Genomic DNA, 144,179 nt, shown 5'->3' with positions numbered 1-144,179 from the left:
TGCAGTTGAAATGCATTGCGCTCAGCTTTCAAACTAATGGAAGTCGGTCGTTTTACTGCACTGACCGTAATTCAGTCCCTTTTATTCTACTTAGCTAATGTTTAGTGCATGTACAATAAAAGACACAAGGAATCTGACATAAAACTTTTCATACCGTGACTGAAACCAAGAAGTGGTCAGTAGCAGAAAGCTAACAGTCATGTAATACAACTTATGCAACTTGAAACTTCAGCACATAATCCACTAAAAATGAGGTAAAAATCTAGACATTACCCAATGCACAGCAGAGAAAGCTAAGATTATATCTGATAACCGTTTCAGGCTTCTGAACTGAACTTCCTGAAATGCTGAGTTGGTATATTTAAAGGTTCTGTGTACTTCACTCAATTTTCTTGTACTTTATCTTCCGCTCTGGTTACCACAAATGAGGCCTGTGTGCTTTTATGTACCAAAACCAGTTGGAATTCATTTTTATATGACTATTTCCCATCTTCACTGTTTTTACTACCGCACCTTTAAGACTGATATAAAACTTAAAAGAGCTCTGTTCTGAATGGCTGCTCTGTAGTGCCTCTTACAAAAAGCAGTTCTGGACTGAAACACTCCATATAACTTCAGTGTGAGTGGGCAGAGCTAAAGTCCTGCAGGCTGAATAGGCCTGGGGTCGGCAAGCCAAATGATAAGAAGAGCCATTTTGTCCTTTCAGCAAAAATCAAACCACCTTGGGAGCCACAACATTTAATGTACATTTTATTAAAGTCAACGTTCCACCATCTTGGCTGTAAATATGACTCAGTATGTGTTAATGTACTAGTATAGGCTAAGAATTATAAACAAAACCGCAGACTTTGCTCTGCTTTTAGCTTTATCTCAGCTATAGCTGCTTTTCTCGCATCTCCGGCAGGAAACTTTTCCGCAAAAGTGGAACAGTTTCTTGTAAAATGTCTCTCAACGTTCGACTTTTTATGAAGCTAAAGTCGCTTCTCATTCGCCAGCTTTTTGTTCGAATTTTCCCGTTCCACCTTAAATACCAGAATGTAACTGCTGCACCTTTTAAGGTGGAATGGGACAATTTGAGCAAGAAGCTGGTGAATGAGAAGCGACTTCAGCCTCGCGACTTTTTAGTGTTTGGCAGTTTCTCGTTGCAGATTAAACGTATCAGGAAACCAGCTGGAGTGATTATAAACGCAAGTAAGTCCATTCGTCTCCAAATAATCAATGTCTGTGTTGCTATGGTGACCAGCAGTCTGCGCTGATCTTCAGGGTTAAAGAGTGAATCAGCAGTTCTACATTAACTCCAGAGTTTAAGACCATTTATTGTTAAACTGTGTTGAACGATCAGCAGAGCTTTATTTTACTGTAAAGGAGGATTATTTTATTTTTACCTACAAATCTAATTCAGCTGTGGAGCCACAACAGGGCAGTAAAAGAGCCGCATGTTGCCGACCGCTGGAATTGTAGGATATATGTAGGCTGTGTGTTGGTTTTTGTGACATCAGAAAAAAACATCGAGGCAGCTTAGTTTCCATGTGTGGACTGTATGGAGTGAAAATATAACAATGTTTACAGAATACAACCAACTCTCATTTAAAATAAGTAAGGAAATTTTTTTAAGGGAAAATGTTTTGGGCCCTTTAAAGAAGGAAGCACATGCTAATTTGCTTAGCCTGGCTATTAGAAGCTCAGATGTTTAGTGGGCTTTTCCGTCTTCCTTGTTTTGACTCCAGCACCATGTGTTTATGATAATCCTCCAGACATGAAAGCTCTCTCAGAGTAGCATCAGATGACAACTCTTAGAGAACTGGAAGCCATTATGCTGTGGAAGGTTCTAACTTTGTTTAGCACAACTGAATTCAATTTCATTCCCAAGAACTGCTTCAGTCGGGCATGCAGATAAGGGCTTTTCTAACTTTGCACATTCGATATTTGAGTTAAGACTTGCTCACAATACAACATCAGGATACTTGAAGACTTTTTCACAAAAGGTATTAAGTTTTCTGAGGTTTGCAAACATGTTGAAAAGAACAGAAATGCAGCAGCAAAAAATGAAAAATTAAAGCTGCACTATGTAAGATTTTTGTTAAAACTGAAGGAGATAGCATTCATCCTGTCAAGCTGTAAAGCCTGAAATACTCATTTAAAAGCCAGGGGTGTCGGGTCGGGAGTTTTTCACACCACGTCATACGTCTTACTGTTTTAATGTCACACGCACAAGCTTGAAAAGGAGGCCTGGCTTGATGTTTAGATCTCAAATGAACTCACAATGAACATTATATTGATGAAGATGTGATGACAATAGTAGATAATTCACTCACATCCTCAGACGCACCTTCACCAAGTTTAGACTGAGTTCTCTCTGAATTCTCTTTCAATCGTTAGATTCATCTGCTTGGGGAAGGGAGACGAAGCACTGACATTACAAAATGCTCTTCCACATGCTGCATGTGTGGCGAGTTAAAATAGTGGGACTTTATTTAACATAGAGTAATACTTTAGTTGTACGTTTCGTTGCCCAATAGCTTATAAATAGAAAAATTCATTGGTGGTGAACTCATAACTCTGGAGCCATTTGAGATTTTGTGTGTAAAAAAGTAGGAAAAATGATGGTTAATCCATGATCTAGAGTATTGAAAGATGTAAAGCTTAGCTGTTCTTTAAGAAATCTACCAGTAGTCCTTACTATGGTGATCTGCAATCGATTGGCTATGCCTCGATCCAGACAGTAGGGGGCGACCACGGGTTTTTCCTCATTCAAGATAAAGCCATCTATGAGGAAACTGCGCTTCTGTTTCATCCGTGGTCTTTTACTCCCTCTATTTAGGTAGGAATCCAAGAAAATACAGTTCAATATTGTTGAAATTGTTATAGTAAAAAAATCTTAAGCTAGAAAAAGTTATATGTTGTTTGTAAAAATAAGCTAATGCAGTAATGGTGTTAATCGTTTCTAGGAATGCCTAGTGAGGATATTAAGCTAACTCAAATGGAAAAAAACCAGAGCTAATGGTGTTAAACAACCACTCAGAAATTACAGTCAACTATGAATGATGTATGTTTTTGTTATATTCGTTTATTCTAATGGGTTGTAAGTTCTCTTGTAGTTTGAATGTGCATATGATGGAAATCGTTAGTTAAGGAGGTCAGCGCCGCCATTTCATGATATTACTACACACATGGAATGTGCGTGGCAGACTAGATAACGATAATGGCGGACAGTTTTTGTCCATGAAACTATTAACTATATGTTATCAGAGTTACAAAATATGTGAGATGTAATTGGATGGCTTTATTCTGCACATTATAAGGCTTTTTTTGTTGTTTTAAAAGGAAGTGTGCATTGTGCAACGTAGAGATTGAACAGTTAAGTAATTGTCTCAAGCTAATTGTAATGATATAGAGACGAAATTACTTAGACTGTATTTAAAACTCTTTACTTTATTGAACCGAGAAGCATGTAACCAAGCCTTGTTCTATGTTATATATCATTACTCATTCAAGATAAAGCCATCTATGAGGAAACTGCGCTTCTGTTTCATCCGTGGTCTTTTACTCCCTCTATTTAGGGTGGTAACAATAAATTTTGGAGGCACCGCTGGGATAGTTGTTCAGATGCCAGCTGCCCACCACCAGACAGATGACTTCTGAGTCAGCTAATCCCCTACAAAACAACCCCGGCCCGACAGAGAGCCCTAAGTGCAGTAAAAGACCCTTCAGTTAAGCTTAGTTTCATGCAATAGATGCCCCATTGTGCTGCCAAGATGACGACAGTTATAGAGACCCTGCAGGAAGAGATAGCAGGAGGGTTGAATGTTATGACAAAAGACAGTTTGCTAAAGATCACAGATTACCTAAACATATCAGGACATCAAAGGGCTGATGTGATAGGAAAGTCTCGTATCTCACTGATTACTTACATCTTGAAGCATCTTGAAAGGGAGAGTGTTGAAGAATTAGAAGATGGAGGTATGTCCGAACTGCTGGCATTGAAGGATAAGATTTCTGAGTTGACTATCAGTGCTGGAGAGGAAACGGCAGGGCAGAGTGAGATGAATGAGAAATTGCAAAAGCTAAAGACCATCACGAAGCAAAAGGAGGCAGAAATGGAACAGCTATCTACTGCGGACACTGTCACAGACATTCAGCCGCAATCTCAGGCTGCAACTTCCCACGTTCACCTGCAACCACAGCTGGCAAGCCCTGCTTGGCGTAAAGACTTCAAGATAGCTGGACAGATAGGTAAGCCGGGACAAAAGGATAAATTAACCTTTACTAGCTTAGCCCATCAAATTGAGAACGGTTTGAACAGGGGTTACCCAGAAACAGAGATTATAGATGCTGTAATTAGGGCCATTATTCCAGGTTCACAGCTACGCAGCTACTTGGAGGGCAAACCCAATCTCACCCTCCCAGTACTCCGACACATACTCCGCTCCCATTTCCAAGAACGAAGTGCAACAGAGCTATACAAACAGCTTACCTCTGAAGCACAGCACAGCAAAGAGACTCCTCAGACTTTCTTGATGCGCGCCCTGGACCTGAAACAAAAGGTGCTGTTTGCATCCCAAGAGTCAGAATCAGGGCTTAGGTACGACCCAGTCCTTGTTCAAAGTATGTTCTTACACACCATCCTCACTGGTCTTCAGAACGATAATATTAAAACTGACATGCAACCACTCTTAGTGAATACCGGAACCCCAGATGAGCTACTCTTGGAACGATTAAATATGCCTGTGCAACAGAGGCTGAGAGGAGGAATAAAAAGAAAACTCATGCATCTCAGGCCGCTGCAGCCATACACATGGTTTGGCCAGAGGACACGCAATCCTGTAAGTGCTCTGCCTAAGAGAACTCACCAAAAGTGACATGCTGAAAGAGTTGAAAGAGCTGAGAGCAAGTGTTGCTTCCCTGAGTAGCCTGGGTGCAGAGGTAGCTCAGATTAAAGAAAGAATACAGCAACAGCCAGTCTATGTGCAGCGACCCTATATTCCCCCTGTGCCCAGAGAACCAGAGAGGGATGATGGTGTAAACAACCAGGCACTTGCTGCGTCACAACAGAACCACTCAGCCCAGAATTCCTTCAGTCAGCCTCTGAGTTATATGTCAAGGCGACCTCATTGTGAATCAAACTTGCAATTCAGAGGCTCTGTTCGTGCTCCAAGACGATGCTTTTCCTGCCAGCAGAGTGGGAATGATGAAAGATGCACACACTGCTATCGCTGTGGAAGTAATGACCACTTCCAAGCTGGCTGTAAGATCAGAGGAAGTGGGCCGTCTAAACAACCACCTTCAACCAGAGGAAATAACTCCACAGGGCAAATGTTGGCAATATCTAGAAAAGCGTCCCATAGACTGGCAAATTACCTAAGAGCGCCCTCATCTGGAAAACCTTTAAAATCATCTAGAAGAGACAACACCCTGACTCTACTGTCCTCCTCCTCACTCTGTACAGTAACGTCATTAGTTGGTTGTCAGTGTCTCGTTGAATGCTACTTGAATGGCCACAGGACCCAAGCTCTGTGGGACACTGGTTCCCAGGTCTGTATTATTGATGAACAAGGGAAGGAGGAGTATCTGCCAAGTGCAGAGATGAGAGATATGTCAGAGCTGATTGACACACCTGATAGTCTGACACTGACAGCAGCAAATGGAACCAGCATGCCATACCTGGGATGGATAGAAACTTCTTTCAGGCTCACATCTGCAGAAGGTCACATGAACGAGTTAACCATTCCAGTGCTGGTGATGAAGGGTCGGCAACTGTCATATCCTATCATAGGCTTCAATGTAATCGAGCACATTTTGAGTAAAACAGAAAAGACAAAGCAGTATAGTGCAGTGAAAACAGCTTTCCCCAGTCTTAAGAAAAGCAAGGTCAGAGCACTCATACAGGCAGTTGGTGCTGGGCAGGCATGTGCGTATGCAGTGAAAACAAAGAGAATGGGAATAGGGATTCCAAAGCAGAGTGTTGTCCAAGCAGAGTGTCGTGTAGTTTCTCAGCCACAGAAAGATGACACTGTTATGATCTTTGAACCAGACCTAAACCCTCAGTGGCCAGAAGGGCTTGAACTTAGCGACACACTAATTCACATCAGAAAGGGAGCCAATCCAGTCATCAAGATTGGTATTGCCAACTCTACTGACCGAGACATTACATTAGCGGGACGCACACTGATAGGTACAGTGCAGCCTATAATGACAGTGTTGCCTTGGCAGGCCAGTGAAAATATGACAGCTGTTGCAAAGAACAAAGTTGAAACAATGACTTCGGGCAATGACAGCTCAAATAATGAAATGTGGGATCCGCCCATAGACTTTGGCCACCTGTGAAGACAAGAGACAAATTGTGAGACAGATGTTGAGGGAGGAGTGTCATTCCTTCTCACGCTCAGACAGCGACATTCGATGTATTGAAAGTTTACAAATGAATACATCTCTAAAAGACTTTGAGCCAGTTAAGCGCACGTATATGTCAGTGCCAAAGCCGCTATACCAAGAGATGAAGGGATATCTCCATGATTTAATTGCACAGGGTTGGATTAGAAAGTCAAACTCTTCCTACTCTTCACCTGTAGTATGTGTCCGGAAAAAAGATGGCACTCTGCACTTATGTGTTGACTACAGAGACTTGAACCTGAAGACCCATCCAGACCGCCAGCCTATCCCACGAGTCCAGGACATACCGGACAGTCTAGGAGGAAATTCCTGGTTTTCCCTCTTAGACCAGGGAAAAGCGTATCACCAAGGATTTATTGCTGAAGACAGTAGACCACTCACAGCCTTTGTGACACCATGGGGCCTATATGAGTGGGTCCGTATTCCCTTTGGGCTGACAAACGCCCCAGCAACATTCCAGCGCTGCATGGAGCAGTGCTTGGAGGAGCTACGGGATGACATTTGCATCCCCTATCTAGATGATATGCTAGTCTACAGTAAAACATTTGATGAGCATGTGAATGATGTGCGCAAAGTCCTGCAAAGACTCAAGCAGCACGGGATTAACCTTAAGCCCAGCAAATGTGAGTTGTTTAAGTCTGAAATACGTTATCTGGGGAGGATTGTTTCTGCAGAAGGCAGCCAAATTGATCCTGCTGACTTTGAAGCTGTGAGAGCGCTAAAAGATGTCAGACCACAGAATGTTGGGCAACTTAGGAAGGTACTTGGTCTACTGACCTATTATCAGCAATACATCAAAGACTTCTCCAGAATAGCAAGTCCTCTCTATGACTTACTCCATGCAAACATTGAGGAGGGCCCCATTATCTCCAACAAAAGTAGCATGAAAGCAAAACAGAGAAAGAACTGTGTGGTGCCATCAAGTCAGCCAATCTCCTGGAGTGATCTCCATCAACAGACTCTTGAACAGTTAATTGACTGCTTGCTAAATCCACCTGTTCTAGGCTTTCCTGATGTCACCCAACACTTTATTTTGCACACGGACGCATCACAGCAGGGCCTGGGAGCTGTATTGTACCAGAAACAGGATGTGGAAATTAAGAGTTATAGCTTATGGATCACGCACTTTGGCGACAGCAGAGAAAAACTATCATCTGCATGCAGGTAAACTTGAGTTCCTCGCTTTAAAATGGGCCACCACAGAAAAGTTCCGTGACTATCTGCACTACGCCCCAACCTTTACTGTGTACAGTGATAATAACCCACTGACCTATATCCTATCCACTGCAAAGTTAAATGCCACTACTTCTAGATGGGTTGCGGAGTTAGCAGACTTTCATTCCACGATTAAGTATAGGCCAGGAAAAGAGAACAGTGACGCAGATGCTTTGTCCAGAATGCCCCTTGATGTAGAGTCAATGATGAAGGAATGTTTGGAGGATCTGTCTTCTGATGTCGTTATGGCTGCCATTCAGTCTGTTGAGGTCCAGAGGGAAGCCAATGTCAGCTGGTCAGTCGCACTAGTAACTCAAGCTCCATCAGAACAAAGCAGAAAAACAACAGAGTCTGTTGTTCCCATATCAAAAGATGAGTTAAGAAAAGCACAAGAGTCTGATCCATCTATCAAGCCAGTGCTTGAGCACAAACTGCAAGGTTGTAAACCATCAGCTCAAATTCTAAAAACATTCAGCTCAAAAACGCAGTGTCAGATTCGTGAATGGGACAGACTAACAGTAGATGATGATGGCATTACGTACCGGATTACTGCAGCTCGCAAACAATTAGTGTTGCCTGAACAGTATAAGACTAAAGTGCTACAAGAGCTGCACAATAACATGGGACATCAGGGTGCTGAACGTACAGTGTCGCTTGTGCTTCTTTTGGCCCTATCTACAGTCTGATGTTGAGCAGTATGTGACTAAAGCCTGGGTCTGCTTGAAACAAAAAAAAACCCAGTCATGAGAGCAGAGCACCCCTTACAAACATTGAGACAACACAACCCTTTGAATTGGTCTCCATTGACTTCCTTCACCTGGATCAAGGCAAAGGTGGATATCAGTATATACTTGTCATCATAGATCACTTTACCCGCTTTGCACAGGCATATGCCACAACATCTAAGTCTGGTAAAGTAGCTGCAAACCTCATCTTCAATGATTATGCCTTGAAATTCGGGTTCCCGGCCCGAATACACCATGATCAAGGTGGAGAATTTGAAAACCAGCTGTTCTCCCAGCTGAAGAAGCTCAGTGGCGTCGCTGGGTCACGAACCACCCCCTACCACCCCATGGGAAATGGCCAGGTGGAACGCATGAACAGGACGCTGTTACAGATGTTGAAGACCCTAACAGAGACACAAAAGTCAAACTGGAAGGAACACCTGAATAAACTACTGTATGCCTACAATTGCACGCGTAGTGAAGTGACAGGGTACGCTCCTTTTTATCTTCTTTATGGAAGGTCACCTAGGCTACCAGTCGACATGCTGTTTGGATTGCACCCGCAGTCAGATCCCAAAGAGCTATGAGACTTCGTACAGACTTGGAGGCAAGGTATGGAAGAAGCATACACCATTGCAAGGAAAAATGCCCAAAAAGCAGCTGAAAAGGGTAAAAGGTGTTATGACACAAAGGTGAAGAGCTCAATACTACAGCCTGGGGAGCGTGTGTCAGTGAAAAATCTCTCACCTAGAGAGGGGCCTGGCAAGCTACGCAACTACTGGGAGGATAGTATTCATACTGTAGTGCGGCAAATGGGGTCAGGTCTCCCCATCTATGAAGTGAGGCCAGAGAAAGGGAAAGGCCGTTCCAGAGTTCTGCACAGGAATCTACTCATGCCATGCGACCAGCTCCCTCTGGAGAATTCAGACTCAGGTCATACTGCCAGAAGGAAACAGGAAAATAGGCAGAAGCCTGTACCTCAACCTTTGGAAGTGGATACTGACAGTGAGGATGAGAGCAATTACAGTTATGTGCTTCCTCAACTGCACATGAGACAGGAGAACCAGTATCTTCAAGCAGAAGCAAGGGTTGAGCATAACACTCAGGCAGAGGAGCAAAAGGATGAGGTATTGGTAGAAGAGACAATGATAGCTCCTGATGAGACTTGCGAACCCGCTGAAGATTCAACACAGCTCAGTGAACCATTTGAATATCCATCCGTTGAGCAGAGTGAAATGACCACAAAGAGATAGGCACCCACCCAGGCAAACCACATATGATCAGTTGGGAGTTCCCTCATGCTACCAAGGTAAACAGACATGTACTGACCAGTCACCTTTACAACCAGTACCCCTCTACCCCTTCCCAGGACTTATTGCACCTCAGTCCCCTTTTTACTGGCCTATATGTGTGTGTAACACCCAGCCAGTATGAGCAAAGGTCATTGTCATGGACAATTTATGGACTGGTAACCCAGATTATTGCCATGAACAGTACAAAGACAACTGACTATAGACTATGCCTTTAAGCATTAAGTGGACATTACTATCATGCAGACCTGCATTGGTCTTTGTGGGACTGTGAATAGTCAAAATATTTCAAATGTCGGGACCGCATTTGTTTTTGCAGGGGAGCATGTGGCGAGTTAAAATAGTGGGACTTTATTTAACATAGAGTAATACTTTAGTTGTACGTTTCGTTGCCCAATAGCTTATAAATAGAAAAATTCATTGGTGGTGAACTCATAACTCTGGAGCCATTTGAGATTTTGTGTGTAAAAAAGTAGGAAAAATGATGGTTAATCCATGATCTAGAGTATTGAAAGATGTAAAGCTTAGCTGTTCTTTAAGATAGGAAATCTACCAGTAGTCCTTACTATGGTGATCTGCAATCGATTGGCTATGCCTCGATCCAGACAGTAGGGGGCGACCACGGGTTTTTCCTCATTCAAGATAAAGCCATCTATGAGGAAACTGCGCTTCTGTTTCATCCGTGGTCTTTTACTCCCTCTATTTAGGTTGGTAACACATGCCATTACACATTTCCACCAGAGAGGTCTCCAAATCCCCAAAACTTACATAGTACAACTTTAACCTTAACAAATGCTATGAAAACGTAAAAAAGGACATGAAAAACTATTTGTACTTATCATTTTAAACCACCCAATAATCTTCGGTTTTATTTTCCTGTCCACTGATGTGGTGAACTGTGTTTAAAGTATGTTGGTCAGTGTGATTATTATAACAATGTTATTGCAGTTTTGATTGGCTGTTTCATAAAACTTGTTTCACAAAATTGAGATGTATTACATCGTGCAACTCGTGTAAACTAGTTTCAAGCACCTAAAGTTGTACGAACATCTCACAGTGTGAAGGCAGCCTTACGGATGCTAACAGGTAGCCTGAGCTGAAAGCTTGACAGATGTAGCAACAAAAACTAAGGGAGGTGAGACAAACTAGCTACATGTTACCGTGCAGTTTATGTACTTACTGCACACTGGTTGTTGTTTATGGCCCCCTGTAACTGGTCTAAATCTGCAGTTCCACTAGAAATTAGCAGTTTTATCTCCTTATAAAACAGATGTGACTAACTAGAAGACTGGTGATTTAAAACAAATTAAATCTTTTTTTTGGTGCGGTTAGCACACAAGCTAACACAGAAGAAAGAAAAGCAGTTGTGATTTCCATGCAGCACCTCAAACATATCAAAACCCCCACCTCCACATCAAAGACAATGAGTGCGTATACATGGACTCAATAATCTGAGCTGGATTTTAGTTCAGTAATCAGATTTCTCAGTGCATGTAAACTCTTACGCTTTCTATCGGATTTCTCAGTCTGTGGATGCGTGAGAATGGTGGATGTCGGTGGATTTAAATATTCTTCATCTTCTAGATGATGTATGATGTATGGGGGCAGCCATGGGCTGGAGGTTAGGGAACCAGCCTTGTGACCAGACGGTCGCCGGTTCGATCCCCTCAGCAGACAGTGCATGACTGAGGTGTCTTTGAGCAAGGCACCTAACCCCCAACTGCTCCCCAGGCGCCGTGGATAGGGCTGCCCACCGCCCTGGGCAAGTGTGCTCACTGCCCCCTAGTGTGTGTTTGTGTGTTCACTAGTGTGTATGTGGTGTTTCACTGCACGGATGGGTTAAATGTGGAGGTCTAATTCCGATGTGTTCAGACAGAGTTGGCTAACAAGGTTCATTTTCTTTCATATTTTCAGGTAAAGTGGTGATGTCTAAAAAAACCACGGCATGAAGTCTTAGCTTTACATTACGTTTACATCACGTTTTCTTCTGTGAGTTCATTGGCAGGTTGTTAAGCAGAAATCTGATTACTGCCTGACTCATGTAGACCCGGAGTTTCCCCATTATCTGGTTACTCAAGTGCATGCAAACGCGTTGATCGGATTACTGACAAAATCTGATTTTCTGCAGTTATCGGATTATTAAGTGCATGTAAACTCACTGGCATAAAATGTACAAAATGTTTTTTAAAGTGAAGTTTAACTTCCCTGTTTATTCATAATGACGCGTTCATTCAGAATAAAACTTGAGAAATGTATTGTTCCACAACGTTTGTAGGAAATACAAATGACTATGCTGGGGACAACAAAGGCACATTATATTGATATAAACCCCCATTGTATATCCAGACAAATGCACTAATTTATCATGCTGACCTCTTATTGGACAGAAATAAACAGGAACTCTAAAGAATCAACCGCAACCGCTGCTACATTACATTATACATTACACAGTTTTTTTTAGTACATTCTTAAAAAAGATGGTTCTTCAAGGGCTCTTTAGTAAAGAAAATGGCTCTACATAGAACCATGAACACTCAAACAACCCTTTGCATGATTAAAGGGTTCTTTGAATCATGAAAGCGTTCTTCAGATTGATGAGAATGTGCTGTAGATGGTTCTATATAGCATCCAAAAGGGTTCTTCTATTGTTATGGTGTCAAGCTTGTGACAATAGAAGAACCCTTTTGAAAAAGGTTCTATATAGAACTGTCTATAGCACATTCATGCACATTTTCCATCAATCTGAAGAACCTATCATGATGCAAAGAACCCTTTAATCATGCGAAGTGTTCTTTGAGTGTTTTGGGTATTTTTAAGCAGAAGTGAGGTGATGTTTTTAAGGAAGTTTAGGTTTAGCAACTTCAGCTGCTGGTCAGATCCTGATCTATTGAGCGATAGCTGCGAATGTCATCTGCAAATGTGTTGAAATGCAACACCTGCATACCCGCTCTTATTTCCACCCCTGGGCTTTGTGGCACAGCAGCAATGGCATTATTCCCTCTGTAAGAGTTCACCGTCCATTGCAGCAGCTAGAGCCTTCGGGCTTCTCCATCTTTTATCACAACGAGAGACGTATAGGGATTTTGTTTGTTCAGTAATATTGAGTTTCTATGAACTTGTGGCAATATCATAAGAATAAGTATAAACAATTAAACAACAATCCATTAATCACTTTGACAGAATTTGTGATTATCTGGGTCGTTCTCTATTTGGAGTGGGAATTCAGGAGGATACATTTTTTAAAAATCTATTTCTTTCATCCCAAAACTAAATAATCTTAATATGTCCATTAACATCTCCTATTATCATATATGCAAGAAGGAGAGCTCAGTTCCATACATTTTTTACAGTCACTGGTGTTGTATGAATATGGTGTAACACCAGTGACGGTGACTCCCGTGACACCCTGGTTAAAACTGAGGATTCTGTAAACTGGCTGACTCATTGGCATCAGGTGACTAACTATTTAAAATCAGTAATAAAAATGATATTTGGCATTATTTTAACAAAATTTGAATTACCCAGCCATTAAAGCACATAGCAGCGGTGACATATAGAAGTTATGAGCTGCCTGATAAACAAAATTATTAATAAATTAATGAAATATAGTGAGCGAGTGTGACTTGCCTTATCAGGCCTTGAGACGCTTCCTCTCTGATGAGCCTCGACCCAAAGAAGCAGTTTAATAGAGCTGAAAATACTGTTAAAATGTAAAATAAGTCCTGATAACACCAGTGACCAAAATCTGTGACAAATGAAATAAAATACATATTTTTAAAATGTAGTATAATGTTAGTGATATAAAAAGTAAACATGAATCTGTTTTATACAAATTCCTAAATTAAACCTCTTAAAAATATTGTTTTACATTAAAAATGGTTTTTAAATGTTGAAAACTGGTTTTGTGACAAGCTGTTTTACAGATGCAGAGCGACTATGAAACAGGATAAAAAGAGAAAATTCAGAGAAATAAGAGAAAAGTCTTATTTAATCTTAGCTCAGCTATATAAATGTGCATACCGACTTTTGGAGCCATGTCTGATATTTTAAGCATCTTTTTAAGCCCTGCAACCTTGGCATGACATGGTTTCCCCTCCAAATGAAGAATGACCCATATATCATTTTCATGTTTTCGTACATCAACATTCTCTCACTACAATACCCAGCATGCATTACGCAAATACATACAACCATCTCTGTGAGGTAACCGAGGTAAACTACCTCACACTTTAAAAAGATGGTTCTATATAGAACCATGAACAGTCAAAGAACCCTTTGCTTGATCAAATTGTTCTTTGCATCATGTAAGGGCGCTTCAGACTGATGACAAATGTGTTGTAGATGGTGTTATATGGAACTTTTTTGATAAGGGCTCTATATAGCACCAAAAGGGTTCTTCTATTGTTACAAGCTTGACGCTGTAACAGAAGAACGCTTTTTGGTGCTAGATAGAACCACAGACAACACATTCTCCATCAGGGTTCTTTGAGTGTTCATGTTTTCTTTACTAAAGAACCCTTGAAGAACCATTATTTTTAGGAGTAGAAACTTGCTAACATTTTTTTGGGTTGTTGTTCTCACACTTCTGTCACTTTAGTGACGATTTTAACACTACAGGTTAACAGCTGCAGTAAGATAAGTCTTCCTTCTGCATTCACCAGCTAATAAAAGAAACAAAGAATATTTCAAAACAGCCAACAAAAAGCCACCTAAAGCAGAAGTGGTTTATGAAAAGTTCCTCTAACCTTTAAGATACATCATCAGAAAGAGGTTTTAGTCCCAATCCCATTTCACCCCTCGCCCCTACCACTTAGTAGGGCTAAGTCAAGTCAAATTTATTTGTATAGCGCCTTTTACAACAGATGTTGTCACAAAGCAGCGAGAGGAGGGGGATAAAGGGGACAGATAGTTAGGAAAACAAATTAACCAAAGGCTCGACTAAACAGGTAAGTTTTTAGCCTAGACTTAAAGACTGAGGCTGTGTCTGAGTCCCGAACACAGACTGGTGGGCTATTCCAAAGCTGGGGGCGTGGTATGAAAAGGCTCCTCCCCCTGACGTAACTTTATTTATTCTGGGTACTAATAATGAGCAGCACCTTGTGATCTAAGTGGGCGTGTCGGTTGATAATAGGAAATAAGGTCACTGAGGTACTGAGGATCAAGGCCATTCAGAGCTTTATACGTCAGTAGAAGAATTTTGTACTCAATGCAGAATTTAACTGGCAATGTCAGGTACACAGAATTGGGCTAATGTGGTCAAATTTCCTGGTTTTGGTGAGAACTCTGGCTGCAGTGTTCTGGACTAACGTAATTCTTGTTGAGATAGAGGGGTAGGGTGATACACTCCAAACAGTGTTAGGAGAAAGAAAAACCGGCAAGATGTCTGAACAAGAGACCAAAGAAACCCACAAATGTGAGAATTTTCTGTTGAAAATAATGATAACCACTGTATTGTCTTAGTTTAATGTTGTTTCAATGTATTATGGTCCTTTTTTCATATCAAGCATCAAAAAATGCAAGTAGTATGCAAATGTCTCTGTAGCTAGCTAGCTAAATTTCCCGTTCCACCTTAAATGGTGCAGCAGTTCTGACACCATTTAAGGTGGAACGGGAAAATTCAAACAACAAATCTCCCTGCAGAGACTCCTGCAGTACTGTCATTTAAAGAGAGACCCCTTAAATTCAGGTTAAAAGGTCATTTGTATAGCCTAGCGTGTGCCTAAATCGAGGTTTTATTTCTTCCATAATTTGTTATTAAAAGGTTCTAGAGGTTTCAAAAGAACCTCACCTGCTTTAATAAAATAGTGAAGAGCGTAAAGAAAGAGGAAAGGATGTGTGTTCGACAGTAGAGCTGAAGTGAAAACATTATCTTGACCACAGCGAGCCGAATGCAGAAGATAGATGGCTGCTTCGTTGGGAAACAGTTGCCATGACGCCCACTAGAGACGCCTCTACTGTAAAGGCCTGTTTAGTACAACAGGGGAACAATGGAGGACCAATTGATTCAGATAAGAGCATCTGGCTTCTCACAATGAGCGTCTTAGACCACACAGTGATTCGGTTACGATTCTATAGGAAACGGCAATGAATTAAGGAACCTTTAATTGCATCACAGTTCAATTATATTGACGTGGGTATATACAAATGTGACTTGAGGAACTATTTACAGGCCTCAAACTACCAGCCCAGACTGTTTATCATTAATCCTAGTCTATTTTTCATTTTTCTGCTGCTAAATGTTTACATCACTGTGGCTGGTTACCCAACATGAGCTCTATAAATCTTTAGATGGATGATTACGGTGTTAAAAGCAAAAATAGAGCGCTGCAAACAAAGGGAACCATTTACATGTAAACCTGAAGCAGGACGAGCGCTGCACACTGAGCAGGCTGTAAGGTAGCTGTAACCTAGCTACTATGCTCATTTATACCCATAGCTATTTAAATCTGCCTTCATGGATTCATTCACGACAATTTTCAAATGAATCCACTGTGAAAACAATTTATTTTATCTTCTTTTACAAATGGAGGATGATGATTCTATAGCACAATGGATAACTTCACTCTAGTTCAAACATTGCTGTCACAATAAAAGTCCTTTATAATTCTACTGTTATGTTAATGGTTCAACAAAAAAACAAACAAAAAAAAAAAAATCACAATTTACACAATTTTCCACTTCATAATCGATCAGTCAAGATATGTTTGGTCTTCTGTAGTTCAGTGCTGGAGCTCCAAGACTAATGAAGCTAACACTAGAAGTCTATAGTCACCCAAATCTTTTTTTAAATACATCTCTCAAACCGCTCAAACCACATCCAGCTCTTCATCAAGGTCACGCTGACTTGAGGTTTAGGACGCATTATGATTTTCCATGAGCAATAAAAATGACCACTGTGTGGCTGACCGCTAGGCAAAACCAGTTTAGAGAACAGGGGCACGTTCAATCTCAAAACGCTGAGAACCGTTTTGCTACGGTTTTTGGGTTGAAAATGTTTTGTCAAAATGGTGTGAAACGGTGTGCAAAAGGCTTTGAAGTATGATTTCTTTTGTTTGATGGACATCAGAGGTGTTATCCAATCAGCAGCGACGTGTATATAAACCCAACCGTGTTAAAAAGGCACTGCACAAAACGGATTTTAAGTCCTTTACAAATGCGGCTGCTGCAACTCAGTGTACGCAACAATTGAAGACGTTAGAAGACTAGAAAGATTTTTAAGTATTGAATGTGTGTTTAAACCCATTTTCAAGCAGAAAACTATTTGAAAAGAACGTCAAAAACGGCCTTGTCAGCTGCCGTAGTTGCAACACTTGCGTAACACAACAGTGTCCAATGCCAGGGAACTTAAATATGGTATTTTTCTGCTAATTTGTTTATTTTAGCAATCAAGCAATTTTAACAAATTGGAAAAAATGAAACATAACAAAATAATACATAACTTTTGTACAGGCAGCATTATATGTTTTATTTATTTATATTGTTTTATGTTGAGCCCATGTGTCACACAAGGCCCATCAGAAACAATCCTATTAGGCCCACAAAATTATTTTAATTTTCCATTAATATTAGCCCATTTCACCATGAGCTGCACTACAGTTCCCATCATGCACTGCAAAGTAATGTGTGCTCCCACCCCCCTCCCTGACAATGATATATGGGACAGCACCACAAAGATGCCAGTGTCCAGTTCAAGCGAATGGGCAGTTTTAATAAACCTACTGTTCATTGGGGTCATAAAAGAGGTTTAACAGTGATCTGCAGCTGATGGTCTATTGTTTAATATACATTTTTTTGGTTTGATTCAAAAATATTTTTGAAGTGTTCAAGTATTCAGCGTCTATTTTTTGCTGTTGCAGTTTTGGCATATTTTGAATAAACAGTGGTCAGTTGGGGTCACGGCAAAATGAAGAATAAAGAATAAAATAACAAACACTGCTTTGTAGAGATTTTTTAATGTGACCCTTTTAGTGGTTTAATGGTTGATTTCGACACCCCTGCTGTGGAGGACGTGCTCACTTATTTTCATAAATTCAACAAAAAAAAGTGGCACCCCAACTTTGCATACGACTCCATAATGAGCAGAGAGGATAATAGCAGGACTGTGACAGACCCTGCAGGCGGACTTTAAAGATTCAAACCAGATTTGAATTGCAAAGTCGAATGGGAGCAAAATTACATCTGGAAATAAACAGAAGAGTAAAACACACAGAAACTCCACACAGTAACGGAGATTCCAGCCTCACAGATTCAGCGTGCCGAAGAAGCCACATCCTGTGCAACATCTATAAGTGCGACAGCTCATCGCCCCCATCAAACCACAGAACCAGCAGACACGCGACACAGGCTGGCACACTGAGAGCCAGAGCGCAAACTGGGTCATAACCGCATTCATCAAAAACACAGTAAAAGTACTGCTACCTCTGTTAAACAATGAGTCAAATACAAGTAAACGTATCTTTGAGTAGAATCACAAAAGTAGCAACTCAAAAAACTACAAGGTTTCTGCATAATTCAGTGTTTGAGATGTAAACATGGTCAAAGTCATTCAGTGGTTTGGTTTGAAACGGTTGATTGCAGAGACTCAGATGTCTTTACAGTGGTGGTGATAGGAACCAGGGGTCGCCATAACTACAACACAAATACGGGCATTTTATTTACTATCCAAAACCACCTTCACAGTTCGTATATGGAGTGTTGATGATGGGAAAATAGTGCTAAATCTATATATCTATATATATGGAAACTAAGCTCGTTTTGAATTCATTGTTTTTATGATATCAAAAAAAAAAACCCAACACATTTACATATATCCACCTACTCAGCTTACAATTTAGCTCTACTTACTCAGCTGAAATATATATTTTATATATATATATATATATATATATAGATAGATAGATAGATAGATTTTGGCTTGAGTGCATATGCATATATATATATATATACACTGCTTTTTGAAAAAGGCACGCTACAGGAGTGCCAATTAGATCAGAGGTCATTTACATATATCAGTCTTAAAATAACTGTTTAATTCTAAGGGACATAAAGAGGTTAGAAAATGAATTAGGTTAGGTCACGTAAAAATGAATTATGTTTTTGACAAGCAACACCATACAAATGTTATAAGTGTTCATAAGGGGAAAATACAAGAAAAATTTACAATATGGACACCTTAATTGAATTAAACAGTATGTAAGGCCAAAACCTTCTCAAAGCTGTCATAAAACAGTGTCTCAGATATCAGGCAGTGAATTCATAACCATTTCATGTAGTAACTTTCTGTGAGGGAGCTTTTAGAGGTGGATGTCTGGTTCCTATCACCACCACTATGAACAACTCTCACTCTAGAACGAAACATTTGATTAGGCAGAAATTTCCAATAAAGAAAAAAAGATAGAATTCCCCTTTAAGAACTGAGTAACTTATAGAACCACAGTAGAAGTTTAGTCCAAAATCAGTAAAATCAGCATAAGAACTGAAGTTTGTACGGCTCTGTTGTTCTCTTTTAGGATTTTTTGGTCTTCAAAGTGAGACATGAAAATAACAGTAAAGCAGAATCGAATTAAATTAAACCCAACAAAAGGAATTAAATGTTAATGACTGAAATGGAACTGGGAAAAAAGTAAATTACTCACTAATATACCTGAGTAGAAGTATCATAAATTCAAAAAACTCAAGTATAAATCTGCCAAACTTTTACTTGAGTACATGTGAGTCAATGGAGCTAGCAGAGGAGAGTTGGGCATGAACTAACAGTAATATTTAACTTGGATATTTTATGTAGTTAAACAGGTCCATGTGGAATGTCAGTCATCTGAGAGACTTTTTAACTTTACGCTGGTAACAATCTGGATGGTCCTTTAACTTCTTTGGCAGCTCTTATTTGCACTTTGCATAATATGAATGTTTTTGCCTTTGAGGTTTGTATTAGATCTTATTGTAGAAGAAGACTGTTGATGGTTTCATCATTCTTAAAGGGAAAAAAGCTTCCTGCTATGAGTTAAGACAGACATTAACACATTTCCTCTTTACTACAGACTAAAGCTGTTTTTTCTCATGCACTACAACTTTTTTCCACATTTAGAATAGCAGAAGTCTGCTGTTCTCACCACACTGAAACATTTAATACTCGCTTTAAACTCTGAATGTGGGTCTGCAGTTCCTCACTCTCCAGTGTGGACAGAAAAGCAGTGTTGCAATTACTTTGCTGCAGACATTGTGGTTGTGATCAGCCTTAAAATATATTAAAAACACACAATTAATAATGTGACCTGGATAAACACTGACCTGCATTATTTTGTCCAAAATAATGTACTCTGGTTGGATTATATTAGGGGTGTCAAACTCAACCACTTAAGTCATATTAAAAAAAATCTCAACAGATCTGTGGGCCAGAGAACGTCTGTGTTTGTTTTTCATTTTTAAATGATGTTTTGCTATAATCTAAATGGACTACTGTAGTAAACAAACAGCATTCATTACATTGTGCAGAAGTGTGTGTGTGTGTAACTTTACAGGAGAAGGAAAAAACCTACTTTACTTTTAATGTAAGTCAAGGGAACCAGACGTTTTTCCAAGTCGTTTTGGGCCGTTTCTTTTAGTCCATTCCTCATGACATTTATATACAATGTAAAGAGCGGCAGGCATGTTCAAATTATGACAAAAACTGAAAAACGACAAAAATGGAGATACGAGGTTTTGTCCTGACAGCACCCATATAAAGTTAGAACACCCTTGGTCAAATTACTTGAAGGATATTTTCTTGCAATTTAAAAAAAATATATAAATTAGAAAACCATGTTAAATAAAAATCATGTTTATTTATTTTTCAGTAAATAAACAGTAATTTTTCATAAAATTGAACAGAAGTGTGTTCTCGGTTGAGGATGTGTTCACTTATTTTAGACTCATTTAGAAGATCAGTAACACGAGGCCACTGAAACATTGACATACGACTGTATGTAAGCATTTAGAGTGCTGTGAAAAAGTATTTAACCCTCACCCCCATTCCTCTATTTTTGCTAATTTGTCATATTTAAATGTTTCAGATCGTCCAGCTAATTATAAGATACAAACAAGAGAAAACACAAAACGCAGCTTTTAAGCAATCATTCCATTTACTGAAGATAAAGATTTTCTCCAAAATCACCCATGTGAAAAAGTAATTGTCCCTTAAACCTAATAACTGGTTGTGCCTCCCTGAACAGTAACAACTGCAATCAAACGATTACAATAACTTGCAATGAGTCTTTTACATCACAATGGAGGTACTTTGGCCCACTTTTCTTTGCAGAACTGAAACAATAGGCTGCATTAGCTACCGATAACTTAAACCTCTTTAAATGTGCCCAGGTCTTTTAAACCTGTTTGATCTAGACTTTGTTTTTCTTGTTCATTCTTGTGATCAGTGTTTATAGTGTTTGTTGCTTGAACTGAAGCTGGAACACAACTAGTGTGTTTGGTGTTATGACGTAAGTAGAATTGTGGTGTAACCGCTGTCCCATAGATAGTTGTTGGAGGAGGGGTGGGGTGCACATTACATTGCAGTGCATGCTGTGAAACAGGCTAATATCAAGAGAAAATCTAAATTTTGCAGGCCAGATGGTATTGAGCCGCGGGGCCTTGTGTTTGACGTATGGGGATTATCTGAACACCTCGATTAATCAAAACACCCACAGAAACTCATAAAACCTCCTATCTCCAAAACGGTAACTTTACAGGAGAAGGAAAAAACCTGCTTTACTTTTGATGTAGGCGGCCATTTCTTTGGGTCTGTTCTTCATGAAATTTACACCCAATGTAAAGGCCAATAGGCATTTTCAAATGATGTCAAAAACTGAAAAACGACACATATATATATATATATATATATATATATATATATATATATATATATATATATATATATACACATGCATACACACATATACATACACACACACACACACACACACATATATATAGTGTGTGTGTGTGTGTGTGGTGTAGTGTTTTTGTTACATGTGTCAGGCTCCAGTCCTCATGGGCCAAAACACTGCAGACTTCAGCAGGCTGCCTCATCAAACACACCTGATTCAGCTCATTAGCCAGGCCTTCATGAACTGAATTCAGAGCGCTAGATGAGGGTGAACACTAGCATCTGCAGCTCGTTTAACCAGAAGGTCCCCAGTTTGACATGCCTGGTCTTTGTCCTTGGAAACCCACATAAACATTTATTCTTTACAAATAAACAAACATTATTATGATAATAAGAATGTCATGATTTACCTGACTTGGTAAACCGAACCAGCCTTACAGTGACTCACTCATTTTTTCATTATTTGAGAAAGAGCTAAAGAGCTCTGGATTCTTTTTTGGGGCAATACGCTGCCCACTCTTTTTTAAAAGCATGTCAGAATAAAAGTCCCTTTTTGCTGGTTGTGCCGTGTGACACTCGAAGAAAATCAGAACTTACAGGCAGGGTTTTTTTAGTGCATAGAATATTTTTAAAGTAAATAACCTTTTTATTTTAAAAAAATTGCCTTAATTAAAGTGACGTCATGAATGTTAAATTATTTCACTGGAAAAGTGTTGTAAGTGAAAATTAGTTAAAACTAATATATATATTTAGGCATTTTTCTGCAAATTTTCATGCACACTTTATATTTATTTTTAGGAAATTAAATTCATATTGGAAAAAAAATGGCCAAATAAACAGTAATTGTGCATTAAAATGTGCAGAAGAATTTTTAATTTAGAAAAACAACTAAATGACATTTGACCAGTGACGTCTAAACCTCTGCATTACATCATATATCACTGCTGTTACTGAATAACAAGTCTTGAGATTAATAACCTAATAATAAGCCTGCAGCTTAAACGTTTAATGTCATACAAAGAGTAGAAATATTAAGTACATGACTGCTATCACATGATCACATACTGTTTACTGACCACATACAGGACTAACGAGCCTGTCAGCTGTCAATCTGAAGCACAAACAAGACTTTCACACCCTGTTTGCTATTCAACCACAATGGCCTAGAACAAGGCAGCCTCTTTAAACATGGCCTAGAGCACAAATACAGCCGCGATGACTCACAGAGACGTGTTGCTACCTTCCCAGACAGCTGTGAGCCCAGGACAGTAGTGGAGTGTGTCCCCGCTCTCGTTTTCAACACAGCTCAATCAGACTGATGGCTGCAGCACACCAATTTTGAATCATTTGTTTGATGTGGCATTAATGCATCATCAGTATTTGTAGTAATGCTTTGTGATTGGTCTGTCTCGGACAGCTGAAAGGTGAAGGTAGGTTTTAGAGATGAGGACAGAACACCCTGTAATTTGCTTTCTACTGTAGACGCACCTACCAAAGCACCCAGACTGGAGGGATTAGAGTTCAGGTTTCCAGCCTGTAAGTTAAAGTAGTAGTCAGTCAAGACATATTTGATGTCTGAAGCTTGCTTCTCAAGTTTAGCACCAGAGCTACAGGGCTAAAGTAATGTAAGTAATAAAAGCTAAGACCCCACCAATTAGTCATCACACACTCGCCTCAAATAAAAATGGACAAAAGTACGGACAAAAATTAGGCTTTAAGCTGCTGCGTCCATAACAGTGAGTCATACAGTGTTAGAAACCACATAAGCAAGTCTGTTAGAGATACTGAACAACTCCATATGCCCTGACATGAGTGTGCGATGACTCAGGCTTACAGTAAGCAGAATGCTTACCTCGTGGGTTATTAACTTCCATTACTTGTTGGCTACACTGGCCTTGTAGCTCCAGTAGAAAGCTGAAGAAGCAAACTTCAGACACCAAACATTTGGGGTAAGGGCGGAAAATTGTGTATAAACCCCCCTCTAAGAAAAAAATGTCTTCAGTCGCACTGTAAATACACAACAGCGTTTTAGGGCCACTGTTGAAAAAACAAAAAAAAATAATAGACTTCGAGAATAAAGTCGTATTTTCTAGAATAAAATCGTAATATTTGGAGAAAGACAGAATATTTTGAGAAAAAAGTCATAGAATTCCAGCATTAAAGTGGGATATTACCAGGAAAAGTGATCGATCCTGAACTCGGCGTGCTCAGCGTCTTCGTTGTCCCCAGTAAAGCAACCGAGGCCCCAGTGCGTTATAGCAGCCCCCCTACTTTATCCTCCAAATATCGCGAGTTTATTATTGTAACTTCACAACTTTATTATCAATTTTTTTCTAATAAATACGACTTTATTCTCAAAATATTACAACTTTTTCTCGAAATACTACAATTTTATTCTAAAAATATTAGACTATTTTTTTATTTATTTTTTTTATTTATTTATTTTTTTTACAGTGGCCCTAAAACGCTGTTGTACAAATCCTGCAATCATGCTGCACAGTGATAACTGAGAGAAAAAAAAACAGAAAACATTTATAAATATCAAAAACACACAAAATTATTTCATTTATTGAAATTATTTCACCAAATACAAAAATACAAATTAAAAAAAGCATATCAAAAAGTTCAAGTTTCAAGTATCTGACTGTTCTCGATTAGTGCATGTACTAATGCAGCACTGGATGATCAGATGGCTGCTGCTCTGTTACAACGACAGGAAAGGGAAAAGGTCTAAATCCACACGTCTGTACTCCGCAGATCGTCTTCGAAAAGTCTTCTGTCAAGATACGTCTCCTTTAAAACTGTACCCGTCCTCGTTAAGGTCCTTTTAGGGAAAAAATTAGTGTTCTTAATAAAAACAGGTTTTTTTTTTTTATCCCCCCCAATTTTCTCCCCGATTTAGTCGTCTCCAATTCCACCCGCTAGTTAGGACTCCCCCAATCACACAATAGGAGGGCGAAGGCTAGTACAGGCTTCCTCCGAGACCTGTGAAGCGCCATCGCATCTTTTCGAACTGCCGCTCACGCAACGTCCCAACTGTAGTCCAACAGCCAAGGTTTGGTGCCTGAAGTTCGCTTCTTTAGTTCTACGCTAGAGCTACCAGGCTAATGTAGCTAACAATAAATGGAAGCTTAAACCCCACGAATTACCATGGTGTGAACTGCACGCCTAAATAATAATGTATGACACACTGTTATCAATAAAAACAGGAAGAATAAGGTTGTATAGCTGAAAACAGTGGCAGCCAGCTTGAAACTTGTCTGTACTTGTGTCCATGTTTTTAGAAACCATGTAATCAAGTCTAGAGATTACTTACCAACTCCACATGGTTTTTAAGTGTGTGATGATCTAGGCATTCAGTTAGCACTAGAATTTGGTTCTCATATTTAAGAACAACCAGAGGGCCTGCGTTGTATAGTTTGGTCAGAGTTTCAAATCTGTTTAGTGCAAAGAATTATGACAATAATTAAGACTACTGCGGCCATCTAAAGGCCATCATGCAGCACAGCAGATCAGCTATAGCACAGAGGAAGCTTAGCAGAAAAATGCCAATAAACATCAAGCTCAAGTTATTTTTAGGCTCTGCTCTTATAGATTTGATGAAAAACTTTCAACACCATTTAGTGAATTTATCACATTTGGTATCGGCTAACCAGCTCTTCACAAACTCACTGTTTTCAAGCTAAAAGCTACGAAGTGAAACAAGTTTAGATCAAACTAGACTAGTAACATTAAGCCTTGGGTTCACTACACGACTTTTTACGTCTGAACAGATTGTAAAAAGACTGGGCATCTCACGTTATCCGACTGGTTTTTGAAGATTTTTGTGGGCAACTGAAATATCAGGGATCAAAACTTTTCAGCTGCTGTTGAACCGAACGGAGCTCACTGAACTCGCGTGAACTCATGCGTTCTCCTGTAACTAGGAGACCCAAATAAACAAACGTGGAGCAGTGCTGGTTGGTTTATGTTGGGAGTTTTAAATGTACATAAACTCAATTGTGTCTTAAATTCAGCTCAATAAAAACCTTCGCTTCACACATGAGAGACTTCTCCCCACTTTTCTTTGCTTACGTGCTGTATTTTCTTCTTTTGCGCTCTCAGTTTTCGTTGGCTGTTGCGGGAATGTGTTCAGATTGAGTCGTTGACCAGTTTGCACTAGATGTCATTCAGACTCGGGACAAAATAATCAAACATGATAAAGTCCGACTGGTCTGAAATGCGACTGGGAGGCCAAAAATGTGAGTCTGCGCCCCTCAGACTAGAGCCGACTAGCACCGACTCTTACCCTGATTCTCAGTCTGGCAAAGTCGTAACCTCAACTTTAGCTGAAGTGAAAACAGGTGATTAGCATTGTCTGACCACTTTCTTGATGTAATTAACCTACTCTGGATTTGTGGTGTGAGTTTAATATGGTACAGTAATATTAAGACGCTGAGTGGCGGCTTTCTTTTGGGTGCTGCATGTTGTCCGGCGGACGTGTACAGTGTGAGAAGGCCTGCAGCCTTGAGAGACCTATGACAACATTTTTTGGTGAATAAAATGCCCATCCTTAGTTAGGGCAATGCTAATTGATGGTGATTGTGATTTTTTAGCTACAATAACCTTGAAGCTCCAGTACAAAACGAAAGAACCAAACTTCACACCGAACATGTCTTGGCATACTGATGTGGGTAAAGAGGTACTGATTCTTGGTCAAACTATCGCTTTAACAGATCGTGGTGCACACTTGCCTGTATGTGAGAGCTGCAGAGAGAGTGCTGCTCCTGTAGGGCCAGCGTCTGGTTGACGAACTTCAGCATGCCAGAGAGAGTGTCCATATCAGGTTCTTCAGTTTCTCCTTCATCCAGCATATAGGTGAGAGGGTTAAAGGTGGTGTCTGAGGTGGAGGTGAGGTCAGGGTTGTTCAGGCCCTGCCAGTCTGCACTGGGAGAACTGGGACACCTCAGAGCCTCCTGTACACTTGCTTTTACACTTTCAGAAAGCTCCAGAGAGGCATCTGAGGAGGCATTGTTCCAGGTGGTGGAGGAGCACAGGCTGGAGCGAGTGAGGTGGTCCTTATGGGAGGGGGAGAACTGAGGGAGGTCTTTAAGAGAGGGAGAGAAAGACGGAAAAGTGGACTCGTGGTGGAGAGTAGTGTTGTGGAGCTCAGCGGCTCTCTCCAAACTGGAAATCTTGGCTTGAAGACGTGTAATCTCTGATTCCTGAGACAGACAGACAGACAGACAGACAGACAGAGAGAGAGAGAGAGAGAGAGAGAGAGAGAGAGAGAGAGAGAGAGAGAGAGTTAATTCTACCATATAATAATATAATAACTTTACAACGGCTTTGGGGTTAGAGTACATAGAGTGGAATACAAACACTAACATGCACTCTCTTGGCTCAGTGCTTTTATAAAATATTGACAAAATATGGTAAAATGCTTAATAAATAATTTTTCATCAAAGCTATTTTTGTTGAAGTGTAAAGAAGTAGCATTACTGAGTCAGGAATAAAAATAAACAGGCCAAAATTATCAACGAAAAAAGGCCTAAAATAATCATTTAAAAGTCGGAGGCGTCGGGTCGAGTTTTTCACACCATGATATACGTCTTTATGTATTTATGTCACACAGACTCAAAAAGAAAGTCCAGCTCGATGTTTAGGCCTCAAATGATCTCAAAATCAACATTAAACCGATTAAGATATGATGACAACAGCAGATAATTCACTCAGATCCTCGTAAGACACGTCCTTCACCAAATTTTGACTTCATTCTTTTTGAAATCTCTTTCAGATTCATCCACTCAGGAAAGGGGTCCGAAGCACAACCCACAGTACAAAATGTTTTTCCGCAAGCTGCATGTAATTACACATTTCCACCAGAGGGGTCTCCAAATCCCAGAAACTTACACAGGATAGCTCTAAGAATAACCACAATAAACAATTCTTCCAAACAATGTAGGTCGTTAACTGGCTACCATTATTGTCAAAGATTATTCCATTAATTTGCCAAGTTTTAATAACTTCAGTTGATGTGTGCGGTCATATTTGGATTATTTTACAACGGCTTCAAACATGGCTCAGCCTTGGTGTTTTCCACCAATTATTCGAACATGAAATCAACACAAAAACACAGGGAGGCCTACAATACTGCAACCTGTCATTAATGGTTGTAAGAAAGGTCTAAACAAAACAACCCTGTTTAATGATGAGAGAATAATAAGAATTAGATGAGCTGCTTTCAGCCGTCACCTTCCCTGATAAGGTTATGTCTATGTCTATAGGAAATGACTGACATTAATTAATGCATCCTTTAAAACTCGTGTCAAACACAAAGCCAGCAGGCCAGATCAGGCCCACGGCACAATCCTAACCTAAATTATTTTGATTTTCAATTAATATTAGCCCCTTTTACAATGAGCTGCACTACAATCCCCAGCATGCACAGCAACATAATTTGCTCTGACACCCCCCTCTCCCAACAACAATCATCGGGACAGCAGTTTTCTACCCAATTCCACTAGTCATATCACCAAACACACTACCTGCACTTCAGCTGCAGTTCAACCAACATGAACACTGAGCAGCTCAGAAACTGGTGCCAAGAATTAGTGAACGTGCAGCAGAGAAGATGCCAGGTGTCTAGATCCATCACACAGGTAGGTTTAACAGCCCTACATCCTGAGGACATTTAAAGAGATTTAACAGTTATCTGTATCTAATGTAGCCTAAATACATCAAGTATTCACATATAATATTTGAAGGTTTATTACAAGTGGCTATATTTTGCTGCTGACATTTATAAAACATAAATGTCCTCTGGCCTTCGGATTTGTTGAGATTTTTTAATATGGACCTTTTAGTGGTTGTGTTTGACACTGGTTGAGTTTAAAAACTAACAATATTGAATAGATAAAAACTACAAAATGAGGCCCGAAGTGCCTGAAAGGCGACAAAATGTCTTGGTTGAGTTTCTACTTAATGTTATAACGTAAGCAACCAAGCATTCTCATCTAACAACTGCGGCTTTAATGACCTACAATTATACACATAGATCACAAGGTTGTAAACTTTGATTTATGCCTTGATTGCAAACACTGCAAAACAACCCTTCCTTACTGTTGTCACCATACAGGATAACAGATATGGGTTCCTGCAACAACAGCATGTTTCTTCTGTGAGACACAGCACTGAAGCGGTAAACACTTTAATGAGGATAATGAGCGAGCAGAACAGGTTCCTAATGTACGGGTGTAACTTTGACAGGTGCTCCTAAACGATGCACCAATGAGAAAATATTTCTTAGCACCTCTCAGGCACACCCTGTGAAACGAAGTGGGAACTCCCTTGCTTGTTTCCTTATATAGATGAGGGAAGACGCTGTCCTCCTGACCTTGAATTGAACAGATAGGCCGTTTCAGTAGAGCACCATGTCATTAACACCACTTTTCATCAGGGCTGTGGTTGAAATGTCAACACAGCAAAGCATTAAAGCCAACCTGAAACTGAAAGTGACCCTTTCTGTATCCTGTTAGTTCTTGTACCTGGTCATACTAATGCTGACCTTACACCAAACGATTTTTCAAGTGATTTCACTGTCACAGACGAGTTTCCAATGTTGGAATCAAATCATGAGAGTCTTGCTAAAGTTGAGTTGCGTTTGCGTTATCTCGATCGTTTAGTACAGGGGTAATTAAAATTCAATAAGGTCCAGTTAGAGAAAATATCCTCAAGCAAAGGTCCGGAACATCATAATGTCTAACTTACATCATGATTCAGTGCCATATACTGCATACTGAAGTAGACTAGTAGTTATATCAACATCGTATGTAGTCAACAACTGAATGTTAAATTAAATACAATTCAGTAATACACGATCAGGCATAACATTATGACCACCTCCTTGTTTCTATACTCACTGTCCATTTTATCAGCCCCGCTTACTATACAGGTGCACTTTGTATTTCTACAATTACAGACTGTAGTCCATCTGCTTTTACCCTGTTCTTCAGTGGTCAGGACACCCATGGACCCTCACAGAGCAGGTACTATTTGAGTGGCACTAGCAGCACTGCTGTGTCTGATCCACTCAGACCAGCACAACACACACTAACACACCACCACCACGTCAGTGTCACTGCAGTGCTGAGAATGATCCACCACCCAAATAGTACCTGATCTGTGAGGGTCCATGGGGGTCCTGACCACTGAAGAATAGGGTAAAAGGAAAACCACCTTCTGATGACATATGTTGAAGGTGGAAGGATCCGTTGGAAAAACTAATTACTACTAACTAATTAATCATCAATACCCAGCCTCGATATCCACCACAGATCCCATCCCAGTACCTTGATAAGCAGGTTTTCATTAGCAGTTTGCAGGAGCTGCTCTGAGGAATAAAGCTGAGCTCGCAGGCCAGCGGCTTCGGCTTTGGCTTCGTCCAGCTGCTCTCTGGCCTGCTGCAGCCGCTGGGTCAGCTGCTCCTGGGAGCTGCGCAGACTGCTGGAAATCTGATCCGAAACCTTCAGCAGCTGCCCTCGTGTCTGCTGCAGAGCAGAGAGCTGAGGGAAGGGAAAGACAAAGACATTAAGGCAACGAACGTGGACAATAGGACAAGATGGTCCAGGCTATTTGACAGTACTTGACCAAATATATTATTTCTGCATCGAGACAGCAAAAGGCAACTTTACTGCTGACTGTACACGCACGTTTAGTGGTGCAAAAGAAGACGTCCATAAGTCAGACTCAGATACAACCAGCCATCAGGGGTGCGAATCGCTACAGGCCTTATGATGCAAAATTATCATGATACTTATGATATTTAAAGATGTGGGACATGACAAGTATTGCAGTACTACTTATTACAATGTGTTACTTTTGGCAGTAAATTATTCCTCCAAAAGAAAATAATCAAGAAGCAGAAATGGTCTTTGTTTTACATATTTAGCAGATGCTTTCATCTGTGAAGTAGACAAATAACATTTAAAACGGATTTATCCTCATATATTTAACAAACACTTATCTAGAGCAATTATATATATATATATATATATATATATATATATATAAAATGTAAATGTGAGACATCTTGCCCTATTGAAGATTTACTTGTATATTACAGAGGTAAAAGGGCCCTGTTCTTTACTGTGTGGGGTGGGCTTGTTATCAATGGCAGTGTTGGACAGTTCTTAAGTCTACTTTCCCCCAATTTTCTCCCCAATTTTCTCACACAATACCACCAGCACTAGGAGGGCGAAAGCTAGCACCGCATGTTTCTGAACTGCCGTTTGGCACATTTGCAGCTGTTCTGTGGGCAGATTTACTCAAAAGATTTATTCAAAAAGATTTTATTTAATAATGATTATCGCTTTTGTGATATAGTTGACAACACTGCTTACTAGAACAACTACTTTAAAAAAAAACAATACCGTTCAACCCCGAAGGCAGCTGTGCTCTAATCCTAAAGGAGTCAGCTCGAACCCTGATTTGTGGCTGGCCATCTGCCAAAGGCTTATAGCAACTCAAAGTGCATTAACTTTATCTTAATCCATTTCATGCAAGTGCACTACATTCTGAATAATGAATAAAGCATGAAATATGAAATGTGATATCTATGTGGAAGTGACCAGCTGGAAACTTCTGGGAATGGGCTGAGAAGGGGAAAAATAATAAAGACAAAGAATGGTAATAAAAGCTGAAGTTAATGATAGTCCTAAAATCAGCCTAAAATCAACTACACAATAATTTCTTCCCCATTGATCAGCCAAGACATGTTTGCTTCTTTAGTTTTGCACTTAAGTCACTGTAGGGAAATGTAGCCAACAAGCTATGTTAATTGACAGCCATTAATTTAGCACTCAAAGTGCCTCAAATTGTTTCAAGTTGTTCAGTAACTAACGCTATATGACATGCTATCATCTATAAACACAGACTAAAGTACATCACAAAACACTGCCAAGAACAATAATAGCAGCAAGTCGGTTTGAGATTATTTATCACTCTGGTTTGAGGCCAGTGTGATATTTTAAGTACGTGGTTTGCACAGAGGTAACGAGGGGGCTGTAAGGTTCCATTACTTGTTAGCTACATTAGCCTCACAGCCCCAGCAGACAGCAGACAAAACCTGAGATCTGTCTTGGCTGAAGGACTACATTCGGGGTACTGGGAGGGAGAATGGTGCAAATTGGCTATTTATAAAGCCCTGAGTGAGTAGTGATGTACTGCACACTGGAGCAGTTATACCTCTTTATGGTGCTCTTCTCTTTCCTGCTCAAGCTGGTGCTGTAGTGCAGTAACTGCGGCCTGGTGTTTAGCTTCACTCTGAACACGACGCTTTTCAGCTACATTCAGCTGCTCCAGCAGCCGCTGCACCTCAGCGTCCTACATGCAAAACACAGATACAAGACAGCTCAACTCAAAGACAGTGGACACCATCACTAATGCACCAAGCATAAAGCAAGCAAGCTATTAATTGTTAATCATTACAGTGTGGCCCCTGTACAGCAGACTGATACAACGCTGCATAAAGCAGAACCCAAACATTTTGTTTTAAGCTAAATCTTCTTATAAGTTTTTGGCCAAAGTTCATATTTCTGCACATCTCTGTCACAAATGAAAATGTAAACTTCCAGCATCTGCTGCTAATAATTCAGCGAAAAAGCAGAGCAAGTACAAACGACTCAACTTACCACATAGGATCAGTTGTAACATTTGTTAATAAGTCTGGTAAACTGACGCAAAATTAAATTAACCAAATACAGTTTTGTATTGTTTGAACCGGACAATGTTTCCAACCCAAACACATAAAAATACATAAATATGATTAGTGAAAAGAAGCTGCGTCAAACATGGCAGGGTTATTTTTTACTATGAAGTAGAACAGCTAATATTAGGGCGGTAAAACTGAAATATTTTATTTGCATGACTGAATTTTTCTGATGAATCTGTGAATAAAAAAGTAATCTATTTTGAATGTATACAGGAGGACTTCTCTCGTTGTTTACTTTGGGAGGCTTAGTTGTAAAACTACATTAAAACTATCCCTGTCATGTGGAGGCTGCACTTTAGTCTAGTTAGTTCTCACTGTGAGCTGTTTACATGTTTCAAAACCTCGCTATATTACAGCCACGAATACAGTAATTAAATACTATTTGTTAATTCTAATACACACAATTTCCTTATACACACAACTTATACACACCATCAAAACATATGTACTTTTATGGTACAAAACAGTCTTCAGAGTGAAACTTGAGAAACTGACCGTCTGACAGACCTTGCTGCAAAAATTTACAGATGATGTTTCTACGGCAGAAGTCGGGAACATGCGTCTCTTTTTCTGCCCTGTTGTGGCTCCACAGCAGAATCAGATTTGTAGGTAAAAATAAAATAATCCTCCTTTACAGTAAAATAGAGCTCTGCTGATCGTTCAACACAGTTTAACAGTAAATGGTCTTAAACTCTGGAGTTAATGTAGAACTGCTAATTCACCCTTTAACCCTGAAGATTGGCACGCAGACTGCTGGTCACCATAACAACGACAACAATCTCGCAAAGCTAGTAGCTAACGAAACGGCAAAGAGAGAGATTTGAGCTGAACATAAGCCGATAATTTGGAGATGAATGGACTTATTTGCATTTATAATCACTCCAGCTGGTTTCCTGATACGTTTTATCTGCAAAGAGAAACTGACAAACACTAAAAAGTCACAAAGCTGAAGTCAGTTTCTCGTTCAAATTTTTCCGTCCCACCTTAAGTGGTGCCGCAGTTACATTCTACATTTAAGGTGGAACGGAAAAATTTGAACAAGAAGATATAGACATAGAATGAGAAGCGACTTCAGCCTCGTAAAAAACAAACACAGAGACATTTTACAAGAAACTGTTCTACTTTTGAGGAAAGGTTTCCTGCTGGAGATGTGAGAAAAGCGACTGTAGCTGAGTTAAGCTTAAAGCAGAGCAAAGTAAGTCTGTGTTTTTGTTTATATGATATTTTTAGCCTATCCTAGGACATTAGCACATACTGAGACATATTTACAGCCAAGATGGTAAAATGGACATCAAAATATTGTAGCTCCCACAGTGGTTAGATTTTTGCTGAAAGGACAAAATGGCTCTTCTTAACATTTGGGTTGCTGACCCCTGGACTAGTGATTAGAAAGGAAGCAGAAAAAGACCTAAATCTAGCATGGATATAACAGAGGCATTGTTTAAACACAACTGACATATTCATGCTCCTTCTGCAAAGGTGTTCTTTTGTGGCTAATGCTGCTAGGTTGGACAAGCTTTACAGAACGCTTGTAAAAATCACATTATACCCAATACGAAACTGTAGTAACACTCGGTAAGAGCTGCTACATAACACTGAGTTTCAAGTTTAAAATGCTATGCTACTGAGCAGGACTGTGTTGTTCTAGATCATCAAATCCAGGCAGGTTGAAAACTGACAGATTTGCCTACAGTTTCTCATTAGGTTGAATGAATAACCGACTCTAAATGTAGGTATTGTGACATAAACTGAGTCTGTTCTACAGTTTCTCATTAGGCTGAATGAACAACCGACTCTAAATGTAGGTATTGTGATATAAACTGAGTCTGTTCTACAGTTTCTCATTAGGTTGAATGAATAACCGACTCTAAATGTAGGTATTGTGATATAAACTGAGTCTGTTCTACAGTTTCTCATTAGGTTGAATGAATAACCGACTCTAAATGTAGGTATTGTGATATAAACTGAGTCTGTTCTACAGTTTCTCATTAGGTTGAATGAATAACCGACTCTAAATGTAGGTATTGTGATATAAACTGAGTCTGTTCTACAGTTTCTCATTAGGCTGAATGAACAACCGACTCTAAATGTAGGTATTGTGATATAAACTGAGTCTGTTCTACAGTTTCTCATTAGGCTGAATGAATAACCGACTCTAAATGTAGGTATTGTGATATAAACCGAGTCTGTTCTACAGTTTCTCATTAGTCTGGCAGGTCTTTATTTAAAAGGCACTTTACAGACGGATAAAGAGGAATAGAGAGACATAGAGAACAGTCATCGTCTTAGTCACGTAGCACGCTAAGTGGTTAGCAGAAGAATGCTGAGTTATAAAGAGACGCCGCAAACCTCAAACACTTCAGAGAAAACATGCAGCCTTCATTCTCTCAGACTGGATGTACAGTTATACAATACAGTGAAGAGGTCTGGCCTGACTTAAACTCTAAGGTGCCTGTTTTATGAGATCTAGTTTAAGCCCCTAGACTAAATAGGATTTGTAACGATAAAACACCAGACATTGCAGTTTAGTCCAAGATTAGACTTAGTATGGACTACGATACTGGACCTAAGGATCTGTATATGGGGCTACACTTTAACGTCTCACCCTCATTACAACAGAACTTACACATAATGCTTTTTAATACCTTTTTAAGACCTCAGAACAACAAAATACACTGACTGGCCACTTCATCAAAACCACATCCTTGTATCTACACTCTTTTATCCATTTTATCAGCTCTACTGACCATATAGGAGCACCTTGTAGTTCTACAGTTACAGACTGTAGCCCATCTGATTCTCTGCATACTTTGTTAGCCCCCTTTTACCCTGTTCTTCAATGGTCAGGGCCCCCACAAGACCACCACAGAGCAGGTATTATTTGGGTGGTGGATCATTCTCTGCATTGCAGCAACACTGATGTGGTGGTGGTGTGTTAGTGTGTGTTGTGCTGGTCTGAGTGGATCAGACACAGCAGTGCTGCTGGAGTGTTTAAACACTGTGTCCACTCACTGTCCACTCTATTAGACACTCCTACCTTGTCAGTCCACCTTGTAGATGTAAAGTCAGAGATGATAGCTCATCTGCTGCTGCACGGTTTGTGTTGGTCATCCTCTAGTCCTTCATCAGTGGTCACAGGACGCTGCCCACAGGACGCTGTTGGCTGGATATTTTTGGTTGGTGGACTATTCTCAGTCCAGCAGTGACACTGAGGTGTTTAAAAACTCCAGCAGCACTGCTGTGTCTGATCCACTCGTACCAGCACAACACACACTAACACACCACCACCATGTCGGTGTTACCGCAGTGCAGAGAATCCTGAGAGATCGGATTTGAGCAAAAAATCAGATTGAGCAATTAACCTTGTAATGTGAACGTAGCCTTACTGCGTCCGTTTTAAACTAAGGCTTAAACTGGGCTTATTGCAGCTGATAACTGCAGATAACATTTAAATATGCTGATGGTGGACATCCTTGAATTTAATACCTCTTTTAAGGATCCGCAAGAACGCTGCAGTAAGTTATTTAATTTTCAACAGGAACAGCGCTTATCCGTGGCTTGTCAGTATAACAGTTATGACAAAAATCATCCCAGAGGGAGAAGAATTTCAACTGCTATACTGATGACTACTAAATAAAGCTTGTATTGATCACCTTCTGTCTGGTTTGTTGCGTGACATCATCTAGCTGCCTGCTGAGGTCATCACAGAGAGCGTGTGCTTCCTGCAGGTCCTGGGCAGTTTTCTGGAGCTGCTCACGACTCGCACGCAGCTGCTGACTGTACTCCAGAGCACTCTGTGAGAGAGAGAGAGAGAGAGAGAGAGAGAGAGAGAGAGAGAGATAGATCATTGGGGCTTAAAAGTGTAATCTACCGATGTACTGTACGTTATCACAATAATTACAGTTCAATCAGTCCTTCAACTCAGCATGGGGGGGGATAATGACAAGTTGCAGGACATTAAAGTGAAGATTAACAGAATTAAGCTTTAACTCAAGCTGTGTTGCATCCTGCAAGCTTGTGTTCAGTCTTCATCTGAATTAGAGCTGCCCAATACAGTCTTTGTTAATCATTATTGTGACAGTCCTCTTTGCAATATTGATATTGCAGAAGGCTGAATATCGTCACTGTCAGGACAAACCCTTGCATTTCCATTTTGGCCATTTTGTATATTTTTATTTTAAATGCTGGAATTTACATTCCACTGTGCACACTACGTGGTGTGGAAAATTTAAGACAAGCAGACCAACTGAAATGCTCAAATATATTCGAAATAAACTGTAATTTTAATTTAACATTCATTAAAATTAAAACATTTTAATTACGTCACATTATTGATTCACCAGTGCATTTTTATTGATTCACCAGTGCATTTTTATTGATTCACCAGTGTATTTTCAATATATTTTGCATCACAAATCATACCGCAATCACAAAATGCAGAAATATAAGTGCAATACTATGATTCTGTCCATGATGTGCAGCCTTAATCAGTATTTGCATTCAGGGAGTGAAAGAGCAAACAAAACTCAGGCAAAACTAGAACACTGATGCCAGTTCGTTGGTTGATGAGGAAACATTTTTTTCTAGGTATGAGGTAAGAGTTCCTAAATAAAAACAGGTTTGAGGTTGCAACCTGCCAGATATATGTTTAAAAGGAAATTAACGTGTGGTCTCTTCGAGCTCTGTCAGGGTTGCTGCACAAGAGAAAGCATAACAGAAATATTAACATTTCCACCAGAATTTAGTAAAAAAAAAACTGAAGTTAGACAGGACATCAGTGGAAATTAGGAGCAGTTTCATAAAAGTATGAATAAACAGAAGGACAAAGTAAACATTCACACTGCAGTCAATGACTTTGCTGCACTCTACAACACGCAAAATCCCCAGAGCTTTAGAAAACCTATTAATTATTAGTCCGAAAACTAATACTAGCTCTTAAAAACTTGCCCCAGTGCACCACCGCAACCTTGCCTCCGAACCATCAAAAGAAAAGTGTATGGTGTATTTGTGTACAATAGATGAGGGCCATTTCAACATGAACGGCAAAAAAATGTGGGTCATTCTGTAGAAGTGCCAGGTTCACTTATCAATTACTCTCCAGGCTCAGCCCTAAAATTGTTGTTGCTTTACAGAACACAGGTCAAATATCACAACACCTACATTTAGAGTCGGTTATTCATTCAACCTAATGAGAAACTGTAGAACAGACTCAGTTTATGTTATTTATGTGATTATCAATTTTAAAGTATTTTTATTTTGTATGTGTGTGAAAGGTCACACAAAGTCAACCTGAAATCAAAATCAAAACTCTTTGCCTTGTAAGTTCGTGTTGCTGGTCACACTAAGCACATGAGTTAAAAGATTGTTTTCTTGTAATTTTCCAATTAAATGTAACGTAAAAGTCTTCGGGGGCGGCGCGGTGGCACAGTGGGTAGCGCTGTCGCCTCACAGCAAGAAGGGCCTGGGTTCGATTCCCGGCCGGGTGACCAGGGTCATTTCTGTGTGGAGTTTGCCTGTTCTCCCCGTGTCTGCGTGGGTTTCCTCCGGGTACTCCGGTTTCCTCCCACGGTCCAAAAACATGCAGTCAGGCCAATTGGACATGCTAAATTGCCCCTAGGTGTGAATGTGTGTGTGACTGTGTATGTCTGTTTGTCTGCCCTGCGATGGACTGGCGACCTGTCCAGGGTGTATCCTGCCTTCCGCCCAATGACAGCTGGGATAGGCTCCAGCACCCCACCGCGACCCAGTAGGATAAGCGGTTTAGATGATGTATGTATGTATGTAAAAGTCTTCGGAGCTTTGCTAATATCACTGCGCACCAGTGGGCAGGAAAAATAACATTAACCAATACATTTTTTTCACCTCAGGTAGTCTAGAGACGTTCTTACCATGTTCCTCTCGCAAATACATCACAGTTCAGAAGGAAAATGTGCTATGATTTCCCATTAATACTGACCTTAAGATAGATTAGGTGTGAATTTTGGTGTATAGAGATTTTTGCCAATGCTCTGTAAGCTTTGCCCAACATCACAACAGTCTTTCTATCATTCATCTTTACCAGATTATGTTTTAAGTCTCTTTTTGCTAAAACATGTCTCACCCACCCCGACTTACCTTTTCCAGATCCTCCTTCCCCTGGAGCTGAGATTTGACTAAATCTAGCCTTTCAGTTAGGAACTCCACCTGTAGAGGGACACACAGTCATAAAGTCCTTCTACAAAGCCCTAATCAGAGCACTTAACCATTCTACATTTTTCTACTATTTTATTTTTTCTCTGCGTTTAACTTGCAACATTTGTGAGGTTTTTATGTAGCAAAAACAGCCATGTTTAATTTTAACATGATTGTTTTCCAACCTCTCCTTATCCCTTAAAATTAAACATGCTGTTTATGTTACTGTGCTGTGATGCAGGTGATGAGCTCTGTTCTGGTTGGCTGTTCTGTATTACAGCTCCTTCAAAAAGCAGTCCAGGCTGAAACACTCCTTATAACTTCAGGGTGAATGGGCGGGGCTAAACTGCTCTAGGCTGAATATGCACATATATGCTGTTGCTACAGTTTAGTTTCAAAATGTAAACTGTATGGACTGGAGGGTGGGTAGTTTTGAAACTTGAACAGTAACAATGTTTCCATACCATATCAAACTCTCATTTAAGAGTGTGTTTTTATAGAATTTGTGGATTAAAAATGTTGACTTTTAGAAAATCCAAAGTTCTAACCTACAGGAACAACAAAATGCTCCTTTGTAAAGTGCTTTTTACAAAAAAATCTGTGCTTAAATCTTTTAAAGTGAGTAAAGTGAGGGAGCAAAGCCACATCTTTTTGGTACCTGAGGCTAGAATTAGGGTTAGACTAGAAAATTATTATTACATACAAATACTTACATAAAGTCATATAACAAAGTTTCAGTGGCCCTGGTCAAATTACATGTTTTGTTGATTTTCTAAGTCTAAAATAAATTAACAAACTTCTGCACAATTTATTGAACAATTACTGTTTATTTACTGAATTTAAAATATTGGGGACAAAATAAAAGAAAAAAAATAAAATTGGTGCAAAAGGTATGGCACATTTTATATTTTATGTTTCTTTTTTATGTGCAGAAAAATGTATTTACACACACACACACACACACACACACATACATACACACATACACATATATATATATATATATATAGTAGAAGACATGTGTGACCTGGATGCCCTGACATTGTATACAAACAAGTGTTTTGTGTGTGTACCTGTTTATCTCTTTCTTTAAGCTTTCTCTCAGTCTTCTCCAGAGTGTCCTGCAGGAGCTCTACCTTCCTCTCCATCTCCATCTTTCGCTCCTTAATGGCCACATCCAGCTGCCCAAGCTGACCACACAGTGAGACAGAGATATATTATGATCAAACAGACAATTTTTAGACTTCCATTTCTTTTTTCTGCACCACCTACAGGACTTTAAAAACATATAAATATGATTAACTCAGGTACTCATGCTTGATCCATGTCTCAGCTCCAGAAATAGATAGATAGATAGATAGAAAGTATGAGAGAGTAGGAATAAAGGTATATCTATTTGCATATTTATATAGCATATGAGACAGATCTGTTGTATTTAAATGAGAGCAGGTATTGCACTAAACAGTATGAGGTAGTTACAACACAATGAGTATAAATGTAACTAGGAGTGTCAGCAGTATTTACAGTCTAAAGTGCACAGTGAAAGTGTCATTACAGTGGCGGTTATGAAATATTGCACAGTGTGTATTAACAGGAGAGGTAATATAGTGATGTGGTTCAGCTCAGTTCAGACAGCGGGAGGTCAGTACCATCTCTGCAGTAAGGAGACTTGTTGTAGTCATGAATTGCAGAGAAACATCTGACAACAGTGAATGCCACCACTTCTTTTAAACAGTATTTTTATAAATGCAGTTGATCTGGGTTAATCCAGCTCTGTTTGGTGTGGGTGTGTACCAGCTCTGCTCTCTGCTGCAGCTCCCCCTGTCGCTCCTTTAGTGCAGTGTCCATGTCTAGCACTTCATTATTCCTCTCCTCCAGTTCCCTCTGGCTTTCTCTGTAAAAACATACACATTCTGCTTTACAAAATCCACTTTTTACCAAAAAAAAGTTTAAAATATTGGTCATAACAATCAAAAGCCAAAAGACAAAATAAACAACAAATCTGAACTATGCTAAATCTGCCCAAGATATAGAATCAACATTAACTTCTAAAAATTCTAAAATTTTATTCTAAGAAAATAACACCACTCTTCCTGATCACATGCAGAGAGCTCATTATACCTAAAATTGTAGTATTTTTTTTTTTAAATCATCTGCTTGTACAGTAGCTTTTGCACATTGAGTATGATATTTTTATTCAGAGTGGTTTGATGTGAAATGATTGATTATAGAGACTCAGATTTCTTTACAGTGGTGGTGACAGGAACCAGGTGTAGATGACAACACAAATATAGCCGTTTCATTTACTATCCAAAACCACCAATGTGTCTACGTGTCCATGTATATGGTAAAACAGTGGAAAATCTGAGAAATATCTTTTCTTTGGGGACTATTTTGCCTCATAGCACCCTGCATGTACCCTTACGTTGAGCAAATATTATTCAAATTTGTTTTAGGCCGAGGGCTTATTTAAAACTATAGGAAAATGAGGCATCAGGCAGTGTATTTATAACCATGAGGGTGCTTTTAGAGGCGGCCGTCTGGTTCCTATCACCACCTCCGTGAACAATTCTGATTCGATAGGTTTCTCTAAAATGGAGCATTTCGCACTATACCACTCTGAATGACATTATTTACATCTTAATTTATTAATTATACAGAAAAAAAAATTAAAAATCAATGGAATTCCTCTTGAATTATGAACCCATGTCTCTGTGGACTGGTTTAAATGTCTCAAGTTAGATATTAAATATCTCTTTAGCTCATTTTACGATTGTTGTTAAGTGAAATTGGCTCAAGGTGGTGACGTCACTATACGTTACTGAGATATCACTGATGTTACTTTGAACTACATCAATATGCAGTAGTAGTCCACGTTTGCGCCAAAAGGTGGCAGCACTGTGCAAAAAGAGCATGTTATAAAATAACGTTATATTGAGAATGAGGCAAAGGGAACTGGTTGGGATTTGAATGAAAAATGATTGGCTGGTTTCATTGTGACTGTAAAATGGAACATAAACAGTTTATAACCCTTGTTATAAGCAATGGTTTATATTCGTGTCATTATGCGGCATCTGTTCACATGCTTTGATATGACTGGTGGCCGGTCGTGTTGTTACAAACCCTCTAAGGCCTGAATATAGTGGGCAATGCTTGTGTTCTTGTGAATATTTATTAGCAACAGGGAAGATGCTTGAACAGACATCCATATCAAAGAAGTGCAGGGACGAGCAGTTAATTTCAGTTAAAAAGGTTTCATGAGTAAGTCAAGGTCACAGATGCTTCTAACTCTCAGCTTTTCTACAGAGCAGTATGAGCATACAAGAGCCAAAGAGAAAGCTACAGAGAAACAGAGGAAAAAGTTATATATTACACCACAAATCTTACTGAAATAATGTGTTGCGTATGTCAGGCATTTCATATTTCAACTAGTCAGTGTACTCTCTCAAATTTACAGTTTACACTATACAAACCTGTTACTTAATTTACAGCTTTTTCCTTCTTTTTACATCGTAACAGAGCCACATCATTTACATAATTCATCTATCTCATACTAGAAAAACATTAAAGCAGCACTGCATGGATTGTGGATGGTGGATGTGTTTGGTGTGATATGTTTTACAGAGTAAAATTTCAGAGTAATAGGCTCTCGAGTGGCACAACCATCTAAGCGTTGGCCCCATCATCAGGAGATTGCAAGTTCGATCCCTGGTGATGCTACAGCCATCCGTAGCCGGGAGTCCAAGAGAGCACAATTGGCCTCGCTCTCTCTGGGTGGGTGGGATGGCTGCCCTTCTCCCCCATCACTCACTCAGCGCGATGCTAGTCAGCGCAGGCGTCTGTTAGCTGATGTAACAGATCTGGCAGTTGGCGCTTTCCTCCGAGCGCGTTCGGCTGTCCAGTGACGTTGCGTGAGCGGCAGCTTGAAAAGAAAGCGGTGGCTGGCTTCACAGGTCTCGGAGGAAGCCTGTGTTAGCATCGTGTGATTGGGGGAGTCCTAACTAGCTACGACTAAATTGGGGAGAAAATCAGGGTAAAAATTAAAACCTTCAGAGTAATATCCAAAAAGAGGTTTGTTAACTGAAGTGAGGCAAATCCAGCATTAATATGTCAGTGAGTTCACAGTACTCTTTTAAGTCTGTAAGCAAACACAAGATTCACAGTGATACAAAATTAGGCTGCATGACAGACAAATTCCATATTGCGATTATACTGCAATTATATTATAACTGGAAATAAGTGAGTCAGACTGAAGTGGGTCTGGTGATGGAAAATGACAGAAACGGACTCATCTGACATGAAGAGACAGACTTCGACAGCCTTCATCGCCTAATTGAAAGGAAACTGAGAAACAGTTTGAAGACCCAAACATCCTTTGGCCAACGCCGTAGTGGCTCACAAGCCCCTCCCTCACACTCCTGTACCAATAGCAGAGAGGCTGAGGGGCGGAGCCTCACCTGAGCTCAGCAGCCAGCTGGTCAATGGTGGTCTGTCGTTGGTCTGCGGTCAGCTGGGTCCTCTGAAGGACATCTCGGAGTTCCTGTAGGTGGTCCAGTGTGTCGGATAGCTCCCCGCGCACCACCTGCAGCTGTCCCTCCAGCAACTGAGCTCGCTGCAGAGAGTTCCGCCTGTCCATCTCACTGCGATGGAGCTTCTCTTCCAGATCAATCACTGAAACAAAACACAGAGCAGAAGGACAAAGTCCATTATACCAATTAACACACTACAGAAAGTGAATTTTGCTACTGAAAACAACAATAAATTCTGTAGTGGAAATCACTGCACGGGCTCAGGAACACTTCTGAAAAGCACTGTCTATGAAAACAGTTCATCACTGCATCCACAAATGCAAGTTAAAACTCAAAAATGCAAAGAAGAAACTGTACATAAACAGGATCCAGAAATGCTGCCACCTTCTCTGGGCCCGGGCTCATTTAAAATGGACTGAGGCGAAGCGGAAAAGTGTCCTGTGGTCCGACAAATCAACATTTGAAATTCTTTTTGGAAATCATGGACGCTGTGTCCCCCGGGATAAAGACTACTCAGCTTGTTATCAGTGCACAGTTCAAAAGCCAGTATTCATGATGCTATAGGGGGGGCATTAGTGCACATGGCATGGGTGACATGCACATCTGTGAAGGCACCATTAATGCTGAACTATATATATATATTTTGGCAACATATGCTGCCATCCAGATGACATCCTTGATTATTTCAACAAGACAAACCACATTCTGCATGTATTACAACAGCATTGCTCATTATTAAGAGACCAGGTGCTAAACTGGCCTGCCTGCAGTCCAGACCTGTCACCACTGATAACATATGGAGGGTTTTGAAATGAAAATTACAACAAATGAGCCCCTGAATTGTTGAGCAGCTGAAATCCTGTATCAAACAAGAACAGGAAAACATTTCACTTTCAAAACTACAGCAGTGTCTCCTCAGTTCCCAAATGCTTACAGAGTGTTGATAAAAGAAGAAATGATGAAACACAGTGGTAAACAGGCCCCCGTCCCAACTTTTTGGAATGTGTTGTTGGCATCAAATTCAAAATGGGCATATATTTTTCCAAAAACAATACAACTTCTCAGTTTCAAAATCTGATATGTTGTCTTTGTAGTATTTTCTTTTGAAAAAATGTTTTTACATGATTTGCATATTATTGCATTCTATTTTTATTTACATTCTACACAGCGTCCCAACTTATTTGGAAATGGGGTGTATAATTATTTTCCACGTGTAGCTCACTGAAACAAGGCTTTCAATCCAGAGCACATTTGGGTTTGTAAATAGCCACTATTAACTGAATATGATATATATGAAATGTTATTGTTGTGTAGTTACACTTATTTAATGTGAATTAATTGTAAATGTAATTAAGTATGTCATTATTTATGTAATTACATTTAAATGCAAGTGTATTATTATTATTATTATTATTATTATTACTATTAATATTTATTTAACATTATTATAAATTTTGTCACAATATACTTCTCAGAGCACATCATGGATAATAATAATAATAATAATAATAATAATAATAATAATTATTATTATTATTAATAATAATAATAATAATAATAATAATAACAACATTAATAATAATAATAATAATCATCATCATCATCATCATCTTGCATGCCACTGTTTTATCTACACCCTCACCACACTGTATTATCTACTGTCTGTATTACATATTGCATTAATATCTATTGTTTGCTTATACTAGTGTCAACTGTACCTTAAATAAAAAAATAAACAAATTAGTAAATTAGTAAAAAAGGCTTTCACAAAAGGAGTATAGCAATTGTATTCTTCTAGACCTGTGGTTCTAAAACTGGACCTCCGGGACTCCCAGACAGTCCGCATTTTTGCTCTGTCCCAGTTCCATGGTTTGAAAACCACTGCTCTAGACATCTAAAGGTTAATAAATAAAGCCACAATAATTATCACTAAAGAACCCATTTTATATTACGCTTGCTGTGTTTTCAGAAGGTCTGTATTGCTGAACTTCATGCAGCATACCCAGTTCACTCTTCTTGTCCAGCAGGCCTTTGGTCTCCTGCAGCGTTTCCTCCATCTGTACGAGCTGTGAGGCTTTAGCACTGCTGTCCCTTCTCAAATGCAGCAGCTCCTGCTCCATCTCGGACAGCTCCCCTCGACAGGTGTTCATCTCAGAGCTCAGCTGCCTGAAAAACACAAACAGAAGTAAGCTTAAGACGCCCAATACATCTCCATCAGAATTTTTAGAGGTTTACAGGAGACTACCACCTAAACAACACTGTTCTAGAGATTTCTTTTGAGCTCAAGTGCTGGAGAAGCAAGAAGAAGTCCAGAAATCAAGTTTTTCCTTTGCTTTATCTTCCAGAGATGTTCCAATATCTGTGGCCTTTAAACGTCAGCCACAGAGAAAACCAGGGAAGGGATCAGAATGGCTGTTTATTTATAGCGCCACACGGCCGAAGGAGTGGCTGTGGATACAATGAAAAGCCTCACACAGTCATAAGACACACTGGGACACCCTCAGGATAAAACAACGCCAGTGGGTGTACGGTGGCCTGTAATCTAAATACCTACGTTTGGAACAGCCTTAACCACAAACCCCATTTAACTTGCACAGAGGAGTTTTGTGGCTAAGCCTGTTTTGACCTTGCACTGGTCAAGTAAAATTCAAGGATTCAAGCCGATTCACAACAGCACGGCCATAGAATCACAAGACTAAGAGCATACAGGAGTTTTGCACAGAATCGAGTAGGGCAGCAAGATGTGGACAAAATCCTAGTACTGCTATTATAAAATGCTACATGTGCTTTTTAACATAATCAAAAGACACTGGAAAATCAGTCATGTGACGGTTAAATATTAGCCTGCATTGTTTTGAAAGAAATCATTTACTTTTGTTGGATTATAATAGGGCTGCAAAAAAGGATTCTTTGATATTCGATTGTTTGTGTGAATTAATCGACTAATACTCGATTAATCATCTAAAATATTGCTGGTAAATGTGAAGACCTGTAACAATACAACATTTGACAAACTGAGGTTCTGTTCACCAAGAGCTAAATTACCACCCAGCCCATAATTTTGAGTTACAGTAAGTAATGAGCAAAAGCTAAAAAAATAAGCTATATCATAATAAACTGCTTACTGACCATTCTTCTGCTTCAGAATCCACACCAGCACATTTTCTTTCTGGTGGTCAGAGATTACATTGTGCTTCAGAGGAAAGCCAAGGTACCAAAGTGGATTGTGAGTTTCATGCAACTACGCAATGGATAGAGGAACGTTAGCTAACTTTAACGGTGGCACTGAGACACAGAAAACTAAAACCTTTCTGACTCTCTCAACTCTCTGGTGAAACGCTGTCAGAACAGCAGCTCTGTACGGTTAAAAACAAAGACCCTAATGCATTTACTGCCTGCTGCTCATCACACAACAAAAACTACAGGGTACTGAAATAATAGACCAAGAATTAAATGTGTAGCTGAGTCACGTTTTGCAGTTCCTCCCCAGTCCGAGACCTTTGCGCTACTCTATGTTTTTCGGATGTCTTACGACTGTGAATAAGATGCCAACTTCTGCCTTTGTCTGTTTGTGTGACTGATAAATACGATCGCAGGCTGATGATCGTCTGAGAATTAATTTTTAGATTAATGTGTTTTTACAGCTATTTAGTAAACGACACAGTTTACCCCTTTATAGCGCAACACTTATAAGAGAGCAGGGATCCATTTCGATCACACCTAGTGATTGGTTGTCTGATTGGTTGTATGATCGTAAATAAAGAGAGAAGTATTATTGTATTAAATACATATTAAATATAGGACGGTCACAATATTGAGTGTTCTCTTTCAGTGAGGAAAGGAATGAAACAGTGAGTGCTGGTTTTCCAGTCATCGATAAGAACCTAGCCATGAAAAAAGCATTTAAATCGTTCTTTAAGTCTTCAGTGAGTGTGTTTACATACATTTAATAATCCGATAACTGCAGAAAATCAGATTTTGTCAGTAATCCGATCAACACGTTTACATGCACTTGAGTAATCAGATAATGAGGAAACTCCAGGTTTACACGAGTCAGACAGTGATCGGATTTCTGCTTTGCAACCAGCCAATAAACTCACAGAAGAAGACGTGACATAATGTAAAACTCGTAAACGTAATTTACATTGCGCCACTTTACCTGAAAATATGAACATACATCATCTAGAAGATGAAGAAAGTTTAAGTCCTTCATTTGTTCAAGCATGTTCAGACTGAGAAATGCGAAAGAAATCAGAGTAAGAGTTTACATGCCCTGAGAAATCTGATTACTGAGCTAAAACCCAGCTCTCTTTATCCTTACGCCGATATAAGAAATCAGAGTGTGTTGTTTACATGACAATTTGAATAATCAGATAACTGTAGAAATCCGATTATGATTAGATTATTGAATGCATGTAAATGCCCTCATTGTGCCAAATTAGAAGTATCAACCTTAATCTTAATGATAAAAGTTACACTACAATAACAATACAGGCTACTGGCTACTATTAGGGGTTTAACAATTCACTGTACTGTATCAACATAATGTATTGTAACGCTCTGACATGGCTACTGTGACAGATTTACAGTTGCAGAGTCACTTGGAATCAGTCATAGCAACACACAGGGTCAAACTAGGAAAAAGCATTAACATAGAAAATGTACCTATTATTAAAAAGGTACTGAATCAAGACACTACCACATCGGATCAAATCAAATTATGAATTTTTGGAATAATTACACCCACAGCTAATAACTACAATTTAGCAGCAAGCACCATGTCCTAAACCATGGACTGGGTTTCGACTCCAGTTAAAAAAACAGTGCACCCTTAAGAGAGAGGCATCACTTGAGGAGAAAAGCTGTCATGGAGTCTCACGTTATAGATGCTGAGAGTTCGGCTGCCTGCTTCTCTTTCTTCTGCACCTCAAGCCTGGCCTCCTCCACCTCCTCCTCTCTCCTTCTCAGCTCCTCGGTCAGGGCAGAACGCTCCCTTTCCAGCTCCTGCTCCAGATGGGACACCTATGGGAGCAAACAGGCCACGTAATCTCAAAATCTGTCTGCAGGTCTGAGAGACTTCTTTCAGCCAGCTGGCTCATTATATTGTTATATAAATATGTTTGTCTGATGTTTATTAAAGCACAAGATGTCCAAACAGAGTGAAAACAATACCATGTACAGAGCAGGGCTGTCACTGGCAATGATGTTAGTAACTGAGTAATCGACCGATTATTCTGATGATTAATTGAGTGAGGTGTTTCTAAAAAGCTCAAACAATAAAAAAGAAATTAAAAAAGGACTTACACTACTATTCAAAAGTTTGGAATCACTTCCCATATGAAGTTGGCTTGACAAACAGCCTAGTAATGCCTAGCAACCACCTGGGATACTGTAGCAACAGCTGAGCAACACCGTGGCAGCTACCCAGAATTCCATGTAAATGGCCTAGCAACATCTTAGCCACCACCTTGGATTTCACAGAAATGGTTTTGCCAACCCAACAGAACCTTCTCCTTCTAGTTTTATACACAATAACAAGACCTAAAAGATGGATTTAACTATTACGAACTAATCGGCAAAAAGTATTTTTACGTTTTTACATTACAGGAAGTGAATAAAATGAGAAATAATACAATGCAATTATTTATTTACTCTGGATTTTTCCAAGATCTCTGCCTTAAAACTTGGTCTCCTTTTGACATATGATTCAATTCTGGATATTAATTTCATTATAACTTAATTCTTGATATCCTACAGCTTTCTCAGTCATTTTAGATCTACAGGTCTGTTCGTCATTTTGGACATTTTTAACATTTCTTAACCTTTTTCCGTCACGGTGCCCTTTAAAAGTATGCAAAATCTTGAGTCACCCCAGTCTAAGATGTATTAAAAAACGTACATTCTGCATCCCTTTGACGGCCAACACACACACACACACACACACCCACCCACCGTATGAGGTTATTGCGGGGTGGTAAGTGTGACTTACTATTAATGGGAAACCTGAGTCTGGGACGATACACACAACTGCCCTATTTCTGGAAGGGATTAAAGAGAGGGAGACACTCCTGGTCCACAGCCCTTGGTTGCTCCCTGCACTTGTTCTCAATGCAAGTTAGGCTCGAAAAGTGCAGAACTGCAATGGCGCTACTTAAAACTACTGAAACTGTTCATCACCACTTGTTGGTTCTTGTTGGTTGTGTTGACTTTTCAGACTATTCAAATATTCTGCATCCTTGCTGGATAGTGATGGATGATTCAATGTCAGGTGTCTCTAGTTTCTCGGAAACATTTCTTGGTTTGGCAATTTCATACCACATACCAGGCGTATAGGGAGAGGGCATGATGGATTCCCAGTAAAAATGAAACGCAAGGACAAGTAGCTGTTGTCCTGCTGCTGGCCTCTACTACCCTCCCTGCTGAGCTACCCGTGGATGATGAAGCTGACGGCTCAGATTCAGAGCTATGTGGTTCTGGATTCTAGTAGGCTATTTACGTCAGCCTTCATGTAGTCATACACTGACCTTGGTAGTGACGTTGTGACACAGGGAAAGGGGCACATGAGACAAATTGTGATGATGCATAAGGCAGCTAATGATCTGCATTTTCATAAGTTGTGTAACTATCGTTTCTTGGAATTTTAGTTCATTTTATTATGTCAGCAACGTCAGAAGTTTTTTCTTGACGGCACCCATGACGAAGCCAGACGGCACCCCAAGGTTGAGAAAGGCTGTTCTAGTGTCCTACTGATTATCTGAACCTGTGAAAGTGTACAGGATGAGCATATCAGAAAAATTGTATACATTTTTCTGCAACCAGACAGTGTATATACTGTTGAAAACACCAAACGTCTGAAAAACTGAACAGTAATAAACAATCCAGTGGTTTTCAAAGATGCTTGAGTGAAAAATGAAAACTAGAAGGAATTCATGAAAAAAGTGTTAAGACACTTTGTAGAGGAAAAAGCACTGAAAGTTTGCAACAATGACATCCCTATATTAGTGTATCAATGTCTGACCCACTTTAGAAACATTAACCTACATACAGTTTAACTTTTTTTCAGAAAAGTCTTTGCATGTTATGCTTTTGTGCTGCATCTACAATCTGCTGGTCCAAACTGAATAAAATTCACAAGATCGATGTTTTTGAGAGTATGGAAGCCTAAAACAATGAATGGACTCCTTGAAACACTCTGGATGCAGCTATTAATGCTGTTTCCAAAAATGTTCCACTGGAAAAGTCGGCTTTGTGTTGGTGCAGAGCTGCCCTTGAGTACCCCCGTCTTCTATACCAACTCACATAATAGACTCTATTATTGAGGCGTTTAGCTGCGAGCCAGGCTTCACCAGGGGAGCACGCAGCAGTGGTAAAGAAGTGGGAAAAGCATGTGAGCTATAAACATAAGGTAAGGTCAACTACACTGTTGACTAACCCTCATGACCTAACGTAACCCCCATGAGCTCTGCAATGAGTCCTACGAACAAACAAACAAACAAACAAACAAACAAATAATCTTACTTTACTAAACTGTTAAAAATGAGACGTCATCTCAACTCAAAATGATACAGTAACTGATTACATGGCTTGAGTTGACTCAACTTGAGGACACAAGAGTTCATCCAACTCAAACTTCCTAGTTGAGTCAAAAGTTCTCTTAATGTTCTTCATCTGTTATGTAAAAAAAACTGAGCTTGTGTTACTCAATTTTCCCACTAGCCAGGACTCTTTCCATCACACAATCCTGCTCGACATTTTTCCTCGAGTACGCACTTACGGATGGCTGTGGCATCACTGGGGCTCAAACTCACAACCTCCTGTTGGGGCTGTGGCTTAGGCCACCGCGCCACTCAGGAACACATGAAGCAACTCAGATTTTGTGCTTACAGATGTTTAATACCAAATTGGGGAGAAAATCGGGTAAAATCCTTCAAACCTGCCTATTCGATTTGTATTAGAATGTGAAGGGTTAAATTAAAGAAGCCCCTTTGTCTCCCCCTATTAGAATTTTGCCATATCTGCTGTTGCTGGAAAGAATGTTAGTGATTGGTGGTCCTGAGAGAAATTTACAGATGGACAAGCAATAGTAATTTAATGAGAGACCAATTTCAAATGACAGTAAAATTGACCAATATCTTCCCTCTACAGGGGTGGGCTTCGTTATCGCTAACTTTATGACAAGTTCCGCCCGCTGTGGGGACACACAGGCTCTGGGGACATGAATCTAGAGAAAAAAGCTAGCTAGCTTGTTGATTCGTGACGGAAGCCAAGAGTAGCGTTACCGCTAGTGAGGAGGACATCGCTGTGAATTTATTATCCATACCATTTTCTAGATTAACTTTAAATGAAAAGTTAGAGTTATTCAGGAAAGGACGATTACACCAGAGCTTAATTTGGTGCAAAAAATGCTTTTGAGAGGCATTTCAACTCAAGCAATTACATCACGATACCCCTGGATGATAGGATCGACAAAGGAGCAAACGCTCTGCTGCTGGGATTGCTTGCTGTTGTGGAGAGGGGATCTCAGACACGATACTATCAACGCTAGGAGGGTGAAGGCTAACACAGGCTTCCTCCGAGACCTGTGAAGCCAACCACCGCTTCTTTTCGAACTGCCGCTCACACAACGTCATTGGACAGCCGAACGCGCTCGGAGGAAAGCGCCAACCGCCAGATCTGTTACGTCAGCTAACAGACGCCTGCGCTGACTAGCATCACGTTAAGTGATGGGGGGAGAAGGAGGGGCCATCCTACCCACCCAGAGAGAGCGAGGCCAATTGTGCTCTCTTGGACTCGCGGCTACAGATGGCTGTAGCATCACCAGGGATCGAACTCGCGATCTCCTGATGACAGGGCCAACGCTTAGGCGGTTGTGCCACTCGGGAGCCCGGACGGCAAAGGTTTAAGAGTCACGGTTCGCTACTGTTTAACACACTGGAGAAAATATTAGTTGTTTTAACTTTAAAGCATGGCATCGTCTCATGTGGTGCAAGTGTCTAATAATTCATCCCAACATCAGGAGATTGTGCGTTTGAATACCATAGCTGTCCATATCTGGAAGCCCAAGAGGAAAATATGACAGGAGTGACTGTGTGATAGAAGGAGCGCCAGCTAGTGGGGAAACTGAGTAAAAAAAAAACAAAAATTCAGTTTTGTTTATCTAAATGATATTAGAAACAGTAGCTGACAAAATTTTTGACTCAACTAAGAAGTTTGAACACTGGTGTCCTCAAGTTGAGTCAACTCAAGAAAAGCCATGTAATCAGTTACTGTATCATTTTAAGTTGAGCAGACTTTGATTTTTTACAGTGTCACAGTCTCACTCTGAAATGACAGTGCAGTCTTGTTTATTAAAGAAAATGCTCACTGTAGAAAAACTACTGCGTGATAATCTTCTATTTTTGGTCTGCTCTGAGTAAAATAAGTACATGGGTCATTTGTTTCAATGACATGTCAGAGTTTTTAAATCTTAAAATTGTCATCCAGGAGGCCTAATGCCACTTAAAAGTTATACTGATCAGAAGAAATACAATCATGTTGAAATCTAGCCAAAGATACACTAGGGGTTATAATAGAGATGCACAATAGACCAAGATATAATAAAACATAATAGGGATTTCAACAGGGATGCTCTATAGACCAAGATATAATAATACATAATGGGGATTTCAATAGGGATGCTCTATAGACCAAGATATAATAATACATAATGGGGATTTCAATAGGGATGCTCTATAGACCAAGATATAATAAGACATAATGGGGATTTCAATAGGGATGCTCTATAGACCAAGATATAATAAGACATAATGGGGATTTCAATAGGGATGCACTATAGACCAAGATATAATAAGACATAATGGGGATTTCAACAGGGATGCTCTATAGACCAAGATATAATAAGACATAATGGGGATTTCAACAGGGATGCTCTATAGACCAAGATATAATAATACATAATGGGGATTTCAATAGGGATGCTCTATAGACCAAGATATAATAAGACATAATGGGGATTTCAATAGGGATGCACAATAGACCAAGTTACCAGTTTATTAATTACTCACTATATTTCATCATATTTTCATCAGTATAATGTTGATTTTGCATTTGAGACTTTTATTCTTAAAAATGTATTCTTACTTAAACTGTGCATGTGACAATATTGTAAAACGTATTTCAGGCTTTACAGGGTGACTTGCAGCACTGCACCATAACCATAATTTAACCTTATTTTTTTTTCCTCTTGACTTAGTAACACTAGTTCTTTAAATTAATAAATTATCAAAAACACTGTGAAGCAATACGCTCCCTCTTTGATTTTAACAACAGCGCGCTAATCTGACAACCTTTATGTCTGTCTGAATGTATGTGAGCATACCTGGCTCTGTAGATGACTCTGGCTCTCCTCTAGCTGTGCTATGCGGGTGGTGCTCTCCTGCAGCATGTTGTGCTGCCGCTGGATGGAGCGCTGCAGCTGCAGGTTCTCCTCAGTGGAGCTCTTACAGGCCAAAGCTCTGCTCTTCACCGCCTCCTGCAGGGCTGACAGCTAACACACGCACAGAACAGAACATTCACCCTTACAGCCATAGAGCCAATACAGCTCTAACGGGCATTCTGCTGGGACTTTACATATTGCTGCTGTCATAAGAAAATGTAATCGCTCAATTTTCAGGTCACACCATCTGATGATCTCAGCTGCCTTTTACATCTTCTGATGGTAAATAAACCAACAGTTCTTCTCCTATAAAGTTACCGTTTCTGAAATGCAAGGATGGTGTATGTTGTTGTATTATTACACAATATGTTATATATTATTGGACAAGATGTGTCACCTATTTGACTGATCTGTTTAATGCAGGGGTACCTAAACTGGGGGACGCAACGTGGTTCCATGTGGGGTCACGACAGTGGTGCTACAATACATACACCACATTTGATATACAATCAACCACTAAGAAAATAATATTAAAGTGTGCATACAAGCTCTGCTGAACGGTCTACCTACAGGCTGGCATGGGGGGGGGGTGTGTTAAGAACCCCTAGAACTATGCAAAGGCTGACCTCAGAGTTTTTGAGCTCCAGCTGTGTCTCATGTTCCTGCTTGGCCTTCTCCATCTGCTGCAGACAACCACTCAGTTCTTCCTTACAGCAGGACAGCTCTGTCTCCAGAAACTTAATCTGCACAAACACAAAACATACCACTGAGAGTTACATTACAATAGCACCTACACTGCAAATACTTCTCACGTGAGTTTCTGTACATTCACCATTCATTTTAGAAGAATGAATGGTGAATGTACTGAATGGTCAATATAGAAGAAAGCTGTAATGTTCAAATGGTGTAGAATTGTATAAAAATGTACATTTTTTACAATGACAAAACATCAGAACCATTTTTTTTGCTTGACCTATTTAGAAAGTTCTTGATCTCAATTAATTGCTGAGTTTAATAATAATCAGTGGATTACTCTACCACTAACATAATCAACAGTTACAGCCTTGTAAAGTTGACCAGAAACCCAGAGGTCACAGAATGATAACGAATGCACTCACCTTAGAAGCAGATTCTGCAGCCTGCTCTTTAAAGCTACGGACTGCCTCTTCACCACGTTTGGCCTTCATCTCAGTATCCTGCATTAGGAAAAAGACAAAATCTAATGCAAACCGCACATTTGCTGTTAAACGAATGCTGACAGTTCCAGGATATGGCTGGAGACGCTGACCTGTGTGAGCTGGGCCACAGACTGTTGCAGTAGGCAGTTCTGGTGCTGTGCCTCTTTCTTCTCTAACTGGAGCACAGACAAAGTCTCCTTCAAATCCTCCACTTCAGCCTGACTTTGAGCCAGAGACAACTGTAGCTACATACAACACACAAACACGCACACAGAGAGGATTTAAAATGCCAGCTGACATTTATAATAATGTTCAATTTTTAGCATCATAGGAACAATAGAAATGCTCCAAAATCACGTGAATACATATACACACACACACACATACACACACACACACACACACACACACACACACACACACAAGATAGACAAAAGTATTGGGACATCCCTCCTAATTACTGAGTTCAGGTATTTCAGCCACACTCATTGCTAACAGGTGGATAAATTAAGCACATCGCCTTGCAGTCTGGATAGACAAACACTGGCAGTAGAGGGTCGTACTGATGAGCTCAGACTTTAAACATGGCACTGTCACAGGATGCCACCTCTGCCTCAAAACAGTCTGTGAGATTTCTGTCCTGCTAGAGCTGCCCCTGACAACTGTAAGTGCTATTATTGTGAAATGGAAGTGTCAACAGCAACAACAGCTCAGCCACGAAGCAGCAGACCGCAGAGTTCCCAACTGCACATTAAGAGCTTCACAAAATGGGTTTTCATGGCCGAGCAGCTGCACACAAGCCTAAGATCAAAATACATAATGCATTCAGTTATGGGGAAGCAGTGTAAAGCATGCTGCCATTGGACTCTGGAGCACTGGATGGGTTTGGTGAATGCCAGGAGAACGTTACCTGCCTGACTGCACTGTGCCAGCTGTAAAGTTTGGTGGAGGAGGGATGATGATATGGGGCTGTTTTTCAGGGGTTGGTCTAGAACCCTTAGTTCCAGTGAAGGGAAATCTTAATGCTTCAGCACCAAGACATTTTGGACAACTGTACATTTCCAACTTTGTGTGAACAGTTTGGGGAAGAACCTTTCCTGTTCCAGCATGACTGAGCCCCAGTGCACAAAGCAGCTCCATTAAGGCCTGGCTGGGTGAGTTTGGTGTGGGAGAACTTGACTGGCCCTCACAGAGCCCTGACTTCAACCCCATCAAACACCTTTGGGATGAACTAGAATGGAGATTGAGAGCCAGGCCCTCTCGTCCAACATCAGTGTCTGACCTCACAAATGCTCTTCTGGATGAAAATGTTCTTCCATGGCACAGGCCCTTTAACACTCACCACGTCTATCCTGTCCTCCAGGTCCTTGCTTTTGTTCTCCTCTGCTAGCTTGGACTTCTCCAGGGCCTGCTGGTACTCCCTCTGTTTCTTGGTTAATACAGACTGATAGTGATGAATACTGCCGTCCCTTTCCTTTAATAAAAAAAGAAATATAAAAATAAAACAAAAACATGAACACTTGACTTGTTGGTTTATGCATAAATACAACTGTTCAAAAGTTTGGAAACTACCTGAAACATGTAAAACGGACATCACTGCATACTGCAATCATTTTATATGTTTACAAGCAACCAAGTTATTCAATTATATAACTAAACACATTAATTTCAAAACTTTAAAACTGTGATTGCTTTTGAATGGCAGTGTATGAAGAAGGATGCGTATTTGGATTACCAGCAGCTCCTGCTCAAGTTGGCTGATTTTGATGGCAACCTGTGAGTAAGCAGATGTTTTCTCCTGCAGCTGTTTTTCCAGTAAAGACAAACGCGAGTTCTTCTTCTTCAGCTGCCAAGACACACATCATCCAACAGAGGGCAGGGGTTAAGACTATTCACATTAAAGGGGAATTCTAGACCTAGTTGGAGGGCGAAAGGTTGAAATGGTGACTTGTTTTTGATTAAAAGCATCACAATCTGCTGATGTTCTCTCAGAACAGTAGACTGACCACCCCAGAGTCCAGACATCAACATCACAGAATGTGTTTGAGATTTTGTTTGGCATTACTTGAATCATGTGAGTGAAGCCAAGCAGTTAACATAACAGCTAACTCCACTACCAACCTCTAAGACTGAGCTTTGTTTGGATAAATATCCCTGTAGATTTCTTTGAAAACCTGAAAGTGAGTCTCCTGAAAAGAATGGAAGCTGCAGTAAAAGGTAAATGTGGACACAGTAAATACAAAAAAATACTGCATTTAGTTGTTGTGGCTTCTGTGTAATTTTCCGTTAAATATATTTTTTCTGCTATTTCCCCCCCAGACGCTTAAGTAGCTGATGGCCGTTCTGACTGGAACTTACTGGAAATAGACTGGAAATAAATGAAGAGTGGTCCCTTCACTATACATATAAAATATAATTCCACATTTGTTTCATAGCATTAACTGAAAAATGCATACTAATGACTGGGTAATAAATCTTCATACGAATCACTGAATAACAAGGCTGCAGTTTAAAGGCGTTAATTTAGCATCAATAATTCAAACATACTTAAAGGGGAACTGCATTGTGAGGCAAAATAGTACCCAAAGATTTATCACCATTTTACCATTATTAATATTACATATAAAACTCAGAAGAGACTTGTAGGTTCACTGATGGTTTTGGATAGTAAATAAAATGGCTATATTTGTGTTGTAGACACTGTGGCCCCTGGTTCCCATCACCACCACGGTAAAGAAATCAGAGACTGTAAGTTTCTCTACAGTGAACTATTTCATGTCAAACCACCCTGAATGACTATTTATGTCTCAAGCACTGAATTATTAAGAAATTTTGAAAATTTGGTGGAATTCCCCTTTAAGTTAAGCCTATACAATAACAGAGAGAATGAAACAAATTAAATCCATGGACGTACTGATCATGACTGTTACTTCTAAAAGCTCACTGAACAAGGAAACACTGCTCAGAAATAAAACCTGATGCTTTTATTTTTGCCCAAATTGACTTTTAAATTGAACAACAGTAATGAAACACCATTATAGACACATTTAGAAGGGAAATATCTATGAATAGTAAAGTACTCCATTTGGGTTATGTTCACTCTGACTGGATAGAAGAAACTAAAGAGATTTATTTGATGGAAAAAATAACTCTCTCTATCTAAATATAACAATGGATGCATGTAAAAAGCACCAGAATAGACAGATGTTTTATTTATCAGAATTTAGATTGGATTTAATATCAGGAATGTACAAAGAGGGAAACAACTAATTAATATCATTTGTTTGGTCTACAAGCAATTCTAAATGTGGAAATAACAAGCTAGATATTATAAGACATATATAACTATATAGTTATAGTATAAATATATAACTATAAGGTAACTATAAAAACTACATGCTGTCTTGTGATGGTGTAAAATTGGTTTCTGATGTAAACAATTATCGTTATTTCTTTATTTATTGTTACTTATTGTTATTGTTTTCTCCAAATGTGGTCATTTCCCTGAGAGTATATAGCTGACTAGCGCAAGAACAACAAAGAAAATGAAAACAAAGGCATCGTTCACAGAGGACACAAAGAATAATTATTAATTTTATTAATAATAATAAAAAATAAACACTTTATAGCACTAAAACATAAATAAAACACTTAGAACGTGCAGGTTGCATCTAATTCTGCAAATCACTAAACGCCTCTCAATGTTTAGAGGCCTTCAGTATTTAGAGACACAGAAGCCTGACCCTCACCTCTTTCTCCAGCGTGGTGGCCAGGGCAGCTTTGTCCAGCAGCTGGTTGTGAAGCTGTTGGTAGTGAGAGGCTCTCTGGGTGATGGAGTTCTGTAAAGACGAGATCTCCTCCTGAGCTTTGGTCAGTCTCTCCTGCAGGTTCTGAGCAGCGCTGGTCTGTCTGGTCTTCTCCTTCTCCACAGTCTGCAGCACCGCCAGCAGCTTCTGATATCGCTCACCTAGCACGATTAGAAACGGTCATATAATCCATTAAAGAGGCATTCCATCAGTCTATTTAAAATTTCTGCATATTTGTTGGTTTACATTCTTTATTTATCTGACTTTTTTGCTTTGAAAACAACACAATCACAAGAATAAGACAGCACATAATTACAGGAGAAGAGAAAAATATATTTAAGGTATATTATATATGAACATATTTACATACTAACATATGTGCACATATACAACCTCACATACACAGGAGTGGGGGCATTTAAACAATGATATCTATACATTTGATGTCTATATAAACACCTTTTCAGAAAATAATTTAAGTTATTATTCGACATAAGTTAAAAATTCGACATAAACAAATATTCAACCAAGAAATGTAGTTCCTTCAGAGTGCGGTATTGTTGCCACGCAACCACGGACTGAATGAGGAGAACGTTCAGTCGCCCATCAATGTTTACCATGGTCATGAATTTTTTTAGTTTTTGTCATATAAGAACAAACATATAATAACACAGCACTGTTTAATGCAAAAACCTTCGCTTTATAAGTACTTTTTGGTCACCAAATTACCACCGCGAGTCTTATTTAGCACCAATCCAGCGGCGCCCTCTTCTAACGCTGGGACTGAATCTCAAACGGCTCCCTGCTCCCTACATAGTGCACTACGAAGAGATTTAAATACTGGATGCTACAGGCCAACAGAGCAAAATACAGCTAAGAAACAGTCATTAGGGACTCAGATACATCCACACTCGATAAATGATGCACTGTTTGGCTGTAGAAGCTAGAATTTCTAAACTTTCATAGCTAGAACACTATTTAGGGAGTACAGAGCCGTTTGGGATTCAGCCTGGGTTTGACGTGACTTCAGACTGAAACATGAACATTCGAAGTGTGAAAGTCATTTATTCATTCGCTTTTAAGACTTTTATGCTGCCATTTTACAGTTAATCATACCATAATTACTTTAATTTAAGCCTGTGTTATTAATGATGGATGCTCTTTTAGCCTGCAAGCTAACTGACCAGCCTAGTTCGAGTTAAGAACCTGAGTCACCAGCGCAGTGATACAGAGTTCAGTTGTTGTGAAGCGGTCATAGGAAGGGTATATCGTGGATTTTACAATGGCTTTGAAGGTAGCTCAGCCAATCAGATTTTAGGACCGCAACTATCCGTTTTATAACCCAGTTTATGGTATGGTTATGTAGATATTCTCTGATCAGTTGTCATATTTTCTTCAAAGTATTGGATTCATTCAGCATTGTGTATCATATCTCATCTAAATATAACATTGTACATAACAATGCAATGGGGTAAAAATATGCTTAACGCTGACATTATATGTCACCAATTATAGGTATGTTCAGGGTTATCAGCTCACCTGGTTTGTGTTTGAGATGCTCTGTAGCTGCAGTGTAAGTCAGCGAGGGCAACAGACAGGGATTCATACACAGTGCGCCCTCACGATCCTGGAAAACAACCACATACAGAGTTATAATCATCGCTCCTCTTTTTAAACACAAACACAGTCTAGCAAACCAGCTGGAAGTTCTGCAAAACTCAAACTTACATGGTTTACTTTACCTCAAATGCAGTGAATCTGACAAAACATTTTGCATTTTTTTGTTTTTATTTTAAACCAGGGCTATATGATGTAACTAATGTAGGCAGAGTAGCTAATAAATAATGGAAGCTTAGAAATAAACCCAGGTTATATTAATCCTGTGCCACAAAGCAAACTGTAGAACCAACAATCCCAGGTTATAGTAGTCCATCACAAATTGCCATGTCTGTAAAATTGCTGTGATATTCTGTGGAACAGGAGTTTTCATAGTTTTTCTTAAGTATGGAGGCTCTACACTGATCAGGCATAACATTATGACCACCTCCTTGTTTCTACGCTCATTGTCCATTTTATCAGCTCCACTTATTATATAGGTGCACTTTGTAGTTCTACAATTACAGACTGTAGTCCGTCTGTTTCTGCAATGGCTGTAAACTGGCATTACTGACAATGCTAATGACACACAGCACTGACTTAGAAACTTCTAAATTGATGGTTAGTGTAACCAATCAACAGCTAAATTAAAATGTTTTAACACGTTTTCTGTGCTTTCTTGAGTGAAGTGTGTAAATATAGTAGACCCTCCTATATTGATAATTTATGCAGATTTTCTGTGAATCTGTCATAAATGTTCCAGAAGTCCTGAGGTAAAAATGACATCACATTTCCTCGCCTCAAACAAATCCTGTCCCAATTATACTAAAGACTGTTATTTATAAAAAAAAATGAACAAAAATGGACTTCAAGCCGGTCACTACTACTGTTTTTAGCAAAGTGGAAAACTGCGATGTACTTTAGTCCCTTTAGTCCATGGAGATATGTAGATAACAGTGAGTCACACAGTGTCAGAAACCACATCATCAAGTCTATTAGAGACACTGAGCACCTGCAGGCATGCAGTTAGCACCATGCTAATTAGTGGCCAGTTCTCAGGTTATAGACACATAATAAAACAAACACCTCTCTCAGATGTAACATGTCCAGGATGCTCTCCAGACTGGCCAGCTCCATCCTGCCTTGCTCTATCTCCCTCTGAGCCTGAGCGAGTCTCTGCTCCTGACAGGCCGAGAGGAGGCGCAGGTCCTCCCTCTCCTTCCTCAGTCCAGAAACCTCCTCCAGCTGTGCCTCCTTTTGCACCAGCTCCCTCTGCAGGCGGCCCAGCTGCTCTGAGGCCTGCTGTAACTGGCCCTGCAGCTCTAGCTGCTCAGCGATGATGGACTCAGCTCGGTCACGACTCTCCTTCAGTTCTCTACGGGGGTTAGAGATAGAGAGAGAGAGAGAGAGAGAGAGAGAGAGAGAGAGAGAGAGAGAGAGAGAAAGAGAGAGAGAGAGAGAGAGAAAAAGAAAGAAAAAGAGAGAGAGAGAGAGAGAGAGAAAAAGAAAGAAAAAGAGAGAGAGAGAGAGAGAGAGAGAGAGAAAGAGAGAGAGAGAGAGAGAGAGAGAGAGAGAGAAAAAGAAAGAGAGAGAGAGAGAGAGAGAGAGAGAGTATAATTTTTGTTCACATTATTAAATGCATTATTCTTTTAGAATACAGTTAAATAGTAATGTCAAAGCCAAAAATCAAACCTATATATTTGTTCACTTTACCCTAAAATGAATTTACTTGAAAAAGCTGGGAAAAAATTAACTACTTAATTTTACAAGTTGCATTTTAAGCGACTATTATGTATGTTGTCCTAGAAAACCTATTAAAATTCTTTTCACAATCGAAAGTTAATATTTCTATGCAACATTTGCTCCAAAAATATGAGTTTGTTCAAAGACAAGCAAACTTGCTTAAAAATATGTACGGTTGGGCGTACACTACATGACTTTTAAAATCTTAACAGATTTCTAAAACAGAGAGCATCACAAACTTAATATCACAGAGTTTCTTGTCTTTTTGTCGTGAGGGCGCTCGGACTGCAGTTAGAAATAAAGGTTCTGTGCGGGTACGTTTTTTCATTCATCAAGGTACAAACAATATAAATGTTCCCGCAGAGGTACAGCATTGGTTTTAAGGTCCAATTGTGAACCTTAGGTAAGTTTCTTCCCAGGGGAAAAGTTTATATTTGGATCCTTTCATAACCGAATGTTTTAAAACAGAACAGTAAAATAAAAGCCTGGAGACGAGACGGGGTGTGTGGAGTCAGTACAGCTTAGAAAATCTAATTTCAGGGGATTATGGTTCAGTTATGTTCCCTGACTAAAGGTACGGAGATGTACTCTTGAGGGTCCCACCCCAGTGACAAGAGGGGCACTGACCCAGTGACAGCTTACGACCTTTATTTCTGAGAGTGTAGACGACAGAGCAAAGAGAGAGGACAACATACATAATGAGTTTGGGCTACGAATAAGAACTCAAACTCCCAGATCTCCTCGGATATAACATGATGCAAACAACCGGACCTGTCTGTGCGGTTATGCGTAGCGAAAACGCACAGTGGGGATTAATATGTGGTGTGAAACGCTGATATTACAGTGACAGCTGGAGAAATATTTCACTATAAACTGGCAGCTGAGCTGAAATTGTAAAGAAAGTGCTTTGACGCCTGGACCCTTACACTGTAAACGGCTCCTATCTGCCCGTTTTACACGCAGCTCCTCTGTCTCAGCGCTCTGCTGTTCAGGCGGTGTTCATGCTCTTTACCTTTCTCTCCACTCTTCTAGCTCTCTGATTAGCTGTTGTTTGAATAATTAATGGAGTAAGTCTCTGACCTTCTCACACTGCAGGACTTGTGAAAGTCTGTCGGGGATAATGAATATATTACTATTATAATCAATAAGAAATCCATAATCATATACTAAAAAGTTCAGTGACAAAAGTTTATTAATCTTCTCACTAAGGAAAGGCCATGCTGTGTGAAGGTCAGGGGATTTCGCAATGGAGAGTACCTAAAGTTCAGAAGCTTCTAGAAACTAGTGTGCTTTGTTGCAAGAACAAGCTGGCCTGTGAGAGGGGAGGTAAAGCTGATAGGAAACTAAACAGTATCAGTGTTGGAACCAGTTTAAAAAGATAAAATTTAATTAAAAACCTTGAGAAGAGGGCAGTTTAGGATAGCTGAGCATGCAAGTTTTTAAAAAATCAAGGACACGTGCGGTTGGAAATAAGGGTTTCCAACTGAAGCGTAAGGATGGGAAACAATGGGAACCAAAGTGAAATGAGAAAAGGTGAGAGGGAGGGGGCGATTGCTTCATCGCCCCCAAACAGGGTATAAAAAATATTTGTTTCTGTAATGTACTTTGCATTTGGCTGTCCGGGAGCCATCTTGCCATCTGACGCTCAATAAATGAAGAGTGGGCCTTTTCCTTCCTTCAAAAAGAACTCAACGGCTGAAGTCTTTTATTCAACTTTCTTTTATTTTTGACTGAACTTTATTTTATTTTGTGTTTATGATGAGAACCAGCAATTAGATTAATTGAAGAACTGAAATATAGTTATAGAACAGATTAGTATAATTTTATCCATATGTTGGGGCTTTGAGCGAGCGGGAATTGCACTTAGTCCCGACAGTCCTAAGTGTCAGACAGGTTTGATCATATCGGAGGGCCTCTGATCACTTTAGAGTTCGATTGGAGGGCTTAAGATTCACTCATTGCTCCTCCCACACTACCAGATCATCCGTCAGTCGCTTCTGATCGAGCTCCCGACCTGGAAAATCACTTCAGTTTATGTAAACATTTGTCGCAAGGGGCAAATCAGGGTTAAAATTAGGCAAAAATAGATTGTGCCGTGTAGGCCGTGTTTAAATTTGTAAAAAACAGTAAAGTATGCTTTTAGCAAAATTCAGCTTCAACACAGCCACTCCTGCTGTTCTTATCTAGACTAACGTACTGTAGTCAATGTTTATAGATAACAGTGAGTCATACAGTGTCAGAAACGACCTAAGTCTATTAGACATACTGAACAACTCCACGCGGTTTAAGGTGAGTGTGTGATGCATGCAGTTAACATGAATTAGTGGGGTATAAGTCTCTATTACTTGTTAGTTACATTCACCTTGTAGCTCCAGTGCAAAACTAAAGAAGCAAACATGTCTGGTTGATCAACTACATTTGGGGTTAAGAAGAAAAACTTTATTTCTTTTTGAATAATCACTTTAAAATTAGGGTGTTTCCACACCTACCTTGTTTGGTCAGGACCTTCAGCCTTTTCAGTTTGGTTCAAACCAAAATAGCAACTGTAAAAGGTGGCTTGGACCACAGTCCAGACCAAAGGACCAAGATTTGGTCCAACCAAAAGAGGTGGTCTCGGTCCGGATCAAACTGAACAATGGGTCGGTTCGTTTGCAGTGTAATAACATTTTTTTTTGGTGGTTCGGACTTTTGGACCAATTACAGGAAGTTGAGGCAGCCATTAAGCAATAGAAGAAGAAAAGGAAACGATGGAGAAGTAAAAATGAGGTAGCTCATGGGGAGAAGAGACAAAATATTTCACTGTAATTTGGTCCAATGAAAAAGTCAAGTTAATTCGAAAAACTTTACCTTTTTTCTTATTTTATTTAATTTTATGAAATAATAAAAAATAAATTATTATTAAATATCGTTTTCATTATGTACTAAGAACATATTCATTTTTCTCAACTCAAATGGAAAAGGCTACCCACCTAATCCCAAACACGCCGACGTCAGACGCTCCCCCACAAACAGTCAGTGACTGTGTTTACATGCATTTAATAATCCTGCAGAAAATCAAATCTGATCAACACGTTTAGATGCACTTGAGTAATCAGATAATGTGAAACTCCAAGTCTAAATGAGACGGGCAGTAATTGGATTTCTGCTTTGCAACCAGCCAATAAACTCACAGAAGACAACGTGACGTAAACATAATGTAAAACTCAAACTTCACGCTGCTGCTTTTTTAAAAACATTGCGCCACTTTACCTGAAAATATGATTAAACATCATCGAGAAGATGAAAAATATTTAAATCCTGCACTTCGTCAAGCATTTATTTGGTTTCAGCGTTGCTTCAAAAGTGTTTTGCTGCGTCTCACAGCGACAATGTCTGCTTATTTCTGGTACCACCGTCTGTTTTCACACATGCGCAGACTGAGAAATCCGAAAGAAATCTGAGTAAGAGTTTACAGCACTGGTTTTTGAGCTAAAATCCAGCTCACTTTGTCAGATTTCTTAATCAGATTTCTAGACCCTACTCCGATCTAAGAAAGACCATTTGAATAAACCGCAGAAATCGGATTATGATCGGATTACTGAGTGCATGTAAACGTACTCAGTGTTAAGTAGAGGGAGACGCTGGTGTATCATCCAAAGCTCTTTAGTGCCCTCACGAAATTGCAATGTGAAACCAAAACTAACTGGATCAAATGTATACAATTCAACATAAACATGAACCATGGTTCGGCCTTTCACGTGTGAAAACGCCCGAAAGTAGTGAGTGTATGAGAAAGAAAGTAAAGAGTAGGTACTTAATGCCTTAATGTTGGACACCCTGAGTGCTGTTCAGGAGACCCAAAAACACTCAAAGACTTCTGGACACAGCTGCTTACCTGAGGTTCTGACCCATCCTCTCCTTCTCTCTTTCCAGCTCTTTACATCTGTCCTCCAGCTCCTCTCTTTCTCTGTCGCACTCTATCAAACTGGCCTTTAACTTGCCCTCATTCCCCATGACCTGCACCCAAGACAGTGACAAGCATGTTCCACTATGTACAAGAATAATAACTGAATAAACTAAAACAGTTTGGATGAATCAGCAATGATTCACTGGTCATTTTTACAATGATGGTGCATATTTTAAAACCACAGTAAGAAACAGAGTCTGATGGACATTTACACTGGATGTCCAGAAGTTTGTAGACACCTGCTCATCCAGCGTTTCTTCTGAAATTGATGGTATTAATAGTGAGTTTGTCCCCCTTTGCTGCAGTAACAGCTTCTACTCTTCTGGGAAGACTTTATACTTGATGTTGCACATTGCTGTGAGGATTTGATTGAGCATTAGTGAGGTCAGGTACTGATGTTGGATGGTCAGTTCTGGATCACTCCAACTCATCCCAAAGGTATTGGATGGAGCTCCATCACTTCAGAGAACACAGTTCCACTGCTTCACTGCCCGTAGCTCAGCAAGGTAACCTTAGTTTCACGTGTGGACGCTCCAGTGCATCCCAATCTATTGGACAACGCTTTTCTTATTGAACTCTTGTAACAGCAATGGGTGCACTTTAAAGAAGTCAAATTCAGTTATTTCAAGAGGTGTCTGAATACTTTTGGACACAGCGTATCTGCATTTTTGGACATTTATTTTTAATGGTATCTTTAATCACATCTTTTTCCAATAAACTTTGCTGGAATCTGTGAAAGACTGTGCAAAGTTTGTTACTGTTCAGTTAAGCCTTATTATTTTGTTTGGCCTTTTAAAATCTCATTACTCAATTAACCATGAAAACAATTGGTAGATTATTCAATTATCAATGTAATCAGCAGTGACAGGCCTAGTATGAAGCTATTTTCGAGAGTGTAAAAACTGTGCCAAGCTGTGTTTTACCTTTTTCAATTTTACAGCAACTTCTCCTTTGTAGTCTTTGAAGGCCACAGTCAGTCTCTCTGCATTTTGAAGAGCCTGGTTTCTCTGCTGCTCCGTACTGGCAAAGAAACATATTTTTATATTTAAAATATTTGTAATCAAGCAGTTTTTAATCAAAACAAAATGAGGAATGATGTTTTGTGTGTAATGAAGTGGACACTGCACTCCCAGTTCGCAGATACACTGTAAATTTGTTAAAAAAATGGAGACATCAATCACCGTTTCCACTGCCGAGTCTTATCAGATAATTCGGCTTTAATCGCTTTCAGCTCCTCTTTGAGTTTCTCCACCACTCTGTCGTTCTGGACTGCAGTCTGCTCACTCGCTGCAAGTTTCTGCTCAGCTTCCCTGCAGAAATATTGAGATTAAATGAAGAGTACTCTCAGAGACTTAAAAATATACAATTACATACTTAGTTTTGTCCAAAATAAAATCTGCAATCTATTTTCAAATGTGAAATACTTAGTAATTTACACAAATGTACATCAAATGCTAATGTGGCTCACAGAGAATGTGGTCTATATGTTCAATAACACTGACTTTTCCTTTGCTGTAATCAACCAGCAGTAATAACGTTTTTGGAGAGAAATGTTTGATTATAGAAGAAGGAAAGTGGAGTTACAGCAGGGCTCTGGTTTGACTCTCCAGCTGTGACTCCAAATCCTGTATGTGGTCCTTCATCACCGACACACTAGTGCTCTTCACCCCCATGGAGGAGCCGAGCAAACGAATCTGCAAAACAGCACAATATATACAGCAGTGTTCTACATATTAGTCAGGTCCAAATGGTTATTTTCAGTCAGTCAAATCTGGCCGAGTAAAGTGCTGTAAAGCTGCAGGCTGTAATGTGAGTTGTGCTTCTATTCGCTTTGAGAATAAAGTCGTAATATTTTGAGAATAAAGTTGTATTCTTTTAAATAAACTGGTATAATTTTGAGAATAAAGTCATAAAGTTACAAGAATAAACTCGCAAAATTATTAGAGAATAAAGTAGGCCAACTGTAGGGGGGCTGCCGTAAGACACTGGGGTCTCGGTTGCTGTACTGGCAACCACGAAGACGCTGAGCGCGCCGGAATTCCACTCACTCCTTCAGGATCAATCAGTTTGACTATCATTCTGTCTCCTGTGAAACTACATGCCCTCTTCAAATGGCACAGAGACGTAGCCACTGATAGCCATGTAGACGACCCTGCCTGCGATTCTCCTTCAACAAAACAGACAGACAGTTTCCTCCGAGTCCGTCTGGCTCTTTATTCATAATAAAGTTTCCTGTTCAGCCGTTTCTTATTCTAATAACAGGCTGGTGCTGATGCGTCAGGAGAGACAGGGAGACTGAGTGTTTCTTTATTGGAGAAACTGATGTGAACGTCTAACTCTACCAACTCCTCAACGCCCCTCATTGTAACAGGAGGAAGCTGCTACCTTCCTTTTGCAAACACTTTGGCCACAATATTGTAACCTTTCTGGTAATGACTTTTTCTAGAAATATTACAACTCTAGCCTCAAAATATTAAGACTTTATTTTCAAAATATTGGAAAGTATGACTTTTTATCTCAAAATATTATGATTTATTTCTCAAAGTCTACTATTTTTAATTTTTTTCACAGTGGCCCTAAAACGCTGTCGTGGTCTACAAGGCTCTGCAAGGCTTTTTTGACGCTGTGATGTTAAATATGCGCAGGACATAACGACTGCAATTCACTAACGGATATATAACTACATAGATGGTCTGAAAAGGCATGATTAGTCCAGAGCTGAGCTGTCACAATACCAGAATTTACATTTTTAAACAGATACTAAATACAGTACACAATGCTCAATATTAATAATTTAATAAACTATTATTATTATTAGTAGTAGTAGTAGTATTATTGCCTTAATGCCCAACCCCAATGGAATGAACTAAAAAAAATATTTAAATTCTCACAAGTTCTTTTTTCTTATAATACAAAACTTTTCCAATGTGAAGCAGGAATAACTAAATATTTAAACATGAACTCATTAAAAAAGCTTTTATGATACCTTTATTTTTATTAATGTGCACAAAATGAAAGTGTTAACCTGTGCAAGCTTATTTAAATAAAGTACTAAAAGCACAGAAACTTTTACCACATCACAGTAAGAAATAAGTAAGGAACATTTGATTGTACATCTCTGGTACACACTTAAAGATGGTTCTTCAAGGGTTCTTTAGTAAAGAAAATGGTTCTATATAGAAGAAGGAACACTCAAAAAACCCTCTGCATGATACAAAGAGTTCTTTGCATCATAAAAGGGTTCTTCAGATTGATGGAGAATGTACTGTACAGTTCTATACACACCGATCAGGCATAACATTATGACCACCTCCTTGTTTCTACGCTCATTGTCCATTTTATCAGCCCCACTTACTATATAGGTGCACTTTGTAGTTCTACAGTTACAGACTGTAGTCCATCTGTTTCTCTGCATACTTTGTTAGCCCCCTTTTACCCTGTTCTTCAGTGGTCAGGACCCCCATGAACCCTCACAGAGCAGGTACTATTTGGGTGGTGGATCATTCTCAGCACTGCAGTAACACTGACGTGGTGGTGGTGTGTTAGTGTGTGTTGCAAACTGCAGCAAATCTTAAATGATTAAGATGTAATTAATTAAGCTATTTCAGGCAGCTGATCTATCTAATAGCTACCCTAACAGTGTGGTACCTTGGACCTGGAGCTGGCCAGCTCCAGCTGTGTGGCCTCCAGATCATTGATGAGCTGCCTGTTCTCCAGCACCAGAGAAGAGTTCTCCTGCCGAACGGTGCTGAGCTTCCTCCTGAGCTGAGACGTCTCGTTCTCCATGTCTCTGACTGAGTGGAGCTGCAGGAGAAAACAGTGAGTTTAAACTGTTTTAAATACGGGTGTTAAAATGTAAAAACAGCACAAATCCGGAAATCATAATTCATTATAACATTCAATACAGTACACAATAATTTTTTGATCATAATACAATTTGAGCTATTTCTAATGTAAAACGCAAAAAATAAATAAGGAAATAAGAATTAAAATGTAATAAAAATAATAAAATAATAAATAAGGAAAAATAGATTGAAAAAAGTCTGGTTGACTGCTTTGATTAGATACATGCCTCTGCTGTGTAAATATTAGTTTTAGTAGTGTTAGTAGAAGCAATGACAAATATAAACATATTTAATCATAAATAGTAGTGCAATAACAGTAAATATTATCTCAAGTAACAGTTGTGCACAACAACGTCATCTTGGTATCGGTAGATTATTGGACAGGTGTTTATATTTGCCTAATATTTTTAACCGATTTTGATGATGTATTTATTGAACTCTGGAAGAGCAGAACGTTTAGGTGATGCTGAATTACTGCTCTAAATTATCTGCATTTGTAACCTTACATTATCAAAATGTTTTATTTTTATCTAACAATCCTGACTTCTACATTCCATAAATGTTTATGTATCGACATCAGCATTTACACCTGAATATTATAGGATCTCTGCCCAATTTTACATCGGTGCATCCCTTGCGCATTGTGTTACCAAAGTAATGACATCACTATATCACCTCTCTTCTAAACAAAAAATATATCATAACCGCTACTGTAACAACGCTCTCACTGCGCACTTTAGACTGCAAATACTGCTGACGCTCCTAGGTACGTTTATACTCATTGTGCTGTAACTACCTCATACTGTTTAGTGTAATATCTGCTCTCATGTAAACACAAGAAATCCGTCTTATATGGTATTTAAACATGTAAACAGATACACTTCTCCTCTCAGGCTTTACTCTGACTTACGTCCAACACTTATTTCTGCCTAATATGGAAGTTTATGTGCAATTATATGTCTTGCAACTGTAACACTATCTATCTATCCATCCATCCATCCATCCATTTTATCTATCATCCATCTATCCATCCATCTATATATCTATTTTATCTATCTATCCATCCATCTATATATCTATCCATCCATCTATCTATCCATCCGTCTATCTGTATATCTATCCATCCATCCATCCATCTTATCTATCCATCCATCCATCTATATATCTATTTTATCTATCTATCCATCCATCCATCTATCTATCCTTCCATCTATCTATCCATCCGTCTATCTGTATATCTATCCATCCATCCATCCATCTTATCTATCCATCCATCCATCCATCTATATATCTATTTTATCTATCTATCCATCCATCCATCTATCTATCCTTCCATCTATCTATCCATCCGTCTATCTGTATATCTATCCATCCATCCATCCATCTTATCTATCCATCCATCCATATATCTATTTTATCTATCTATCCATCCATCTATCCATCCATCCATTTTATCTATCCATCCATCTATATATCTATTTTATCTATCTATCCATCCATCTATTTTACCTATCCATCCATCTATATATCTATTTTATCTATCTATCCATCCACCTATCCATCCATCTATATATCTATTTTATCTATCTATCCATCCATCTATTTGTATATCTATCCATCCATCCATCCATCTTATCTATCCATCCATCTATCCATCCATCTATATATCTATTTTATCTATCTATCCATCCATTTTATCTATCCATCCATCTATATATCTATTTTATCTATCCATCCATCTATATATCTATTTTATCTATCTATCCATCCATCCATCCATCTATCCATCCATCTATATATCTATTTTATCTATCTATCCATCCATCTATCCATCCATCTATATATCTATTTTATCTATCTATCCATCCATCCATCTATCTGTATATCTATCCATCCATCCATCCATCTTATGTATCCATCCATCCATCTATCCATCCATATATCTATTTTATCTATCTATCCATCCATTTTATCTATCCATCCATCTATATATCTATTTTATCTATCCATCCATCTATATATCTATTTTATCTATCCATCCATCCATCCGTATATCTATTTTATCCATCTATCCATCCATCCATCCATCCATCCATCCGTATATCTATCCATCCATCTGTATATATATTTTATCTATCTATCCATCCATCTATCTATCTGTATATCTATCCATCCATCTATCTATCTATCTGTATATCTATCCATCCATCCATCCATCCATTTTATCTATCTATCTATCTATCTATCTATCCATCCATCTATCTGTATATCTATTTTATCTATCTAGCCATCCATCTATCCATCCATCTGTATATCTATTTTATCTATCCATCCATCCATCCATCTATATATCTATTTTATCTATCTATCCATCCATCCATCTGTATATCCATTTTATCTATCCATCCATCCATCCATCCGTATATCTATTTTATCCATCTATCCATCCATCTATCTATCTGTATATATATTTTATCTATCTATCCATCCATCTATCCATCCATCTATATATCTATTTTATCTATCTATCCATCCATCTATCTGTATATCTATCCATCCATCCATCTTATGTATCCATCCATCCATCTATCCATCCATATATCTATTTTATCTATCCATCCATTTTATCTATCCATCCATCCATCTATCCATCCATATATCTATTTTATCTATCCATCCATTTTATCTATCCATCCATTTTATCTATCCATCCATCTATATATCTATTTTATCTATCCATCCATCTATATATCTATTTTATCTATCCATCCATCTATATATCTATTTTATCTATCCATCCATCCATCCGTATATCTATTTTATCCATCTATCCATCCATCTATCCATCCATCCATCCATCCATCCATCCATCCGTATATCTATCCATCCATCTGTATATATATTTTATCTATCTATCCATCCATCTATCTATCTGTATATCTATCCATCCATCTATCTATCTATCTGTATATCTATCCATCCATCCATCCATCCATTTTATCTATCTATCTATCTATCTATCTATCCATCTATCTATCCATCCATCTATCTGTATATCTATTTTATCTATCCATCCATCCATCCATCTATATATCTATTTTATCTATCTATCCATCCATCCATCTGTATATCCATTTTATCTATCCATCCATCCATCCATTCATCCGTATATCTATTTTATCCATCTATCCATCCATCTATCCATCCATCCATATATCTATCCATCCATCCATCTATCTATCTGTATATATATTTTATCTATCTATCCATCCATCTATCTATCTGTATATCTATCCATCCATCTATCTGTATATCTATCCATCCATCTATCTGTATATCTATCCATCCATCCATCCATCCATCCATTTTATCTATCTATCCATCCATCTATCTGTATATCTATTTTATCTATCTAGCCATCCATCTATCCATCCATCTGTATATCTATTTTATCTATCCATCCATCCATCCATTTTATCTATCTATCTATCCATCCATCTATCTGTATATCTATTTTATCTATCTAGCCATCCATCTGTATATCTATTTTATCTATCTAGCCATCCATCTATCCATCCATCTGTATAGCTATTTTTTCTATCCATCCATCCATCTGTATATCTATTTTATCCATCTATCCATCCATCTATCCATCCATCCATCTATTTTATCTATCTATCCATCCATCTATCTATCCATCTGTATATCTATTTTATCTATCTATCCATCCATCCATCTGTACATCTATTTTATCTATCTATCCATCCATCTGTTTATTTCTATTCTATCTAGTCAAATCAAATCTTGGTGAGATTGATTTCTGTGATGCACTGAACCATTTCCTAACGAATCGAATCAAATCGTTATGAGCTCAGAAATTTAAATCTGTATCAAAACACATCATTTAAAACACACAAAGCTTTTAATAAAGTCTCACTCTGTAATCACAGCTGTGCGCTCCTGAACATGTTCGCCACTCTGATCTCTTTGGAGAGTTTGAGCTCTCTGGGTTATCCAGACAGGACGGTGCCTTTCCAGCATCAGGCTTCTGGAGGTCCTCTAAGGTGAGGTGCTCTGGAAAATCGTCTGATCCACTTTCAGCTCTGTGCTCAGCGACGCTGTCATGTTCAGACTGGCTGCCAAAAGAAAAGCCAAGTCAGAGATCCTTATACTGTTTGATAGACTAAACAGAGGCAGATATAGTCCAGCTATTCTCTTAATAATCATATAAAAAACATTTAAAAGGATTCTCTATGGACATACACCATCAGGCATAACATTATGACCACCTCCTTGTTTCGACGCTCATTGTCCATTTTATCAGCTCCACTATTTGGGTGGTGGATCATTCTCAGCACTGCAGTAACACTGACGTGGTGGTGGTGTGTTAGTGTGTGTTGTGCTGATATGAGTGGATCAGACACAGCAGTGCTGCTGGAGTTTTTAAACACTGTGTCCACTCACTGTCCACTCTATTAGACACTCCTACCTTGTCAGTCCACCTTGTAGATGTAAAGTCAGAGATGATAGCTCATCTGCTGCTGCACAGTTTGTGTTGGTCATCGTCTAGTCCTTCATCAGTGGTCACAGGACGCTGCCCACAGGACGCTGTTGGCTGGATATTTTTGGTTGGTGGACTATTCTCAGTCCAGCAGTGACACTGAGGTGTTTAGAAACTCCAGCAGCACTGCTGTGTCTGATCCACTCATACCAGCGCAACACACACTAACACAACCACCACCACATCAGTGTTACTGCAGTGCTGAGAATGATCCACCACCCAAATAGTACCTGCTCTGTGAGGGTCCATGGGGGTCCTGACCACTGAAGAACAGGGTAAAAGGGGGCTAACAAAGTATCAGAGAAACAGATGGACTACAGTCTGTAACTGTAGAACTACAAAGTGCACCTATGTAGTAAGTGGAGCTGAAAAAATGGACAATGAGCACAGAAACAAGGAGGTGGTCATAATGTTATGCCTGATTGGTGTAAGTAATAATATAAATCAATTTAATGTAATTCAACTTAAAGGACCTATATCTTACACTTAGCTTGTATTTAACGTTCTTCCCCTGAGGTCCACTTAAGACATTTATGTGGATTTATGAACCAAAGAGTTTAATTAATTTTTACTTCACCATTTTCTAACCTCTCCTTTGAACAGACTGATGTATGTAAATGAGCTCTTTCCTGATTGGCTTTTCCTTCCTAAAAGCAGTCCAGGATCCAACACTCCTTATAATATCAACACAAATCGGCGGCGCCAAACTGCTATAGGTGCTTACATGTGAATGTGTTTGTTTTTGTGACATCACAAAAACAATTCATTGACAACAGGATGCTTTGCAGTCTAGTTTCCATATCTGAACGTTATGGACTGGGATACACTTTGAACACTGTTTACACACTACATCAAACTGAGAAAATTCAGTTTTCAATGATATGGACCCTTTAAACAACACAAACCTTTCTTGAGGTAAAACAAACTGAACGAGACCCCCATGCCTACCTTAACTTCTCTCCAAGAGCTTGCAAATTCTTCTCTGTTAACCGCAGTTGATTTCTCAAAGAGACCACATCTTCAACTAAGTCTCTGTCTGCGTTAAACATTGGTGGCCCTCATAACCAAGTCGGTGGGAGAAGAAACCACCTCACCCGAGCCTGCGTGACAAAATTAACTTAATATTAGCTTAAAAGTGCATCTGAACAGGTCTGCATCACATCGTAAGGCAAATCAATGCAAAAATGGAGTGTCAGCTCAAAATGGACCTTTAAAGTTTGTCAACTAGTGAGTTTAGCTAGCTAGACAAACCGATTAACAATTTAATGGGGACTTCCACTAATTTTTCAAAATTTCTGAATAATTCAGTCGTTTAGAGGTAAATAGTCATTCCGAGTGGTTTGGTGTGAAATGGTTGACTGCAGAGACTCAGATTTCTTTACAGTGGTGGTGATAGGAACCAGGGGTCACGTCAAGTCAAGTCAAGTCAAGTCAAGTCAAATTTATTTATATAGCACCTTTTACAACAGATGTTGTCACAAAGCAGCTTGACAGAGAATCCGGGTCCCCCAGTGAGCAAGGAAAAACTCCCTCAACAGGAGGAAGAAACCTCGAGAGGAACCAGACTCAAATAGGGGAACCCATCCTCCTCTGGTCGACACCAGATAACAGCACAGACACAAAACAGTATAAGTGGATACAGTTTAACACCACTGTGCAGAGCGCCGGCCACATCAGTCACGTCAGACCCTCTTAGGACAGGCAGCCGCTCAGCTCAGGGAAAAAGAGGGGGAGGGGGGAAGGGGGGGTGGGTGGGGGGATAAGGGGGACATAGTTAGGAAAACAAATTAACCAAAGGCTCGACTAAACAGGTAAGTTTTTAGCCTAGACTTAAAGATGGAAGCTGTGTCCCGAACACAGACTGGTAGGCTATTCCAAAGCTGGGGGGCTTTGTATGAAAAGGCTCCTCCCCCTGACGTAACTTTATTTATTCTGGGTACTAATAATGAGCAGCACCTTGTGATCTAAGTGGGCGTGTTGGTTGATAATAGGAAATAAGGTCACTGAGGTACTGAGGATCAAGGCCATTCAGAGCTTTATATGTCAGTAGAAGAATTTTGTACTCAATGCGGAATTTAACTGGCGACCAATGTAATGTACACAAAATTGGGCTAATGTGGTCAAATTGCGCCAAATTTCCTGGTTTTGCTGAGAACTCTGGCTGCAGCGTTCTGGACTAACTGAAGCTTGTTAAGGTTTTGGCTGGAACAACCAGAAAGCAGAGCGTTACAGTAATCTAACCTGGACGTGATGAAGGCGTGAACTAACGTTTCTGCGTCCTGTAGCGACAGTGCATTTCTTAATTTAGCGATGTTACGCAGGTGGAGGAGAGCTATTCTGGTAATATTGGTAATATGCTCATCGAAGGCCAGACTGGGATCAATCGTGACACCAAGACTTTTTACAGATGTGCCTGGTGCAATTGAAAACCTATCGAGATTAAGAGTAAATGTAGGCAGATTATTCCTAGCAGCTTCTGGACCAAGAAGAAGAACTTCTGTTTTGTCTGAGTTTAGTAAGAGGAAGTTACTTGGCATCCGGTCTTTAATGTCTTTTACACAGTCTTCTATCTTATTAAGTTCAGTTTTCTCCTCTGGTTTAGCTGAAATATATAATTGTGTATCATCGGCACAGCAGTGGAAACTGATGCCATGTTTTCTAATGATGGTATCTAGTGGTACCATATATAAGATAAATAACAAGGGTCCTAAGACAGAGCCCTGTGGAACACCACACTTTACTCTTGTGAGAGCTGATGGTTCACCATTTACATTAACAAACTCACAGCGATCACTAAGGTAAGATTTGAACCACGAAAGAGCTTCACCTGTCACTCCTACTAGTTTCTCAAGCCTGTCTAATAGAATGGAATGGTCTATTGTGTCAAAAGCTGCACTAAGATCGAGTAAAACCAGTAAGGATATGTTTCCTTTGTCAGCGGATAATAAAAGATCATTCACAATTTTCACTAACGCTGTTTCGGTACTATGGTGAGGCCTGAAGCCAGACTGAAATTGTTCATGCATATTACTCCTATGCAGATGGGAACATAATTGTTTTGCCACAGCTTTCTCTAAAATTTTTGATAAAAAGGGAAGATTTGAAATTGTCTACAACACAAATATAGACATTTTACTTACTATCCAAAACCACCAGTGAACCTACACGAGTCTTCTGAGTTTTATATGTAATGTCGATGATGGCAAAACAGTCATAAATCTGAAAACAAAAAGTTTGCTTTGGGGACTATTTTGTCTCACAACGTCCCGTATGTATCCCTCCACCATGACTGGATTCAAATAAATTTTAAGCCCAAACTTTATCACAAAAGTACCATAAAACCACGTCTCAGACATCAGGCAGTGAATGCATAACAGTTTCATGTAGCAACTTTCTGTGAGGGAGCTTTTAGAGGTGGACGTCTGGTTCCTATCACCACCACTGTAAAGAAATCTGAGTCTGTAGGTTAAGTTTCTCAGCAAATGAACAACTTCACAATCAAACCACACTGAATGACTGTTTATATTTCAAGCATTGAAATACACGGAAAATTTGAAAAATAGGTGGAATTTCCCGTTAAGCCTTCTGAACGAGGCTGAAGTTAGTGGAATTTTCCGTTCCACCTTAAACGGCGCAGCAGGCACATTCTAGCTGCTGCACCATTTAAGGTGGAACGGAAAGTTAGAAGCCAACCTCAGGTTCGTGCTTTATAAAAAAAAAAAGGTAAAAAAGAAAACTTAAAGTTACATAAATTAAAAGAATAATCGACGTCTTCTTTTCACAAACAGAGAAGTTAAAGCATCGTAACGTCAGTAAAGCGAAGGTGTTCGGCTTTAACGCTCAGCTCCTACCTGATTATTCGCATCCAATCAACAGGTTGTCAAGTAGCTTAGCTAGCTTAGCCACTCGCTGTAACAGTTACGTTCACCATCTTGCTGCTGCTTTATTACACCAAACTATCAAAAACTGATTCTTATACACCTTAATAAAGCCACTCGACACGGCTTCACTTCGGAATACGTTAAAATTACCGTTAAACACTTCGTACAATTACACAACCGCTTTAGCTCCCTCAGCTAAAATCCAAACAAAACCGTAGCAGTCGCCTCAAGTCTTCTGATTGGCTGACAGCAAAGCGGCCGCAACGGATTGGCGGAGACCGCAACAGGCGGGACAAAAGGATGAACCAATCACCTATCTTTAACGGCATGTCAATCAAAGCGGCCGAGCATAGTGATTGGTACACACAGAGGCGCGAAGGTTGGCGGGACATGTGGTTTTAACGTAAACAGAAATGAATGGGGAAACGTATTAATGTGTTGTTTTAATAATATTGATGAAAACAAGGTTAATGAGTGTTGTATTATCAACATAACTGTACTCTTAGGTAATCTCCATAGTCATAAAATGTAAACAACAAACCCAGCACGAGTTTTGTATCAAAACTTTTGTTCCCTTTAATGTTGAAAAGGCTATAAGGTCATTAAAAAAGTCTGACCGCCTGTTTTGCAAACTGTAATTTGAGTACTAATATAAAACTGAATAAATTTTCAATTCTCAATCGGTTCAGCCATGCAGCTTTTGCAGCGGTTGCTGTGTTTATTTCAAATTTGGCATGGTCCAAAATGCTATGATTCACATTTTAAATAATGTACTTTTATTTTACAATATGTAAAACACAGTAATCACTCTAAAAAGACTGGCACCATCACCCCAGTATACATTGTGGTGGAGAAGTCAGAGACCACCCTCCATTTATTTAATTTCCAGTCAAAATAGCTGTTATAGTAGAAACTACACAAATAAATTCAACAACAAAATTACACAGAAGCCTCAACTAAATATGTCAATTTTTCATATTTAGTTTGTGACTCTTTACCTGTATTCTGGCTTCCATTCTTTTCAGGAGACTCACTTTCAGTTCCTCAAAGAATCTGCAGACACACCTCCACAGTCCAGTCTTAGAAGCTGGTTGATCGTTTTCTGAAGTAATCAAACCCATTCAGTGATGTTGAGGTCTGGACTCTGGGGTGGTCAGTCCATTGTTCAGCTTCTTTGTTTGATGTGTCCGTCTCCTTTTCTCAGTGAGGTTCTTCTTGACAGCTACACATCCTTCAGACCTACAGCGCTGAGTCGTCTTCTCACAGTGGAAGGATGGACAGAAACACCTGTGGATGTTTTCAGATCTGAAGCAGCTTGATTTTCTCCTCTCTCTCAGAGATGAAAGCTTTAAGTGCTGTTTATCTGATGGGGCAGTTTTGGTGTCTACCAGGTCTTCCAGGTGGTTGTTAGGAGCCACATTTTCTCAGTAGCTTTTAATAATTTTTTGAACTCCAGTTTTTTCCCCCACTTATTTTCACTTTGACTTTCTCCTTCCTTACACAAGAGGATTATCTTACATATTATCTATATCCAACATCTTGGAGCCAATTGGTTATTCTACCTTACATTTACTTTTATTATCTACAGTAACCTACAATTTAATTATTGGGCTACCCACTACGCTATACTAAACCTTACCCCAACACCTTATTAATATTAATAATAATAATATTAACAACAACAACAACAACAACAACAACAACAACTTCATTCATCTTCTAAGCCACTTATCCTCTTGGGTCATGGGGGGTGCTGGAGCTTCTCCCAGTGCTCATTTGGCAAGAAGAAGAGGAAGTGGAAGTGGAAGAAGAAGAAGAAGAAGAAGAAGAAGAAGAAGAAGAAGAAGAAGAAGAAGAAGAAGAAGAAGAAGAAGAAGAAGAAGAAGAAGAAGAAGAAGAAGAAGAAGAAGAAGAAGTGGAAGAAGAGGAAGAAGAAAAACGAAGAAGAAATTATTTCAGTAGTTTATAATGTAAACAAACTGGCTTCAGATAAAAGGTTCAGTTTATGGACTAACAAAGCTGCAGTATGTTAAATGTTTTGGTTAAAACTGAAAGAAGTGCCATTACTGAGTCAGGGGAATTAAAACAGGCTAAAATATGGTGAGTGTGCGCTGCTGTGAGTCGCTCTGTAAATCATGAAATAATTCATTAAAAGTCAGAGGCATCGGGTCGGGAGTTTTTCACACCACGTCGTACGTCTTTATGTATTAACGTCACACACAAACTCAGAAACAAGGTCCAGCTCGATGTTTAGGCCTCAAATGATCTCAGAATCAACATTATACTGATGAAGACGTGATGATGATAGTAGATAATTCACTCACATCCTCTGAAGATGCACCTTCACCAAGTTTGGACTGAGCTCGAGTTCTCCTTCAACTCGCTCCCAATCATCAGATTCATCCACTTGGGGAAGGGAGACGAAGCACAACCCGAGTTGCAGAATGTTCTTCTGCATCCATCCATCCATCATCTAAACCGCTTATCCTTCTGGGTCGCGGTGGGGTGCTGGAGCCTATCCCAGCTGTCATTGGGCAGAAGGCAGGATACACCCTGGACAGGTCGCCAGTCCATCGCAGGGCAGACAGACAGACATACACATTCACACACTCACACCTAGGGGCAATTTAGCATGTCCAATCAGCCTGACTGCACGTTTTTGGAAACTGTGGGAGGAAACCGGAGTACCCGGAGGAAACCCACGCGAGAACATGCAAACTGCACACAGAAAGGATCCTGGTCACCCGGCCGGGAATCGAACCCAGGCCCTTTTTGCTGTGAGGCAACCGCGCTACCCACTGCGCCACCGTGCTGCCCCTGTTCTTCTGCATGTTGCGTGCAATTACACTTTTCCACCAGAGGGGAATCCCCAAATCTTACATACTGCAGCTTTAACAATGTAACAGCAAACAGTTCTTGTTGGCAGCCTAAAAAAGTTTTGAGTGGAAATTTTGTGACAACATTTGAGGGAATTTTTACCATATCAAACCACCACATACCAAAAACTGACAGTCACAACAGGTTTTGATTTGATGGGTTTATTTCTTTGGCTATAAAGCCTGCTCAAAGCCAGTAAAAAACGAAAAAAAGAAAAAGCTGTATGGATCTAGCACTTGTACACCAACTGAGAAACGTTTCACACACATCACTTAGTTTATGAAATATTAAAATAAAACAAAAATAGAGGTATCGATGTTGAAGTCCAAAACCTGCCTTACAGTTAGTGCTCGTAGCTGTGAGTGGTTGGATAACATCTTGTAACGCAGGGCATTTTCTATCAAAACCAAATTCGTCACGTGAATCGAAGTTAGGAGTTCTTACAAACCCCCGTCTGAGGTCTTCCCGATTAATGCTACAAAACACTTTTACAAAATCTTATGAAAATACTATCAGGAGACGTCAAATCTAGTATTTTTTTTTGTATTCCAGTACGTTCCACTAATTGTACTCTCGCCTGCTCTTACAGTGAAGTGTAAAGAAAGCATCCTGAGGGGACACGTTTCGCCAACGTCTCGTTAGTGTACACTGTCTTCCAAAGCAATAAATAGCACCGAGATTTTCAAAAAAGCCTGAGTCGGTTGTAACAAAAATATTGCTGTTGAGTTTTCCTGAAGCAGATGAATATGTGAAGCTGAAAAAAAAAAATAATTAAAAACCACACAGATCTGTCGAATATTGAGTTGCATAGGATGAAAACAAAACTAGGACACCGAGTTAAGCAAGAAAACAAAACAAAAAATAAAAAAAAAACCCTACAAAATAAAGATCCTTGAGCTTCTAATGTTAATAGTGTGCATATTTTACTCAAATAAAGATGCTCAACAGCAATTAGAGAAACAAGGTTCTACACAGTTCTCAGGGTTCTGAGGGTGTAGGTTAATGATAGAAAAGATTAAATAAAGAGGAAAATCACAGCTAAATATAAACATAAGGACTCCATAAGCAATATGAGGGGACCTTCATCTAAGGTTATAGTGCTCAGTCTTTAATTCAAACTGGCAGAGGTTTTTATTTATTTTTTATTTTTTTTAACACTTTTTCACAGAAATCCTCACGGTTCTGTTAAATCTCTAAGATTCTGATTATTATTTTATTATACTAGCAAAAGTCTGATATTATCCAGTTATTCATACATTCCCACCGAGTAACATTCAGTTCTAATATAGAAATTAATGCTGTTTAATTTCGTATAAACACAATAGCTTAAGGGAAATGAATACGTTTGTCTAGCATCGTTTTATTTCGTCTGAGAAGTCCGGCTTGAGTTGCGCAACCGCAACAATACTGGATTAACAGGATGAACTTATGTGCAATCCATTGTGAATGAAATTATAAAAAAGGTAGAAAATAAAAAAAAGTGCCCTACTGACAAATTGTTCTCTCCTAGGCTTCCTCAGCCTAAAAGGAAAATAAAATCTGGAAAAAAAAAGAAAATAAAAATAAAACCTTAGTCTGCAGCAGCATACAGCATTGATTTGTTTTAATAACCTCTTTGGGTTACCGCACATCAGAAGCCCACAGCCGGGACACGTCCGGTTTCAAATGGTGGTGAATTGACCCATCTATGCTCCACCCACAAACACGGTCTCTCATAGCAACTGTTGCCAGCTTTACAGAAAAAAAATCCCATTCAAAATAACAGAAAATCACACAACTCTGACAAAATACCTACATTAGAGTGCATTAGTAAAGGGGAATTCCACCAATTTTTCAAAATTTCTTCGAGATAGCTGAAACGTAAACAGACACTCAGACTGGTTTGGTGTGAAATGTTTCATTGAACACTCTTAAACAATAAAAGTTTCTTCAAGGGTTCTTTAGTAAAGAAAATGGTTCTATGAGGAACCATTAATACACAGGGAACCCTTTGCATGATTAACGAGTTCCTTGCCTCGTGAAAGGGTTCTTTAGATTGCTGTAGAACACGCTTCTATATTGATCCTTTTTGAAAAGGGTTCTATACAGCAAGGTTCCACTATGGTTACCATGTCAAGCCTATAAGAATAGAAAAACTCTTTTTGGTGCTATATAGAACCATCTTCAGCATTTTCTTCATCAATCTGAAGAATGTAAAGAACCCTTTGATCATGCAAAGAACACATTAATCATCAAGGGTTCTTTGAGTGTTCTGAAAAATAAATGCTTTAAAAGGAAATGCAATTTGAATAAGTGTCATTTTAAAATATCTTACATTATAAAAAGCTGTATTCGCAAGTTTTTGGTTGGGAAATTTAACCTTAGAGTTTGTGAACTGGCAGTCTGGCACCCAAGCCGAGCTGGGTGATTTGGCAAAAACGTAATATAAACATACTTCAAGACGTTTTCACAACACATGATGATACGTCAGAATGCATATTGTTCCTGACATCTACAAGACCAAGTATTGCCACATTAAAAGGTATTATGAAAAACAACGAATGCAAGGATTCATATCTAAAATTTCACATCCTGGCTGCACTGAATCCAATAAAATAAGTCCCTTTGTCATCAAACACCCAGTTGGGAAATGGATTTAACTACCAGTGATATCCACGATATGCTCAGAACAGTATACTGTGGCGATAACAATAAGTAGTGTCTTATTTCACTCTACAAACAACCCCAAAAACATGGTTGTGCTGGTCTTACTGGCAAAAAAAAGCCTGGTGCTGAATTTACAGAAACTAATTGCATTTAAAGTGCAATCGAAATGTTGGTTAGAAAAAGATCACAATTAAATATTTTCCTCAAATCTCAGTTCCAGCTAACCAATTACACAGAAAATAAAGACTCACCTCACACAACACAAAGCTGAGTGTTTGGTGTTTTGACGGCCGAAATCAAACGCATTCTGTGATGTGTAGCTGTTAGCTTTCGTTAAGCCGCTGTCCTGCGTAGTTTTTCTTGGGTGTTCCCTGGCCCTTTTTAGCAGCATGTCAGACGGAAAAAGGAAACCGTAACCGGCACAATACGACTGCAGGAACAATTAGGCCCTACAGTTTGGGCCAATAGCGTCTATAACTCTACTATGAGGGTGCATGTAAAAAAGGTCACATGTTAGGATAGCCCAGGTGTAGTTTATTTTTGTCGAGTTAATCGAGCTAACATTAGCATGGTGGCTAATTCACTGTTGTCATTTCCAACCTGCCTAGTTTCGATAGCTACAGCAGCACAGCGAAGCTCGGTAGTGTTGCATTTTAAACTGCAAACACAGGGTTACACTGACCAGGCCTAACATTATGACCACCTCCTTGTTTCGACGCTCATTGTCCATTTTATCAGCACCACTTACTATATAGGTGCACTTTGTAGTTCTACAGTTACAGACTGTAGTCCATCTGTTTCTCTGCATACTTTGTTAGCCCCCTTTTACCCTGTTCTTCAGTGGTCAGGACCCCCATGGACCCTCACAGAGCAGGTACTATTTGGTTGGTGGATCTTTCTCAGCACTGCAGTAACACAGACATGGTGGTGGTGTGTTAGTGTGTGTTGTGCTGGTCTGAGTGGATCAGACACAGCAGTGCTGCTGGAGTTTTTAAACACCTCAGTGTCACTGCTGGACTGAGAATAGTCCACCAACCAAAAATATCCAGCCAACAGCGTCCTGTGGGCAGCGTCCTGTGACCACTGATGAAGGACTAGAGGGTGACGAACACAAACTGCAGCAGCAGATGAGCTATCGTCTCTGACTTTACAGCTACAAGGTGGACTGACAAGGTAGGAGTGTCTAATAGAGTGGACAGTGAGTGGACACAGGGTTTAAAAACTCCAGCAGCACTGCTGTGTCTGATCCACTCAGACCAGCACAACACACACTAACACACCACCACCATGTCTGTGTTACTGCAGTGCTGAGAAAGATCCACCAACCAAATAGTACCTGCTCTGTGAGGGTCCATGGGGGTCCTGACCACTGAAGAACAGGGTAAAAGGGGGCTAACAAAGTATGCAGAGAAACAGATGGACTACAGTCTGTAACTGTAGAACTACAAAGTGCACCTATATAGTAAGTGGAGCTGATAAAATGGACAATGAGCGTCGAAACAAGGAGGTGGTCATAATGTTATGCCCGATCGGTGTATGTAGAAACTGTAAACAAAGACCGACACAGGTTTGTCACTGGGTGTAATAGGATTCTTGTATGCTCTGTAAAGCATGTCCAACCTAGCAAAAGTCGCTATATTTGTGGGCAGAGCATGGACGGGTCAACCGTTAACCAGAATTTCCATCAGTTTCCAGTTTCTTCTACTATATAACCCCACTTCTGATGTGTAACCCAATTGACATCTACAATCTACAAGGCAGTCCTTATGTAATGGCACAGAGGCGTGTTCTATAGTCCAATCTCTCTCTCTCTCTCTCTTTTCTGTGGTCCTGAAGCCATCAAGATCACTCTCTAGTGACCACTTACGTACATTCCACAAACCAAAACTTTTCTTACCTCAGCACTAGTAGCATACTGAAATTTTGGAACCAGAGTGGACAGCACTACCGCTGGTCCAAAGTGTGTGGGCTTGATTTGGGACCTGAGACCGTGCTCATGAAGCAGTGACCCCCTCCCACTCCACCAGATACTGCACTTTACCATCTTCGGTCACTCTGCGGGCCAGGACGCGGTACTTTTCCCCGCAGGCCATGCGGCCGGCGGCGCCGAAGTAGCTACTGATGGAGCTCTTGAGGTGGCTGAGCTGGGCGTTGGGGTCCAGGCTCTGCAGAAAGTCTGTGGGGTGGAGCCGGGAAAAGGCCGGCTCTGGGACGCTGGGGCTGAGGGGCTCAGGGCGGGGAGGGATTTCAGGGTTTGGGGGTTGAAGCGCTCTCCGAGGCCGGCCGCGACGCCTCTTCACTGGAGGCTGAGCGACAGGCCACAGGCGGTCCGAGTGAGTCTGGCTGGGGCTGCTCAGGCTAGTTTGGAGAAAGGTAGAATTGTAGGAGAGAGTGAACGTTTTTAAGGACGCTGGCATAAAAGCATTATTTACCACACGTTTAATACCATTTTTAACAAGCCTTCTTCCATACACACACACACACGTCAGAAATCTTAAATTATACCGTGCTTTTTGGCCATAGCGCAAACTACTATTACAAATCAATGTGATCATTGTGATTTCAAACTCTTTTTTTTTTCGAAGAAAATCTGTTTATACATCATAGCAAAAATTCTTAATATTTCAAAAATAACATCCACTGTTCATTAAAGCCTTGGGTTTACTACACGACTTTTAAAGTCTTAACAGATTACCAAAAGGCCGGGCATCTCACACTATCTGACTGGTTTTTGCAGATTTTTTCAGCCGACAAATATTGGGAATCACACACTGAATGATAAGGCATCACACACCACTCAACGGAGCTCACTGATCTTGTGCAAATTCACGCGGACTCACATTCTTTCGTTACTAAGAGACCCAAATAAACAAACGTGGAGCTGCTGTTTTCTCTGCTGGTTGCGCTGAAATAGTAAAGAAGCAGCAGGTAAACGTGTTTAAGTGAGGATCATGGATTTAAAAATGTGGTCAGTCTGGAGTTTTTAAGAGTTTAAAATGTACATAAACTCAATCGTGCCTTAAACTCAGCTCATTAAAAAGTTTCGCTCCACACATGAATGACTTTTTGGCATTTTTCTTTGTTTACTTGCTGTATTTTCTTCTTTCATGCTCTAAGTTTTCAGTGGCTGTTGCAGGAATTCATTCAGATTGAGTGTTGATCAGTTTACACTAGATTTCGCTCAAAGTCGGGTCGGAAAAATGAAACGTTTGATAAACTCCGACTGGTCTGAAACGCGATCGGGAGGCTGTAAGTCTGAGTCTGCGCCCCTCAAACACGACTCAACTCTCTCTCTAACTGTCGACTCCGACTGACCCAAAAATCTGCAGACTATAGTCGACCAGTACAGACTCGGCCAGACTGAAAATCGGGGTAAAAGTCATGTAGCGTAACTCCGGCTTAAGGACATTAAAAAGGGCTGTTTTTCAACCAAGAAAATCTTTAGAATAACCCTTCAAATATTTGAAAGGTGAATACTACCTGGATATGCTAGTTGAGGTAGTTTCACTCATAGTGGTGGCACCAACGGATTCGACATCTGAGGTACTTGATGATGGCACAGACTTTTCACTTTTGATGCTGGACAGTCAAAAATAAACAAAATACACATTTCAGTGTAACTTAATACTGCTTTACTTCAACTATCGCCAAGACAGAACTCCTACCTTTTAGCGGTCATCACGTCCAGCGAGTTGCTGTCTAGTGATGGCAACTTCACATCTTTCTATATTTGAGGGGAAACGGTGAACAGAGAAACGTCATTTCATTATTTCAGCATTTCAAATGTTTTTAGTCTCTTTCCTTAATTTTGCACTGTGGTTTATGGGCTGCTGAACAATTATTATCTGCAAAAACACACTCAGCTACAAGCTCTTACACCCGCACCTGTGCCAAAAGTCCATCTGATCGTCTTAGTTTGGCCAGCGTCTCCAAAGAGTGCGAGATGTGTTTCCTCTTTCCTTTCTTCATGACTCCATTGGTGACAGTGCTGGAAAAAAAAGATAACTTAAAAAAGAGCTTCGCTACCCCAGTTTCTGTCACTATGTTACGTTATTTTGAACAAAACTATTTCCTAAAGATCAGGAACAGAGAAAGTGTGAGCAAGCAAAAAAGAAAGAGAGAAAGAGACAGAACCATAAGTGAGGAAGAAAAAAAATGGGAAAAGAGGGAAGAGACAGAGAGGAGATGGTTTAAGAGTAAAGGAGACAGAGCCTGAAAAGAAAAAAAGAGAAAGAGGGGAAGTAAGACAAAAGAAAAGATGAGTGCAAAACAAAAAAAACAGAACTAGGGCATGGAAAGAAAAAAGAAAGAAGAGAGGAAAAAAAGAGAGAAAGAAAGAAGAGAGTGAAAGGAAGAGCGAGAAAAAGAAAGAGAGACATAAGAGAGATAGAAAAAAGAGGGAAAGAGCATGAGAAGAAACAGAGAGAGAGAGAATCCTGACCCTCACCTGGACGAGTGTGAGGGCTTGTTGGACTTCCTGCCTTTGATCTTAATCTCCTGAGAGGCCTTTTCCTGCTCCTTGTCTGAGGGGGTCTCTGAGCTGTGGGGGGACGGAGGGAAGCGGATCCGTAATCCAAAGAGGTGCTTCTTCTTCTTTATTTCCTTCCCAGAAATGAACCTGAGGTCCAGACAGGAGAGGAATAAACACAGTTATTTGCTCTTTGACAGTCTTTATGAATTCCAGAAGCTCTGATGTAAAAGAGGAGACTCACATTGCAGGGTTGTTATTAAGTGCTTCCAGGATTCTCTCGTATCGCTCTGATTTGGGGGTGTCCGCCAGCTGTAGATTTAACGAACGAAAAAAGGGTAAAAGGTACAGATGCTGTTGCATTTTAGCCCATGTGTGCACAGAGTTGCCAGTTTAGCGTATTTACGTACATCACACCTACCATATAAGTGCACTTTGTAGGTTTATAACAAGGGTGGCCAAACTTTTCGTCTTGAGGATCTAAAGCGTAACATTTGTTTTGGGCTGAACAATTTGGGGAAAATAACTTACTGTGATTTTTCTGACCAATATTGTGATTGTTTTCTATAAATTAAAGCTACGCAAGTTTTGGCGATCTACACACAACATTTTAAAGCTTGGGTTGTGCTTTGGATCCGTTCCCTAAGCCGAAGAATCCAATGATTTTGAGGACGATGAAAGATTTGAAGGCTACGTTCACATTACAAGCCTCACTGCATCAGTGACACTGCTGTGTCGAGAACAGACCACCACCAAAATAATATCTGGACATCAGCGGTCTTGTGGTCAGAAACTGACCAATGACAAATGGGGTTGAGGTGCTGATGAACTGTGCAGTAATAGACGGGTTACATTCTGTATTTTTAAACCTACAACTGAACCTAAATGGAAGGTGTTTTGGATATAAAAAAGGCCAATGAGTGTAGATAACATAAATAAGTAAACAAACAAACAAACAAACAAAGAAACAAACTGGCCTCTCATTAGCCACATTTGCATGCAGCCTAATAATCCGACTAATAGCTCAATCGGAATAGAATACGATCATGTAAACACCTCCATCCGGTAAGCCTAGTCCGAATGAAGCCATTCAGAATACCATTTCTATCCGATTGAACGAGGTGGGTAATCCTGTAAATAATCTGTTAAATAGAAGAATAATATCTGTGTAAACGCCTGTATCTGATTACATTCCCTATCGGAAAGCTTAAGTCCGTTCTGATCATGTTCGTCACGTCATAGTGAAAGTTTATACCGTTCAACATGGCGGAGCAGAAACTGGTCTGCAGAGGAGACGAAGTTTATGCTCTGATCTTTAAAAGACGGCGGTGGGACGGACGTCCATCTTATGTGTCTCAGAACACGACGCCTTCCTCTCGGCCTTCTTTAATAAGGACATATGAAGGACGTTTTCCTGAGTCTGACATCATTTTAAAGTAATTAAAAACACAAGAGCGCCTGCTAAAAACTCATCTCACTCTGATCGGACCTCACGTGATGCTCGTTGTCATGGTAACGTCTACACTAAGTGGTTTTCCACACGTGCGTCGTTTTGGATCGGATTACTTCCTAGCTTGAATGTAAACTGAGATATGCCATCAGACTCTTGAGTAGAGTGAGCTCAAACACCTCATTGTTGATCTTTAATCGGAATGTATTCAATCGGACTGCCAAAAATCTTTGCATGTAAACACAGACAGTGTGTCTAATGCAGGAACAAAACACTGAGTAGAATTACCTCTCCAAGCTGTAGCCCATCCCAGTTCTCGTTGATATAAGACATGAGCTCCAGTTCTGAATCAAAGTATTTCTTTTTATGAATGACACTCAGATTGTAGAGGCTCAGGTGTGCAACATCTACCCTGTGGAGACAGAGGAGAACAAAACATACGTTCATTAAAAGGGTTTAAAATGAAGACAGAACTCTAAATTCTGCTGCCCCAATCTTGAAGATATTTATCTCACTGAAACTCACCATCTAAGAGGCAATCGTTTGAGGTACTCTGGTCCACTACTGCAAACTGAACAAACAAAAAGATAGAACCTATGGGAAATAAACACAAATTTGCACACTATCAGGTTAGAAACTAGGGATGCACACTGTATCGTTTGCAATTAAAGTTCTAGATGAGTGTCTGGACAGTATAATGCAAGTTTAAACCATAATAACAATTTGTCAATATGTTTGAAAAAATATACATCTCACACATAAAATATAAAATGTTTAGATCTAACCAATATTTCAGACCTATATACCTTTTTTTTTCTTCCCCGATTTTCTCCCCAATTTAGTCGTCTCCAATTCCACCCACTAGTTAAGACTCCCCCAATCACACGATACCACCAAAGTTAGGAGGGTGAAGGCTAACACAGGCTTCCTCCGAGACCTGTGAAGCTCAACCGCATCTTTTCGAATTGCCGCTAACGCAATGTCATTGGACAGCTGAACGCACTAGGAGGACAACACTAACCGCCGGATCTGTAACGTCAGCTAACAGACGTCTGCGCTGACTACCATCTCATTGGGTGATGGGGGGGAGAGAGCGAGGCCAATTGTGCTCTCTTGGACTCCCGGCCACGGATGGCTGTAGCATCAACAGGGATCGAACTCGCAATCTTCTGATGACAGGACCAACGCTTAGACGATTACGCCACTCAGGAGCCCTCAAATCTATATTTGATTAGCAGCATGTTTAGGAAAAATGTTTTGGAAGAGCAGAACATTTAGGTGATGCTGGGTTACTAAGCTATAACATCTACATTTTATTCTTTTTACTACATTTATAACTCTACATAAATACATGCTACATTTTACCACATTACTAATCCAGGTAGATTTAGTCCCAATTTCTAATTTTAAAAACGCGTATCAGCATCAATAATCCTAGAAAAATATGTGATAGACATCGGCCTACAATTCCTATATTGGCACATCCTGAATTCACTGCAAAGCATATTGCAATTGCACCATGTAGCAATACAATCACAATACTAGAATTGTATAATATATATTGTCGCTGTCCAACGAAAAACAAGAATCTCCAAAACAGTAACTTTACAGGAGAAGGCAAAAACACTCTTACCTTTCAATGTAAGTCAATGTAGAGAGATTTTATTCCAAGTGATTTTGGAGCATTTCTATTGGTCCATTAATCATGAAATTGTCACACAGCGTAAAGGACAGCTGGTGTGTTGAAATGATGTAGAAAAATAAAAATCGACAAAAATGGAAACACATGATTTTCTTTGGACAGCGACGATGTTAGCCTTGCCACTCCAGTTGTAAACTAAAGTACTCTAAACATGCCTTGGCTGTAAATTTGACCATTTCTTTAAATTTTGGAATTATACATCTTGTCACATTATCCAGTATTCACCCCCTACTGCAGGCATTAGGAGAGCAATTAAAAAGATATTCGATTCACTTTTCTTGCATAACACTGACCTCATTATTAAATTCAAAAACATTTTTTAAGTAATAATGTGTGCAGGAATCCTTTTGATGTATGTTTCTTTAGACAAAATTGTGCAACAAGGGGAAGAAATGATATAGAGCCCTGTTTCCTGAAGTGGTGAGATCACTCCAATGTTGCTTCTAGGCAACAGACATATTTCTGCAAATGGTCATAAGAAAAAAATGATACTGAATGTTAAAAAAGAGGTTTAAAAGTGCCCACTAAGAGATGAGTGACCAACTACATGCTTTTTATTGACTTACACAAACTCTGCCCTTTATAGTTAACCCTGTCATTGTTGTTAAATATGTATAATGTTATTGTAAAGTGAAGAAAATGGGTTTGTTGCCATGAGGCAACATCAAGCAATAGAGGGTTAAGTGAACGCTTTGCTCTTTACCTGTCTCCATTCAGCATAGGCCTTTCAAAGCACTGGATGCACGCCTCATGAAACCACTGCTTACACCTGTTACACTGCAGCATCTTCAGATACCAGCTGTGGAGGAAATAACACTCTCTTAAAGGTATGTGAATAATGTTCATCTGCTATTTTAATTATAAGAACTTATTCAGAATACATTGGTCCAGGCTTCGTATGAATATGTAATGAGCTAGTCACACTCAGACAAAAGCGTAATAGACCTAAAGGGAAAAATTAGATCAGGCACAACAGTAGAATAAAAAACAACCGTATTGATGTGTCATAAAATATCAAAATGTTCTTATGATTCAGAATTAGTTTTCACACAATGAAACAGTGTCATTGAAGCAAAGCATCTATTTGAGCACTACGTTGGCCTATTTTCCTATTTCGTCAAAACACCAATTTGACGCAGTTGCTAAAGTGAGGTTTAGAAGCATTTTACGTCTTCAATTGTTCAAAAACACTGATTTATCTAATTCCTCGTTTTTCTGAAGATACAGTGATGCGCATCCTTCATTTGTGCAATGTTCAATCAAAACAGCCGTGAAGTACAAGTTTTTTTCAGTGTCAGAAAAAGGTAGAAAAGACATTTAACAGAGAATCACACAGAAGCCTTCACAACTAAATATCAGACTGTCAGTATTTACTGTGTCACTCTTTACCTTTATTACAGCTTCCATTCTTTTCAGAAGACTCACTTTCAGTTTCTCAAAGAAATCTGCAAGGATATTTTTCCACACTAGTATAAGGATAAGGATATTTTTCCAAGTTCAGTCTTGAAGTTGGTTGCATTTTCTGCTTCTCACTATTCAAATATTCTCAAACACATTAAATGATGTTGAGGTCTGGTCTCTGAGATAACTTGCTTCTTTGTTTCCTTTTCTTAGGCTACGTTCACACAGCAGGTAAAAGTGGCCCAAATCTGATTTTATCACCAAATTCGATTTTTTTCATTTGGCTGTTCACATTATCTTTTAAATGCGATCTGTATGTGACATCAGTCTGAACAGATCAGCTCCTAAACCGACCCGCATGCGCAAAAGAACAATGCTTCACGTTGCTTCACGCTTCTTCACGGCTCATCCAGAGGAAAACAATCACGATTGCCAAAGAACACCAGTCGCTCAGCTTCATCTTCGTCAGCATCACAGGAGCACATCATGATGCTTCATTCAGACTGACTGCTGGGCTCATCACCCAGAATGTGTTCAGCTCAACGTAAAAAGGGCGCAGTCACTTTTAACTGTTCTTTGACGCTGCAGCCTCGTTCAGCCATTTCTTTTGAAACCTCTTTGAAAACGGAGGGTTTTAATGAGTCTCTTCTAATTGTTTGGCACAAAAACATCAGCCTAAATGTTTATGAGTCTCAGCAGGGTGAAATTATTGCGAATGTCGTGTTGGATTGACGTAAAAGCTGCATGAACTCACAGTGCCACAGATCGGATACGTATCGGATTTCAGTACCACATATGAAAGCATCTCAAATCGGAAATGAAATTGTCAGATTTAGTGTGTTTATCTGTTCACACTGACACACAGACACACACCCGTGTCACATATGAAGAAAAAGATCAGATTTGGGCCACTTTTACCTGCTGTGTGAACAAAGCTTTAGTTACAGGTTCGCAACAGGCATACATTTTATATCTAATCTCGAAAATGACAAATTTAATGGACGTTTCTGGCTGGAAAACAAATAGACAAAGGATGATCCCGGACTTCTATACACTGCTGTATGTCATCAGCACACACTAATACCAACAGACAACAGTAAATCAAAGTATCTCCATGACTTGGTATTTTGTAATCTATTAGGTAATTTGTGTTGTCAAACGCTCTTTTTTGTCATCATGTTAGAGTTGATCTCTGTGGCTATTATGTTAAGAGAAGTCCTTATTGATGACTGTGCACAGTCCACTCACTCTCCAGGCCCTCCACAGTAGCAGTAGCATTGCTGGGTGTTGGTTTTGTGGCCCTGATCCCACTCCAGCTCATCCAGGGTGTACGGCAGGGACTGCTTCATCTCCTGCAGGGCTTTAGCGTTCGGCCCTTTCTTGCGTGCGCCGCCCCTCTGAAATCAGAACACAAAACCAGCAGAGAAAGAAAAACAGGTCAGCTGAACAAATAAACTCTTCAGACTTCAACAGCACTTTCCTCAAGGGCCATGTTATTATTTAAAAAAAAGCCACGTGATCCTTGCAGTTGGCTTATTCAGTCTGTCCTGTTTGACAAACGGTAACAAAGAACAGGATGCACATGCAGTTGCTGCAATTCATCGACAGCTACAGCTCCAGCAGCTTCTAGCAACGCTGTGTTTTACCTTCAGATGGATGTTCACAGTTAAAAATCGCTGCTACTTGTTAATTTAAGCACTACACAATTAAACAGGGGCTGGCAATCAGGGGCGGCCTTTGCACTAGGCCAGGTGTCGGCAACCAAAATATTAAGAAGAGCCGTTTTATCCTGTCAACAAAAATCAATCTACTTTGGGAGTGAAATTATTTTATGTCCATTTTATTGAAGTGACGTTTTAACTTCTTGGCTGTAAATATGTCTCAGTATATCATATACAGTATATAATAATGTACTAGTATAGAATAAAAAATATAAACAAAAACGCAGACTTGCTTTGCTCTGCTTTGAGCTTTAGCACAGCTATAGCCACTTTTCTCGCATCTCTGGCAGGAAACTTTTCCTCAAAAGTGGAATCGTGTCTTGTAAAATATCCCTCAACATTTGACTTTTTACGAGGCTGAAGTCGCTTCTCATTCGCCAGCTTCTCAGTCGAAATTTCTCGTTCCACCTTAAATGGTGCCTGAGGGTAGAAGGTAACTGTTGCACCATTTAAGGTGGAACCGGAGAATTTGAACAAGAAGCTGTCGAATGAGTTGACTTCAGTTTTGCGCCTTTTCAGTGTTTGACAGTTTCTCGTTGCAGATTAAACATATCAGGAAACCAGCTGGAGTGAATATAAATGTAAATAAGTCCATTCGTCTCCAAATTATCGATGTTCATCTTAAATCTTACACTTTACCTTTTCTTTAGCTACAAGCTGGACCAAATTGTTGTATGCATTGCTATGGTGACCAACAGTCTGCACTGTCACCAACCTTCAGGGTTAAAGGTTGAATTAGCAGATCTACATTAACTCCATTGTTTAAGATCATTTATTGTTAAAACTGTGTTTTTATTTTTTTTATTTTATTTTTTCCTACAAATCTAATTCTGCTGTGGAGCCACAACAGGGCAGTAAAAGAGCCGCATGTCGCCGACCCCTGCACTAGGCAAAGGTAGCCTGCTGCAAAGGGCCCCCACTCCCTGGGAGCTGAGAGGGAAAATCTAAGTCACACAAGTGTAGCAAAGAAACACAAAAAGAAATGAAATAAAAGGGAGGAAAGCAGAGTTAGCCACTACACTTGCACAGCTAACTTTGTTTTCTCCAATAAGAACAGAGCGCTGCACAGACTCAGCATAACGCTCGTGTTAGCATAGCACCAACACACAACTTATTGTGCCTAGGGTGTTTCCAATCTGAATTTACAGTGATTTGTACTGCATTTTAGGAGTAAGATAATTTTTTACAAGGAATAGTGATATTAAAACATTACATATTTAGATACAGAGCTTTTGACATCCTCTCACTGTATACGCAGATTTATTAGCGGACCACGGAATATGCATTGTATGTCTATACACAAGCGTGTGGATTTAGTGCTGGGCAGTAGGTGAAACACCAAATAAAAATAATGTGCATTCATAGTTTTTGACAGTGCTTTGTGGTACCACTGGTTCTTTTTGGTTTAACTTATCAAACCTCAGAAAAACAAAATGTGACATTGTACACCAATCAGACATAACATTATGACCACCTCCTTGTTTCTGCACTCATTGTCCATTTTATCAGCTCCACTTACTATATAGGTGCACTTTGTAGTTCTACAGTTACAGACTGTAGTCTGTTAGCCCCCTTTTACCCTGTTCTTCAGTGGTCAGGACCCCAATGGACCCTGACCACAGAAGAACAGTGGTCAATTACAGACTAAGTTCTGTAACTGTAGAACTACAAAGTGCACCTATATAGTAAGTGGAGCTGATAAAATGGACAGCGTAGAAACAAGGAGGTGGTCATTATGTTATGCCTGATCAGTGTATACTGTGCTTGTATACACTAAACACCACAATGTGTAGTGGAATATGTCACTACTCAACAAATAAATCATATATTTGTGTTTTTTTGCTCCTCCTGCTCATCTTTCCGGGTTTAGACAATCAGTAGGACACTGATGTAAATGAAGAAATGTTAGTTGTGTCCAGAATGATAAACAGAGCTGCAGAAGACTAGACTGCGGAAGCTGTAGAACATCAAGAATGAAGCATAAATATAATAATAATAATAATAATAATAATAATAGCTAAATAATAATAAAAAATAAAATATCCAAAACTCATCGATTTTAAAGGTGAAGATCAAATCTCAAAACAGATAACTTGACATGAAAGTGGATAATTACGGTTTATTAAATCATTTATTCACTCCTTGTTAACAAGATTCTTGAAATATTGATAAAAACAAAACACATATTTTGGTGATTTGTGTGCCACACTGTACCACACAAGTTATTATTGTATATTATAAATTATGAAACTGTCAATACAGCAAGGGATTCCAAACTTTTAAATGGTAGTGCATTTCCATCAAAGGGAAACACAACCTGAACACTAAAAAGAATTTAAAGCCTGCAAACCTTCGTCGTTGTGGCAAACACACACTGTCTGCAGAGCCATTTATCATCAGATGCGATGACGCTGGAGTCGATGATGGGGGTGTGGCAGAGTTGATGGTATCCTACAAAACGATCGACAGAAACACATTAGAATGATTTGGCTCTTCTTCTAAATAATTTCTATGTTACTTTTATTCTGTTTAATTTTATTTTTCCCTTATTTATACAGTTTTATGCAAAGGTTTAAACAACCCCAGTCAAATTACATCTTTTGCTGATTTCCTAAGTAAAAGTAAGTTAACACATTTGGCAAATTTGTTCATTTTAACATATTAGGAAAATACAGCAAATAATGACGTCAACTTTCTTTTGCATACGACGTTGTGTCATTTTCTTTTGCAGATTTGTTACAATTTTTGCTTCCTTGTTTGGTTTGTTTTGTATTTTACATGGTAGACGTGCGGACTCAAGACAAAAACTTAAGATCTGACAGGTCAAGATAAGATTTTTCACAAATTCGTATTACAGAAGCAAAACTTATCTTAATTTAAGAATCTGATCTTATCTTACAGCATCTTTTATCATCTCAAGTTAGGAAATCTTAACTTTCTCGACTGAAGTCAACAATCAACTGTCGTGTCTGTTATCTAGCAACCGACCATACGCACATAGCTGAAACTAGTAAACACGTAATCAAGTTAGTTAGTCAGACTAACGTTAAAAAGGTCAAACAAAACTAAAGCGCGATAAACTGAGAGTTAAGAATATTGTTTTAGCGCTTCGAGCTGTTTATCAGAGTCGCTGCTCCACAGTTTCAGTCTCCATTTCCCAAACGCTTTAGCCGAGCGTGCTAACGTTACTCCTCCTAATAAACAGACACACGTTCAGCTCCGTCTCCTCAATATTCACCACCATCACTGTAATATTTCATCATCAACATTAACATTAACACCCGAAGGTAATAAGAGGGGAAGGTGGAGATCGTGTCTGCAGCGTCTGAGTTCTTAAAAAAACGTTTAAAAGAATAATTAAAAAAAAATAATTCACTCAAGTCAAAGCGCCGTTTTCAGTGTAGATAAGTTTAGCGTCATTATGCTGGTTATAGTGAGCTGTGCTGCCCATCACTGCACAAAACAATAGAAACAGACGATTAAAACAGAAGTTAAGACAGATCTGGGGTTTATCTTAAAGTTAAGAAAATATTTAGGATATTTTGGCAACTTAGGATGTTTCTGTAAAACCGTTTTCTCATCTGGAAATAAGATAAGATTATAGACTTAAGTCTTAACTGAGGTTGCCATGACAACAAAGCAGATAAGATATGATCTCAGACTTAAGAATTTTCTGAAATTTGGCCCCTGGTCTTTGTTTTTCTGTACGAAAAAAGTGAACAAGCTCATAATTCAGAGGATCCAGTGACATTCAAAGAAAAAAGTACACAGGACAAAAAGCATCATTTCCGTTTAGCGCTGAGTGAAATACCAGCGACCAGCGAGCTTTTTCCCCTCGATTTTCTCCCCAAATTAGATGCATCCAATTCAACAGACTTGTTTGGACTCCCCCAGTCACACCAGCGAAGCCACTCCATCTTTTCAATCTGTCAGTAACGCAACGTCACAGGATAGCCGAACGCGCTCGGACCGCTAGTTGTTACGACAGCTAACAGACGTCTGCGCTGGCCAGCATCACACTGAGTGATGGGGGAGACGGGGGACCACCCTACCCACCCAGAGAGAGCAAGAACAATTGTGTTCTCTTGGACTCCCAGCCACGGATGGCTGTAGCGTCACCTTAGCCCCTTATTTGTGCATGACCCACTACAGAATGACAACACGTCCTAATTTCTCATGTATCGCTGCTGTCAGAACAAAACCTCGTATCTCCAAAATGGTAACTTTACAAAAGAAGGAGAAAACATACTTTACTTCTAATGTAAGTCAAAGGAACCAGACCTTTCTTGAAGTAATTTTGGACCATTTCCTTCGGTCTGTTCATCATGAAATTTATATACAATGTAAAGAGCAACAGGCCTTTTCAAATTATGTAAAAAAATGAAAAACGACAAAAATGGAGATACAAGGTGTAAGTATAAGTTATCAGGAATAAAACTGATTCTGATCAATAAAGACATTAACTGTCTTGACACAGAACACTAGCCGACCTACCTTGTCCACACTTGTCGCAGATGACCATTTCGTTGGGTGGCTCTGAGCTTTCATTCTGACAAATGGTGCAAAGCATCTCCTCTCCACTGTCCCCTGTAACACACAGCAGCAACAAATTACCGTCCTGGTTCTGTTCAAACCCAACGCTCGACCTCAACAAACCATGAGTGAGAGACGATCCCCAGCTGAGGTCAAAGCAACTCCTATGAATATGTACATGTGAGGAAACGTCCATTCATCTTAAACTTGTCTGATAGTTTCCTCCAAGTTAAAACAATAACTGGACTATTAATCAACGTTTTGTGCTATATGAATACACAACATGCACTCACACTTATTTCTTAGTTTTCTTTTCCTAGTAAAGCTAAAAATTGCGATTACTTGTTTATTTGCCAAAATAATCAGTAAATTACTTAATCAATAGAGAGGCTTACATTATTCTGGCATTCGTTTCAGCCAGTATTAAAGCACAATGATTAAAATGAGCTGTTTGCAAAACTTGCATCTGATTCATGACGCTAGACAAATAAATAGCATTATAAGTATAAATATATTATTAATATAAAAACATATATTTACAATGCCTTACTGCTCCTCAAGCTCCACGAATATACAGTACAGTGCAAAAGCCAGAGACAACACTTCATTTATTCCATTTTTAGTCACAACAGCCATTAAGTGCAAGATAATTACTGGTAAACAATGTCGTCACTGTGCCAAAACCTCATTTCTCCAAAACTACATTTTAATATATGCTAATTTAAGATTACTTCAGTCATTTTGGGCCATTTCTATTGGTCATGAAATGTCCACACAATGTAAAGGACAGCTGGCCATTTCCTATAGTGTAAAAATATAAACAAAAAACTGGCGTTATGAGGTTTTGGTACAGCAGCGACAATATCATGAAATCCTACAATATTCTCCTGCTAAGCCCTGTTGCTGTAATTGACCCAATGACACTAATCCCAGTGCACCAGTTAACCCACACTCATCTGCAAAGTGGAGCGTTCAGGGTGTAAAGAGAATTCTTTGTAGGGCTGCACGATAAATTGTATTTTTATTGCTATGCTGGTATTGCAACAAGAGTTTCCGTGATAAACACATCGTTAAGAGCTGCGATGACAGAACAGATCAAATGATCTCAAACACAGTGCCAATATGACACAATTAGACTGCTGGGAATGTAGCCTTAGAAGCCCAAACAGTGCCTCCTGGTACCTGCCAATTACAAACCACACACGTGCACAGCCAAAACTACCGTATCCTTAACTATTAGTCTATAACATCATTTAAAACAGGGGTCTCCAACACTGATCCTGAAGAGCCTAGGTCCAACCACAGTTTGCCACATTTGTCACTTTGCTCCAGCTAATCAGCCTCTTCCCAAGCCCCTGATTGGCTGGATCAGGTGTATTAGAGTTAAGTAAGGTTGGGGCAGCTTACTGGATACAGGCTAGAACTAACCAAACTCACCCAGCCAGGCCTTTACGGACCTTGCTTTGTGCACTGGGGCTCAGTCACGCTGGAACAGAAAAGGTGCTTCCACCAAACTGTTCACACAAAGTTGGAAGTGTACAATTGTCCAAAATGTCTTGTTCTGCTGAAGCATTAAGATTTCCCTTCACTGGAACTGAAGGGCAGAAAAACAACCCCGTATCATCATCCCTCCTCCACCAAACTTTACAGCTGGCACAGTGCAGTCAGGCAGGTAACGTTCTCCTGGCATTCACCAAACCCAGACTCGTCCATCAGACTGACAGATAGAGAAGCGTGATTCACCACTCCACAGAATACAGTTTCCACTGCTCCAGAGTCCAGCGGCGTCGCTTCACACCACTCCATCCAACGCTTGGCATTGTGCTTGGTGATGTAAGGCTTGCGTGCAGCTGCTGGACCATGGAAACCCAGGCCATGAAGCTCCCAGTGCACAGTTTTGTGCTGATGTTGATGTCAGAGGAGGTTTGAACTCTGCAGCTACTCAGCCAGCAGAGTGTTGGAGACTTTTATGCTCCTCAGCGACCCGCTCAGTAACTTTACGTGGCCCGACACGTAGCTGAGGTGCTGTGGTTCCCAAATGCTTCCACTTTTCAAAAATACTACTCACAGCTGATCATGGAATATCTAGGAGTTGTGTGAAATTTCATGGAATTTTGTGCGTTAGTGTGTGAGTGTATGTATATATACATACATATATATATACACATACATACATATATACACACATATATTTATTTATGTCTACATACACACACATATATATCCATATCGTGCAGCCCTAGCATTACGTGCATAAATTGAGTAAAATATCTGGAATATCTCTACACCAGTGCATTTCAGTTTATACATGGCCTACTAGAGTGTAACAATACCATCAGTAAATGTAGGCAGCTGCATTTTCTTCAGCTTCTTCAGGCTTCTACAAGGAAAACTGACAAGTGAAAAACTCCACATGAATAAAAACAATTCGACTTGGAAACAAAGCACGTGACAAAATCAGGTGACCCTTCATATTAGGCGCTACTGCATTCCTGTTACAGCGAAGTTGTTGTCATTTACTAGTGGAGCACAGTGAAGAGCACTTGCCTGTCTGAATGTCCTTCCAAAGAACCCACGATTTGGACTGATCTTCAAAAACCACTAAACAGCTATGCTTTTGTTTGTTTATCTGTGAGGAGGAAGAGAAAAATAAAAACAAATCACACTAACAGATCTCACAGTTGAAAGCATATACAAAAATGCTCATTATACCTAACGTTGTATGCAAAGTCTGTGCGCCCCTGGTCTGATGACATATTTTTGTTGCTTTTCTAAGTGAAAATAAGTCATAAACACATCCTTTACAGAGAGCACACTTCTGCACATTTCAATACACACCATTACTGTTTGTTTACTTACTGACATATACTGAAAAAATACAACATTAAATGCATTCTGTGCAAAAGTTATGGAACATATTTGGTACCCCCTTCCCCCAATATGTTGACCAGGGTGTTCAAACCGTTGCCTGCAACTATATATACAGTATACATATACATATATACAGGTCTGGCTTCCTGGACATCATCTTCAGACGTTTAACACCTGAAAGGCTGAACCGAGGTTCAGGTTTTTGTTGCACTGTATACATTCGATCCGGTTAGTTTTGGTTTCTCCCTGCAATTTTTTCGTCATTTACATCAGCTGCGTCTCGCTGTACTTAACAGTGACTGGTTTGTAGAGGAGCGTCTGATGTCAACACGGTGTCAATTCGGCGAGTAGCCTTTTCCGGTTGAATGTAGAGAAAAAAATATTCTCTCTCTCATCCTCTCAGAAAATAAGGTATAAATTTCGCCATTTTTATGCATTTTTTTGAAGTTGACTTTTTCATTGGATCAAATTACAATAAACCATTTTGTCTCCTCTCCCCGTGAGCTACAGCAGCTCATCTTACTTCTCTGCTTGTTCTTTTCTTCTGTTGTTTAAAGGGTGACGATAGCCTGCCTCAACGCCCTGTAATTGGTCCCAAAGTCCGAACCACTCAAAGAAGTGTTTTCACAGTGCAATCAGTTCAGTTTGACAACCTCAGATCAAATTTTGGTCCTTTGGTCTGGACAGTGGTCCAAAACACCTTTTCCACTTTCTATTTTGGTCCAGACCAAACTGAAACATCCAAAATGACTTGGAAAACACTCTGGTTCCATTGACTTACATTGAAAGTAAAGCAGGTTTTTTCCTTCTCCAGTAACGTTATCATTTTGGAGATGCAACATTTTTGTTCTGGCAGCAACACAATATGTACACGTTGCATGTTTTGTTGATTTTCTAAGTGAAAATAAGTTAACGCACCCTCTACAGAGAACACCCCGAAATATGGAATTTTTCTGTAAATTTTAATGCACACTTTCTGTTTTAGAAATTATGTTTTGATATTTTTCCACCCCAATATGTTAAATTTAGCGCTTTAGGCAGGTTTGTTTATTTATTTATTTTGAACAGGATAGGAGATCAGAAGTAAGCTCACCTTCTCGATTGTCCCCAGGTAAAACAGGCCATCTGACCATCGAGCTAAAACGTCCTGCCCCTCCTCAAACTTGTTTGCGAGTCTGGCCGTGTCACTCTGCCCATCTTTGAGGGAGAGTTTGGACAGGGACACCGGAGACTTGTCTTTATGGTGGGAAGGAGACTTCTGATGGGACCCCAGGCTGTTTGCGACCGTTGAGTCTCTGTCACAAAAAAATGAGCAAAACTTCAAATTACATCTCAGCGAATGTATAAACTACAGTGTTAAACATTTCCCCTATTTTGCCAAAAATCCTTTCCTACTCAACCACCTGAGTGACCTACATTAAAGAACTTTTCATGATATACACATATGAGAAATTAATTAACACCCATATTTTAACATGGCATCTAATTTCACCCAGCATAAAAAGGAGCAAGACAATGGTTAAAAAAGTCTGTTTACAAACCTTGCATTACTGATTCATAACGTCAGACAAATATTAAAATATATACATAAGACCACTAAGTACTGCTAAAGCAGGGGGGCAGGGGGTCAAAGCGTAATGTCTGTGGTGGGCCAAAGGCTGAAAAGACTAAACAAATGAGAAGAAAAGGTACGTAGGGTTTAAATTCATTTCATATTATATTTTGCTAAAACTTAATATATACATTTTAGGAGGAAAATAAGAATTTAATAAGTTTTACATAGAATTACAACATATATTCCTTTTTTATTATTAGATTATATCCTACATTTCATAATGTACAGCTTTTTTTGATTTTGTATAACTGTGCACACAATTTTTAGCAACCTCAGGGGAAATTCCACTACTTTTATTTTTAATTTTTGCATAATGCTACGGTTAAAAAGTAAACAATGTTATTCAGAGTGGTTTGGTTTGAAACTGAAATGTTCACAGTGGTGGTGATAGGAACCAGACGTCCACCTAAAACCTCCCTTACAGAAATTTATTACATGAAATGGCTATGAATTCACTGCCTGATGTCTGAGACACTGTTTCAGAATAGTTCTGAAGATTTCGGTCTAAAATAGATAAATATTAAAATCCATTCAAGGCAGGGAGGTACATGCAGGGCACTGTAAATCTTTTTTTTTTTCAGATGTAGCAGATTTTTAGATTTTACCATCATCAACATTACATTTAAAAAAAGAAGACGTGTAGGTTCACTGTTGGTTTTGGATAGTAAATAAAATGTCTATATTTGTGTTGTAGACTTCGCAACCTCTGGTTCCCATCACCACCACTGTAAAGACATCTGAGTCTCTACAATGAACCATTTCACATCACACCATTCTGAATGACTGTTTACACCTCCATGACAGAATTAGGCAGTAATGTTGAATAAAACTGGAGTAAATTCACCTTTAACTTTGCTTTTAGTACGGATATCAAGCCTAAAAACACTGTATAGACACTCACAGTTGACCAATGATTGATCAGATATCACAACCAGCTTTAAGCAGATATATACTGCAGCAATTTCTGAATTATACTAAATACAAGTTCTAGAGTTTACTACAGGGCACTATACAAGTATTAAAGATTACTATAATACTAACTAAGAAAATAAATCAGCTAAAGTAGCTGAAACACATGTACATTTCTATCTGTCTGGATTTGCATGTCTTTTTGGGGTTGAGCTTGCCTTACAACTACATGCTCATTGGCCAAAATAATGTTTGGTATCGAAACCCAATACTTTTACAGCACGAATCTAACACTTCAATGCTACAGAGTATGGGAAATGCCATGTCACTCAAAACCAATTTTTAATATGATAACAACAATGAGATGCACAACTTAATAACTCTCTCAAATGTATAAACGCCCCTTTGATCTAAATAACATTAGCTGAAACATAGTAAAATAACCAGCAGCATAAAACTAACATAAAACAATAACAGACTCAATGCAGAGTTGAGCTGAATGACAACCTACACTACAATCTACATTTGAAAAAAATGGTTCTTTAATGGTTCTTCAGTAAAGGCAATGGACCTATTTAAAACCATGAGTTCTCTATAGAACCGTCTCATGCTTAAATGGTTCCTCAGATTGATGGAGAACATACTGTATATGGTTCTATATGGAACCCTTTTGCTAAAAATGCACTCTTTAAAAAGATGATTCTTCAAGGGTCCTTTAGTAAATAGTTCTATACAAAAGCATGAGCACTCAAAGAACCCTTTGCATGACTTAAAGGCTCTTCGCATCATGAAAGTGTTCTTCAGATTGATGAAGAATATGCTGTAGATGGTTCTATGCAGAACCTATTTGAAAAGGGTTCTATATAGAATCATCTCCAGCACATTCTTAAGAACGCTTTCATGACGCAAAGAACCCTTTAATCAGGCAAAAGGGCTCTTTGAGTGTTCATGGTCCTATATAGAACCATTTTCTTTACTAAAGCCCTTGAGGAACCATTTTTATGCGTGTGGTTCTGTATAGCACCAAAAAGGATTCTTCTATTGTTACGATATCACACATATCAACAGAAGAACCCTTTTTGGTGCGACACAGAACCATATACAATACATTCTCCATCAGTCTGAAGAACCATTTCACCATGCAAAGAACCACTTAGGCATGTAAATGGCTCCATACAGAACTCATGGTTCTAAAGAACTCTTGAAGAACCATCTTCTTTGAGAGAGTGGTTCTGTATCGCACCAAAAAGGGTCCTTCTATTGTTATGATACAGTAGCAGAACCCTTTTTGGTGCGATACAGAACCATATACAGTACATTCACCATCAATTTGAAGAACCATTTCACCATTCAAAGAACCACTTAGGCATGCAAATGGCCTCATACAGAACTCATGGTTCTAAAGAACTTCTGAAGAACTTCTGAAGAACCATCTTCTTTGAGAGAGTGGTTCTGTATCGCACCAAAAAAGGTCCTTCTTTTGTTATGATACAGTAGCAGAACCCTTTTTGGTGCAATACAGAACCCTACACAACACACTCTCATCGTTCTTCAGACTGATGTTCACCATTCAAAGAACCACTTAGGCATGCAAATGGCTCTATACCGAACTCATGGTTCTAAAGAACTCTTGGAGAACCATCTTCTTTGAGAGAGTGGTTCTGTATCACACCAAAAAGGGTCCTTCTATTGTTATGATACAGTAGCAGAACCCTTTATGGTGCGATACAGAACCCTAAGTTACACAACACACTCTCCATCAGTCTGAAGAACGATTTCACAACACAAAGAACCATTTAAGCATGTAAAAGGTTACATACAGAACTCGTGGTTCTACGCAGAACCATTGCCTTTATTAAAGAACCCTTGAAGAACCGTCTTTCAGAAGAATGTAACTACGGTTAATCGATTTGTATCTGAAGTGGGAGTGAGAGAAATTGGGAGTCTTGATAGAAATAAAGCGAATATTTTCATGCAAATTTGGCTGCTAATGGTGAAGAGAGTGGCGGAAAACGCACCTACACACCTCTACTCGGAAAAATACGTGTTTTTATACTGACATTTTTCCGCGTTTGTTGATTTTTGGAGGGTTTTTTCTGAGCTCTGCTTTGGCTTGCAGGTTATTGTTGTTGGTATTGTTCAGTATAAAGGCTGATTTCCAGCTGCCTTACCTCATTCGGCCACTTCCCACGGTTAAACTGCTGCATATACAGAAAAAATAAAATGTAAAGTGTGGAGCGAACGGTGCCAAACTGCTTAAAACAGCTTCCCCAGCCTCAATTTCAATGTTTTTAACATAAAGCGAATGAGTGTTTTCCCCCCGCCGCCTCTCTCGCCATTTTGGGTTCCCGCTGAGCTGCAAGTGCATTATGGGAAGCGCTCAGTCCGCCCATCAGTTTCCCTCACAAAAATTTGAATTCGCAAAGGGGTGTGTTTTGATTATTTATTTATTTATTTTTAATAAAAAGAAGCATCAATAGATCACGATCTTATCTCGAGTCCTCTTTTACGAGCATAAATCGGTGTGACTGCGTTCCCATCCTTCTGTTTTCAAAGCGTAGATTAACAATGAATTAAATGTGATGCATGTTACAGGTTCTACAGCCATGTCAGCCCATATTCTGATATATTTGATCCTTTAGAGGTGTCCAAATGATTAATTGACAGCAAAAAACGACAAAAATACCGCTTTTAAGAGCGTGTTTCCTAAACGGACTACAAATTCCGTGGCGCGATTAAGGTCACCAGCACACATTTCACTAAGCGGCGCCAGCACTGAGCCATGGGATTTGTAGTTCAATTGCATTTTTAAGCCGCACCGTTGCATGGCGCAACATAACGATTGTTGTGTTCGTAGCTAATACGACAACACGTCTTTAGGTGATTTTAATACAGCGTACACTCTAAAAAGATGGTTCTTCAGTGGTTCTGTAGTAAAGCCATTGGTTCTATTTAAAACCATTTGCATGCTTAAATGGCCCTTTGCATCGTGAACTGATTCTTCAGATTGATAATGTCTTGTATGTGGTTCTATATCGAACCTTTATGAAAATGGTTCTATATAGCACCAGAAAAGGTTCTTCTGTTGTTAAAAGCTTGCCATCATAACAATACAGGAACCCTTTTTGGTGCTATGTAAAACCTTTTTCATAAAGGTTCTATATAGAACCATATACAGCACATTCTCCATCAATCTGAAGAACATTTCACCATGCAATGACCCATTTAAGCATGCAAATGGATCTTTGAGTGTTTACGGTTCTATGCAGAACCATTATCTTTGCGAAAGAACACTTGAAGAGCCCTTTTTTTTAAGTACACTGTTAGAAATAAAGGTTCTGTGCAGGTATATTTTTAGTCATCAAGGTACAAACAGTGTAAATGTACTTTCAAAGGTACAACAGTGGTTCTTTGCATCATGAAATGGTTCTTCATATTGATAAAAAATGTGCTGTAGATGGTTCGATATAGAACTGGTTTGAAAAAGGGTTCTATATAGCACCAAAATGGTTCTTCTATTGTAACGAACTTGATATTGTAACAATAAAAGAACCCTTTTCAAAAAGGTTCTATATAAGATCATATACAACACACTCTCCATCAACCGGAAGACAAGTTTGCGATGCAAAGAACCCTTTAATCATGCAAAGGGTTCTTTAAGTGTTCATGGTTCTACATAGAACCTTTTCTTGACTAAATAACCCTTAAAAAAAACATCATTTTTAGAGTGTATATGGATATGGACAGGGGAGTGAATGGTACCCTTTAAAGCAGTGCCCTAACATACACACACACTAAAAAAAGATGGTTCTTCAAGGGTTCTTTAGTAAAGAAAGTGGTTCTATATGGAACTTTCTTGAAAGTGGTTCTATACAGCACCAAAAAGGGTTCTATTATAACAAGCTTGACATCATAACAATAGAAGAACACTTTTGGGTCCTATACAGAACCCTTTTCAAAAACGGTCTACATAGAACCATCTACAGCAGAACCCGTTCATGATTACCTGTTAAACTGTCCAAATTTCATAAACAGTCTCTACTAGCTTGGACACTGGCTTATAAGCATAATTTTTCCCCTCACAGAAGTATTATTTGGAATAATAGGAATATCAATTTTAAGAATAAATCTCTCTTTTTTAAAAAAAATGGTTTGATAATAATATCAGTGAAACAACTTTTGAATGCTGATGGCTTTTTGTTGACATATAGTGAATTTCTTAGTAAATCTGGAGAGCCAATCACAACCACATCAAATGTTACAGCTTAGGGTTCAGCAAATAGTGATATGGATGTCATAGGGATGGTCTTTTTACTGGGGACACTGATATCCTCAAATATAAATGTACAAACATGCATATTAGGAAAGTAATATCTGATGACAGAATTTATAAACAACCGTTTTGATCTTTTGTATTTGGAAACACAAACTGGAATAAAGTGTGGACAGTTTGTGATAAATATTGTATGAATAATAAAATAAAGGAAGTGACATTTAAAATGTTACACAACATCTTCCCTGTTAAAAGTGTTTTAGAGAGATTTAGAATTATTAATGAATATTCCGGCACCTTTTGTGGTTTGGAAAAGGAAACAATTATTCATCTGTTTTACCAACGTACTCATACTAAAGTGTTATGGACTGATGCGGAAAACTTTGTAAGAGGAAAGACTGGGCACTGTGTTACACTGGATGTTTCAGACGTTATTATTCATTTTTCCACAGATTGGATGTTAAAGTATTTGTGTACAATACTTAATTATTATGGGTGAATATCATTTACATGAGAAGAGATGGTCTGATTATAAGCCAAACTTTGCACATTTCCTCCGTGAGCTGAATGAATATGGCACTTCTTTAAAAAATATAAAAAACAAGAAGGCAAAAAGGACTTTGGGATTATATGCTGATTATGATTTATTGACAGTGTAAGCTCCCCCGGCTGTTGGTTGTTGTAAGTCATGTTATGGTATGAATCCTTTAATAAAAATAAATAAATGGCTCTATACAGAACTCATGGCTCTAAAGAACTCTTGAAGAGCCATCCTCTTCAGGAGTGTGCTATATCAAACTCTCATTTAAAAAAAGGGTACGGAGCCCCGCCGGTGACATCCGGTATAAATAAAAATAATGCGTGGCCATGACTTAGTAAGGCGTGGGAATGAGATGATCCTAATGCGTGGCCACGCCTTAGTAAGACGTGATCTCGTTCCTATGCCTTACTAAGTCATGGCCACGCATTAGGATCTCGTTCCCACATGTTAATAAGGCGTGGCCACGCATTATTTTTTATTTAAACAGGATGTCACCAGAGGGGCTCCGTAAAAAAAAAAAAAGGTGAGGAAGGCCCAGTTTTATAAATACAAATAATGCATGGCCATGCCTTATTAACACGTGGGAACGAGATCCTAATGAGTGGCCACGACTTAGTAAAGCGTGGGAACGAGATCCTAATGCGTGGCCACGACTTAGTAAGCCGTGATCTCGTTCCCACGCCTTACTAAGTCATGGCCATGCCTTAGGATCTCGTTCCCACATGTTAATAAGGCATGGCCACGCATTAGGATCTCGTTCCTACGCTTTACTAAGTCGTGGCCACGCATTAGGATCCCGTTCCCACGCTTTACTAAGTCGTGGCCATGCATTATTTGTATTTATAAAACTGGGCCTTCCTCACCTTTTTTTTTTTACGGAGCCCTGCTGGTGACATCCTGTTTAAATAAAAAGCCACGACTTAATCATCTCATTCCCACGCCTTACTAAGTCGTGGCCACACATTATTCTTATTTATACAGGATGTCACCGGCGGGGCTCCGTAGTTCTCCATGGTAGGGGCCCTTCGATAGTTCAGTTTGAATACGCCTCAGGGTGTGAGCTGAGCCTGAGCTCAGCAGATGGCAGCAGAAGCCCTGAATGCGCGTTTATCAAACCACCTTTAATTAAAACAGCATATTTCGTGGATATATGTCGGCCAAAACTGCCCACGCCGCACCTTTAAGGCGTTTGATTGGTCAGAGGACGGGGCTGTGTGGTCATGGCTGAGGAGCTGATATAGGCTGGTGTGAAACAGGACGACGGGATCTGCAAACAGTCCACCTTTAAAGGTCAACATGGGGGAACAGAGAGTCGCCTGCGTGTCGCGGATTAGCCGGATTAGCGGTGAGCATGCAGCGCGAGAGCAGTCCGTGCAGCGTGCTGCTCATCCGCCAGCTGCTCGTTCGAATTTCCCGTTCCACCTTAAACGCTGCAGCAGGGACGGTCTGGCTTCCACGAGCGCTAGAACGGAGCTGCTGCGCCATTTAAGGTGGAACGGAGAATTGGAATGAGAAGCCAACTTGAGCCTCGTCAGGATTGCACTGTCTTGCTTTTTTTATGACTGTGGGGTTCAATCTCTCTCTCTCTCTCTCTCTCTCTATCTCTCTATCTCTCTCTCTCTCTCTCTCCCTATTCTCAGCTCTTTGAGATGATCCATTTCTGCTATGGCGAGAGGTCTGTTTCCACGGGCCTGGATGACAAAGTCTTACCACTTTCAGGTGAGAGCTGTGAGCTGCACTGTGGTTCGTGAGTCATTCTATGAAAACAGTGCCATTTCTATCATACAGAGTCTGTATCATTCATATATATTCGTATATAAGAGACAGAAATGTGCTAGCAAGTGTCTTCATGATCAAATGTGCTCAAATGTATATATGAATGTGCTTTAAAGTTCACCATTAAAGGCAAAAAAGAACCAGCAGAGTCATATTCTGTCAAAATCTATGAACACACTTATTATTAATCAACACTTCACACACTGTGCTGCGCCGAAAACAAATAAACAGGACAGATTTCGCTTCTTTTTAATGAAATATGCAGTTGTTCAATATTCTTTAAGTACCAACGATATAATGACATACTCAGAAGAGCATATCGTGATACACTGTCGAGTAATTTATCACTATAACAATAAATACTGTAATATTGCCCAGCTCTGTTACATGTGCACTTAAAAAGAGTGGGTTCTTTAGTAAAGGAAATGGTTCTATGTAGCACCAAAAAGGGTTCTTCTGTTACAACAAGTTTGACATCGTAACAGTAGAAGAGCCATTTTTGGTTCTATATAGAACCATCTACAGCACATTCTTAAGAACCCTTTCCTGGTGCAAAGAACCCTTTAATCATGCAAAGGTGTCTTTGAGTGTTAAAGGCTCTATATAGAACCATTGGATGACAAAGTCTTACTACTTTCAGGTGAGAGCTGTGAGCTGTACTGTGGTTCGTGAGTCATTCTATGAAAACAGTGCCATTTCTATCATACAGAGTCTCTATCATTCATATATATATATATATATATATATATATATATATATATATTCGTATATAAGACACAGAAATGTGCTAGAAAGTGTTTTTCAAGATGAAATGTACTCATTCAAAGTTCACCATTAAAGGCAAAAAAGAACCAGCAGAGTCATATTCTGTCAAAATCTATGAACACACTTATTATTAATCAACACTTTACACACTGTGCTGCACCGAAAACAAATAAACAGGACAGATTTCGCTTCTTTTTAATGAAATATGCAGTTGTTCAGTGTTCTTTAAGTACCAACGATATAATGATATACTCAGAAGAGCATATTATGATACACTGTCAAGTAATTTATCACTATAACAATAAATACTGCAATATTGCCCAGCTCTGTTACATATACCCTTAAAAAGATGTTTCTTCAAGGGTTCTTTATAGAGCATTTTTAGAAATTGGTTCTATGTAGCACCTAAAAGGGTTCTTCTGTTATAACAAGTTTGACATCGAAATAATAGAAGAACCATTTTTGGTGATATATAATTTTTTTTTCTTTTTTTCCCTTATATTTTTATTTTTCGTTAATTCAAGTGCTACGGGCACCTGTGTAAACGTGATGTGACAGTAAACGTGATTTGATTTGATTGACAGAAATATGCTGGCAAGTGTTTTTCAAGATTAAATATACTCATTCAAAGTTCACCATTATAGGAGAATCCCACCATTTTTTTCAAAATTTCTGAATAATACAGTCCTTGAGATGTAAACATGTGCTCATGATGCTCATGTGAGGCTGAAGATTGATCCTGCGCTGAATAACCCCTCAGTTTTTAAAAAAGGCGTTTGATGCAGGATACGTATCTTACTTAAATACTTAAATGACATTTACAGACATTTAAATTAGAATTCCACCATTTAAAATTCTGCATAATTCAGTGTGTGAGCTGTAAACAGTGATTCAGAGTGGTTTGGTGTGAAATGGTTCAGATGTCTTTACAGTGGTGGTGATGGGAACCAGGGGTCACCATGACTACAACACAAATATAGATGTTTTATTTACTATCCAAAACCACCCGTGAACCTACACGTGTCTTCTAACCACTTCATGAAGTAACTTCCTGTGAGGGAGCTGTTAGAGGTGGACGTCTGGTTCCTATCACCACCGCTGTGAACATCTTAGCTGTGTATATTTAGGGCACTGTAGAATGAGGACATGTATCAAAAAACGAATCGAATATTGACCTCCAAACTTCAAATGTGTGTAATTTTGAGGTGGCAAAAATGTGGCATCAGGATACTTCAAGATGTTTTCCTAATACCAATGTCATGATATTTTTTTTTGCTGATATCTGATAAGTTGGAACAGACAAAGTTGGTGCCACATTAAAAAATATTATCAAAAACTACGAATCCAGTGATTAATACAAATCGTTTTACACGCAGTTCTGTGTTAAAGAAGTTAACCAGGACTAATTATGCTCTGTTTTTAATCAAGCAAGCCGTTAGGATGTGTTTAAGTATGGACAATATCCAGGATATACTCAGAAAAGCATATTGTGATACATTATGGCGTAATTTATCACAATAACAATTACTGTCAGCTCTACTTACAACTGCAGTTCTTATATTTTTTAGCGATACTGACATTTTTACATGTTCCAAATTCAAATGGTACTACATAACAGTAATATCATGTAGGGCTGGGCAGTATGACAATATACACCGATCAGGCATAACATTTATGACCACCTTCTTGTTTCTGTGCTCATTGTCCATTTTATCAGCTCCACTTACTATATAGGTGCACTTTGTAGTTCTACAGTTCCAGACTGTAGTCCATCTGTTTCTCTGATACTTTATTAGCCCCCTTTTACCCTGTTCTTCAGTGGTCAGGACCCCCATGGACCCTCACAGAGCAGGTACTATTTGGGTGGTGGATCATTCTCAGCACTGCAGTAACACTGACGTGGTGGTGGTGTGTTAGTGTGTGTTGCACTGGTCTGAGTGGGTCAGACACAGCAGTGTCACTGCTGGACTGAGAATAGTCCACCAGCCAAATATATCCAGCCAACAGCGTCCTCTGGGCAGCGTCCTGTGACCACTGATGAAGGACTAGAGGATGACCAACGCAAACTGTGCAGCAGTAGATGAGCTATCGTCTCTATCTGTCCATGGGGGTCCTGACCACTGAAGAACAGGGTAAAAGGGGGCTAACAAAGTATGCAGAGAAACAGATGGACTACAGTCTGTAACTGTAGAACTACAAAGTGCACCTATATAGTAAGTGGAGCTGATAAAATGGACATTGAGTGTAGAAACAAGGAGGTGGTCATAATGTTATGCCTGATTGGTCTGACCAGCTACACGTGTCATTATAAAGACAGCAACATTGGCCCCGTTTAACTGGATTCAGTGCAACACAGTATGCAAAATATTTAATAAAAATCATTTGTATTCAGAGTTTTTGAGAGTTTTCGAATTGCACATCAGTTTAATCTAAAATATTAATTTTAAGAACAGTTTGAGTTTAAATGAGAACAGTTTTAATGAGTGTTTGCCTTCTCCTCCATCACACCAGCTTATTTCAACAAAGCATGAAGTACTGACACATTAAGTGACGAGTGAGTGGCCTCATTTAGGTCTTCAGAGGAGCCGTGTTCAAAAGCTGGTAAATTTAGCTTTTATTGAATATTGATATTTTTGTTTTCTCCATTTTCGAGAGGATCTGTCAGGCATAGCAAGTCCAGCCCATCACACAAAATAGAGAAAACAGGTTTACTTTGTTTTGCAATATTAACAGAAATGTTTATTACAGTGGTTGATGATCAAACTGATCAGACTCTGCTAACGTAGAACGTAGCGGCCAGTTTCGCGTGAAGTATTCCACCCTGTAACGTTCTCCTACCGTCACAGTGTGTTGGGTTGTACTTCTCAGTTGTATTTTGCAGCCAAAAAAGATGGTATACATGATTCACATGCACGTTTGGTACAGATCTCATGGAATAACTCGACTGGTTCTGGTTTGTTTGTGATGGATGAATGCATGAGCTGTAATGTGGATTTGATTTCTGGTGGAAAAAGTAACTTCATGTTCAGCGCTTGTGCTGTACTGGTGGCCTTTAGTGCAGGTATTAGGCCTTAAAACAGTGTATAGAGAATACGAGTCCACTGCAATGTAGGACCAAAAACCACAACTAGCTGGGAAAAACATCAGTAGTAACACTACAGGAATTCCTATAGGAGACTTCTAGGAAAGTCAGACAGTTACTATAAGTTAGCATGGTATTATAGATCAGTCAGTACTACAGGAGTAGATATGGAGCAAAAACATATAATAAAAAACATCAGTATGGAGGCGTTATACCGCACTATAGAACAGTAGTTTCGTCAGTTTTGTGAGACATCTTGCAGTTTTATACTTGCATTTAAAATTGTTCTGTTGCCATTGATCAGTTGTGTGACTGATAGGAGCTGGATCATGTGCTCCACTAACATGGGTAACCCATTGACAGTCATCCATACTCCTGTTCTTCTGCTCAGAAAGTTGGTTTTACTATCAATTTTGCCATATGACGACTATTTGTTGTGCAGTTTTGTTCTGGGAAGCCTCGTCTGTTTGTCCAGTGAAGGCCAATTCTGAAAAGTTTTATGTGACCAAACTTTATGATTTGTGATTTAAATCTTACCAATCTCAATAAAAAATCAGTGAAAATAAGGACAATTTGAGAAACGATACAACATTGTGCATGTATCTGTATGTCTAACCAAAACCCGTGCCTTTCTTCAATATAAATGTCACAGTCCGACCAAAACCTGAGAGATTTAGTGGTTTGAGTTGCTGTTTACACTGACTGTCCGTACACATCAGTCAATACATATGGAGACTTGCGTTCAGCCTCACTGTTTCCCTCTTGAGAGCACAGAGGTTAAGCAGTGTGTGTTTTATCCATGACAGCTATAAGAATAATATATGCTAATATATGATAATAAGCTGGCTTTATGAGCACCACAGCAGCGCACTAGAGCCAGGCTTTTACAGTGGAGCGTCTAGAGGGAAGAGCGAAAAGGGCAGCACCTAAATATTGATGAGTTATTATATAGCAGTGACTGTGATGTGCTTTGTTCTCACATGAAGATATGGCTGCATGGTATGGACAAAATCCTAGTATTGCGATTATGTACTGTAAATATACACTCCTACTTAAAAAAGATGGTTCTTCAAGGGTTCCTTAGTAAAAAAAAAAGGTTCTATATAGAACCATGAACACTCAAAGAACCCATTGCATGATTAAAGGGTTCTTTGCAACATGAAATCGTTCTTCAGATTGTTGGAGAAGGTGCTGTAGATGGTTCTACATAGAACGTTTTCCAAAAGGGCTCTATGTAGCACTAAAAATGGTTCTTCTATTGTTGTGATGTCAGGCTTGTTACAATAGAAGAACCTTTTTTGGTGCTATATAGAACTCCTTAAAAGCGGTTCTGTATAAAACGTTCTATAGCACGTTAATGTTCTCCATCAATCTGAAGAACAACTTTCATGATGTAAAGAACCGTTTAATCATGCAGAGGGTTCTTTGAGTGTTCATGGTTCTATATAGAACCATTTTCTTTTCAACACCATGAACACTCAAAGAACCCTTTGCATGATTAAAGGGTTCTTTGCGTCATGAAAGAGTTTAAGTTGATGGAGAATGTGCTGTAGATGGTTCTATATAGAACATTTTTAAAAGGGTTCTTCTATTGTCACGATGTCAGGCTTGTTAGAATAGAAGAACTCTGGTGCTATATAGAACCCTTTTCAAAGTTCTGTATAGAACCATCTATAGCACATTCAAGCACACTTCATCAATCTGTAGAACGCTTTCATGGTGTAAAGAACCCTTTAAGCATGCAAAGAGTTCTTTGAGTGTTCATGGTTCTATATAGAACCATTTTCTTTACAACACTATGAACACTCAAAGAATCCTTTGCATGATTAAAGGGTTCTTTGCATCATGAAAGAGTTTTTCAGATTGTTTGCAGTTGTGCTATAGAACCTTTTCGAAAAGGGTTCTATGTTGCACCAAGAAGTCTTCTTCCATTGTTACAATGTCAGGCTTGCTAGAATAGAAGAACCCTTTTTAGTGCTATATAGAACCCTTATCAGAGTTTTATATAGAACCGTCTAAAGGACATTCATGATGCAAAGAACAGTTTAATCATGCAAAGGGTTCTTTGAGTGTTCATGGTTCTATATAGAACCATTTTCTTTATACCACCATGAACACGCAAAGAACTCTTAACATGATTAAAGTGTTCTTCTAATTGATGGAGAATGTGCTATAGAAGGTTCTATATAGAATATTTTCGAAAAGGGTTCTCTATATAGCACCAAAAAGGGTTCTTCTACTGTCACTGTCAGGCTAGTTAGAATAGAAGAACCCTTTTTGGTGCTATATAGAACCCTTTTCAGAGTTTTATAAAGAACCGTCTATAGTACATTCATGATGTAAAGAACTGTTTAATCATGCAGAGGGTTCTTTGAGTGTTCATGGTTCTATATAGAACCATTTTCTTTACTAAAGAACCCTTGAAGAACCATCTTTAAGTGTGTGGTGATAATCAATGCTATAGCAGAGCGTGTTGTTCATCTAAAAGGCAAAAAAATTAGCTATGTAATCACACGCAGATTAGTAATCCAATCAAACATGAGTAATCAGACAATGTAAAACTCCCGGTTTACGTGATTCAGGCAGTAATCAGATTTTTGCTTTGCAACCAGCCAATAAACTCACAGAAGACGTGACATCAATGTAATGTAAAACTCAGACTTCATACCTCGTCTTATTTTTTTAAAACATTGCGCCGCTTTACCTGAAACTATGAACATACATAATCTAGAACAGGGGTTCTTAAGCGTCTTCATCCCAAGGCCCACCTGTTTATAACTATAAAGCAAAGCGGCAACACAGAAAAACTTAAATCAACTTTTTAAAAATAGTTTTCTTTTTTTCTTAATTGCTCTCACGGAAAACTGTGAATGAGGGTCTGAAAAAGATCAGATCTTCCATTTCACTTCAATCACAGAAACCAAAATTTGCAGCTATGTTAAAAAACATAACACGTTTAAAAAACAAACAAAAAAAACTTTTACAAAGAGGTCAAAAAAAGGTCATGTCGATGTGGACGGTGATTTGGAGCTGCAGTCCATCACAATTTCATTGAAAACACTCTTGTGGCTCCCACAGGAGTCACTGTTTGGTCTGCAATCTCCTTAGTTTGCAGGGTTTTAGCGCCTCATTTGAAATCAACCTCACTCCGCTCACGCTTTGGGATCAGCGTCATCACAATCAACAGTAACAATAAACCTTACATGATTTCTGCTTCTTTGTCATTGGTTTATCAGTTTGAGTCTAACTGCTAAAGTCGCTGATGCTCGGCCAGAAATCAAACACAGATCTTCGCTATTTTATGGCTCGTCTGTTGTTTTTATCAGCTGCAGCTCGAGCTGCAGGAATGACATGAGGGCAATAAGTCAGACGTTAAAACAGGCAGATTATACTGACAGTACAGCGCTGATGTGCGGGTAGAAGAAGAGGAAAGCCGGCTCTACTGATGAATTTCCCTCGTTTGATCATAAAACGTGTTCCCACCAGCAGTGAAGTGAACAGGGTTCGGTTGGAAGCAGACAGAGACCCGCGGGTTTCAGCTGTTTGTTTCAGACCCGAATACAGGTGGAGTTCACACACGTCAAAAAGGGGGCGAACTAAAGAATCTGATCTGTCCGCACCGAACAAGGCAGGAGAAACGCGGTCAGTCTCTGGTTAACCGCGCTGCATCTCAAACTGATGACGTTTATTAGCCTGCAACTGTGGGGTTTTTTGTTTATACGTCTCGACCGGCCCACTACTACCTCCCCCCCCGAGTTCAGGCCCGTGGACCACTAGAGAGTGCTTCACGGCCCACTGGTGGTCCGCGGCCCACAGGTTGAGAAACCCTGATCTAGAAGATGAAGAATATTTAAATCCTTCATTTCGTCAAGCGTGTATTTGGTTTCAGTGTCGAAGTGTTTTGCTGCGTCTCGCGGCGACGCTGCTCGCTTATTTCCGGTACCGCCGTCTGTTTTCATGCATGTGCAGACTGAGAAATCCGAAAGAAATCAGAGGAAGAGCTCACATGCACTGAGAAATCTGATTACTGAGCTAAGATCCAGCTCTCTTTATCAGATTTCCTAATCTGATTTCTAGACATTACTCCGTGTAAACATGGAGCACAAGCATGTAAACACACTCATTCTACACGTCAGAGATCCAGGGATAATGACGGACAGCTGTTGGGCAGTGCAGCTCAATATCAGCAACCGAGTGCCAGGGAAAGACCTGTATCTGAGTGACCGGGAAAGGGCGCGGCAGATGACGTGGGTTTCTCGGTGCGTGTAGAGATTGCGACAGACGAGAAGAGCAGCGAGGGTTTCGTTCAGACACTCGCGGAGATCATCAGCTAGAGGATGGAGAAATCCAGGCCAGGAATGTTGTCACACTGAGGCCTGGAAAGAGTACGAGTTCTGCAACTCTTCAATTGAGATTGAATGTTCCTCATCAGCTGTGCCAAACGTCCCTCTGTCAACCGATGTGAGTGAGTGTAGTGCAGCAAACACGCAGTACAGAGTTCACTGAAGCACAGAAACTGAGGTTGAAGCGATAAACACTGCAGAGTTCACTCAGACGTCTGTGACTTGAGTGTAAATCCTCAAACATACTTAGAGTTTTTTTATGCACACTGAAAAATCGTTCTTCAAGATCCTTTACTGGTTCTAGGGTTCTTCAGATTGATGGAGAATGTGCTGTGTATGGTTCTATATAGCACCAAAAAAGGAGAAGAACCTTATATAACCCTTCTATATAGAACTGTTTTGCCTTTTGGATTAACGTTGCTATGGCATTCGCTATAGCATTGATTATCGCCCTGGCTACACACTTAAAAAAGATGGTTCTTCAAGGGTTCTTTAGTACAGAAAATGGTTCTATATAACCATGAACACTCAAAGAACCGGTTCTTCAGATTGTTGGATGTGCTGTAGATGGTTCTACATAGAACGTTTTCGAAAAGGGCTCTATAACGCACCAAAAGTGGTTCTTTTATTGTTGCAATGTCAGGCGTGTTACAATGGAAGAACCTTTTTTGGTGCTGTGTAGAATTCTTTTAAAAACGGTTCTGTATAGAGTGTCTGTAGCACATTAGTGCCCATTCTCCATCAATCTGAAGAACAACGTTCATGATGTAAAGAACTGTTTAATCATGCAAAGGGTTCTTTGAGTGTTCATGGTTCTATATAGAACCATTTTCTTTACCACACCGTGAACACTCAAAGAACTCTTTGCATGGTTATAGGGTTCTTCAGAATGATGGATAATGTGCTGTGGATGGTTCTGGAGGAGCTATATAGAGCCCTTTTCAAAACGGTTCTATATTAACGTTGCTATATCATTTGATTATCGCAGTGGCTACACACTTCAAAAGATGGTTCTTCAAGGGTTCTTTAGTAGGTTCTATATAGAATAAAGAAAGCTTTGCATAATTAAAGGGTTATTTGCGTCATGAAGTGGTTCTTCAGATTGATGGAGAATATGCTTTAGATCTGTATAGAACCTTTTTGAAAATAGTACTATATAGCAGCCAAAATGGTTCTTTTATTGTTATGATATTACGCTTTAAACAATAGAAGAACCCTTTTGGGTGCTATATAGAACCGTTTTAAAAAGGTTTTATACATAGAACCATAAAGAACACATTCTCTAGCAATCCAAAGAACCATTTCATGATGCAAAGACCAATTTAAGCATGCAAATGGTTTTAAATAGAACCATCGCCTTTACTGAAGAACCTCTGAAGAACCATCTGTTTAAAGAGTGTACGCCACCTGCTGGTCTCGTTCAAAGCGTATATAGAACTGTTTATAGCACATTCATGCTCAATCTGAAGAGCCCTTTCATGATGCAAGGAACCCTTTAGTCATGCTCAGGGTTCTTTGAGTGTTCATGGTTCTAAATAGAACCATTTCTTTACTAAAGAACCCTTGAAGAACCCTCTTAATCTATAATTGGAATGAATTCAGTCAGGTTTGGTGAAAACCTCTGCGTGTAAACACAGCCAGTGACTCCAGCTTAGACTTTCTTGTTGATAGACTGAAGAGGATTTGACTCTGTTTGCCATCATGTTTCTCTCAAGCCATTTACAGCAGCATCAGAAGACCAGAGCTGCTGTTACAGTTAACAGTACTGTACTCCTGTGTGGTTGAGTGGAGTTCAGTCAGCGTGATCAGTAACGTGATGAATCGATGCTAACTCTGGTGCTGACGCTGCCTGAAGTACGGCCTGCGGTGGAAGTGCTGACTGTGTTTGAAAATGCTAGACTGAAGGGCTGAAATGGTTCATGTAGTGCTCTTGGCAAAGGATGAAACGAGGAGAGTGTGGCCAGACAGATTCATTCAGTGTCCGATATTCTTACTGGATGTTCTCACTGGCTGTGTTCACATGCAAGGACTTTTGCCAATCTGATTGAATACATTCCAGTTATAGATGAAGACTGAGGTGTTTATTTGCTCACTCTATTCAACAACCTGATGGAAAGTCTCCGTTTACATGCTGACTACAAAAAATCTGGGGCCGTATTACAGAAAATTCTTAAGACTGAGATCTGCTTTGTTGTCATGGCAGCTTTAGTTAAGACTGAATTTAGGACAGAAGTCATTACAGAACAACAGTTCTGAAGTCTATAATCTTCTCTTATTTCCAGATGAGAAAACGGTTTTACAGAAACGTCCAAAATATCCTAAATATTTTCTTAACTTTAAGATAAACCCCAGATCTGTCTTAACTTCTGTTTAACCGTCTGTTTCTATTGTTTTGTGCGGTGACCGGCAGCACAGCTCACTATAACCAGCATAGTGACGCTAAACTTATCTACACTGAAAACGGCACTTTGACTTGAGAGGTTTTTTCTAACAGCGTTTAAAAGCCCAGACGCTGCAGACTCGATCTCCACCGTCCCTCTGATTACCTTCGGGTGTTAATGCTGATGATGAAATATTACAGTGATGGTGGTGAATATTGAGGAGACGGAGCTGAACGTGTGTCTGTTTATTAGTAGGAGTAACGTTAGCACGCTCGGCTAAAGCGTTTGGGAAATGGAGACTGAAACTGTGGAGCAGCGACTCTGATAAACAGCTCGAAGCGCTGCCACAATATTGCGCTTTAGTTTTGTTTGACCTTGTTTACCTCAGTAACGGTAGCTAACGTTAGCTGTCTGGCTGACTAATCTGATTACGTGTTTACTAGTTTCAGCTGTGCCTGTATGGTCAGTTGCTAGGTAACAGACACGACAGTTGATTGTCAACTTCAATTGAGTAAGTTAAGATTTCCTAACTTGAGATAAGAAAAGAGGCTGTAAGATAAGTTTTGCTTCTGTAATACGAATTTGTGAAATCTTATCTCGACCTGTCAGATATTAAGTTAAGACAAAAAGATAGGAAGTTTCTGTAATACGGCTCCTGATCCAAAATTACGCGCATGCGTAGAGAACCGCTTAGTGTAGACGTTACCAAGACAACCAGCATCACGCGAGTCCAGTCAGAGTGAGATGAGCAGCAGTGAGCAGTGCTTGTGTTTTTAATTGCTTTAAAATGATGTCAGACTCAGGAAAACGTCCTTCACATGTCCTTATTAAAGAAGGCCGAGAGGAGGACGTCGTGTTCTGAGACACATAAGCTGGAAGTGCGCTTGTAGTGTCATGATGAATAGTAGATAATTCGCTCGCATCCTTGGAAGACACAGTCTTCACCAAGTTTTGACTGAGTTCTCTTTGAATTCCCCTTCAATTAGCTCACAGTCATCAACCCATGCTGCAAAACGTTGCATGCAGTTACACATTTCCACCAGAGAGGTCTCCAAATCCCCCAAACTTACATGGTTCAGCTTTAAGTGCTTTTGAAAGATAGCGACCAAGATAATCAGGCTATGTTCACATTACCAAAGTGTCAAAGTGGTTGAAGTGCCACAAATCCAATTTTTTGACCTAATGTGACTCAGATCTGACGTTTTCAGAGCTGGTTGGACATGCAAATCTGATCTTTTCAAATCCGACCTGAGCCACTTTCATATGTGGTCCTAGATCGGATACGTATCTGATTTGTGGCCATGCGACCTTAATGTGACGCTCAGATCGGAATTCTTGTGCTTTTTTTCCCACTGTGCGTGCGCCATCATTCAGCGTTACCATGGCAGCAGCGCCGAACAGTTAAAAGCCTGTAAACGATGGAAAAGCAGCTCATCTCACCTTTTTCTCCTTCGTCTCGCTCTAATAATGAAGCTGAGAGCTGATCAGAGTTAATTATCTTCTCAGCGAAGCTCGTTCTGCTCGTTAGTTTGTGCTGATGATGCTCGTGATTCATTCACGTGACGTTACTGAGTAGGATGAGCTCATGAGGGTCATTTCAGGACGCCGGTTCGTCACATTAATGACAGATTTGAATCGCTTACCTAAACGAGTGCGAACCATCGTGTCAGAGAGATCGGATCTGAGCAAAAGGATTTGAACAATGAGGCCTGTAATGTGAACAGAGACCCCACCCAGCCTTCTGCTCTCTGGCCAACACTACCCCAGCATAGGATGCAAGACTGCCAGACTCTGTAAGAGCTTCTCCCCACAGGCCGTTAGACACCTCAACTCCCTTTAACAACACACGCAACATGCTGGCCTATCAGGGCTGTTGAACTCTTGAACATGCACACACACACTGTTTTGAACACACACAGACTGTCTAAGTAAACACACTCAGAGCGCATATCTTCCTTCACAGGCCTTCAGACTACTCAACTCCCTCAGTACACAACATGCTGGCCTCTCAGGACTGTTGAACTCCTGATTATTCGTCCAGACTGTCTGAACTCATTTATTGCAACGCAGATCTTATTTTGTGTCTCTTGAGCACTTTATCACTTTTCACCAGTGTCACATTTACACTTCCTGTTACACTGTGAAGTAATACCATCGCTGAGAACAACTACTTTTTTCTTGCACAGCGTGCAGCGCTCTGTATGCATATTTTATGTCTGCTGTCTAGTATGTCTGTGTGTTTGCCTTTATGTTTACACTGTATTTGCACATGGGAGCTGGAGAAACGCAGTTTCGTTCAGCTGTGCACTCTTTGTTGTACAGTCTGAATGACAAAGTTCACTGAACACACAGTGTCATAAATAACACTTAAGTAAAATGTTATTTGGAAATGCCGTAGACGGACTATGCTTGCATCGTTTCGGCAAAAAGACATTGGGCCTCGTTCGCCAATATCTTCCTAAGTTTGTTCTTAAATGTGTTCTTGAGAAAGGTCCTAAGAAAAGGTCTACGTCAGATTCACCTTTGTTCTCTTGAGTGTGTGAAGATTCTGTTCTTACCTAAGAACAAATCCCACGTAAGAAAACAGTGGTGAACTTCGTAAAACCTGCACAAGTGGGTTTTAAGAAGGAATTTCTTCTTATGAGTGGCTGGTGAATGAGGCCCAATGTTTTGCTTTAAAGCGTCTTTTGCCTCAAATCCAAACCCAGAACTAACCATGAGGCCTGTATCTACTTTCTGTTTGTCATCTGAATGTAATGTTAACAGTAAACACAAACAACAGTAGAAACAGAGGAAGAGCTTCGAGCTTTGATTTAACTTATTTTTTTAATTCCAGATACATACAGGAAACATAACTAAAGGGACACTTTTTGGATTTGTAAATTAAAAGCTACTTTTTTCCTTAAATGAAGATACTGATTTTAGCCCCTTTGTGTAGACCTATATGATGAGATTGGTACCCTCTAGCCTAGGGGTCGGCAACAGGCGGCTCTTTTACTGCCCTGTTGTGGCTCCACAGCAGAATCAGATTTGTAGGTAAAAATAAAATAATCCTCCTTTACACTAAAATAAAGCTCTGCTGATCGTTCAACACAGTTTAACAATAAATGGTCTTAAACTCTGGAGTTAATGTAGAACTGCTAATTCACCCTTTAACCCTGAAGATCAGCGCAGACTGCTGGTCACCACAGCAATGCGGACAACAGTCTCACCTAGCTAGTGGCTAACGAAACATCAAAGAGAGAAATTTAAGACAAACATTGATAATTTGGAGATGAATGGACTTATTTGCATTTATAATCTCTCCAGCTGGTTTCCTGATACGTTTAATCTGCAATGAGAAACTGACAAACGCTAAGTCACTAAGCTGTGGTCAGAATTCTCCGGTTCCATCTTAAATGGTGCAGCATTCTGGCGCCTCAGGCACCATTTAAGGTGGAATGGGAAAATTCGAACGAGAAGCTGGCGAATGAGAAACGACTTCAGCCTCATAAAAAATCGAACGTTTAGAGACGTTTTACGAGAAACTGTTCCACTTTTGAGGAAAAGTTTCCTGCCGGAGATGCGAGAAAAGCGGCTGTAGCTGAACTAAAGCTTAAAGCAGAGTAAAGTAAGTCTGCATTTTCATTTATATAATATTTTTAATCTATTCTAGGACTTAACCACATACTGAGACTTATTTACAGCCAAGATGGTGAAATGGACATAAAATGTTGGGGCTCCAAAGGTGGTTTGATTTTTGTTGAAAGGACAAAACGGTTCTTCTTAACATTTGGGTTGCCGACTCCTGGACTAGGGTTCAGTTTATAGGTTGTGTGTGAACTAAACCTTAGACCATTTACATGAATTTGGTATCAGTGGTTGTTTTTATGTATGTTCATTTATTTTTGCTTTGTAATTGTTCACTTTTCTGTTTTCTTTCTTTAATATTGATTTGTATTGTGACATTTGTGAATGACTAAGACATCCAAAGTGATGGGACTAATTAGCTGAGGGTGTTTAGAGCACCTGGATAGAGCTTGTAAAGTGGCTCTCCCTGATGAAGGCTTAGGCCGAAATGCGTTGAGATTTTTTTTGCCCGTAGCTGTATTTTAGCAAAGGCTTGTTAACTCAGTGAAGAATGCCAAAGATTTTCACTCAACTTTTACATTTTCATAACTTTTACTGCATTCGGTTTTATGTGATTCACAGACGGAGATTCTAGAGGCTGCAATTGACCAATCAGTGGTTTGCACCGTTTCTAGCTCCACTCATGTCACATAACTGTACTGTATCGCGCTGCCCGGTGAAAAACACCATAACAAACACGAATGTAAACCCCAGAAAGGTCCACTCTGAGCATAAAATCTGAGCAGTAAGGTTTGTAATGTGGTCATAATTTCTATCATCTCTCTGCTAAACGGATAAACTTGTTTCCGAAGCACAGGCCTTAACAAATCATAGCTTGTTTACAGGCTTCTTACTCTGACACAGAACAGCAAGGAGGCTAATGTAGAGGCATGTGGATTCCTCAGATTACTTTCAGCCTCTACGCTGTCGTCTGGTCACATAAACACAGGGTGGATCCTGTTGACGATGTCTGTATGAATGAACACGGACTGTAAATAGATATGTCTTAGCCTGAAGGCAGGCAGGTTAAAGGGGACGTCCACAAACTTTAAGTAGTTCAGTGTTTGAGATGTAAACAGAGTGATTCAGAGTGGTTTGGTGTGAAATGGTTCAGATGTCTTTACAGTGGTGGTGATAGGAACCAGGGGTCACCATGACTACAACACAGATAAAGCCATTTTATTCACTATCCAAAACCACCAGTGAACCTACGCATGTCTTCTGGGGTTTATATGTAATGTTGATGATGATAAAATAGTCATAAGTCTGAAAAAATAGGTTTTCTTGGGTACTATTTACCTTACAACACCCTGCAGCCACTGCAGATTTTTTTTCCAAAATTCCTGCATAATTAAGTGATTAAGATATAAATAGTCATTCAAAGTGGTTCAATGTGGAAAGCTCCATTCTAGAAATCAGAATTGTTCACAGTGGTGGTGATGGGAACCAGATGTCCCCCTCTAAAAGCTCCCTCACAGAAAGTTACTGCATGAAATAAAACAATGTTTTTGATACTTTTAAGAGAAAATTTTGTCCTGAAATGTATTTTTTAAGGGCCATTCATGGTGGAGGGGTACATGTAGTACATTTTAAGGCAAAGTAGTCCCAAACAGAACTGTTTTGTCTTTTCCCAGATTTATTACTATTTATGGCTATTTACCATCAACATACACACATAGATCCACTGGTGGTTTTGGATGGTAAATAAAATTTCTATATTAGTGTTGTAGTCATGGCAACCCCTGATTCCTATCACCACCACTGTAAAGAAATGAATTTCTACAATCAACCATTTCACACCAAACCACTCTGAATGACTCTTTACATCTCAAGGACTGAATTATTCAGAAATTCTGTGGAATTCCCCTTTAAAACACTGCTGTATAAGGAATTGTGCAGGGAGTTGAGTGCAGCTTTAGCCTGTTGTCTCCATGCAGCCTTGGTGAAAAGTCAAACAGTGTGCTCAGTTGTATTGAGGCCTAGTAACCAGGTCCAGGGTGGATTTGACTTTGGCTGCTGGAGACATGACTCAGCTGAGTGTTTGCAGCCGTTTCTATGGCAGAACAGTTCACAGAGAACCATTCGTTAGCTTGATCCAGCCGGATCAGCAAGAAAGGAGAATACTGTGGGAGCATAGATATACACACCTAGATGCCGCGTTGGGTCCAGCTAGGCACGGCAATGGCGCCGTCATTTTATGGTGGTCAGCATCGCTGCTGGACTGCATTCAGTACCATTACAGAGCAGCAGTTTAAGAAAGATACTGTCCAAAATTACACTATTTCAAGAATATTGCACTCAGAAAGTGGGATAGGATTATATAATGGAGGGAACGCAGTGATCCACACTCACGTTTGTGTGATGTTTATAGATATGGCTGTGTGGTTGGTGAAGCACAGAGAACCTGTTGATGTGATTGTTTTTCCTCTGGTTTTCTATTAAGCTTATTTCATTTAATAGTCTATTCAGGGGGTCTTAACTTAATTTCGTAGTTATTTATTTACAGTGGTGGTTAAAGCTTTGTAGTGGTAAGTTAGCATTCCTTAATCTGTGTAGATATTCATAATAGATTAACGTTAGCACCGTCTTACACAAACCTGAAGTCAGCTTTTTATTCGCCAGCATCTTGCTCGAATTTTCACGTTCCACCTTAAATGGTGCAGCTTCAGGCACCAGAATGTAACTGCTACACCATTTAAGGTGGAATGGGAAGACTCAAACAAGATGCTGGTGAATTGGAAGCCAACTTCAGCTTCGTCCTTCTTGCTGTGTTTTTTGGGGGGGTTTATTTTATTTTTATGTGTATTAAGATTAGAAGTGATTCACACATTGATGGATTTGCTGATATGTGTGATCATGTTTCTCACACTAAACTCAGGTCAGGTGCAGACTGAAGACTTTCCTGCTGGTCTGGACCGCTAATTAACACGATCAGTGATTAAAGAAATAAAAGCTACCGAGAGCGGTCAGTGCAGCCTAGATTAATCTGTGTCTGAGGATTATAACAAGTTTGGTGAAAATCGTTGAGTAATAAGGAAGTTGTGGCTGATTTAATCCTGAGACTCATCGTCTCTCAGTACAAGTGAATTTGTTTGCAAGCGGATCTTGACCTCTCCAACATGGCGGACGCGCAGACTCAGATAGAGAACAGACAATAGTTATGTATATCTATGATTGGGAGTGCTTACTTGTAAAATAGACAAAACTTTTTAAAGTGTTAGTTTGGCAAAATGTCAGAGAAAATCAGCCAGGATTAGTTTTGGTTAGATTAGCCTTTAGTTTTGCACTGGAGCTATGAGGCTAATGTAGCTAACAAGTAATGGAAGCTTATGTACGTAAATTAGCATCAAGCCTAAATGGTCACAGATTTACTTCAAAATTGGGAGAATAGCTAAGTGATCTCAATTTACGCATGATGCTAATTGGTGGGGTGGCTTTCCTTACTTGTTAGCTACATTAGCCTCGTAGCGCCAGTGCAGCACTAAAGAAGCAAACCATGTCCTGGCTAATCAGTTACATTGGGGTAAAGGAGAAAATTTGGCTGTGTTTACACAGCAGGCAAAAGTGGCCCAAATCTGATTTTCTCACCAAATCCGATTTTTTGGTTTGGCTGTTCACATTGTCTTTAAATGAGATCTGTATGCGACATCAGTCTGAACAGATCAGCTCCTAAACTGACCCGCATGTGCAAAAGAACAGTGCTTCACGTGGCTCATCCAAGGGTAAACAGTCACGACGGCCAGTGAACGCCAGTCGCTCCCGCAGCTTCAGTTTCGTCTTCGCCAGCATCACAAGAGCGAGTATAAAGTTCCAGTGACTGACAGCTGGACTCATCACCCACAGTGTGTTCGAGTTCGCCGAAAAAAGGGCTCGGTCACTTCTTTGGTTCGTGTCCTCGGATTATTTAAACTGTTCTGTGACGCATCAGCCTAAATGTTTGAGCCTCAGCAGCGCGAAATTATGACGAATGTCGAGTTGGGTTGACGTAAAAGTCGCATGAATTCCGATCTGTCTGTTCAGACTGAGTCGCACTGCCACAGATCGGATACGTATTGGATTTCAGCACCACATGTGAAAGCGCCTCAAATCGGAATTGAAAATGTCAGATTCAGTGCGTTTTTTGCTGTTCACACTGACACAAATGACACATCTGTGCCACATATGAGGAAAACGATCGGATTTGGGTGTTCAAGCTACACAGTCAACCAGGATTTAATGAATGTGTATTGTAAACATTGAAGACGTACAGTCTTATATTCAGACTTTCTCTTTGGAAGTTGTTCTTTGCTCGGTTCCTCAGGCTCATCTGTCCTCGGTGACCTCTCGGCTTCATAAAGTGCAGACAGGCATGATTTTGGCGAGCAGCAGTGCGGTCCTCATAAACTAAGTTATATGGACGTATTTATACTTGGAATCATTCATTTCTCAGAGTGACCCATCTTTATGGCTCCGTTCCCTCTCCCTCAGAAACATCTGCACTCTGTTTTTTTCTTTCATTGCTGCAGCTGTGGGTTCAGAGAATGTAGACCAGGGGTGTCAAACTCAACCACCAAAAGGGCCATATTAAAAAACCTCTACCACTCTGTGGGCCAGAGAACATCTGTGTTTTTATTTGCTTGCTAAATAACGTTTTCTGTAACCTGAGCTGGTCATTGTTTATTTACAATACGCCAAAAACACCAACATCAAAATAAAGGCAGTTGTAGTGAACCTTGAAACATTACATAATGAATACTTGAAGTATTCAAAAATAAAATAAATAAATTAATAAAAATACACCGATCAGGCATAACATTATGACCACTTCCTTGTTTCTACGCTCATTGTCCATTTTATCAGCTCCACTTACTGTATAGGTGCACTTTGTAGTTCTACAGTTACAGACTGTAGTCCATCTGTTTCTCTGCATACTTTGTTAGCCCCCATTTACCCTGTTCTTCAGTGGTCAGGACCCCCTTGGACCCTCACAGAGCAGGTACTATTTGGGTGGTGGGTCATTCTCAGCACTGCAGTAACACTGACGTGGTGGTGGTGTGTTAGTGTGTGTTGTGCTGGTCTGAGTGGATCAGACACAGCAGTGCTGCTGGACTGAGAATAGTCCGCCAACCAAAAATATCCAGCCAACAGCGTCCTGTGGGCAGCATCCTGTGACCACTGAGGAAGGACTAGAGGATGACCAACACAAACTGTGCAGCAGCAGATGAGCTATCGTCTCTGACTTTACATCTACAAGGTGGACCGGCAAGGTAGGAGTGTCTAATAGAGTGGACAGTGAGTGGACACAGTGTTTAAAAACCCCAGCAGCACTGCTGTGTCTGATCCACTCAGACCAGCACAACACACTAACACACCACCACCACGTCAGTGTCACTGCAGTGCTGAGAATGATCCACCACCCAAATAGTACCTGCTCTGTGAGGGTCCATGGGGGTCCTGACCACTGAAGAACAGGGTAAAAGGGGGCTAACAAAGTATGCAGAGAAACAGATGGACTACAGTCTGTAACTGTAGAACTACAAAGTGCACCTATATAGTAAGTGGAGCTGATAAAATGGACAATGAGCGTAGAAACAAGGAGGTGGTCATAATGTTATGCCTGATCAGTTGATATAAATAGGCTACAGTACACAACATTATACACATTATAGTAGGCTATGTTACATTATGCACATTATGATGCAGTGCATGTTGGGGATTGTAGTGCAGTCCGTTGTGAAACAGGTTAAAATTAATAGAAAATGAAAATAATTTCGCGGGCCAGATCGGATTATGCCATGGGTCTGAAATGGCCCTCGGGCCTTGGGTTTGACACATGGGATGTAGACAGACCTGCTGAGCAACATTTCGGAAGTGATTGCTCAGCCAAAAATCTGAGTCAGAATGCATTATTGTCCGTTTCATTTACATAAAATGGAAAATTTGCATTGGCATTTAAACACTACAGTGTATCAGGGCCGACTCTCACGCAACGGCTGTGAGACTCGATCTCTCACGTGACACTTGACATCTCTCACGCAGTTTACGTCTGCGATGACTCTGAGCGCACTAAACATAGTTTCCAACGTCTGCTTAGCACTCCACCTTTCATTGCTTCATTTAAGTACATCTCTTTGTGTCCATTTCATCATCTCCACTGACCATATAGGAGCACTTTGTAGCCCTACAATTACAGACTGTAGTCCATCTGTTTCTCTGCATACTTTGTTACCCTGTTCTTCAATGGTCAGGACCCTCACAGAGCAGGTACTATGTGGGTGGTGGATCATTCTCAGCACTGCAGTAACACTGACGTGGTGGTGGTGTGTTAGTGTGTGTTGTGCTGGTCTGAGTGGATCAGACACAGCAGTGCTGCTGGAGTTTTTAAACACTGTGTCCACTCACTGTCCACTCTATTAGACACTCCTACCTTGTCGGTCCACCTTGTAGATGTAAAGTCAGAGGCGATAGCTCATCTGCTGCTGCACAGTTTGTGTTGGTCATCCTCTAGTCCTTCATCAGTGGCCACAGGACGCTGCCTACAGGAGGCTGTTGGCTGGATATTTTTGGTTGGTGGACTATTCTCAGTCCAGCAGCGACACTGAGGTGTTTAAAACTCCAGCAGCACTGCTGTGTCTGATCCACTCTAGGCCTCTGAATGAGGAACTAAAACTCCCTTTCATGTCATGCTTATAACATGTATGTATAACTATTCATGAGTTTTTCGTTCCGTTTAAGTTGGTTTCACACTGCAACTGCTGAAGTGGACCAAATTACACAAGGGGGCATGGAGGTGGGAAGTGGGGGTGCTGAGGGTGCTGCAGCACCCCCAGATGATGATGATGATGATGATTCTTCTTCTTCTTCTTCTTCTTCTTCTTCTTGTTCTTCTTCTTCTTCTTCTTCTTCTGTTTTTCTGAGATTTAATATCATGATGCATATCATGTATCGTGATATATTATTTTTCACCATATCACATACCCCTACTCCCAGTAACCGCCCCCCCATCCCAGCCCGGCCCACTGAAATTTCACTCTAACAAAAGCGTAAAGGTTGGCAGGCGTGCTTCTGAACTACGGCTTTAACACTGACAGCCCTGTTTAATGCAGTGACACTGACCTTCACATAACTGAATGTGAACTGAATGCATTCTGACCTGATTCTGATCTGCCTTTCCATTTCATTTCTGTGCCACACGCTGTCAGCGCAGGCTGGCAGGCTTCAGCTTTAGTGCCGCTCCCTGCCCCCTGCTCTGTACTGGTTCGGACAATACAGTGGTCCTAACGCCACAGCCATTATTGTTCTGTGGCTGGTAAATAAATAAAACCTGAGATAATGTAAGAACAGAGATAAGAATGCCACTAAAAGCTGGTACAGCAGGCTAATCTTAGAAACCATGCTGGCTGAAAAACCATGTTCCGTGTAGAGTAATGGAAGGAAGGTGGTTAGCCTGCAGAATAAACAGCCAAAATCTCAGTATCCCATCGCAGTGAGTGTGTCTGAGACAGTGTTGAATTTACTTCATTGAGTTCTACACAGTTAAACACAGTTTTCGCCGAAAGTAAGTCAGCTGAAGGACTGAGTTTTGTTCATGTGGAAAACAGTGCACACATTCACATCAAGTCAGTGCATCAGTTTTTTGCACTCAGGACTTTTTATACAGGAGTATTGTCTTTCACTTCTCCATCCAAAAAACAAACCGCGAAAGCACATGACTGCACGATCCAGTGCTCACTCGTTTTACAGCTGCAGAGGGATGTGGTGAGACCTCCTTCCAAACAGCCGTAACATGCTATGCATTTGAAATGGAACATTCATTTAGCACTGATTCCAGGTTATTATTATTGTTGTTGTTGTTATTATTATTATTATTATTATTAGTAGTAGTAGTAGTAGTAGTAGTAGTAAGTAGTAGTAGTAGTAGTATTATAGGTCTTATAATTATATACCACAGTTGCATGGGAGCTAATGAGCAACCGCCAACTTAGCAGCACCATAGCAGCAACCTAGAATCCACTTAGCAACATAATAGCAACTACCTAGCAACCACATAGGGACACCATAGCATCCCCCTGGGACACCATAGCAACCACTTAGCAACACCATAGCAACCACCTAGCAACCACTTAGCAACATTGTAGCAACCAGCCAGCACCAGAGAAATCACCATAGAAACTAGCAACAACCTAACAGGAAGTGGGAACCATTTAACCATTTAAGCAGCGCAACTATTCTGTGTTTCCTTCAGGAAGTGCACGTGTACATGTCTGTCTGTCTGTCTGTCTGTCTGTCTGTCTGTCTGTCTGTGACTGTGATGGACAGGCGACCTGTCCAGGGTGTATCCTGCCTTCCACCCAATGACTCCCCCAGCGACCCAGAAGGATAAAAAAAAGTGTGTGTATGTATGTATGTGTGTGTGTGTATGTGTGTATATCACAGTTGCATGGGCGCTAATTATAAACCAAGTCTTTTTCTGTATGTTCTGTGTGCTTTTTAATTCTAAACCTCAGAAGTGAACATATTCTGTGCTGGAATATTCAAGGTAGCGGTTTAAAATAGGTTTTGTCCCATCATACAAGTTCATAACATTAGAAGTCATTTAAACTAATATGGAGCCACAGTGGTTCTTGTTGGAAAGTGATTTTGTAGTGATATACCTTCAGTTAAAGGAGACGGCAGCAATGTGTAAATATGGTGAAAGTACTTTGCTTTATTGATTTTGTTCATAACTGGGTCAGAAAGTCACTGCAGGTTTCGTCAATCCCACCAACATGAGTTCTCCACCCCCTGGTGGTTAACGGCGGTACTGCAGCAGGAGCAGGTTAGCAGAAGTGAGTATTTGTTTTCTCACAGTAAACAGTGAGAAAACGAGTCCTTTGCCAAATAAAGGCAGTGTTTAGGTTTTATAGAGCTCTGTTTATGTTTCCATGACCGATCCTGTTTATTGATCCTGTTCAGAAATAGTCAATAACATCATCCTAGAGCAAAGTTTGTGTTAGAACTCAAGAATGGAAATCTTTTGATTGGATTTTACAAACCCTGTTTAAATGATGAAATAAATGATGTTGGTCATTTTCTTATACAGTTTGTGCTTAAGTCCTACTGAGTGAAGTGCTTGCGTGTGATCAGTGAAAGCCAGTTCAGCCTCGGGCTGTAGGTCAGAGAAACTGAATTACAGTGTACTAGGCTGGTATTGAGTGGTCATTGACTTGTCACCAGGCACTATTCAGGCTCAGTTCATGACCGTTTGTTTTGTGCTCAGCATTTTAATGTGTGACTCTTAAGCTCAAACACGTTTTTACTGTTTTGGGAGCTTTTAAATTGTTTTGGAAGATGCTCACTTCTGATTACCTGGGCCTCTTCTTTAATGGAAAAATACCTGTTCAAGTTGACCAGTACATGAGTGCTGTATATGACTTCATCATACTAGGTCAACACATGGGAGATGTCATCACTGAGTGCGTTTACATGCACTTAATGATCTGAGAACTGCAGAAAGTCACATTTTGTCAGTAATCCGATCAACGCATTTGTATGCGCTCAGTAATCCGATCATAATCAGATTTCTGCAGTTACCTGGTTATTCAAATGGTCATGTAAACAGCACACTCCGATTTCTTAGATCGGAGTAAGGTCTATAAATCTGACTAAGAAATCTGATAAAGAGAGCTGGACTTTTGCTCAGTAATCAGATTTCTCAGTGTGAACTCTTACTCTGATTTCTTTCGGATTTCTCAGTCTGCACATGTGCGAAAACAGACCACGGTACATGAAATAAGTGAGCAGCGTTGCTGTGAGACGCAGCAAAACACTTTTGGAGCAACACTGAAACCAAATACACGCTTGACGAAATAAAGGATTTAAATATTCTTCATCGCCTAGATGATGTTTGTTCATATTTTCAGGTTAAGTGGTGCAACGTTTTAAAAAAAAGCCACAGGATGAAGTTTGAGTTTTACATTCCGTTTATGTCACATCATCTTCTGTGAGTTTATTGGCTGGTTGCAAAGTAGAAATCTGATTGCTGTCTGACTCATGTAGACCCAGAGTTTCCCCATTATCTGATTACTAAAGTGCATGCGAACACGTTGACTGAACTACTGACAAAATCTGACTTTCTGCAGTTATCAGATTATTAAGTACATATAAACACATTCCATCAAGATACTCTTTTCTGAGTGTATGATGAGTGTGGTCAGCACGTCTAGAACACTGAACAACTAAATGATCATAAGACAAAATTTAGACCAATTATAGAGAACCTGTAAACATCAGTGACCAGTGCACAGTAACACAGCCAGCTGGATGTCAGATCATTATGCTGGTGTTTTATGGTATTCATTTATTTTTACTAGTTGTTTGATTTCTACTTCTGTTTCTTCTTAAACAGTGTATTTTTGTAAATGCTAAATTAACAGAAAAACAATGTACTTGTTAAAAATGTTCATTTTATTTTAATTGCATTTTGTTCATTCCAACTTATTCACAGACTTAATAATCTATTGTGGTGCATATAGTGTATTATGAAACTGTCTAAGGAATCTGATGCCATGTTTTTGCCATATCGTCCACTCTTTCGTAGATCATAGTGTCTGTTTTGTTCCCTGTCCAGGTCCGCCTGTCCCATGTCCGGGTGAAGTACCTGTTCCTGACGTGGCTGACCGTGTTTGTGGGCAGTTGGGTGATCTACGTGCAGTACTCCTCTTACACAGAGCTGTGCCGAGGACGAGAATGTCAGAACAACATAGTGAGTTCGACTTTTTGTCAGTTAAATGTGGTGCAATTACATCATGATGTGATTATAGATAAAACACATTCAGTTAGGCCAGGGGTCAGCAACATGCGGCTCTTTTACTGCCCTGTTGTGGCTCCACAGCAGAATCAGATTTGTAGGTAAAAATAAAATAATCCTCCTTTACAGTAAAATAAAGCTCTGCTGATCGTTCAACACAGTTCAACAATAAATGGTCTTAAACTCTGGAGTTAATGTAGAACTGCTAATTCACGCTTTAACCCTGAAGATCAGCACAGACTGCTGGTCACCATAGCAACACGGACAACACTCTCATCTAGCTAGTAGCTAACGAACCGGCAGAGAGAAAGATTTAAGACGAACATCGATAATTTGGAGATGAATGGACTTATTAGCGTTTATAATCACTCCAGCTGGTTTCCTGATATGTTTAATCTGCAACGAGAAACTGACAAACACTAAAAAGTTGTGATGCTGAAGCTTCTCGTTCGCCAGCTTCTTGTTCGAATTTTCCCACCTGGTGTCTGAGGTGCCAGAATGTAACTGCTATACAATTTAAAGTGGAACAGGAAAATTCGAACAAGAAGCTGCCGAATGAGAAGCGACTTCAGCCTCGTAAAAAGTCAAACATTGAGAGACGTTTTACAAGAAACTGATGTACTTTTTCGGGAAAGTTTCCTGCTGGAGATGCGAGAAAAGCAGCTATAGCTGAGCTAAAGCTTAAAGCAGAGCTTTATATTATATTTTTATCCTATACTAGTACATCAGCACAGACTGAGACACATTTGCAGCCAAGATGGTAAAATAGACAAAAATGTTGTGACTCCAAAGGTGGTTTGATTTATAATGTAACATTAGAAACCAAATGTTTTTTGTTTTTTTTTGTTCAATCATATTTGAATATTAATTAGTATTCCTAATTCCACAGCACCACCTATTAGTTATCATTTGAATTTGTATATATTGAGGGTTATTGAATTGCACATGCACTGTAATATTTCCAAAAGATGCGCTAACGTTCTTAAACCTTCCTTCCAGTGTGATAAGTACAGAAAGGGCGTGATCGATGGCTCTGCCTGCAGTAGTCTGTGTGAGAAAGGCTCGCTCTATTTCGGGAGGTGTTTGTCCAGCAAGCCAAACAATCAGGTGAGCGGCGGAGCTTTTTTTAGTAGTGAGAAAGTTGAATGGCCGCCATTCATGAGTAAATCAGTTTAATTTAGGTAATTCATTCCTGAGCATGTCAACAACAGAGCAACTGTTGTGATGCCCTGAAATTGAAGACACACTGAGGTACAAATGGAAGAAGCTGGAAATAAATAAAAGTTTACAAACTTTACAGAACAGTTTACGAAACAGTATACAAACTTATTAAAGTGATTAGAGTATGTGTCATGAAAGAGAGGTGTTGGTCTTTCAATGAGTTCCATTATTTTAGATATTCTTTGCAGTTTGTCTTTGGTGTGAGTTTTTTTCATCATTTGGTGAACTGAGTGTAGTGATGGAGTCTGCATGATGGCAGAAACTTTCTTTTCGGCTTCTGTTGTTTTGTTGTGTTCTGCGTATCAAATCAAATCACGTTTAGTGTCACATCACATTTACACAGGTGCGAAGTACTTGTAGTACTTAAATATACAAAAATTATATGAGAAAAAATAAATAAATATACACACACACCTTAGACTCTAAATATATACACAATATACACATTCATATATACCAGTAATGTCATTGTAAGTAATATAAATTTTGAAATAAAAGCTGTGATATAGATTTTTTTTAGGTTTTGGAGATACAAGGTTTTCTTCCCACAACACAGACTGTAGTCCATCTGTTTCTCTGCATTATGCATAATTTGTTAGCCCCCTTTTACCCAAATAATACCTGCTGTGTCTGATCCACTCAGACCAGCACAACACACACTAACACACCACCACCACGTCAGTGTCACTGCAGTGCTGAGAATGATCCACCACCCAAATAGTAGCTGCTCTGTGAGGGTCCATGGGGGTCCTGACCACTGAAGAACAGGGTAAAAGGGGGCTAACAAAGTATCAGAGAAACAGATGGACTACAGTCTGTAACTGTAGAACTACAAAGTGCACCTATATAGTAAGTGGAGCTGATAAAATGGACAATTTGACCACAATGGAGGTGGCCATGATGTTATGCCTGATTGGTGTATTATAGCATATTATAGTATATTATACTACAGTATGTTTTTATATATATATATATATATATATATATATATATATATATATATATATATATATATATATATATATAGACTGTTACATTAAGTGTTATGTGATGACTCATTGTAGTGATCTTGGATGTAGATCAGTACAGTAACTTCTCTGTGCTTGACGTGTGGTGGACAGTAACAAAGTCCATTTACACCATCACTGTTGTCATCTTTGTGTTGCTGTTCCTGTAATTAGTGCTCTTTGTCCACTACCGTCAGGTGTATACAGGTAGCTGGGGGGACGTGGACGGAGTGATCAAGTGTCAGCTGGATGACGTGCTGCATTATGAGCTGGGAGAGGAGCTGGAGCCGAGGAAGGAGGCGGCGCTTTTTGAGAAACCAACTCGGGGAACCTCTGTGGAGAAGTTCAAGGAGATGGTGTCCAGCCACCTGAAGGTGTGGTCACGAAAAGGGCCCAACCGATATGATATGTTTTGTTTAATGGATTCTGATGGCAGTTTTAAAGGGCTGGACCACGGATGCAGATTAGACTTGCCCAAGATTCATGGAACACAAAATCAGCAGTCGACTAATTTGTTTTTATTTTGGCAGATCTATGTTGCAATTTTAATGACAGAGATAAATATTATTATTATTATTATTATTATTATTATTTGATTTGTGTTATTTTTAATAGGGAACTGATTTAAAATTTGGCCCATTAAACAGTAAGTAATGTTTATACTGCAAGTTTGGCTAGAAAGTGCTAGAAATGTGCTAATAAAAATCAGACAAACAGCCAATTTGGCTGTAAAGATATCAGTCGGCCGTAAAAGATCATGTTTGCTGCATCCCTAATATAGTTATCATTTTATTCATGCAAAAACTAAACAGACTTCAGTAGTTTTAAACATTAAAACAGTACTTTACTGACTAAGTGCCAGTTTTCAATTCTCAATTTTTCAATTTCAAAGCACCCCTTAGAACTCAGACCCCGTGGTTGTTTCTTTACATAGTATTCATTAATTATTTATTCAGAAAGATGATATTGGTGCTTTATTGGTTAGATCAGGAGCAACCCAAATGGTAAGAAGAGTCAATTTAGTCCTTTCAGCAAAAAATCACCTTGAGAGCCACGACATTTTATGTCCATTTTACCATCTTGGCTGTAAATATGTCTCAGTATGTGCTGATGTACTAGTAAAGGCTAAAAATATTGCTCTGCTTTAAGCTTTAGCTCAGCTATAGCTGCTTTTCTCACATCTCCAGCAGGAAACTTTTCCAAAAGTGGAACATTTTCTTGTAAAATGTCTCAACGTTTTTTTTTATGTGGCTGAAGTCGCTTCTCATTCGCCAGCTTCTTGTTTGAATTTTCCTGTTTCACCTTAAATGGTGCATCAGGCACCATTCGAATAAGAAGCTTTGCATCTTTTTAGTGTTTGTCAGTTTCTCGTTGCAGATTAAACGTATCAGGAAACCAGCTGGAGTGATTATAAACACAAATAAGTCATCTCTAAAAAATGTTCGTCTTAAATCTCTCTCTTTGCCGTTTCGTTAGCTACTAGCTGGGTGAGATTGTTGTCTGTGTTGCTATGGTGACCAGCAGTCTGTGCACATCTTCAGGGTTAAAGGGTGAATTAGCAGTTCTACATTAACTCCAGAGTTTAAGACCATTTATTGTTAAACTGTGTTGAACGATCAGCAGAGCTTTATTTTACTGTAAAGGAGGATTATTTTATTTTTACCTAAAAACTGCAACAGGGCAGTAAGTTGCCGACCCCTGGACTAGATTTTCACAGGTGCCAATAAATCTGCAGCATCTTAATATTGGCCAAGTTTATCAGCTGAGTGAGATTTCAGTCCCAGTCACGACTGAAACGCATGATTCAGTCAGAACATGAGCAGCAGTTTAGATGAAACTTTGCTCTTTATCTCTCACTCTGACCTTCAGGCCAAGGTTGGGGAACAAGCCAACCTGGCCGGCTTGGTGGCCCTGATCCTGACCGTCGCCGATGGCAACAAAGACGGCCGTGTCTCTCTTCCGGAGGCCAAATCTGCCTGGGCTTTGCTGCAGCTTAATGAGGTCTTATTGGCCGTAGTTCTGCAGGACCGTGAGCACACGCCCAAGCTGCTGGGCTTCTGCGGTGATCTGTACGTGGTGGAGAGGGTCCCTTACACCCCTCTGTACGGCCTCAGCCTGCCCTGGCCTCTGGAGCTGTGGGTCCCTGCAGGTAAGGGTGGGCAATATGAGGAAAATATAACATCATAATCATTTTTATGATTCACAATTTGTATAATGATATTTCGTTTTTCCAGTGTTTGTTGTTGTTGTTGTTGTTGTTGTTGTTGTTGTTGTTTTTTGTGAAGCTATTTCAGAAAGAACAAACAAAAACACTACAAATGTGTTTAAATTCTATTTTTATGTTAAACTTATTTAAACTAATTTAGCATTGTTAGTTTTAATAGTAGGTTTAATATATAATTACTACAAATTCAATGATTTTTATACTTATTTTGTACAAGTTTAAAGATAAATAATCAAACAATTACTAAAAACAAATAAAAAGCGCACATTATGCCATTATTATAATTATTATTTACTAGTTGTTTGATTATTCATCCTTTAATATTGCATTGAAAAATCTAAAAATGATGTGGTATCTAAAATTTTTCCACTGTTTGTTTTCTGTTGTACAGGTGCACTGTGTCTGTTCCAGTTTGTTAGTAAATCTGAGAAAAACTAAATACCTTTGTATGCAAAAGTTTGGGCATCCAGGTCAAATCCCATGTGTTGTTGACTTTCTAAGTGGGAAGAAAAGTCGTTTATCTCAGTAAATATATAGAATTTGTGCTCTTAAATTTAATTTGCAGCCATATTTAAGTGTGTTCTCTGTAGAAGATGTGTTAACTTATTTTCATGAGATAAAACCTTGTATCTCCAAAAATAATAACTTTACAGGAGAAGGAAAAAACCTACTTTACTTTTAATGTAAGTCAATGGAACCAGACTTTTCCCCAAGTAATTTTAAGCCATTTCTTTTTTGGTCCATTCTTCATGAAATTTACACACAATATAAAGATAAACATGCATTTTCAAATTATTTTAAAACTGAAAAACGGCAAAAATGGAGATACAAGGTTTTGTTCCACCAGCAGCGATATTTGCCACAATCTCCAGCCTTAATATATTGTCATATTACCCAGGTTTCCACCGCAGCCTGGACCAGTGGTTCACTCCGTCTTGGCCACGGAAGGCGAAGATCTCCATCGGCCTGCTGGAGCTGGTGGAAGACGTCTTCCATGGGCCGTTTGGCAGCTTCCTCATGTGCGACATGAGGCCCGGCAGCTTCGGTTACACAGAGCGGCACGACTTGCGCTTGGTGGACGGCCGGCTGGTGGTGCCGGAGGAGGCCTTCAGGAGGGCCATGAGGCTGCAGAGGTGCCAGGAGGACCAGGACTGCGTGTATGGAGTTGATTGCCGGACAACGTGCGACCGCGCCGAAGGCCGCTGCACGGCGCAGGTGAGCCAGCCCAACCTGGCCAGAGCCTGCGGGGCGCTGAAGGACTACCTCCTGCGGGGGGTGCCGGCGCACCTGCGGGACGAGCTGGAGAAGCAGCTGTACGCCTGCATGGCGCTCAGGGGCTCGGCCGAGCACATGGAGATGGAGCACTCGCTCATCCTCAACAACCTGAAAACACTGCTGTGGAAACAAATCTCGCACACAAAGGACTCGTAATGCTGAGGCGTCCAGTCGCGGAGAATCACGACCCTGCACAGTCTCTCGTTCTCTGTCTCGGCGCTTAGGGCTGCACTACAGCTATCAAGTCGATTAGCCCTCAAAAACGTTGAATATGTGCCATTCGCTTAAAAACAAAATCACCCTGTAATTCTGTGATGTTCCTGTCGTCACCGTCATAGCAAAACCTTGAAGTTAGTGGTTTTTTTTTTGTTTTTTTTGTTTTTCTTTACTTTTTTCTTTACATCATTTGAAAACGTGGACTAAAATTTTGTTACATTAACGTTAGAAATGCAAATTATGGCAAACCATCAACCAGCAAGCCTCAAATCGAAGATGTGGCCCATCAAATTGTCAGTTATCAGAGTTCTGGGTCTGAAATCTGATTGGCTGAGTCACATTCTAACCCATTTTAATATACTTGCTATAAACACGAGTTCATCAACTGAATTGGCATGTGGAACATAGTACTGACAGATGGAACCAGGTATCACAGTGTACATGAGGTAAACGGCCCAAAACTGTATTAACATACAAAGGAACGCTGGTTTGGGGCTGGTGACTGTGTTTATAATTATAATATAGAGATATAATAGAATAGAATATATAATAAAGGGATACTGAAATGTTTATATTGTAAAGCTTTAAAGTTATATTTACTGTAAATTATTAACTCACGTCAAACCGAACATAAATACCATGACTGGGGCAGCTTTAGCTCAGTCTGTCTTTTCACCTGCAGATATTGATGGGCTTCATCATTGTAGTTGTGCTGTTGTCATTTTAAAAACTCCAGTATTTTCAGCTGCGTTTCATTTTTTTAGTTGGTCTGTCGGGCAAAACCTAAAAAAAAAATCACCTATTGCACCTTTATTAAAAATGTACCTCAAATAAAATGACAAACTCGCCTATTCAGGAAGTTAAATTCAAATTTTAATTAACCCATAGTTTTGGCTAAACAGTCGCTTTTGGCGGTTTACAGACAGCAAACATTTTTTGATGTCTCCCATAACGTTACCTTTTTTTTATTGGATACAGGGTTATGTTACGATAACAACAATGATTATTCTGACATATTGCAGTACACTAGAGGAAGTGTAGGGGGCGACATTGTCGTCTGGTGACCATAAAAGAAGAAATCCATTGTCACACGTCACACAAATAAAACAGCAGAGATGTTTTGGGGTAAAGGAAGAGAAAAGTGCAGGTGGTTTAATCAGTTGATTCATTGAAAAATTAAATTTAATAGTTTAATTGATTATAGAAAGGTTGGTTTGTTGCAGCCATAAAACACATCAGCTAATTATCAAGCCCTTAATATGTTGGATCAAGTTTGGGGGCAGAGAATATATAAATCTGTGCAGAGCAGTGGTTCCCCAGGATTGGAGTTAAGAACCTCTGTCCTAATGGACCGGCCCAGTGAATTCCTGAAACAAGGGGTGGACAGCTCTGGTCTTGGAGGACCTTAGTCCAGCACAGTTTGGTGATTTTCTCTGATTCGAGAGGTATTTCACAACATTAGCCAGATAACTTGAGCCCAAACTCAGTACATAATAAGAGGACAAACTCATTGAGTGGTTCGGTGTGAGATGATTGTAGAGACTCAGATTTCTCTACAGTGGTGATGATGGGAACCAGGGGTCACCATGACTACAACACATATATAGCCATTTTATTTACTATCCGAAACCACCAGTGAACCTACACGAGTCTTACACGAGTTTTATATGGAATATTGATGGTAAAATAGTGATAAATCTGAGGGGGGAAAAAAGGAAAAAGCTACTTAAAACATTGTTTTAGTACCAGATGGCATATTCATAACCATTTCATGTAATAACCTGAGGGAGCTTTGGGAGGGGGACGTCTGGGGTCTATTTTGGGAGACTATTTTGCCTCAGATCTTACCTGTTACCTCTCTGGCATTAATGTTATTTTAAAGATATCGCTGCTGTCAGAAGGAAACCTCATATCTCATATCTGTTTTTCAGTTTTTCACATAATTTGAAAATACCTGTTGCTCTTTACATTGTGTGTAAATTTCACGATGAATGGACCAAAAGAAACGACCCAAAATGACTTGGAGAAAAGTCTGGTTCCATTGACTTACATTAAAAGGACAGTATGTTTTTTCCTTCTCCTGTAAAGTTTCCATTTTGGAGATTTGAGGTTTTGTTCCGACAAGAAGTTCTCAAAACTATCGTACAGCCATGTCTCAGGTAGCCTCAACCATTTCTCTGAGAGAGATTTCAGAGGCCTTACATTTCTTCAGACGTCTGGTTCCTATCGCCACCACTGTGAACAGTTCTGACTCGTTTCTCTATAATGTCTCATTGTAGTCGCTCACAATAGTTACTGATGAATTCGCCACAAAAGGACCTCCAGGACGGGAACTGGACACCCCTGGGCTTAAAGGAAGTGAATAAGTGGTTGAACTGTGCTTGTTTTGTGGTGTATTTAAGGAATCAAAGGCACCGAGCAGACAGGAAGCTGGAGACAGTGCGCTTTCAGTGTAGCACTGTGACCGCAGCCCACTGCTCTTACTGCAGAACAGAGGTGGTGGGAGAGTTTAAATAGAGACTCATTGCCACATTTATTGCCAGTTGTGTTTGTATGTATGTTGGTAT

General features: G+C 39.7%; 3 protein-coding genes across 5 annotated transcripts; 1 reads left to right on the top strand and 2 right to left on the bottom strand.

Annotated features, from left to right (window-relative positions):
• Positions 1–24,066: 24,066 nt before the first annotated feature.
• ccdc18 (coiled-coil domain containing 18) lies at positions 24,067–78,163 on the bottom strand. Of its 2 annotated transcripts, XM_036556506.1 has the most exons (28): positions 77,909–78,163; positions 75,006–75,157; positions 73,434–73,632; positions 69,300–69,455; positions 67,236–67,345; positions 66,833–66,961; positions 66,575–66,671; positions 65,580–65,701; positions 61,049–61,337; positions 59,906–59,993; positions 58,310–58,527; positions 56,296–56,406; positions 55,903–56,034; positions 54,671–54,805; positions 54,501–54,578; positions 54,009–54,125; positions 53,326–53,493; positions 47,827–47,969; positions 44,950–45,113; positions 42,876–43,089; positions 40,213–40,312; positions 39,492–39,608; positions 38,362–38,430; positions 35,901–36,041; positions 31,722–31,859; positions 29,828–30,040; positions 26,231–26,701; positions 24,067–24,321 (listed from the first exon to the last, which is right to left on the bottom strand). In XM_036556506.1, exons 2-28 carry the CDS (start codon positions 75,104–75,106, stop codon positions 24,277–24,279), a joined length of 4,065 nt encoding a protein of 1,354 aa, XP_036412399.1. In that variant the 5' UTR covers positions 75,107–75,157; positions 77,909–78,163; the 3' UTR covers positions 24,067–24,276. The 2 variants fall into 2 exon arrangements, with proteins under 2 accessions (XP_036412399.1, XP_036412400.1); XM_036556507.1 differs by lacking the exon at positions 77,909–78,163 and having other exon boundaries at positions 73,434–73,628; positions 75,006–75,118.
• Positions 78,164–84,937: 6,774 nt separating this feature from the next.
• On the bottom strand, positions 84,938–106,449 carry mtf2 (metal response element binding transcription factor 2). Its single transcript, XM_036556748.1, has 15 exons — positions 106,303–106,449; positions 102,701–102,902; positions 101,284–101,365; positions 98,698–98,790; positions 96,554–96,654; positions 93,731–93,879; positions 91,785–91,880; positions 89,905–89,973; positions 89,668–89,791; positions 88,174–88,241; positions 87,909–88,079; positions 87,347–87,449; positions 87,127–87,185; positions 86,942–87,040; positions 84,938–85,819 (listed from the first exon to the last, which is right to left on the bottom strand). Exons 1-15 carry the CDS (start codon positions 106,305–106,307, stop codon positions 85,456–85,458), a joined length of 1,785 nt encoding a protein of 594 aa, XP_036412641.1. The 5' UTR covers positions 106,308–106,449; the 3' UTR covers positions 84,938–85,455.
• A 3,694-nt stretch (positions 106,450–110,143) lies between these two features.
• Positions 110,144–142,450, top strand: dipk1aa (divergent protein kinase domain 1Aa). 2 transcript variants are annotated; one of them, XM_036556528.1, is made up of 7 exons: positions 110,144–110,290; positions 110,586–110,664; positions 135,490–135,624; positions 136,669–136,776; positions 138,095–138,271; positions 139,767–140,046; positions 141,020–142,450. In XM_036556528.1, exons 2-7 carry the CDS (start codon positions 110,611–110,613, stop codon positions 141,550–141,552), a joined length of 1,287 nt encoding a protein of 428 aa, XP_036412421.1. In that variant the 5' UTR covers positions 110,144–110,290; positions 110,586–110,610; the 3' UTR covers positions 141,553–142,450. The 2 variants fall into 2 exon arrangements, with proteins under 2 accessions (XP_036412421.1, XP_036412422.1); XM_036556529.1 differs by lacking the exon at positions 141,020–142,450 and adding an exon at positions 140,513–140,723.
• The last annotated feature ends 1,729 nt before the right edge of the window (positions 142,451–144,179 follow it).

This window comes from Colossoma macropomum, unplaced genomic scaffold, assembly GCF_904425465.1.
Source record: "Colossoma macropomum unplaced genomic scaffold, Colossoma_macropomum, whole genome shotgun sequence".
NCBI lineage: Eukaryota > Metazoa > Chordata > Actinopteri > Characiformes > Serrasalmidae > Colossoma > Colossoma macropomum.
This window is presented reverse-complemented; position numbering and strand designations above follow the sequence as displayed.

Coding starts and splice junctions, on each gene's coding strand:
- ccdc18 (XM_036556506.1), bottom strand. CDS start 75,106: ATGTTTAACGCAGACAGAGACTTAGTTGAAGATGTGGTCTCTTTGAGA. Junction 67,346..69,299: donor TGGCCAGCTCCAGGTCCAAG/GTACCACACTGT, acceptor GCTGTTTTGCAG/ATTCGTTTGCTCGGCTCCTC. Junction 66,962..67,235: donor AGTCAAACCAGAGCCCTGCT/GTAACTCCACTT, acceptor ATATTTCTGCAG/GGAAGCTGAGCAGAAACTTG.
- mtf2 (XM_036556748.1), bottom strand. Junction 91,881..93,730: donor TACTGTGGAGGGCCTGGAGA/GTGAGTGGACTG, acceptor TTTCCTCCACAG/CTGGTATCTGAAGATGCTGC. Junction 88,080..88,173: donor CTTAATAACAACCCTGCAAT/GTGAGTCTCCTC, acceptor TCTGGACCTCAG/GTTCATTTCTGGGAAGGAAA.
- dipk1aa (XM_036556528.1), top strand. CDS start 110,611: ATGGCGAGAGGTCTGTTTCCACGGGCCTGGATGACAAAGTCTTACCAC. Junction 135,625..136,668: donor GAGAATGTCAGAACAACATA/GTGAGTTCGACT, acceptor CCTTCCTTCCAG/TGTGATAAGTACAGAAAGGG. Junction 140,047..141,019: donor GGAGCTGTGGGTCCCTGCAG/GTAAGGGTGGGC, acceptor CATATTACCCAG/GTTTCCACCGCAGCCTGGAC.